The sequence below is a fragment of the Heterodontus francisci genome, chromosome X (genome assembly GCF_036365525.1).
Source record: "Heterodontus francisci isolate sHetFra1 chromosome X, sHetFra1.hap1, whole genome shotgun sequence".
NCBI classification, from domain to species: Eukaryota; Metazoa; Chordata; class Chondrichthyes; order Heterodontiformes; family Heterodontidae; genus Heterodontus; species Heterodontus francisci.
Window position 1 is genome coordinate 1407256 of NC_090421.1, and position 144179 is coordinate 1551434.

General features: G+C 44.5%; 1 protein-coding gene across 4 annotated transcripts; it reads left to right on the top strand.

The window, feature by feature from the left end:
* The first annotated feature begins 792 nt into the window (after positions 1-792).
* LOC137358592 (signal transducer and activator of transcription 5B-like) lies at positions 793-118009 on the top strand. Of its 4 annotated transcripts, none has more exons than XM_068024633.1 (22): positions 793-999; positions 1996-2132; positions 59692-59831; positions 62225-62366; positions 63698-63793; positions 66929-67136; positions 68183-68283; positions 74407-74555; positions 78995-79132; positions 85446-85625; positions 87133-87220; positions 92342-92464; positions 94632-94724; positions 95170-95376; positions 96705-96799; positions 99418-99554; positions 100736-100882; positions 103219-103276; positions 103829-103960; positions 109066-109155; positions 113332-113406; positions 115523-118009. In XM_068024633.1, exons 3-22 carry the CDS (start codon positions 59710-59712, stop codon positions 115617-115619), a joined length of 2478 nt encoding a protein of 825 aa, XP_067880734.1. In that variant the 5' UTR covers positions 793-999; positions 1996-2132; positions 59692-59709; the 3' UTR covers positions 115620-118009. The 4 variants fall into 4 exon arrangements, with proteins under 4 accessions (XP_067880734.1, XP_067880733.1, XP_067880732.1 ...); XM_068024632.1 differs by lacking the exon at positions 1996-2132 and adding an exon at positions 56763-56873; XM_068024631.1 differs by lacking the exon at positions 1996-2132.
* The last annotated feature ends 26170 nt before the right edge of the window (positions 118010-144179 follow it).

Consider the following 144179-nt stretch of genomic DNA (forward strand, 5'->3'; position numbering starts at 1 on the left):
CTCCATAGTCAATAACTCTGCCAACCTCTGCTGTTAAAGCTCACACATGAAGAATGACCACTTGTGTGACGAGTTAGTGGGTGCCAGAGAAACCCTCCCCCAGTACAAGTCATCATTTTCTATGAGAGAAAATGGCAATTAAAAGATGTGCAGCATATTTCAATATAGGCCACTCCTACAAATAAAAATGATCCAGGTTCAATTCCCTGCATGGCATCACCCCCTTCCTATTTCTGCAACCTCCCTCCTCCAGCCCTACAACCCTCTGAGATCTCTGCACTCCTCTAATTCTGGCCTCTTGAGCAACCCTGATTTTTTAATTGCTCCATCATTGGTGGCCGCACCTTCAGTTGCCTAAAGGGCCCAAGCTATGGAATTCCTTCTCTAAACCTCTCCGCCTGACTTTCCCCATTTAAGACACTCCTTAAAACCTACCGGTTTGATCAAGCTTTTTGTCACCTGACCTAAGATCTCCTTTTGTCGCTTGGTGTCAGACTTTCTTTTATAATGTTCTTGTGAAGCACCTTGTGACATTTTATCACGTTAAAGGAACTATATAAATATGTTGTTGTTAAAAATATTTGACTAAACTTAAGAATTCACAATAGTTTAGCAAAATTATTTGCCTTTTAACTTTGCCAACAGATTGTTGACAGCTCTAGGTTAAACTCTTTTGGCGCTGCCTTGCTGTTGACAACTGTGGTGTGTTGTTTTCTTGGGTACAGTGTGTGGTGTTGCTGCTGGATTCTCCACCAATCACCAGAAAAGCGAAAACAAACACTTTTCACGGGGAGGAACTCGTGCCACACAAGCGGAAACCTCTAGAAGTCGGAGCGGCAGCGCCGTCCGCAGTTTCATTTTGTCTTCAAATAACAAATATATAGTGTGGCGCGCAGGAAAATATTGTTGTTTAAACATCAAGAAGTCGCATCTTCGAGCGCAAAATATATAAATACAAGAATTAAATGGAAAAGAATTCACCTGTGTTTTTGGTGTGAGGTAAGTGGCCAAACTCGGCTGAGTTTGTCTTTCACTTTGACTTGTGATTACGTTCGTTTGAAGTCATTTTTAATTCGCCTCTTTTCCTGAATCTAACTAGTTCGATGAAAAAAAGAGAAAAGTTACAGAAGAAACAAACCATTTATATTTCTAGTTTTTACCTGACGGCCCTTGTTTGGTGCGGACTGTAGCTTTTTAAAAAAATTGGCTAATTCGCTGGCTGTCACTTTTACGCTGAAAACATTTCGTAATTACTTTGAAAGCGAACTTTAGCGCAATTCTTGAAAGTTTGCCGTGGAAAATAGATCATATTTCAGAAATAGTTGTATAACTTCGAAGTTGAAGATTTGTTTAAATCAATAGATTTATGTGATGTTTGTTTATATTTTCGATGTTATTCTTGATTCAACAATTTGGTTTTCTTCGGAGTTTTAAAAAAAACTTTCATTACTGTTGTGTATCGAGCCCGAGAAAAATGTTGATGGATCTGTGAGTGAGCCAATCCTAAAAGCAACGCCCGCGACAGACCAACTCATTGGGCCATTCTTCCGTTCCGATTGGGTGTACCAAATGCCAATCATGATAGCCACCTATCATGATTAGCCAAATGTGGAACTTAGTGAAAAAACAGAAAATGCTGGAAATACTCAGATCTGGAAGCATCTGCAGAAAGAGAAACAGTTAATGTCACGTCGCTGACCTTGTGTCAGAACACTTACTTTATTAGTGTTAAGTTACTGCCGTTGACAAGCCCTTCTCAAGCATGCTTGTAAGCCAAGCACTTCGTTCATGAAATGCATAATCAAGAGTGTCATGTTGCAAACTGGTTCATTATTGTCCTTGTAAGACAAAAGTCAGAATATAAACTGAATATTTTTCATGATTTTTTTTGTCCTACAAGCACAATAAACTGCTAATGCTGGTCATATGCCATTACATTTCTTTTTCTTGTGTCATGTAAGGATTTTCTTTCAAACGTTTCTCCTCTCTCTCTAGAGGGGTGCCTAATACTGGGATACACTGCCATGTGTGTTGGCCATCTGTCCTCCAAGTAACCATTCTTTGTGTGAACTCTCCAATAGAAATTGCTGACTAGCCACAGGTGTGCCTACAGCGATACCATTTTAGCCCAGGTACTAATTTTAGTAGAAAATTCCTTACATGTACTCTCATAATACAGGTAAATACACTTCACATACGGTATTGGCAATCCCTCGTGTTGAGGATGATTCTTCCTTGCGGATGGCTGGGTGAAAGTGAGATGCCAGTGTTGGCTGTGGGTTTGCAGATGTCTGATGAACCCTATCTTAGCCTTGCAGGCTCTTCCACAGTAAGGAGATCGGTTGTCGGCCAGTAGAGGTGGTGATGGATTGTTGGCTCAAGCAGCTGCCCTCTCTTTCAGTTTCTCTTGCCATTCTCTCTCAGTGGCTGTTGTTGTTGATTGGAAGCTGGGGGGGTAAAGTGAGCTGTGAGGAGGATGCAAAGAGGCTCCAATGTGATTTGGACAAGTTGTGTGAGTGGGCAAATGCATGGCAGATGCAGTGTAACGTGGATAAATGTGAAGTTATCCACTTTGGTAGCAAAAATAGAAAGGCAGATTATCTGAACGGTGATAGATTGGGAAAGGGGGAGGTGCAACGAGACCTGGGTGTCCCCGGTCGCTGAAAGCAAGCATTCAGGTGCAGCAAGCAGTCAGGAAGGTGAATGGTATGTTGGCCTTCATTGCAAGAGGATTTGAGTACAGGAGCAAGGATGTCTTACTGCAGTTATACAGGGCCTCGGTAAGACCACATCTGGAGTATTGTGTGCAGTTTTGGTCTCCTTATCTGAGGTAGGATGTTCTTGCCATGGAGGGAGTGCAAAGAAGATTTACTAGGCTGATTCCTGGGATGGCAGGATTGACGTATGAGGAGAGATTGGGTCGACTCGGCCTATATTCACTGAGTTTAGAAGAATGAGAGGGGATCTCATAGAAACCTATAAAATTCTAACAGGACTAGACAGGCTAGATGCAGGGAGGATGTTCCCGATGGCTGGGGAGTCCAGAACCAGAGGTCACAGTCTCAGGATACGGGATATGCCATTTAGAGCCGAGATGAGGAGAAATTTCTTCACTCGGAGGGTGGTGAACCTGTGGAATTCTCTCCCGCAGAAGGCAGTGGAGGCCAAATCATTAAATATATTCAAGAAGGAGATAGATATATTAATGCCAAAGGGATCAAGGGATATGGGGGAAAAAGTAGGAACAGGATACTGAATTAGACCATCAGCCATAATCTTTTTTGAATGGCAGCAGGCCCAAAGGGCCGAAGGGCCTACTGCTGCTGCTATTTTCTATGTTTCTATGATAAAATTTTTGATGATGAATTATGCCATTTTGGTCACGATTGAGCATCTGTTTCCCATGTGTTGATGTTAATAGAGCAAACTTTCATGGAGGCTTTGAGATTGTCGTTGAAATGTTTCCTTTGGTCCTCGTGTGGACAGGCTTCCTGGTGTAGCTCCGAGTAGAGCACCTGTTTAGGCAGTCTCGAGTTGGGCATTCTGTTGACGTGTCCAGTCCATCTGAGCCGACGAGATTATCATGGCCTCTATACTTGGCGTTTGTGTCCTATAGGATGCTCACGTTTGTTCTTTTGTCCTTCCACTTGATTCACAAGATCCTTCTAAGACAGCGTTGATGTTATTCTAGGACCTTGATATGGCGGCTATAAGTTATCCAAGCTTCAGCACTGTAGAGAAGCAGGAGGTGAACCCCTGCCTGCATAGACTTTGAGTTTAGTGTTGGGTCTGATATCACGATTCTCAAAAACTCAAGTATGTAATTTACCATCGGCTGAACTAACACATTGGATTCAGTGGTGTACCTCTTCAATGGCAGCTTTTTGGGATAGGTAGCTTCCAAGATAGGGAAGTCAGGGATATTTTCCAACACTGCACCATGAATCTCAATTGAAGACGTTGGACTTGGTGTAGGTTGATAGAGGATTTTGGTCTTCCTGGTGTTCAGGGTAAGTCCCATGCTCTTGTAGTCTTTGATAAATATGTCAGTTATCTGTTCTTCAGAGTGAGCACCAACTTGTGCATTGTCAGCATACTGTAGTTCTTTCACAGAAGTGGTTGTTGTCTTGGTTTTAAGAACATAAGTAATAGGAGTAGGCCATTCAGCCCCTCAAGCCTGCCCTGCCATTCAATAAGATCATGGCTGATCTGTCCCAGGCCTCAACTCCTCTTTCGGGCCTGCTCCGCATAACCCTCGACTCCCCGAGATTTCAAAATCTATCTACCTCCTCCTTAAATACGTTTATTGACCCAGCCTCCACAACTCTGAGGTAGAGAATTCCAGAGATTCACCACCCTCAGAAGAAATTCCTTCGCATCTCAGTTTTAAATGTGTGCCCCCTTGTTCTGTAACTATGTCCCCTAGTTTGAGATTTCCCCCACCAGTGGAAACATCTTCTCAACATCTACCCTGTCAAGCCCCCTTAGAATCTTGGATGTTTCAATAAGATCACCTCTCATTCTTCTAAATTCTAATGAATAAAGGCCTAACCTGTTTAGCCGTTCTTGATAAGCCAACCCCTTCATCCCAGGAATCAGCCGAGTGAACCTTTTCTGAACTGCCTCCAATGCTAGTATATCCTTCCTTAAATACGGGGACCAAAACTGTATGCAGTACTCCAGGTGTGGCCTCACCAACACCCTGTACAGTTGTAACAAGACTTCCCTATTTTTAAACTCTAACCCCTGGCAATAAAGGCCAAAATTCCATTTGCCTTCCTAATTATTTGCTGCACTTGCATGCTCACCTTTTGTGTTTTGGCCTTCAGCTGGTTGAGATTGAAGATTTTGCTATCAGTGTGGTGTTATTACCACACCTGGAAGGAGCCTAACAGTAGTAAGTTGCAGCATTGCTTTAAGAAAGATTGAGAATAGTGTTGGTGCAGTGACACACACCTGTTAGCCTGTTTTGACAGGGAAGGGGTCTATGGTAGAGCCGTTGCATAGTACTGTTGTTTGCATATTGTCATGTAAGTGACGGATGATATTTGTGAATTTAGCTGGGTGCATCGCTCTAGCACCTTCCAAAGGGCAGTTTGATTCACCTGAGTCGAAGGCTTTTGTGAGATCGAAGCAAGCCATGTACAAAAGGATGTTCTCTGCACTTTTTCTGAAGTTAGTGTGCTGTGAAGATCATGTTGGTTGTTCCTCTGGGGGTCGGAAGGCACTCTGGAAGGACCTCCTCTGCAATTGGCAAGAGGTAATTAAGTCATCTAGCTAGGGCTTTGCCAACAGTTGAGAGCAATGCTATGCCCCTGTTGTTGCTACAGTTCAACTTGTTTCCTTTCTTGAAGATTGTAATCATTATGGCCTCTCTAAGGTCACTTGGAATTTCTTCATTCTGCCAAAGCTTCACAAATGGGGCCTGTATCCGAGAGATCAGTATGTCTCCTTTGTGTTTCAATACTTCCACAGGGATATTGGATACAGGTTGAAACTGTCAAAAACAATCAAGATAGGATCTTGGAAAATCAGGTCGCTAATGGATAATTCAATGACCTGAGACGAACAGCGATAGTAACCCGAGAGTTCTGACACCTAAACATTGACATAGTAGCCCTTGGTGAGACCCATCGAGCAAATGAGGGACAAACCAAAGAACATGGTGGTGGTTATACTTCCTTCTCAAAAGAGAAATCATGAGAAGAAAGCAGAATTCATGGAGTTGGCTTGCCATCAAAAACCAACTTGTGAAGAGACTCCATAAACCTCTTGTTGGGATCAATGACTGTCTCAGTCTTCAGCTCAAAGGCAATCAATCTGTTATCCTCATCAGTGTTTATGCACCTGCCTTGGACTCCGAGGGCGAAGTGAAAGAAACCTTATATCTCAATCTAGATGCAGCTCTGGCAGCTGTACCAACAAGGTCAAAGATCATACTTCTTGGTGATTTCAATGTCTGTGAGGGACAACCCCTTGGCTGAACACCATTGGGAAAGCAGGGAGTTGGAAAGTCCAATCCCAACAGTGTACGTCTCCTTGCCCTGTACGCTGAATATGATCTTGTGGTCACTAACGCCCTTTTCCACCAAAAAAAAAATGGCAACATGCAAGATTGAAGCACTGGTACTTAATAGACAATGTGATAGGAAAATGCATGTATGTAAATAGTGGGTAAGGGCAGGAGAGAGCTCACGCATGATGCCTGTGTAGTTGACCAACCAACAAACAAGTCACTGTCTAGGTCAGTATTGTTACTGAATAAATGATTAGAATTGTCATGTAAGTGACGGATGACGTTTCTGCCTCGACCAAAAGTTTTATTTTCATCTGGTTGATAGCGGTTACCAATTTATTGAGCATTGGATCATTGCCTCGCTCACTTCTGATTTTGTGTTATGGAAGATTCTGCAACAGGTGCGTGTCCACTGTAGTGTTCTCTAACTGCTCTTTCCAGTGGGTGTTGATGCAGTATTTTGCTTTTGTTTTAGTACAATGTACAGTTTTGGTCTCTTTACCTAAGGAAGGATGTACTTGCTTTGGGGGTGCAACGAAGGTTCTCTAGACTGATTGATTCATGGGATGAGAGGGCTGTCCTATGAGGAGAGATTGAGTAGAATGAGATAGTTGAGGCAAATGTAGAGGTTAAAGCAAGCAAGTCCAGTAGGCAGGCTAGGCAGGGGCAGGACAGGGAGCGTGGAAGGTCTGATAGGCTAAACTGCATTTACTTTAATGCACGAAGCCTTAAAGGTAAGGCAGATGAACTCAGAGCATGGATCGGTACATGGGATTGTGATATTATAGCTATTACAGAAATGTGGTTGAGGGATGGGCAGGACTGGTAGCTCAATGTTCTGGGGTACCGATCCTTCTGGCGTGACAGAGGTGGAGGTAAGAGAGGAGGGGGAGTTGCACTATTGATTAGAGAGGACATCACGGCAGTACTTAGAGAGGATATCCTGGGGGGAATGTCCAGCGAGGCCATATGGGTAGAACTTAGAAATAAGAAAGGGGTGATCACTTTGATGGGATTATACTATAGGCCCCCCAATAGTCAGAGGGAATTGGAAGAGCATATATATAGGGAAATCACAGATGGGTGTAGGAATTATAGGGTTGTAAGAGTAGGTGATTGTAACTTCCCTAATATTGACTGGGACTGCCTTAGTACTAAGGGATCAGATGGGGAAGAATTTAAGTGTGTCCAGGATAGTTTTCTGAAGCAGTATGTGGATGGCCCGACTAGAGAAGGGGCTACACTCGACTTCCTCTTAGGAAATGAGGCTGGGCAGGTGGTTGATGTGTCAGCGGGGGAGCACTTTGGGACCAGTGACCATAACTCTATTAGCTTCAAGATAGTTATGGAAAAGGAGAGGACTGGTCTGCAGGTTGAAGTCTTAAATTGGGGGAAGGCTAATTTCGATGGCATCAGACAGGAACTCTCAAAAACTGAATGGGAGAGGCTGTTTACAGGTAAAGGGACGTCTGGCAAGTGGGAGGCTTTTAAAAGTGAGATAGGAAGAGTTCAGGGCTGGCATGTTCCTGTTGGATGGAAGGGCAAGGATGGCAAGTTTAGGGAACCTTGGTTGATGAGGGATATTGAGAGTCTGCTCAGGACAAAGAAGGAGGCATATGTCAGGTATAGACAGCTGGGATCAAGCGAGTCCCTCGGAGTATAGGGGATGTAGGACTACACTTAAGAAGGAAATTAGGAGGGTGATAAAGGGCCTTGAGATTTCCCTGGCAGATAAGATAAAGGAGAAACCTAAAAGATTCTACAAGTATATTAAGAGTAAAAGGGTAGCTAGGGAGAGAGTAGGTCCCCTTGAGGATCAGTGAGGTAATCTATGTGTGGAGCCACAGGAAATGGGTGAGGTCTTAAATGAATATTTCTCGTCCGTATTTACTGTGGAGAAGGTGATGGAAGCTAGTGAGTTCAAGGGAGGGAACAGTGATATCCTGGAGCATATCAACATTATAAAGGAGGTGGTGTTGGAGGTTTTGAAGCGCATTAAGGTGGATAAATCACCAGGGCCTGACCAGGTGTATCCTAGGATGCTACGGGAAGCAAGAGAGGAGATTGCTGGGGCCCTGGCAGAGATTTTTGTATGATCGTTGGCCACGGGTGAGGTACCGGAAGACTGGAGGATAGCTAATGTGCCTTTATTTAAGGGCAGCAGGGATAAGCCAGGGAACGACAAGCTGGTGAGCCTTACATTAGTGGTGGGAAAGTTATTGGAAGGGATTCTGAGAGACAGGATTTATATGCATTTGGAAAGGCATGGTCTGATTAGGAATAGTCAGCATGGCTTTGTGCGTGGGAAATCATGTCTCAAGAATTTGATTGAGTTTTTCGAGGAGGTGACCAAGAGGATTGACGAGGGCAGGGCGATGGACGTTGTCTACATGGACTTTAGCAAGGCCTTTGACAAGGTCCCGCATGGTACGCTGGTCCAGAAGGTTAGAACCCTTAGGAGTATTGACAGGCAGAGAGATCTGGGCGTACAGGTCCACAGGTCACTGAAAGTGGCAACGCAGGTGGATAAGGTAGTCAAGAAGGCATACGGCATACTTGCCTTCATCGGTCGGGGCATAGAGTATAAAAATTGGCAAGTCATGCTGCAGCTGTACGGAACTTTAGTTAGGCCACACTTAGAATATTGCGTGCAATTCTGGTCGCTACACTACCAGAAGGACGTGGAGGCTTTGGAGAGGTTACAGAAGAGGTTTACCAGGATGTTGCCTGGTCTGGAGGGCATTAGCTATGAGGAGAGGTTGGATAAACTCGGATTGTTTTCACTGGAACGACGGAGGTGGAGGGGTGACATGATAGAGGTTTACAAAGTTATGAGCGGCATGGACAGAGTGGATAGTCAGAAGCTTTTTCCCAGGGTGGAGGAGTCAGTTACTAGGGGACATAGGTTTAAGGTGCGAGGGGCAAAGTTTAGAGGGGATGTGCGAGGCAAGTTCTTTAGACAGAGGGTGGTGAGTGCCTGGAACTTGCTGCCGGGGGAGGTGGTGGAAGCAGGTACGATAGCGACGTTTAAGAGGCATCTTGACAAATGCATGAATAGAGGGATACGGTCCCCGGAAGTGCAGAAGGTTTTAGTTTAGGCAGGCATCAAGATCGGTGCAGGCTTGGAGGGCCGAATGGCCTGTTCTTGTGCTGTACTGTTCTTTGTTCTAACACATAGGATCCAGGGTGAACTGGCAAATTGGATACAAAATTGGCTTGATGATAAGAGGCAGAGGGTGGTAGTGGAGGGTTGTTTGTCAGATTGGAGGCCGGTGGCCAGTGGTGTGCCTCAGGGATCGGTGCTGGGCCCTCTGTTGTTTGTCATATATATTAATGACTTGGATGTGAATGTAGGGAGCATGATTAGTAAGTTTGCAGATGACACCAAAATTGATGTCATAGTGGACAGTGAAGAAGGTTGTCTCAGGTTACAACAGGATATAGATCAACTGGGAAAGTGGGCAAGGGATTGGCAAATGACAAATGTAAAGTGATGCATTTTGGGAAGTTAAACCAGGGCAGGACATATACAGTGAATGGCAGGGCCCTGGGGAGTGTTGTTGAGCAGAGAGACCTTGGGGTGCAAGTACATAGTTCCCTGAAAGTGGCAACACAGGTAGACAGGGTGGTGAAGAAGGCGTATGGCATGCTTGCCTTCATCGGCCGAGGCATTGAGTACAAGAGTTGGGCCGACATGTTACAGTTGTACATAATGTTGGTTAGGCCGCATTTGGAGTACTGTGTGCAGTTCTGGTCGCCGCACTACAGGAAAGATGTGATTAAGCTAGAGAGGATGCAGAAAAGATTCACAAGGATGTTGCCTGGTTTGGAGGGCTTGAGTTATATAGAGAGATTGGATAGGCTGGGTCTGTTTTCCCAGGAGCGAAGGAGGCTGAGATGGGACATGATAGAGGTATATCAAGTTATGAGGCATAGATAGGGTAGATAGCCAGAGTCCGTTTCCCATGGTAGGGGTGACTAAAACTAGAGGGCATAGATTTAAGGTGAGAGGGAGGGAGATCAAAGGGGTAAATTTTTCACACAAAGAATAGTGGGTATCTGGAATGAGCTGCCAGAGGAGGTGGTGGAGGCAGGAACAGTAGCAACATTTAAGAGGCATCTGGACAGGTACTTGAATGAGCAAGGCATAGAGGGATATGGAATTAATGCAGGCAGGTGGGATTAGAATAGATAGGCATTATGGTCAGCATGGATGTGATGGGCCGAAGGGCCTGTTTCTATGCTGTACAACTCTATGACTCTGAGAATGGGCTTGTATTCTCTGGAGCTTAGAAGAATGAGAGATGATCTCAATGCAACGTATAAAATTCTTGGATTTGACAGGGTAGATGCTGAGAAGCTGTTTTCCCTGTCTGGAGATTATAGAACTACAGGTCATAATCTCAGGATAAGGGGTCAGCCATTTAGGATGGAGATGAGGAGAAATTTCTTCACTCCAAGGGTTGTGAATCTTTGGAATTCTCTACCCCAGAGGGCTGTGGATGCTCAGTTATTGAGTATATTCAAGACTGAGATCGATAGATTTTGGGCACTAAGGGAATCAAAGGATGTGGGAATAGGGTGGGAAAGTGGAGTTAAGCTAGAAGATCAGCCATGATTGAATGGTGGAACAGGCTCGAGGGGCTTTGACCTACTCTTCCTATTTATTTTTTTTCTTCATCTTTTCCTTGTCTTTTTCCCAACTTTTCCACCGTGGTGGTGAAATACAGTCCTGCAGCCCATTTTTAAAATTTATAAAGTTGGCTTGACACTGTTCCACTCCAGTTGGTGCAAAATCAAAGCAGTGCAAATACACCTCCAAGATTGGCGAATTGATGCCAGTTCAGCTGTAGTTACACAATTTTCCTCACTTCTCCTGCAATGTGGAAACCATTTTGTAGTGACACACAATATGTAGCATCTTACTGGTTGGTGAAATAATTCCTGTTGTTACATTATAATGTTTCACTTTCTTGTCTACATAGAATTACATTGAGTCTGCAGCACAGAAACAGACCATTTGGCACAATGGGTCCATGCCAGTGTTTTTGCTCCACACTAGCCACCCCCACCCCTACTTCATCCAACCCTATCACCATATCTTTCTATTCCTTTCTCCCTCATGTGCTTATCTAACTTCCCCTTAAATACATTTATGCTATTTGCCTCAACTGCTCCCTGTGTTAGCAAGTTTCACATTCTGACCACTCACTAGGTAAAGTGTTTCTCCTGAATTCTCCATTGGATTTAATGGATTATTTATTGGAAATAATGCTGGAACAGTATAAAACGTTGGTTAGGCCACAGCTAAAGTATTGCGTACAGTTCTGGTCACCACGTTACAGGAAGGACGTAATTGCTCTGGAGAGAGTACAGAGGAGATTTACAAGAATGTTGCCAGGGCTTGAAGGTTGTAGCTATGAGGAAAGATTGGATCGGCTAGGGTTGTTTTTCTTTGGAACAGAGGAGGCTGAGGGGTAAAGGCCTGCTACCTGACGGGACTTGACGACGTGTCGGTCTGGGTCAGACACACACGGTATTAATTGGACTTGAAAGGTTGTTTAAAAAGCTGAAGATTGGAGCCATAAAGTCAGTGATTGTTTGGTCACTAGTTAAACAGAAACCCATGGAGATGTGCCCAGACAGGTTGTGCCACACTGTTCCAGTATCTATATTGCTTAAAATAAACACAGCAATTGCCCGAAGGCTCAGAAACTATCATTATACATTACCTAGACTCCTGCTTTACAGGTTGAAATACTTGCTGCAAGTTTATCCAGTGAGCAGCTGAGATACAGAGACCAGGAAGGTCCTGAGCGATTAATTATTATAAAATATACAGTATATAAAAAATATTAAATTATCACTGTCCGGACTCTAGTCTACATACATACAGTATCTTTTACAGCCTTGATACTATGGCATAGACAAGAAATGGAGCATGATATGGCAGTCAGACTTCTTAAATCCATTTTCCATTAGTCTTTATGACTTGGGATTCATAATATATTCTTCATTACCAATCTGTACCATTGTGTTTTTTTCCCCTGGTTAATCTGTGCATTTCTGCTTCCAAATCTGAAGTGAACGCAATGAAAAGCAAACATTAGATCTCCATTGTTTCTGTCTCTTTAATACAAACACAAATAGGGGGCCTAAGTTCTGTTTCAGGACCCTATTGTGAAATGGAGCTGCCCTGAACACAGCTGATGCCTGGCTGGCTGCGTTCAGGATAACCATCTACACTGGCCTAGTCAGTGGTTCTTAAAGGGCCCATTACGTATCCTCAGCTCACCACTCTAATTTTAAATCAAGTCCCAGGCCCACAATTGTGTGGGTCTTGAGCCTATCCATTCCAGTGCAGGTGGTGTACGTTGCACCCAGTTCATGTTGGCAGGCTGGTGCAAACAAATTTCTAGGCCCGTGTACCGAGCTCAGCAACAACTAAACAGCTGAGCAGTGCGCTGGTGACTCAGGTGGAGCAAAGCAAGTTGTTTAAAAACTGCCAGTTATGATAATCGGCACAGGCTCTGAGTCATGATGTTCTGCTCAGCATGCTGCTGTGATGCTACTTGTTTTCGGAACATAGGCCATTCAGTCCCCTGAGGCTGTTCTGTCATTGTTAGATCATGGCTGATCTGCAGCTTAACTCTTCACTTGCCTTTTGTTCCATAATCCTTAATACCCTTAGCTAACCAAAATCTATTGATAACATTTCAATTGTCCCCCCAGCATCCACTGCCTTTTGGGGGAGAGAATTCTAGATTTTGACTCCCCTTTTATGTGAAGAAGTGCTTCCTGACTTCACTCCTGAATGGCTGGCTCTAATTTTAAGATTAAGCCCATCTGTTCTGAATTTTCCCACCAGAGGAAATAGTTTCTCTGTATCTACCTTATTGAATCCCTTTTTTATCATTTTAAACACTTTCATGAGATAGGAAAGTAGAATGCTAATCTAGAGGGAATCCGAGCCAAGTTTATGCAACCTGTCCTCATAATTTAACCCTTTAAGCATTCTGGTGCATCAGCACTGCACCCCCTCCAAACTCAATATATCCTTCCTAAGGTGCCCAGAATGAAATGCAGTTACTGCTGATTGGTTGGGCAGGGTATCTGATGGGACAATACAACTGAAACATCACCTCCTCTCTCTATTCCTGCCCCTTGAGATAAGGCCTTTTAAGTTATTTTTGATCCTGTGGACTCACTTAGTGATTTCTGTACATGGGTATCCAAATGCTGTTGCTCATCCACACTTCCTAGCTTCTCATTTAGAAAATACTCTGATCTATCCTGGGTCCAAAGTGGACAATCTCACACTTGCCCACACTGAACTCCATCTGGCATAGTATTGCCCACTGACCTTAATCTATCAATGTCGCATTGCAACTCCCTGCTCCCATCGACACTATTTACTGTGCCTCCCACCTTTGTATCACCTGCAAATCCATTCCAACAGCAAAGAGACAGCTGTGATTTTGAAGCTCCGGTCTAATTTGAATTTGGCAAGTGAGGTGTGGGCATCCTGTTGCAGCTCGCCGTTCTCCAGCTTCCAGCAGAGGCCCCTGGATAGGTGTCCTGAGGATGGGAGAGAATGTGATGCAGAGGCAGGGCGAAGCCAAGCTGACAGCTGCCTGCAGTATTTTGGTGGAGCCAGGACAATGATTGGAATGCTAGTACATATGAGTAAAGTGTTCACATTGTGAGCTCTGCCCCAAATTGCAATTGGGGTCCTGGATGTGTCATTAGGACCCTGATTTCCATGGGAAAGAGGCTGATTGCTTGTTTCAGGTAGGTGCTTCAGCTGCCCAGCAGTAGGCCCCTGTGAAAATTACAGTGGCCCGATCATGTGCATTAACAGGACAGTAAGGCTACTGACCCCATTTTTAGTTCCTTACCGCTGAGCTAACATCAAATATTCCAAGTGATAATTGGCCCCTCTGTTTCCTACCTCCAGTCCAATTACTGACCCATGTCACAAGGTTACCCCAATTTTCTCTTGTGCAGAACTTTATCCAGTGCCGCCTTAAAGTCCATAGAAGCAACATGAATAGACGCTTCCCTAACACCGTGCTAGTGATCTGCTCAAAATGTTCAACTAGATTAGTCAGATTTGACCTACCCTTCTCAAATCCACGTTAACTCTCTTTGATAGCTCGTACTTCTCCAAATGCTCAATCACTCTGTATCTGGTGATCTTCTTTGGCCTCCTTATCTCGAGAGACAATGGATAAGCGCCTGGAGGTGGTCAGTGGTGTGTGGAGCAGCGCCTGGAGTGGCTATAAGGGCCAATTCTAGAGTGACCGGCTCTTCCACAGGTGCTGCAGAAAAATTTGTTTGTCGGGGCTGTTACACAGTTGGCTCTCCCCTTGCGCCTCTGTCCTTTTTCCTGCCCAACTGCTAAGTCTCTTCGACTCGCCACACTTTAGCCCCGCCTTTATGGCTGCCCGCCAGCTCTGGCGAACGCTGGCAACTGACTCCCACGACTTGTGATCAATGTCACAGGATTTCATGTCGCGTTTGCAGACGTCTTTAAAGCGGAGACATGGACAGCCAGTGGGTCTGATACCAGTGGCGAGTTCGCTGTACAATGTGTCTTTGGGGATCCTGCCATCTTACATGTGGCTCACATGGCCAAGCCATCTCAAGCGCCGCTGACTCAGTAGGGTGTATATGCTGGGGAAGTTGGCCGCCTCGAGGACTTCTGTGATAGATTCCAGTAATTTCCCCACAACTGATAAACTGACAGGTCTGCAGTTTCTTGGTTTCTCTCCTCTTAAATAATGGAGTGACATAGGACTTGCTAGATGAAAAAAGACCAAGGTCCATCTAGTTGGCCTTCTACCATCCTGTTAGTTGCATGATACAACGATAATGGAATTATTAACCGATAGCAATCAATCTATTAGTCTATAACAGCTCCAAAAATTACACATAACCCCAGTGGTGAAGAGCTTTAGGAAAGTCACCTTTTTCCGCCCAAGCCTGCTATACTCACCACATGTCATGTCCTGTCATGTCACTTCTCAAATTTCTCATATACTGTATCCACATGCAGTTTTCCAATCCAAAGGCATAATTCCCAAATCTAGAGAGCTGTGAAAAATTATGACTGACGCACCTGCAATTTCTTCACCTGTTTCTTTTTAATAACCTGAGGTGGAAATCAAGTCCTGGATATTTGTCTTACATCTTTGTTGGACATTAATCTACAAGCTATTTTATTGTACATGTCAATTTGTTTGTTCTAAATGGGATAACTCCTCTGTTAATAGTTTACAGAGGCGTGCCATCAGAATGTGTTATGTATTTATTGTTGGCAGTGCATATTAGTAAAATGCCCTAGTTATTTTCTTCTTAGTGGTAGAAATTCTAGTTTAGCAGCTAATAATAAGGATGTTGAGTACAATAATGTTGTGTCTTGTCTTGGCTAAAGTCATGAATTATGTATTTTGCATGAAGAGTATTGCACACCCCTTGCAGAGTTTTATACTGAAATGTACTGTGTTTCTGCATAATTTTTGGATGATATCATTTCTCTGGCATTCAAGGCATATAAAAGAACTTGAGACAGAGAAAGGAGAAAAAAAACTTTGATCTGATAAGACACGTTGTTGACCTCTGCAGGGAAGTGACTGGTTGTGATAGGAGCTCAGTTCCCTGCTTCTCTCAGCTTTACTCATAATACCCACAAAAGTCAAAGCTTACAACAACTTGCAATTATTTAGCACCATTTGACTTCACAAGATGCTAATATCAAAAAAAAAAATGGTGCAGTCAAAAAGCTACTAGGAAGGTGAGTTCAATTTCTGATGTTTGATACGTTTTAAGGAGGGTCTTAGGGGAGGGAGGTGGAGTGAGCTATGTAGCAGTTGACGTATTGTGGATGTGGGACTTCTGATTAACTTGTACGCTTACATATTTTGGTAATCACTTTGTGTACGTACATAAATTGAGTGAGCGATGGAGACTCTGTTACGTGCATGTGGGAGAGAGAGACGTTTAATCTGTGTGTTTCACAGATTTGTAATCTGTTGGGTATGTGGGCTGCTTTACCTCTATTTTAAAATGTTTACATACTCTGGTAGTGGAGGGATGCCTGAGAATTATTCCTAAATGCGGTAAGCAGCATTCAGCAAACTAATCTCTTAAATAACATGTAACTTTTCATTGGGTTGGTTTGTTGTTGGAAGTGTTGACTGCTTGTCTATTATCCAAGTGAAATTTGCACGAAAATTACACCAGTGGTTCAGCATGTTTATCCAGTGAGTACCTAGGATCATTGGAAATAGGAACAGGAGTAGGCTGTTTGGCCCGTTGAGCCTGCTCCACCATTGAAACAGATCATGGCCGATCATCTACCTTTATGCCATTTTCCCTCAATATCCTCATATCCTTTGTCACCTGAGTCATATAGACAACGATTTGCATCTATATAGCACCTTTTTAATGTAGAAAAACATCCCAAAGTGCTTCACAGAGGTGTAATAAACAGTGGAGTAGAAAATTCCTCTTTCTCTCCTGTGTGAATTGATCCCAGACGACCAGTGGTAGGGGTGCTCCAAATGGCTTTAGTGTTCCTGCTGGGGATGAGAAAATCATCCAATGTTCTTGCTCCCAGTCACTATTCATTGATCCCTGCTGGGCAGTGGACCTTGTTGAGGGAGGATATGATGAGGGTCAGCTGCAGTGACCTTGTAGTTAAATGGCCCACAAGGGATTCTTTGTGGACAATTTTTTTTTTTCTCCAAAATATACTTTATTCGTAAAAATCTGTAAAAAATACATTACCAAACAGTTTCAAACAGCACCAAGTCAAAAATTACAAACAGTGCAAGGGTGATCAGTTTCCTTCAATACAATCATGAGTTGCCTCACAACCCTTCCATTTCATTTGCCATGCCATATACATTTTTTACATTTTACAGCACACAAAATTTTCCTGATACAGTTCAAGGGGTTTCCCATGGATCCAGCCCCTCAGTTCAGCTTGGTGGGGGGACCTTACACAGTGGTCTTTCCCCACTGAGCCTTTGCTGCGGCTGCCCCAAGCTTTAGTGCGTTCCTCAGCACGTAGTCCTGGACCTTGGAATGTGCCAGTCTGCAACATTTGGTCGTGGGCAACTCTTTGCGTTGGAAGACCAGTAAGTTTCGGGCAGACCAAAGGGCATCTTTCACCGAATTGATCGTCCTCCAGCCCCAGTTGATGTTTGTCTCGGTGTGCGTCCCTGGGAACAGTTGTTAAGGACAATGTGTAAATAATGGCCACTTGGGTGAGGTAGGGAAGGACAACTGGCAAGGATCTAACACCTTTAGAACAAAGTGAGTAAAGCCTGGCTACCCGACCCGAACCCGACTAGACCTGACCACATAGGTCGGGTCGAAATTCCGAGTCCAGCATTCGGGGTCGGATCGGGCTGGACAGTGCTGCTTCCAGAAAGTCACTGGATCAGGCTTACCCATGATTCCCCATAACTCCAGCTGCAGGAATAGCCTGCTGCCGGAACAGATGAAGGAGATTTAAAGGCCTGCCCGGGTCTGGGGGAAAAAAAACCCGACCTGAACCCGACAGAACCACATCGGACCTGGCCTGAGTTGTTCCATTTTTTTCCTGAGCCCGACCATAGTGCACTCACTGTACTTACCACTTTTGGATGGAATGGAAGGAAGCTGCAGCATGAGTGCGATGATGTCATAGAGACGCTCACTGTGCAGACTCAGATTCTGTGGAGTCCGGATGCGTGTCTCCCTCCTTGATGTCCTGGACTCCCAGCTCAGCTAGGCTTTTCAAATTTTGACGCTTACTTACTCAACTTCCCTTTTTCCCTCCCAGCAGAGCAAAAGGTAGTACTGTGCCCGGCCCGACCCAACCTGAGCCCGAAGGCCGGACCCGGAGAGCAACCCGACCCGCCCTGAACCCAACACATGTCGTCAGATCCCATCTGGTTCGGGTCAGGTAGCAGGCCTTTAAGGAGATTCGTGTTGGGTCGGGCGCAAAAAAAAAAACTGAAATGGCTCTGGTCTGGTCGGGTTTTAAATTTATATCCGAGCCAAGCTTTAAAAGTGGGGGGAGAAAGCTACTGAAAGGGAACATTTCCGGAGTATTGAGGTGGCCTGTGTACCTCTCTATGTAGAACAGTGAGAGCTAACAGGTATTGTTATTAACTTGTTTCTTGTCTATCTCTGCACTGTTGTGTTAATGGTAGGGAGACTATCCATAAAGTGCCTTTCACCAAGTACATGCTTGCCCCATTTCGACATAGCTACTGCCTTTGTTTCTCTGTCAGCTAACCAGGATAAAATGTGATTTCAGCCCAACTGACATTTTGACTAGTTTTGTACTGAAAATAATTTTCGTGACAAACCTCAAAAATCAACAATTACCTATGGAATTTCCTGACTTGTTATGTGATCTATCATTATCAGACCAGAAAAACTCCGACTAATGCTGACCAAAAGCAAAAATCTGACTCTTGACTTGCTTCCAGGATTTATTAATAATTTGTAAAACACACAGCCATTTAAATGGCCAATTTGCCAATAAGTTTCCTAACTTTGATAACATCACATCATGTAAACAGTGCCAGAGATTTAATTTATTTGATAAGCTGAGGATAAGGGGATAGTTCCTTCTCCCCTCCTGGAAAAAATGCCACCTTTTTCTGTGGTACAGTTCTGCAGGCACTTGGTGTCCTCCAGCACCTCCACCCAGGTGACAGTTATGCATGAACTTTGACTATCAGTGGACTATTCAATTGGTGTTGACGGTGATTCTGTTGTCCCCCAACATCTATTTGTCTGATGGTTCAGTAATTTAAAATTGCAATGCTCCACCATTGTCAAACAATTTAAAAACAAACTGTGGTACAAAGCTTTGCACTAAACAAGTTCCCCTTTCAAAACGAGTTCTTCCGAGTGTCAACCATGCTGGTTAGGTTCATGAAGGGATGATTTGTGTACCCCACAGTCTGACCGCCTCTTAGGTTCTGGGCGATTGAATGAGATCAATATGTAAACCACACCTAGGGATCTAGGGCATATGTTTTTGAAAGGTCACCTTAGCTCCTACGTTGATAGAAATATTTTGCGGCAACTACTATGCTTTCAGAAAGAATTATTTTATTTAGAAACCTAGTTAAAGGGTGAAGGACTGCAGTGCAGGACCCCACCAAGTTTGAAAACAGCAGGAAGGAAAGATAAACTAAATTTAAACTTAAATTTTAAATTTAAACTCCCTCATCCCTGGGACCATCTGGTAAATCTCCTCTGCACCCTCTCAAGGACCTTCACATCCTTCCAGATGCAACACTCAAGTTGTGCTCTAACCAGAGGTTTATAAAGGTTCAGCATAACTTCACTGCTTTTGTACTCAATGCCTCTATTTATGAAGCCCAAGATCCCATATGCTTTACTAACCACTCTCAGTATGTCTTGCCACCTTCAAAGATCTATGCACACGAACCCCCAGGTCCCTCTGTCCCTGAACACACTTTAGAACTGTGCCATTAAGTATATATTGCCTCTCCCTATCCCTTCTACCAAAATGCATCACCTCACTCTTGTATTAAATTCCATCTGCCACTTGTCTGCCCATTCTGCTAGCCTATCTGTCCTGTTGCAGTCGATTGTACCATTTTATCTGCCACATCTCCAAGTATGGTATCATTGGCAAATTTTTGAAACTTTACTCTGTATTCCAATATCCAAGTCATTCATATATATCAAAAAAGTGTCCCAGCACTGACCCTTGGGGAACACCATTGTCTGCCATCCTCCAGTCTGAAAAACAACCATTTACTACAACTCTGTGTTTTCTGTCCTTAAGCTTTTGTTTTGCCCAAGTTGACTGTGACCCTCCTATTTATTCCATGAGACTCGATTGTGTCAACCAGCCTTTTATGTGGTACTTTGTCAAATGCTTTATTAAAATCCAAATAACAACATCCATTGCTTTCCCTTCATCAAACCTTCTCTGTTAATCAAAAAAAATTTGATTAAAAGGCAGAACGTGCTTGACTACAAATTTGTGCCTGCTCTCGCTAATTAACTCAAACCTCTCCAAGTGCCTGCTGTTTTTCTTTTTCCTGATTTATAGTTTCTAAAACCTTGCCCATCACTGATAAACTGACTGGCTTGTAGTTATTAGGAATGACCTTGCACCCTTTCTTGAACAAGGGTGTCACATTGTCACTTTCCAATCCTTTGGCACTACCCCCTGAATCTAGGGAAGATTGGAAAATTATTATGACAAGCCATCTGCTATCTCCACTCCCACTTCCCTTAGCAACCTGGGAGGCAAGCCATTAGGATTACTCTAAGCATAGCCAGCCTTTCCAGTATATCTTGCCTATCAATTTTCATCCCATCCATTACCTCTACCATCTCTGCTCCTACCAATTTAATTTTGTCTGCATCCTCTTCCTTAATAAACACCGATACAAAGTACTCATTAAGTATTCTAGCCTTGCCCTGTATTCCTAAGCACACATCATCACCTTTGTCCCTAATAGGCCCCACCCCACCTCTCACTACCCACTTACTATTTACATGCTGGTAGAAGACTTTTGGCATTGGCCAAATGGCATTTGGCAACTGAGGGTAGCTTTTGAAATCAGGATCTCAATGCAAGTGATGTATTTGTGGGCTGCATTGCTCGTTGATGCACAGCTTTCAACAAAACTTTTTAGTGAATAACCCTGGTCTATAATAAGAACATTGTTTTCAGTCAGATCTCCTTTCTCTTCTGTTTCTGCTGTCAGGTGTGTTATGAAAGTGATTTTTTTCAAATTTTGTTTTTTGAGGATTCGTATTTTAGAGTTGTGGACATTGGTTTATTTGAGAAAACTGAAAAGGCTGTATGGATGTCTTTTTTACAAGGGTCACCGAGCAGTCTTGTTTGAAATCTACCTTTTACTGGAAATCACAGGCTTTAAGCTTAATGAATAACAGAAACCTTGGTGACTTGGGGGAAATGTTTACGGAGAAGTGACATGTCAAGATTTATAGTGGTCAGGAGGTTCTGACTTGCTGTTTGGGGTTTCACTTCTGAGATATTATTTTGGTTCAGTTGGGGTGTGGACTCTGTTTGAAGGCAATTGGAGGTCAGCCTGCTGAGACATAAGACACCAGCTTATATTTCTCTACCTTTTTGAAAAACCTGCAAATCCAGAGTGGGATAACTGAAACCCCTGATGCCACATTTTTCTTGGAAAGCTTTCCAAACTACTTCTCGACATCTCCAGAAAGGATCCCAGTGATCCGTCTCTGTATACCCGGATGCCAGACCAAAAGGGACAACTGACGTCTTTCCATATCTTTTTCCTCCAAGAATTAGCAAGTATTTGGCCAATGTGTGTGTGTGTGAGTAGGGCTAAGGTGAAAAGGGAACTTTTCTATTTCAATCTATGTGTTAATGCTTTGCTTCATTACTGGATAAGTCTTGTTTTATAATCTGATAATTTTGTTTATTAAAGAAACCTGGTTGGTGTATTTTATGCGGGGATGAAGAGTAGAGTATACGATTCACCGTATCGGTAACTGGGTAAACATTTAAATATATGTTGTGACCTGTGGAGAAGTGGAACTAGAAAAGAAGTTCCTTCCACCTCTGTCATAACCAGTGTCCCCATGACATAAATCATATTCTTCATATTCTAGCTCCACATCCGTGCTATCTAATCTAACCCCATTCCCCTTTTCTTTGCCTGCCCCCTCTAATATTTTTCTTCAAGTGTTTATTTTGATTGTTTTAAATTCAGTGATCTTGCTTTTTTGGTTATCTGTAAGGAAACCCTTTGGCACATTAGGAATTTCTGAACTAAGCTACTGAGGAACCCACCTGTCCAGTTCTTGATTTCTGAAGTGTGCACACTACTCCTGTGGTGGGGGGAAGAGACTCTACTTGCCCAAATCTCGAGTTCAGGCACAGGTTGGCAGAGCAAGGTTTAGCCCACCCCACCCCACCCCATGTGTGTTCAAGGATACTGCTGGCATTTATTCAGCTAAAACTGCACAACATATCAGTACACAGCAATGGTAAGCTTTTCCTCCAGCTAGGTCCATACTAGCTGGTAGGGCATAGGCTTGCAGGGTTGTAAGGAGCCAAGTAGAAAGAATCTCAAAACCTCAGGAGAGGTGTACTGTGTCATGTTCCATTTAGTGACCGGCTGTCTGGTTAATCATTAACAATAGTAACTGTTGCCAAGTAAAATGTCTTCTGCCCTGATTTGATCTGTTAACTGAAAAAAAGACATTACCATGGTGTACCTATGTAGCTTGGTTTGGGGTACTGTCAGTGCATTCTTCTCTGTTGGTTGATTAGCTTGCGGCTTTGGTGATGTCTGTGGGTGTTGTTCTTTACATTCACCAAACCCAAAGAACCTGCCCCAAACTGAAAGTGACTACTGCAGTGGCAAGAAGTAAAGAGAAGAGGGTGGAGAAAGGGAAGAAGAATTTTTGAAATTGGTTTGCTGGTGATTTTATAATCAAAATAGTGTAGATGCTGTACATCTGAAACAAAACTTTAAAAAATGCTGGAAACACCCAGCAAGTCAGGCAGTGTATCTGAGAGAAACAGAGTTAACATTTCAGGTACATTACCCTTTATCCAAACCAGCAATGTTCTCCATTATTTTATTCTTTCTTGGGCTATTTCTTTTCATGTGTGTAATCTTAATGCTGTATGTAGGGCAGAGGCTGCATTAAACTAATGTCCTTTATGGAAGGAAATCTGCTGTCCTTACTCTGTCTGGTTTATATGTCACTCCAGGCTCGCAGCAATGTGGTTGACTCTAACTACCCTCTGAAATGGCCTAGCAACCCACTCATTTGTCAAGAAGGTGAATCACCAACTCCTCCTCTAGGGCAATTAGGGATGGGCAATAAATGCTAGCATTGCCAATGACACCTGCATTTTGTGAATGAATGGGAGAAAAAGAAGCACAGAAGAATGTGAAATGAAATTGCAGGAAATCAAGAAACTGCTTGTCATGACTGCTAGAAAGCTGTCAGCACCAATCCTTATCTCTGCAGGCAATTAGTGCTGCCTGCATGTGGAGGATAGCACTGGGGAATCACATGACCTCCCAGAAGTTTAAAAAGAACAGTCATAGTTACCAGAAAGCAAGTCATAATTTGATTGTTAGACTACTGGATTTAATTTGCTAGTTGCAACACCATAGAGGTGGCTTTACTTAAGTGAGTCTCTATACCATAGCTGCATGAGCATGCACGTGCTGTGTGGCCGTGGAATAGATTATTAACCATTTGAGTGCTGGTTGTATCATTCTTCTATTTTCTCTCCTTTTTAGTCCTAGCACCTTTTTCTGGTTGAGAGGCTGCTCTCCGGCTTTACCAATATATTCTAGCTGTCTCTGTTGGGGTGCACAAAAGTGACCTGGCGTGACTGCACCTCTGGTCCTTGCTTCCCTTTGGGGATTATGTGGTCTCTGCTTGTGGCTCATTTGAGATCTGGAACTATCTGTGAACCAGTGTCCTGCCACTCCATGCTACAGTACATCTCTGACACTGTGCCACTCTAGTGGGACACTGCGCCATGACTGTTGAATGTTATTTTCTTTCTTTTGTACTCTCTGCTTTGATCACCTGCAGAAAAGCAGATCATTCTAGAATGAATAGATTTAATTCAGAAAGCAGTATCAACATTTTACCTTGCACATTAGATCATTTTTGATATTTGAACAAAAATTTGTCAAATGCCATTGGTTTGGAGCAGTCTAGATATGTGGAATTGGAAATGGATGTTAGGAACCTGCTTTTTGAAGGAAATGAGAACATAGAAAATAATAAAACCTCAGGAGCAAAGGGCTTAAAAGCCAAAATTTTTCCATTAGTTTCTGTTGAACTTCTGTTCTTTATTCAATGAGAAATAATGAGGACTATTTCGTAGAATCATTGAATTGTACAGCACAAGAGGAGGCCATTTGGCCCATTGTGCCTGTGCTGGCAGTGTTTTTGTTTAATGTTTGTAGTCTGCAACCACCTGAGAAAATCTGCATGGATATGTGAAGGGTATGTCATGTATGACTAATCTAGTTTATTTTTTTTGAGGAGGTCACTAGCATGATGGATAGGGAAGTGTCTATGGATGTTGTCTATATGAACATCAAGAAGGCATTTGATCTAAACCCAGCTCCTAGTAGCTAGAGTCCACACAATAAAACTGCCCACATATTGGCTATTAAAAAGAAAAAAAGACTTGCATTTCTATACTGCATTTCACAACCAAAATGCTTTACAGCCACTATACTTTTTGAAGTATAGTCACTGTTGTAGGAAACATGGCAGCCAATTCTGCATAGTAAGGTTGTACAAACAGCAATGTGATAATGACCAGATTAATCTGTTTTAGTGATGTTGGTTGAGGGATCAATATTTGGCCCCAGGACACTGTGGAGAACTCCCCTACTCTTCAATTAGTGCTTTGGGATTTTTAACATCTCATCTAAAAGCAGCCACTTATGGTAATGCAACATTCCCTCTGTACTGCACTGGGAATGTTGGCCTAGATTGTGTGCTCAAGTCTCTGGAATGGGACTTGAATGCAGCACAGTCTGACTCAGACTCGAGTGCTACCTACTGAGCCATGATAGGCGATAGCATCCTTAGAAAAATTAAACTAAAAACAACTAACACTGATCCAACAACTTGTGACAGTGTTCATCATTTATCTGTATTGTAGTCTGGCCAGCATAAAGGCTGCACTCTAGTCCATTTGAGGGGAGGATTACTTGGGGGGAGGAGGATGGGAGCACCTTATATTGAAAATGCTCCTCATTTCAGTATGGGAACAAATATCAGCTTCTCTGATGGCTCAGTGGGCAAATACACTACATGATGCCTTTCTGAACTATACAGATCAAGAAGGTCTGTGGTCTGAATTAACTGATCTGTGTCAAGGCAGTAGTAAGGGAGCTACGGTTGGTTTCAGTACCCTTGGATCCATACCTTTTCATGTTCGTAATACTGTGTAATACTTTTGGTCTTCTAATTGAATAATTACATTTTAGGTTTGCTTTGTAACATCGATTTATGTTCATATTCAAATTCCTGTCATCTTTAGCTTTAACTACACATTTACTATTTTGTTTTTATTGTTTTGAACAATTGAATTCTGATTTTTGAAGGGATATTGAGACTAATTCATCGAGGCTGCACTCTCAACACATGTCAAAGATGGGGCTAATATAACCCTGATCCTGTAACCAGCACTCTAGGGCTCTGTTCTGATGAGGATCACTGACCTGAAACGTTAACTCTGTTTCTCTCCACGGATTTTAGATTTTTAGATTTAGAGATACAGCACTGAAACAGGCCCTTCGGCCCACCGAGTCTGTGCCGACCATCAACCACCCATTTATACTAATCCTACACTAATCCCATATTCCTACCACATCCCCACCTGTCCCTATATTTCCCTACCACCTACCTATACTAGGGGCAATTTATAATGGCCAATTTACCTACCAACCTGCAAGTCTTTTGGCTTGTGGGAGGAAACCGGAGCACCCGGAGAAAACCCACGCAGACACAGGGAGAACTTGCAAACTCCACACAGGCAGTACCCAGAATTGAACCCGGGTCGCTGGAGCTGTGAGGCTGCGGTGCTAACCACTGCGCCACTGTGCCGCCCATAAATGTTGCCAGACCTGCTGCATATTTCCAGCATTTTCTGTTTTCACTCCGCCTGTAACTTTGCTGAATTTGTTCAGCTATTCTAACTTTCCCATGCATCTGATCTCACTGGTTCTTGCACTTTTTGCAGGTTAGGCTTACTAACAGGTGACCTACTTCCAGACTTCTGCCAGTTCTAGATCAGCTAATTTAGCACAAATTAGAATTGAACCTGGGCCATACCATGCCAGGTGGTGCTTTTACATATTGAGCCATTAAGGAATTTTGTCATTGTCTGACTTGGTTGGACAAGGGAAGAAGAGTATTTATTTAATTGTCTGACTTGGCAAATGGGCTATTTCTGAGGTATAATCCACCCTACTCAACCAAATTGTCTGACTGCATGTAGCCAAGTGTCATACTGCTATCCAAAGTCAGAAGAAATATAGAACCCCCACTATAAAACTTGATGACGAGCTGCATACACAGTTCTCCTTTCAAGCCCTTTTTATTGAAGGTAATTTGCAGTGATGGCGCTGATTCAGTGAGATTCAGAGTCCATACATACACAGCATTACTTCAACAGATTCATCTTTATGGGGTTTAACATGTAAACTAGATCTCAAAAATCAGACATGAGGACCCGGTGTTGGAGGAATAGATATGCACATGTTTTGCTTTTGTTTGGTGCTTGTATGCTTACTCACCCCCCCCTCGGCCCCGCCCGCAAAGCTTTTGTAAATACATTTTACTTTTTATCTACATTCGCAGTCGTCTTCCACATAACATTCATGAGCCAAGATGAACTATGGGTCTTTTGCCAAGGTTCCTGTCTTTGCAATGTGGTGTAGCTGTCAGCCAGGAGATGCCCATGTAGGGATTCGTCTTACCCACACTCCATGTTTTTCCTTCAGTGATATGACTGAAATCAGAAACGTGGGAAATGAGGGGCCTGTAATGCACACTGTTAAGAGTTCCACTGTGCCACAAAACATTAATCTCAGATCAAGCAAAATAAAAAGCAGATACTAAAATTTTCTGTTGACCAGAAAAAAATGCAAAGTGGGTTTGGTGGCATAATGTCAGCCAGGAACAAATATTGCATCATCTACAGTAACAAAGTACTTGGCTGATTCAGAAACTAGTCATTTAGTTCTTCATTTTGATAACTTTTTTCTTTCTTTGAGTAAAGCTGTAGCCATGTTACCCATGTGACAGCAAAGTGCCTCTGAGGCTTGGTGATGCTCGTGCTTTTAAAAAGTGAGCTCATAGTCTGTAGGTGGGGAAAGTCTGCAACACCCTTTTTATTTTGTCCAGTTCCTTGAAAACTGGTAGGGGAAGGGGTGACCATTTTATTGAGGGTATAAAATATATATGTATCTTCTCTGACATTGCATGACAATGGAATGCTATGCAGGTTTAAGTGCAGATAGCAACAGATTTCTTGTGAAGCCCAAAGCCATTATTGGTGATGCAGAGACGCTGAGGAAAGTACAGGAAGCAGTGTACAATATTGTCAATCTCTTCACACAGCCACTCCTGTTTTTTTGTAGAGTTTTGGTTTATTTTCAATGATACTGGCATCAAATTAGGAGTTTAAAAATAAATGATTTTCATTGTTAGCCCACCCCTGATTTTATCCCTTTTATTAAGTACAGTAAAATCAAAGGTTTATAAGACAGAATGATGCCATTCAGCATGATCTCTACTTCAACCACTCCCTATGACAAGGCATTCCATGTACAACAACTCTACACAAATAAAGTTCTCCTCACTCTTGGTAAGGATTTCAAATTGAAAATCCTTTGTCACGGTCCCGAACCATGGGAATTAGTCTTGCCCTGTTTACCCGATCAAAACCTTTCATCATTTTTAAAAACCTCTATTAAATGGCCTCTTACTATTTCCAGTGGAGTAGAGATGATTCCCAGTATCTCAAACCTATCCTTATAACTATAGTTTCCCATCCCTGGCATCATCCTGGTGAATCTACGCTGTACGCTTTCTATGGCTTCAAGGTTATTTATATAACGGGGCGGCGAAGCCTAACCATTGACCTCATAGCAAAGGTGCCCCCAGGTAGCATGATCACAACATGATTGAAGTTTGAGGGTCAGAAGAGTGGATCTAAGACCAGTGTTTTAAACTTAATTTTGTTTTTTTATTCGTTCATGGGATGTGGACGTCGCTGGTTAGGCCTGCATTTATTGCTCATCGCTGATTACTCGAGAAGGTGGTGGTGAGCTGCCTTCTTGAACTGCTGTAGTCGTTGGGTGTAGGTACACCCACAGTGCTGTTAGAAAGGGAGTTCCAGGATTTTGACCCAGCAAGAGAGAAGGAACGACGATATAGTTCCAAGTCATTATGGTGTGTGGTTTGGAGGGGAACTTGCAGGTGGTGGTGATCCCATGCATCTGCTGCCCTTGTCCTTCTAGGTGGTAGGGGTCATGGGTTTGGAAGGTGCTGTCGAAGGAGCCTTGGTGAGTTGTTGCAGTGCATCTTGTAGATGGTACACACTGCTGCCACTGTGCATCAGTGGTGGGAGGAGTGAATGTTTGTAGATGGGGTGCCAATTAAGCTGGCTGCTTTGTCCTGGATGGTGTCAAGCTTCTTGAGTGTTGTTGAAACTGCACCCATCCAGGCAAGTAGAGAGTATTCCATCACACTCCTGACCTGTGCCTTGTAGATGGTGGACAAGCATTGTGGAATTAGGAGGTGAGTTACTCACTGCAGAATTCCCAGCCTCTGATCTGCTCTTGTAGCCACGGTATTTATATGTCTGGTCCAGTTCAGTTTCTGGTCAATGGTAACCCCCCAGGATGTTGATAGTGGGGGATTCAGCAACGGTAATGCCATTGAATGTCATGGGGAGATGGTTAGATTCTCTCTTGTTTGAGATGGTCATTCGCGCCACACAAGTGCCAGGCAATGTTACTTGCCACTTATCAGCCCAAGCCTGGATATTGTCCAGATCTTGCTGCATTTCTACACTGACTGCTTCAGTATCTGAGGAGTCACGAATGGTGCTGAACATTGTGCAATCATCAGCAAACATCCCCACCTCTGACCTTTATGATGGAGGGAAGGTCATTGATGAAGCAGCTGAAGATGGATGGACCTAGGACACTACCCTGAGGAACTGCTGCAGTGATGTCTTGGGACTGAGATGATTGACCTCCAACAACCACAACCATCTTTCTTTGTGCTAGGTATGACTCCAACCAGCGGAGACTTTTCCCCCGATTCCCGTTGACTCTAGTTTTGCTGGGGCTCCTTGATGCAATACTCAGTCAAATGCTGCCTTGATGTCAAGGGTAGTCACACTCCCCTCGTCTCTGGAGTTCATCTCTTTTGTCCATGTTTGGACCAAGGCTGTAATGAGGTCTGGAGCTGAGTGGCCCTGGCGGAACCCAAACTGAGCATCACTGAGCAGGTTATTGCTAAGCAAGTGCCGCTTGATGGCACTGTTGATGACACCTTCCATCACTTTGCTGCAGATGATTGAGAGTAGACTGGGGTGGTAATTGGCCAGGTTTGACTTGTCCTGCTTTTTGTGGACAGGACATACCTGGGCAATTTTCCACATTGCCAGGTAGATGCCAGTGTTGTAGCTATACTGGAACAGCTTGGCTATGGGTGTGGCTAGTTCCAGAGAACAAGTCTTCAGTACTATTGCTGGAATATTGTCAGGGTTCATAGCCTTTGCAGTATCCAGTGCCTTCAGCCGTTTCTTAATATCACGTGAAGTGAATCGAATTGGCTGAAGTTTGGCATCTGTGATGCTGGGGACTTCAGGAGGAGGCCGAGATGGATCATCAACTTGGCACTTCTGGCTGACGATGGATGCAAATGCTTCAGCCTTGTCTTTTGCACTAATGTGCTGGGCTCCCTTATAATTGAGGATGGGGATATTTGTGGAGCCGCCTCCTCCTGTTAGTTGTTTAATTGTCCACCACCATTCACGGTTGGATGTGGCAGGACTACAAAGCTTAGATCTGATCCGTTGGTTATGGGATCGCTTAGCTCTGTCTGTCACATGCTGTTTTCGCAGTTTATCACGCAAGTAGTCCTGTGTTGCAGCTTCACCAGGTTGACCTCATTTTGAGTATGCCTGGTGCTGCTCCTGGCATGCCCTCCTGCACTCTTCATTGAACCAGGGTTGGTCTCCTGGCTTGATGGTAGAGTAGGGGATATGTCGGGCTATGAGGTTACAGATTGTGATTGAGTACAATTCTGCTGCTGCTGGCCCACGGTGCCTCATGGATCCCCAGTTTTGCAATGCTTGATCTGTTCGACATCTATCCCATTTAGCACAGTGGTCGTGCCACACAACACGATGGAGGGTATCCTCAATGTGAAGGCAGGACTTCGTCTCCACAAGGACTGTGCAGTGGTCACTCCTACAAATACTGTCGTGGACAGATGCATCTGTGGCAGGCAGATTGGTGAGGACCAGGTTAGGTATGTTTTTCCCTGTTGATTCTCTCACCACCTGCCACATACCCAGTCTAGCAGATATGTCCAGCTCGGTCAGTAGTGGTGCCACACGTTCAAGTCCCACCCAGAGTACATTCTGTGCCCTTGCCACCCTCAGTGCATCCTCCAAGTGGTGTTCAATATGGAGGAGTACTGATTCATCAGCTGAGGGAGGGCGGTAGGTGGCAGTCAGCAGGAGGTTTCCTTGCCCATATTTGACCTGATGCCATTAGACTTCATGGGGTCCGGAGTCGATGTTGAAGACTCCCAGGGCAACACCCTCCCGACTGTATACCACTGTGCCGTCACCTCTGCTAGGTCTGTCCTGCCGGTGGGACAGGACATACCCGGGGATGGTGATGGCAGTGTCTGGGACATTGTCTGTAAGGTATGATTCCGTGAGTATAACTGTTAGGTTGTTGCTTGTTTAGTCTGAGATAGCTGTCCCAACTTTGGCACGTCCCCAAATGTTAGTAAAGAGGACTTTGCAGGGTTGACAGGGCTGGGTTTGCTGTTGTCGTTGCCAGTGCCTAGGTCGATGCCGGGTGGTCCGTCCGCTTTCATTCTTTTGTATTGACTTGGTAGCGGTTAGATACAACTGAGTGGCTGGCTAGGCCATTTCAGAAGGCAGTTAAGAGTCAACTACATTGTTGTGGTCACATGTAGGCTAGACCAGGTAAGGACAGCAGATTTCCTTCCCGAAAGGACATTAGTGAACCAGATGAGTTTTGCCATCATGAGACTAATTGAATTCAAATTCCACCTTCTGCTGTGGTGGGATTCGAACCCATGTCCCCAGAGCAATACCCTGGGTCTCTGGGTTACCAGTACACTACACCACCGCCTCCTCTACAGGTATTTAAAAAGGAAAAGAGTCAACTGAGTGTTGGTCCTCCAGAGAGAAAGTCTGGGGAGTTAATAATGGAAAATAAGGAAATGGCGGAGGAATTGAAAAGATTTTTTGCATCTGTCTTCACTGTAGAGGATAATATCCCAGAAATAATTGTGAATCAAGAGTTGAAAGGGAGGGAGGAACTTAAAACAATTACCATCACCAGGGAAAGGATACTGTGAAAATTATTAGAACTAAAAGCTGACCAATCCCCAGGTCCTGATGGACTTCATCCTCGGGTCTTAAAAGAAGTGGCTGCTGAGATAGTGGATGCATTGGTTTTAATTTTCCAAAATTCCCTAGATTCTGGAAAGGTCCCATCAGATTGGAAAATAGCAAATGTAACTCCGCTATTCAAGAAAGGAGGAAGACAGAAAGCAGGAAACTACAGGCCAGTTAGCTTAACATCTGTCATAGGGAAAATGCTGGAATCTATTATTAAGGAGGTTATAGCAGGTCATTTAGAAAATCTCAATACAATCAGGCAGAGTCAACATGGTTTTGTGAAAGGGAAATAGTGTTCCTCTAATTTATTCGAGTTCTTTTGAGGAAGTAACAAGCAACGTGGATAAAGGGGAACCTGTAGATGTGGTGTACTTGGATTTCCAGAAGGCATTTGACAAGGTGCCACATCAAAGGTAACTAAACAAAATAAGAACCCATGATACAGGGGGTAACATATTAACATAGATAGAAGATTGGTTAGCTAACAGGAAACAAAGGGTAGGCATAAATGGGTCATTTTCAGATTGGCAAGCTGTAACTAGTGGAGTGCCACAGGGATCAGTGCTGGGGCCTCAACTATTTACAATCTATATCAATGACTTGGATGAAGGGACAGAATGTATGGTTGTGAAATTTGCTGATGACACAAAGATAGGTAGCAGAGTAAGTTGTGAAGAGGACATGAGTCTGCAAAGGGATATAGATAGGTTAAGTGAGTGGGCAAAGAATTGGCAGATAGCGTAAAATGTGGGAAAGTGTGAACTTGTTCACTTTGGCTGGAAAAATAGAAAAGCAACATATTATTTAAATGGAGAGAGATTGCAGAATTCAGAGATGCAGAGGGATCTGGATGTCCTAGTACACGAAACACAAAAAGTTGGTATGCAGGTACAGCAAGTGATTAAGAAGGCAATTGCAATGTTGTTTATTGCAAGGGAATGGAATATAAAAGTAGAGATGTTTTGCTACAGTTGTATAGGGCATTGGTGAGACCACATCTAGAGTGTGTATACAGTCTTGGTCTCCCTACTTAAAGGATATAACTGCATTGGAAGCAGTTCAGAGAAGGTTCACTCGACTTTCCTGGGATGAGAAGGTTATCTTATGAGGAAAGATTGGACAGGTTGGGTCTGTATTCATTGGAGTTTAGAAGAATGAGAGGTGATCTTGTTAAAACACACAAGATCCTGAGGGGACTTGACAGGGTGGATGCTGAAAGGATGTTTCCCCTTGTGGGAGAGATTAAAAGTAAGGGGCACAGTTTAAAAATAAGGGGTTTTTTCTCTGAGGGTTGTGTGTCTATGGAACTCTCTTTCCCCAGAGAGCGGTGAAGGCAGGGTCATTGAATGTTTTTAAGGCAGAGGTAGACATATTCTTGATAAACAAGGGTGTCAAAAGGTAGTAGGCAGGAAAGTGGAGTTGAGTCCACAAACAGATAAGCCATGATTTTATAGAATGGCAGAGCAGGCCGACTAGCCTACTCCTGCTCCTAGATTATATGTGTTTCTTTGTGCAAACGTATTAGCTGTTTGCACTTGTTCTCTTTTTTTTTAAATATATAAAAAAAACTACTTTTGACTATTTTTAATGGCATCATTTACTTGCACTTTCTTAAGCAATTGTGTATATGGAGCCCTTAAGCCTCTGTTCCTTCTCACCCTTCAGCATCTTTCCATTAAGTTTATACTCCCATTCCTTTCCTTTTCTTTTCTCCCAAAATGCTTTATCTCACACTTTTGCACATTTAAGTTGCATCTGTCACCTGTCTGCCCATTCCACTAACCTGCTGATATCCTACTACAGACTTTACAGCCCTTGTTTATCAAACCCCCAACTTTGTCATCAGCAAATTTTGAAATTGTCTGGATCCCCTCAGTGTGAGTCTTCTGCCTGAACCTAGTGAGAAGCCGTGACTGACTGTCCGGCAGACAGGAATGGGATGTTGGGTGGCAGGAGGGCACCGTGGAGACTTGAAGGAACAGTCCTCGGTGCTTCGTTAAGTGGTTGGGAGAGAGTCTGGAGGACCATGCAGTCGGAAGAAGGAAGCACAGGGCAGGGGAGGCCCCAGGTTTCCTGTTGGGGCCTGGAAGAGCACTGCTGCTCCTCTCAGCCCACAAAGAATGTAAGAAAATTAATAAAATCCACTTAACCTGGCTGGGCCTCTTTCTGGCCCCTGCTCCTCTTGTTTAATGGTTAAAGAGAAATATTTGGCAAAATAGACAGGGAAACCTCTCAAAAAGTAGTTTTAGTGCCTTGTGTACGTTAAACTGTAAGGAGTATTAGCAAGAAGAAAAGGCCTTTTAACCTATTCGATTTTTCAAAAACTTAATGGGGGTAATACACTTGATGGAAGTGTTTGGAGAAATTGTAATTTTTTTTAAAGGGAAAATTTCTTGTGTAGAAACAATTTCCAGGACTTCAGTGCAAAATCACATTTGAGTGCTGCAGCACGATGGGTTTTATAAGGGTAAACATTTGAGTTGTGTTTTGTTCAGTTATGATTTTTATTTATATTCTTACAGTACTTGTTATTTCCTCCACTGTTCACTTTCATATTGTGCAGCTTTGCCCCACTGGAAAAGGCCTGTGGCTTGCTGCTGTTGGAAGACTTTCTAATAGGCACAGGTTAACTCAATCTCTTGTTATTTTTGCCCTTCCTCTGTCCCTTTGGCTGAGATGCCTAATATGCCAGCTCATATCAGGAAATTTTTTTTTTTACTTCAAGATGGCTCCTGGGCAGGAAGCTCCCTTGCTGTTCAACTCTATCCATGGCCATCTGCTCCCATCCCTAACGTTTTCTCCCCCAATCTGCCCTCTTAAACTGTTTAAATTCCCCTGGCTCTTTAAATCAGTTCATTTTAGCCCTATCTAAAAGCTAACAGTTAGTTTAGTGTATGTTTCCTGGGCCCACTGCCCTCCCCCAGCCACACCTGCTCTTTGTTTTCTCAATGAAATTGATCCAGATGAAACTGTCGATACTTTAATCTCCGTTCCTGCTGTCTTCACCGCCCAGAGTGTCTGCAGCCACGGCGTGCGGTAAGTCCATTGAGGTGAAGAAGGAGCTGCGGGACCCGAGAGAAGTCCTGAGAAAAGGTTCCACGAACGGCCCCCCCGGCCGCAACTTCAAAGTGCCCGCGGGAGATGGCTCGGAGAGCATCTGCAGCGCGCTGTCGGCAATGCTGCATGCCTTTATTTAAACCACTGCAAAAAAAAAAAACCCTTAGCAAATGTAATCACCTCTAAGTCTGCCAAATGATGCTTCACCTCCCGAAGGACGTGGATGAGCTTTCCGGACGTCGATGGTGGGCACTGAGGAAATGGCTTATTACCTGCACCAGCTTCCCCCCCTTTACCCCACTTCCCAGCCCGCCCCCCCCCCTCGCACCATCTTCACCCCGCACCCCCCCCCCCTTCCCTCTACCCCTCCCCCTTGCATCCCCTCCTCCCACCGGCACCATCCTACACCTGTGTAGGGGCCCCAACAACCCCACTGCCTTGTGGGCGTCTCGGGAGAGACCAAGGCTAAGGGAGTAAACCCTAACAGATAATCCGGAGCGGAACCCCGTAGGCGGTCATGTGTCACCTTTGGCATGTTTCCGGCAGTTCCTGCAGCCATACTGGTGCCAAACATCGTGTCCTGCACTCCTTTGGACCCCACCAGAAAGGCCGAGAGGGGGGTTTTGACGACTGGGCAACTCTCAACCTCCATACATTCGCCCAGGCATGCGCCATGGAGAGGTCACTCCATAGTTGCCTCACAGCGACTGAAACAACACGGAAGGCAGCAGTTACGGGTTATAAGTCCAGATAAATTGGCGTAGAAACTGGGCGCTACGGGTTGCCTTTGTCGGTGGGAGAGGTCATTGCACCTCACTGGACAGCTACCGCCCGCCTCAAACCGGGCAGCCCCCGGTCAATAAGGTTCTGTCCCGCCACAGTCTGCCTGCTTCAATGGGTGCTTGGAGCTCAGGGTCATTGCCCGAAAGGTGGACTGATACACCGCACCAAACAACATGAAAAAAGGAAAGAAGGTACCAGCCCTTCGCTTTGCAAGCTGGAACGTCAGAACTATGTGTCCTGGCCTGTCGGAAGACCTTACACAAATCAACGATTCTCGGAAGACCGCCATCATTAACAACGAGCTCAGTAGATTCAATGTGGCCATTGCAGCACTTCAGGAGACTTGCCTCCCCGCGAGTGGCTCTCTAGCAGAGCAAGACTACACCTTCTTCTGGCAGGGCAGGGATCCTGAAGAACCAAGACAGCATGGAGTGGGCTTCGCCATCAGAAACTCCTTGCTCAGCATGATAGAGCCTCCCTCAAATGGCTCGGAACGCATACTGTCCATCCGACTGCTCACCACCTCTGGTCCAGTACACCTACTCAGCACCTATGCTCCAACACTCTGCTCCCCACCTGAAGCTAAAGACCAGTTCTATGAACAACTCCATAACATCATTAGCAGCATCCCCAACACCGAACACCTATTCCTGCTGGGGGACTTTAATGCCAGGGTTGGGGCCGACCATGACTCATGGCCCTCCTGCCTTGGGCGCTATGGCGTTGGAAGGATGAATGAGAACGGGCAGAGACTGCTTGAGTTGTGTACCTATCATAACCTCTGCATCACCAACTCGTTCTTTCACACTAAACCCTGTCACCAGGTTTCATGGAGGCACCCAAGATCGCGTCGTTGGCACCAGCTAGACCTCATTGTCACAAGGCGAGCCGCCTTAAACAGTGTTCAAATCACACGCAGCTTCCACAGTGCGGACTGCGACACCGACCACTCCCTGGTGTGCAGCAAGGTTAGACTCAGACCAAAGAAGTTGCATCATTCCAAGCAGAAGGGCCACCCGCGCATCAACACGAGCAGAATTTCTCACCCACAGCTGTTACAAAAATTTCTAAATTCACTTGTAACAGCCCTTCAAAACACTCCCACAGGGGATGCTGAGACCAAGTGGGCCCACATCAGAGACGCCATCTATGAGTCAGCTTTGACCACCTACGGCAAAAGTGCGAAGAGAAATGCAGACTGGTTTCAATCTCATAATGAAGAGCTGGAACCTGTCATAGCTGCTAAGTGCATTGCACTGTTGAACTACAAGAAAGCCCCCAGCGATTTAACATCCGCAGCACTTAAAGCAGCCAGAAGCACTGCACAAAGAACAGCTAGGCGTTGCGCAAACGACTACTGGCAACACCTATGCAGTCATATTCAGCTGGCCTCAGACACCGGAAACATCAGAGGAATGTATGATGGCATGAAGAGAGCTCTTGGGCCAACCATCAAGAAGATCGCCCCCCTCAAATCTAAATCGGGGGACATAATCACTGACCAACGCAAACAGATGGACCGCTGGGTTGAGCACTACCTAGAACTGTACTCCAGGGAGAATGCTGTCACTGAGACTGCCCTCAATGCAGCCCAGCCTCTACCAGTCATGGATGAGCTGGACATACAGCCAACCAAATCGGAACTCAGTGATGCCATTGATTCCCTAGCCAGCGGAAAGGCCCCTGGGAAGGACAGCATTACCCCTGAAATAATCAAGAGTGCCAAGCCTGCTATACTCTCAGCACTACATGAACTGCTATGCCTGTGCTGGGACGAGGGAGCAGTACCTCAGGACATGCGCGATGCCAATATCATCACCCTCTATAAAAACAAAGGTGACCGCGGTGACTGCAACAACTACCGTGGAATCTCCCTGCTCAGCATAGTGGGGAAAGTCTTTGCTCGAGTCGCTCTGAACAGGCTCCAGAAGCTGGCCGAGCGCATCTACCCTGAGGCACAGTGTGGCTTTCGTGCAGAGAGATCGACCATTGACATGCTGTTCTCCCTTCGTCAGATACAGGAGAAATGCCGTGAACAACAGATGCCCCTCTACATTGCTTTCATTGATCTCACCAAAGCCTTTGACCTCGTCAGCAGACATGGTCTCTTCAGACTACTAGAAAAGATCGGATGTCCACCAAAGCTACTAAGTATCATCACCTCATTCCATGACAATATGAAAGGCACAATTCAACATGGTGGCTCCTCATCAGAGCCCTTTCCTATCCTGAGTGGTGTGAAACAGGGCTGTGTTCTCGCACCCACACTTTTTGGGATTTTCTTCTCCCTGCTGCTTTCACATGCGTTCAAATCCTCTGAAGAAGGAATTTTCCTCCACACAAGAGCAGGGGGCAGGTTGTTCAACCTTGCCCGTCTAAGAGCGAAGACCAAAGTACGGAAAGTCCTCATCAGGGAACTCCTCTTTGCTGACGATGCTGCTTTAACATCTCACACTGAAGAGTGCCTGCAGAGTCTCATCGACAGGTTTGCGGCTGCCTGCAATGAATTTGGCCTAACCATCAGCCTCAAGAAAACTAACATCATGGGGCAGGACGTCAGAAATGCTCCATCCATCAATATTGGTGACCACGCTCTGGAAGTGGTTCAAGAGTTCACCTACCTAGGCTCAACTATCACCAGTAACCTGTCTCTAGATGCAGAAATCAACAAGCGCATGGGTAAGGCTTCCACTGCTATGTCCAGACTGGCCAAGAGAGTGTGGGAAAATAGCGCACTGACACACTCGGACTTTTGTGTTCCGTATCAGGCCTGTGTCCTCAGTACCTTGCTCTACGGCAGCGAGGCCTGGACAACGTATGCCAGCCAAGAGCGATGTCTCAATTCATTCTATCTTCGGAGAATACTTGGCATCAGGTGGCAGGACTATATCTCCAACACAGAAGTCCTTGAAGCGGCCAACACCCCCAGCTTATACACCTTACTGAGTCAGCGGCGCTTGAGATGGCTTGGCCATGTGAGCCGCATGGAAGATGGCAGGATCCCCAAAGACACATTGTACAGCGAGCTCGCCACTGGTATCAGACCCACCGGCCGTCCATGTCTCCGCTATAAAGACGTCTGCAAACGCGACATGAAGTCCTGTGACATTGATCACAAGTCGTGGGAGTCAGTTGCCAGCATTTGCCAGAGCTGGCGGGCAGCCATAAAGACAGGGCTAAATTGTGGCGAGTCGAAGAGACTTAGTAGTTGGCAGGAAAAAAGACAGGCGCAAGGGGAGAGTCAACTGTGCAACAGCCCCGACAAACAAATTTCTCTGCAGCACCTGTGGAAGAGCCTGTCATTCCAGAATTGGCCTTTATAGCCACTCCAGGAGCTGCTTCACAAACCACTGACCACCTCCAGGCGCGTATCCATTGTCTCTCGAGATAAGGAGGCCCAAAAAGAAAGAATCAGGAAGTCTACAGTGCAGGAAAGCACAGGTGTGAACCTGCATTCTACAATGCAAAATGGAGTATGTCGGTGCATCAGTGCTCTGCACCCATGAAGCAGTGACCCATTGTGTAACACAACTACTAACAAATCGAGGCATGTTATTAGGATTAGAGATAGTGCAGAGGTTACTTTACTCTGCATCTAACCAGTGATTTACCTAACTTGAAAGTGCTTCAGGGTAGTGCAGAGGGAGCTTTACCTTATAAATTACGTACAACCCAACCATTAGCGTTTCACATTGACGGTGTTTTGGGTACCTGGCCCACGTGTCAGTGATTGCCGACAGAAGTTAATATCGATGAGCCCTTCTCCCCTCCCCCTCTTCCTGCTAATGGAAGTGATCCTCACAAAACAGGAGCATCAGTGCCTGAGATCACTTAACAGCACTGTGATGCAGAGCAGGAGACCACTGTGTAAGGTCCCCCCACCAAGCTGAACGGAGGGGTTGGATCCATGGAAAACCCCTCTAACTGTATCCGGAAAATTTTCGTTTGCTGTAAAATGTAAAAATGTATATGTCATGACAAATGAAATGGAAGGGTTGTGAGGCAACTCATGATTATATTGAAGGAAACTGATCACCCTTGCACTGCTTGTATTTTTTGACTTGGTGCTGTTTGAAACTGTTTGGTAATGTATTTTTTTACAGATTTTTATGAATAAAGTATATTTTGGAAAAAAAAAAGCAGGCGATAATAAGGGGAAAAACAATTGGCAATGAAGGCAAGAGGAAGAGGGGCAAAAGCTGGGTGTGGAGCTTTTTTGTGTGTGTTTGTGTGTGTGTGTGGGGGGGGAATTGGGGAGATGTTCAGAGTTGCCTTAAGGCTGAGGGAGAAGCGGGTATTAGGTGGGGAGGAGATTGCAGGTGTTGGGGGTGAATAGTGTCCGCTTTACTGAAAAATGGAAGAACCTTACCAGCTTGAACTGGATTGGAGGGGTGAAGTATGGTTGTTTGAACTGGAGGGGGTAGGTGGAGAAGAGCGCCAGGTTGAACTGGGAAGGTTGGAACCAGAATGTCACATTTTAAATGTTAAAATGCAAAATTTTCCAGTGGAGCCTTTCCCTGAACACCCTTTCTCACCCCCCTGGCCACCCCACACCCCCCACTCATGCCTCCAAACAAATGCAGCACCCATTTTCTCACTGAACATTTGGATTTCCCTTTCAGGGTTTCTTGCATGTATTTTTCTTCCCACCCCAGTACTCATTAAGAAATGTTGTGTACACTTATAGCTTCAGGTAAAAAAAACTCATAACTACTTGTTTTTATGTCATAGGCTTACAATCAGGATCATTCTTGAATTATAAGCTTTATAGGGTCTGGGTTAGCTTTTTGAAGCTGTTTATCAATTTTCTAGCCATCTTTCTTTGTTGACTTGTATGCATAAAACCCATACTACACCTGATGCAGAAGTGTTTGATTGGACAGTGTAGACTCAGCTTTATGTTAGCATTCCACTTCTCTGCTCTGTTCACAACCCTCCACACTACAGCAAGCCATCTTGGGAAGCCTGATGCTCCAAGGTACAAGGAAGTTCAATTATTAACTTTTAACTGCCCAAGATGTCCCACATACAACTCTTCAAGATGTCCAACACTTTACTCTGTATCTAACCCCTGTTTTTTTTTTAAGGTGGGCTTTATACCCCAGGCCCCTTTTTATATATTTTATGTCCAGGGGGCCTTTATATACATATTTTTAAAATAACTTTACTAAAACAGATAGATAAACCAAAAACTCAAATTAAAATGCCATTCTCAGCATCGATGATGCACTCCAGTCCCTGCGATGCCCCACCGGTCGCGAAAGGCCTCAAGTGTACCGGCGGACACCGCATGCTCCTTCTCCAGGGACACCCGGGCGCGAACGTAACCGTGGAAGAGGGGCAGGCAATCAGGGAGGATGGACCCCCCCCGCCCCACCACCACCTGGACCTGTGAATTGCCACCTTGGCCAGGCCCAGGAGCAGACCGACTAGGAGATCCTCCTCCCAGCCCACGCCCCTCCTCACCGGGTGCCCAAAGATCAGGAGCGTGGGACTGAAGTGCAGCCAAAACATGAGGAGCAGCCCCTTCAAATACTCAGGGACTGCAACCTCACACAGTCCATATATACATGGAACGCGGACTCGTCCGGGCCGCAGAAAGCACAGGCAGCCTGGGAGTCCGTGAACCTGCTTAAAAGTCTATTGCACGGGACTGCCCTGTGCAACACCCTCCACCCCAGGTCCCCGATGTAAAGGGGGAGGACTCCCACGTAGAGAGACTTCCATCGGGGTTTCCCCTCACCGTCAGATGGCAACGCGGACCGCCAGGGTGTGTCGGGTTGGCTGACGAGGGCGAGGAAGTGGAGTGTGTGCAGGAGGAGCCCGAACAGGAAACCCCTCCACGCCAATTGGAATGGCACAGAGGGCATATCCGAGAGGCAGCCTGGGTTGTACGGGACCGGCTCCCGAGGTGAGTTTCGGGGCCTGAGTCTGATGAGCAGTTCTGGCCGAGCGGGGGGTCAGCTCAGTGGTGACTTTCGCCTCCAACTCCTGCCAGTTTGTTGGCCAGGCTTCCTCAGTGGGGCTAAGGTGGATTCCCAGATAGAGGAGGTGCGTGGTGCTCCACGCAAAAGGTGTCAACTCCTCCGGCAGGGAGTCCACCCACCAAGAGACCGGAACATTTCTCCCAATTGATCCTCGCGGAGGACGCGGCAGAAAAGGTCTGCTGGCAGTCGCGCATCCTCCGCAAGTCAACGGGATCTGTGACCGTGAGGAGCACGTCATCGGCGTAAGCCAAGATGACGACCCACATGGCCGGCTCGCGCAGAGCCAATCCCGTCAACCTCCTGCGAAGCAGGCACAGGAAGGGCTCCACGCAGATGGTGTACAATTGGCCGGACATGGGGCATCCCTGACGCGCTCCTCTCCCAAAGCGAAGGGGCGCCGTCAAGGACCCGTTAACTTTGATCAGACACTGTGCGGCAGTGCATGCAGAGTCCCAAAAAGGTATTTGTGATCCACCCTGTCGAACGCCTTCTCCTGATCGAGGGAGAGAAAGGCGACCGATTGACCAGTCCTCTGGGAAAGATGGACCAGGTGGACGTTGTCCTGGATGGATGGGGTGGATCACGTGGGCCAGCACAGAGCCCAGGTGGGTGGACATAGCCCAGGCAAAGAACTTATAATCCGTGCTGAGGGGGGAGACCGGACGCCAGTTTTTAAGCAGGCGGAGATCGCCCCTCTTCGGCAGCAGGACGATGATCTCCCCGCTCGCCAGGCTTTCCCCCAGGACCCGCACGTAATCGTCCCCCAGGACGTCCCAGAATGCCCTGAGGAACTCCACGGTCAGCCTGTCCAGCCCCGGGGATTTGCCCCTCGAGAGCTTGTGGAGGGCGCCGGTCAGCTCCGCCAATGTGAGCGGAGCCTCCAATCCTTTGATGCCCTTCGGCAGTTCCTGCCACAAAACTCTGCGCGCATCCTCGTTGGACAGATCTAGAGAGAACAACGCACTGTAATAAGTATGGACCAGGAGGCCAATTCCCTCCGGATCTGTGATGGAGGATCTGTCGTCGGCCAGCAGCTCAACGTGCTGCTTACGGACCCCCCCCGCCATTTTTCCAGCGAGTAAAAGAAGGGTGAGGCGCGGTCCAAATCTTCCTGGATCTGGATCCGCGACCTCACGTATGCGCCTCAGGACCCTATAAGCTGCAGGTCCCTCAGCGCGCCCTTCTCTTTGTACGCCTGCCACAGGGCCAGGTCCGCGACGGCATGACTGAGGCGGGACTCCAAGTCGAGCGCCTCCCTCTCTAGGCGCCCGATCTCGGCTTCCTGTCTCTTGGTCGATCCCTTTGCATACTCCTGACAGAGGCCACGGATGTGAGTCTTGCCCACATCTCACCATAGCCTCAAGGAGCGGAAGCCCCCCTGCTTCCTTCTCCAGTCAGCCCAGAAACGACGGAACGAGTCCCGGAATCACTGGTCCTTCAGCAACCGGTTGTTAAAGTACCAGTACGCGGACCCCACCCGCATGCGGTGCAGAATGAACTCCGCCCACACCAGGTGGTGGTCCAAGCACGGCACCAGCTGTGTGGAGGCCGCCAAGACGTACTCCTGCGAAAAGTAAAGGCAGTCAATTCGGGACCCCCCTCCTCCAGACCTCCACGTGAAGGCGCTGGAGTCAGGATGGAGATTCCGCCAGACGTCCACCAAGTTGAGGGAGCTGATCAGTCCCCTCAACTTCTCCACTGACGCTTGGCCATGCTGGGGACCGGAGCGATCCCCCACCTCGAGGGTGCAGTTAAAATCCCTCCTGAGTATGATGCACTCGCCGCTATCGATGGAGCTCGAGAGCGGACACTTCTTCAAAGAAGCGCGCTTGCAACGCGCCGGGCCTGGGCGTGTACACGGTCACAAAGTGGAGCGGCATGCTCCCCAGGCGAACGGCGAGGTGGAGCAAGCGACCCGGCACTAGCTCCTTGACCCCCAAGATCTCTGGCTGAAAAGTTGGGGTCAACAAGATAGCCACCCCACTAGAAATAGGGGTGAGGTAACTCATGTAGACCCCACCCTGCCACTCCAGGAGCCAGGTGGCTTCATCTCCCGGAACGGTGTGGGTTTCCTGCAGAAAGCTCATCACATATCTCCCTTCCCTGAGGACTGAGAGATTGTGAAATCTGCGGTGGGACCCCCTGCTGCCATTGATGAGGCTGGCTATGGTTATTTTCATGTCAAAGGTAATTAAAACCGTCACCAACACCTCACTGTGAGGAGGGAGCGGAAATGCACCTGGCCCTCCACTCCCCCAGCAACCCATTGAGAGCCAGGACACCTGACCCATCGGCCAAAGGAATGATTTCTCCCGTGGGGACCACAGATTCCCCTACCAAGGGCGGGCCCCCACCTTGGGAGTTGACAAGATCACAGGGGGATCTCCCCCACCTCCATTCTGAGGGGTGGAGGGTTCCCGCTCAGGGCTCGAGGCCCTGATCATGCTGTTGGCAGGGGGAGCCTGAGGACCCATGCCAGAAGATGGACCCCATGGTTCAGGGCCCTCTTCAGAGGAGCGACGTCTCCTCCTTTTATTTCGGGAGGGGCGCGGAGGCTCAGAGACCTCCATGTCATCAGGGGCCTTTGCCTCTGCACCCACCTTTTGCCTCGTCACCCTGGGCCTGAGCCCAGCCCTGGGGCAGGTGAATTCCCCGAGATCGGGCTTTGGGCTGAGCTCAGGCTTGGGTTGTGTCACGGTGTCCAGGGGACGTGCCTCTCAATGTTTTTCCTCTGCGTCTTCCTTTCACTTGGACGGGCACTCCCATCCCCACTGGAGGCCGTGAAAACCACAGCCTCCGGCACCGACTGAACGGTATCAGGTGGAGGTGTAGTGGGGTGGGGGAGGTGCAGCGGTGCCACCCTGGGCTGCCGAGGTGGAGTTGGCAGCCGGGAGGTTGGGGCAGTTCTTATGAACATGCCCCACCCCCTTGCAGACATGGCACCGTGCCCCGTCCAAGGTCCAGAAGACGTGGTAGGCTGTCCCCTGGAACTCTACATTGAAATGGCCCTCCGTGACCACCACCTGCACCAGCTGCATGAATAGCTGGCGGCAGAAGGAGTACACATGCCGGAGGCTGTTCTCCCGAAGACCGAGCGGGACTGGGATGAGCACTGTCTTTACTTCCCCCAGATGGTGCAGGTGGGGGAAGGAGGAGCTCACCAGGAATGAAGGGAGGGACATTTGACAATGATTTGTTGTGCAGTGGCCTCCAGGGGGTCCACTGGCAGAAAGGTCCCGCCCATGGTGAGCCCCTTGCTCAGAGCCAGGGACACCACCCACTCGGTCTTCAGGAAAAACACTGCCTTCCCATACATTTTAGAGGCTGCAACAATGGCCGAAGGGCCGACAACTTTGGCCGTTGCCTTAACACATACCTCTATTGTCATGTTCGGATGGACGTAGCTCTTGACCCCATGCTTTGATATTAGTGCAAACGGTGACGGGGCAACAGCTGCAGTAGCCGCAGCAGCATACGTGCGAGAAGGCCCCGCCACCAGTGAAGAGGGACTTGGCATGGGGTCGCAGAGCCACGCCCACCCTTAAGAAATAAACTAACAGTTTTTAAACTAAAGCCATATGATTGGAGGGGTGCGGGTAGAGGGGAAATAGAGGAGCAGAGGAAAAGGACAAGGAGGGGAGAGGATAGACAGCCGAGTGTTGGAAGGGAGAGATGACCTGCGTGGAAGTTGCTGTGGTTCGGTGGTTGGAGCACCTTACTTCAGAGTTCACAGTCCTGTCTTCCAGTTAGGGGAGGATTCTTCCCCCAGGTTGGTTAGAGCCACCTGGTTCTCTCCTTTTCCGCTGTTCTGTAAAGACTGTGAAAACTTTCTTCAGCCGGGCAGCTCCAGCCATCCCGAGCCACACAGTTGGGGGTGGGGAGTGAACCCCCTTTGTGCAGAATGGAAGGTAAACACAAGAGCAAGTACAGGGGCTCCCTATAGAATTTGGCAGCCCCACCCCTGGATCTTCCAGCACCACCTCCCTCCCCTAACAGTCCAAACAACAAACAGTTCTCTGGTGCTTCAACACCCACCTCTCCAAAATGAATTGCAGGTCTCCTTTGTCCTTGTAAAAATACAACAGTTGCACAGTTGAAGCAGTAATACAGGTCTCTCCACTCTGCTGTCTCCTCTCCAGTTGCAGCTCCCACAGCCTGCTCAGGTGCAGCTGGTTCGACTAATCACACACAGGAAATGATCCAAATTGCCCAGCCGATCCAGTGCTGTACCTGTCTTGGGAGTGTTTGATGGACAGTGCAGAGGGAGCTTTACTCTGTATCTAACCCCGTTTTTTTTTAATGTTAAAAATGCCACCGTGTTTTATTTCTGGATGGTATGACAATCATAGGAAACTCAGTTATCAGAGACATGTTAGCCTGAGTTAAGGTCCTTTTAAGAGCAGCCATGGGATAGCAGCTCCTGCAGAGCAAATCTAACCCCATTTTTTTTTTTTCTCTTTTTTTGTTGTACCTGACCTGGGATTGCCTGATTGGCACAGAATTCTGGAAGTTTAAAAATGTACTAATCCCAGCACCAACATCATCTTCTTTGGCCTCCTTGTCTCGGGAGACAATGGGTAAGCGCCTGGAGGTGGTCAGTGGTTTGTGGAGCAGCGCCTGGAGTGGCTATAAAGGCCAATACAGAGTGATAGACTCTTCCACAGGTGCTGCAGAAGAAATTGTTTGTCGGGGCTGTTGCACAGTTGGCTCTCCCTTTGCGCTCCTGTCTTTTTTTCCAGCCAACTGCTAAGTCTCTTCGACTCGCCACACTTTAGCCCCGCCTTTATGGCTGCCCGCCAGCTCTGGCGATCGCTGGCAACTGACTCCCACGACTTGTGATCAATGTCACAGGACTTCATGTCGCGTTTGCAAATGTCTTTAAAGCGGCGACGTGGACGGCCGGTGGGTCTGATACCAGTGGCGAGCTCGCTGTACAATGTGTCTTTGGGGATCCTGCCATCTTCCATGCGGCTCACATGGCCAAGCCATCTCAAGCGCCGCTGACTCAGTAGTGTGTATAAGCTGGGGATGTTGGCCGCCTCGAGGACTTCTGTGTTGGAGATACGGTCCTGCCACCTGATGCCAAGGATTCTCCGGAGGCAGCGAAGATGGAATGAATTGAGACGTCGCTCTTGGCTGACATACGTTGTCCAGGCCTCGCTGCCATAGTTTAGTTTAGAAATACAGCACTGAAACAGGCCCTTCGGCCCACCGAGTCTGTGCCGACCATCAACCACCCATTTATACTAATCCTACACTAATTCCATATTCCTACCACATCCCCACCTGTCCCTATATTTCCCTACCACCTACCTATACTAGTGGCAACTTATAATGGCCAATTTACCTACCAACCTGCAAGTCTTTTGGCTTGTGGGAGGAAACCGGAGCACCCGGAGAAAACCCACGCAGACACAGGGAGAACTTGCAAACTCCACACAGGCAGTACCCGGAATTGAACCCGGGTCGCTGGAGCTGTGAGGCTGCAGTGCTAACCACTGTGCCACTGTGCCGCCATGGAGCAAGGTACTGAGGACACAGGCTTGATACACTTGGACTTTTGTGTTCCGTGACAGTGCGCCATTTTCCCACACTCTCTTGGCCAGTCTGGACATAGCAGCGGACGCCTGTCCCATGCGCTTGTTGATTTCAGCATCGAGAGACAGGTTACTGGTGATAGTTGAGCCTAGGTAGGTGAACTCTTGAACCACTTCCAGAGCGTGGTCGCTGATATTGATGGATGGAGCATTACTGACATCCTGTCCCATGATCGTTTTCTTGAGTCTGATGGTTAGGCCAAATTCGTTGCAGGCAGCCGCAAACCTGTCGATGAGACTCTGCAGGCACTCTTCAGTGTGAGATGTTAAAGCAGCATCGTCAGCAAAGAGGAGTTCCCTGATGAGGACTTTCCGTACTTTGGTCTTCGCTCTTAGACGGGCAAGCACCAACATAATTTTCTTTTAATAAGCAGAAAAATTTGCTAAAAAGAAGAGTGCTGTTGATGACAGAGCTGTGCTTTTTCTTTTCTGAAATTTCTTGTGTACAGCTTTACTAGAAGTGCGCTTGCTGAAGCTGACTGACTGATTTAAGGAGTGGGAAATGGGTGTGGTTGGCTTAGAGAGTTTCTGTTTCAATTACTGTCACTTCAGAGAGGGTTTCTAAGAAACATTTCTTGAAGTGAAAATGCCCCAGCCACTTTTTTTAATACAAAAGGCAGTGTCTGCATGAACTGCTTTCCTGTTGAAAGGTTTATTGGAAGAAGTAACATACACAACAGCAGAAATGGCACACAAACAACAATGCAGCGTACCAACACACTACAGTTGAAATAGCAAAAAATGTATTGGAGAGAATAGAACCGAGCTGAAGATAGCATTGCCAAACCACAAACCCTAAGTCCGTCTGAAAGCTGATTCCCTGTATGTTTTAAAAAAAAAAGTACAATTCTGCTTTCTGTCCAGGAAATTGGTTACATCTATTCACAAACAAATCTGGTGTGATTTCCTCATTCTTGCAATTTCCTCATTTGTTGCAATTTCTATCATGGGATGAAAAAATTCCATCTGTTGGTCATGTCTTTCAGTATTGAAAATTATTGACAGAGGCGTGGAAATTTCCCTCTTTCTCTTCCTCCTCTTTCTCCCCCACCCCAAAGCCTGTCAGCTGATTACTTTCTTTCTTTGCCTCTATGGGCAAAAGCAGGGAAGTTATACTAAAACTTTACAAAGCTTTGGTTCGGCCGCAACTAAAGTATTGCATCCAGTTTAGGGTGGATGTGAGTCCTTGAGAGGTTGCAGAGGAGACTTACCAGAATAATTCCAAGGATGAGACAAGGTTGAGTTGGAGAAGCTGGGGTGGTTCTCCTTGGAGCAAAGGAAATTGAAGGGAGGTTTGATAGAGGTGTACAAGATTATGACGGGTTCAGATAAAGTAGAAGAAGAAAAGCTGTTCCTATTAGCTGATGTTACAAGGACTGGGGGACACAGATTCCAGGTTTTGGGCATGAATAATGAGTTCAAAAGGAAATTAGATGGACACTTGTGGGATATAAACTTGCAGGGCTACAGTGATAGAGTAGGGGAATGGGACTGATTGCTCTACAGAGAGACAGAGTGGACTCAGTGGGCCGAATGGCCTCCTTCTGTGCCATTATGACTCTATGGGTCAAACAGTACCTGAGGCTGAGAGGGCTGCTTCCAGATGTCCACCCACACTGCTGAGTCGACCACCAGAAGATATGTGAGCAGCTTGGGTGTGATTTTTACCTTCCTGAGGAGGCAGGTGGGAGGGAAGTTGAAGCAACTCACTGTACCTCCAGAGAGGTGTTGCTCACCTGTGCTCCAACTGCACCAGTCATTTATGTTCAATGGCTGAAATAATATTTGCAAACAAATCCTGTGTTTCTTTTGTCAAAGCAACAACCTTGATTAAGGCTGTCTGCCCTGAACACACAATGTTGATACAGTGAAGTATGATTATAAAATTGCTGAATACAAAGGTGCAATTTTCTTGCCAGACATGACACAAAGCTCCAAAATTGTCTGTCCTTCTTCACTCAGGCTTCTCCTGATCTCCCACCATAACTTCAGTGGAAGATCCATAGAAACCTTGCGAGATGGTGTGAACTGCTATAATTAACTATCCATGCCACTTCTCCCGAAGTTATCGTGGGAGATCAGGAGAATCTGTAGATGTTGGCCCCAGTGTGTCTTAATTGATATGGAGGCCATTTGTTGTAATCCTGTTTGCACATCTCATGCATAATTTTCATTAGTTTCATGAGTGTACAAAGACTGCTTCGAGCAGGAGATTTGATAGATGTGTTTAGATAGAGTAAATCAAGAGAAACTGTTCCCAGTGGCTGAAGGGTCGAGAACCAGAGAGTAAAGATTGAAAGTGATTGGCAAGGAAGCAGAGATGACATGAGGAGAAACTTTTTTACGCAACATATGGTTAGGTTTTGGAATGCACTGCATGATAGGGTGGTGGATACAGGTACAATATTAGCCTTCAAAGGGGAATTGCATAAATACTTGAGAAAAAGTTTCAGGGATATGGGAGACAGTCAGGGAGTGGGACTAACTACATTGCTCTTCGAAACAGTCAACACATGCTGGGCTGATGGCCGCCTTCTGTGCTGTACTAGTCTATGAAATGGTGTTTCCTGACCTTCTCCCACCATGCCACTTCCAATTTTCTCCTGATAGTGCTTATTATTATTATATTGAGCTATATCTCCACAGGTGCCAGTTGCCCTCAAATGGCCATTCTACATGTGAGCCTAGATATTAAGTGTTGGCCGGCTATGAAGAGCACCACAACTGGGTGCTGATGCACTTTCCTGCAAAGGTCACTGAATGACTATCAGGAGTGAAATCCTAGCTGTTTTTCTTTCCTCCATCCCTCGCTAACACAGGCAGATGAGTTCAATGGCACCACTGGTGCTTCAACTGGGATCCCACTGAACAACACTTCGTAAATGCATTTACCAATTGAGCATCAGAGGTGTTCCAGTGTTTTATTTCAATGATTAATGAATATATTTTCTGTTTTCAGAGTGCTATCTACCCTATTGAGGGTAATCAGTGCTAAAACTGAGCAAATTGTTGGAGTTGTGGGCTGACAAGTCCCCAGGTCCTGATGAATTTCATCCTAGGGCCTTAAAAGAAGTGGTTTCGTGAGAGTTGATGCGTTGGTTTTAATTTTCCAAAATTCCCTAGATTCAGGGAAGGTTCCATTAGATTGGAAAATGGCCAGTGTAACTCCTTTTATTCAAAAAGGGAGGGAGACAGAAAGCAGGAAACTACAGGCCACTTAGCTTAACATCTGTCATAGGGAAATTGTTAGAAGCTATTATTAAAGACGTTATAGCAGGGCATTTAGAAAAAATCAAGGTCATCAGGCAGAGTCAACATGGTTTTGTGAAAGGGAAATCATGTTTAACCAATTTATTGGAGTTCTTTGAAGAAGTAACATGTGCTATGGATAAAGGGGAACTGGTGGATGTACTGTACTTAGATTTCCAGAAGGCATTTGATAAGATGCCACATCAAAGGTTATTGCGGAAAATAAAAGCTCGTGGTGCAGAGGGTAACGTTTTGGCATGGATAGAAGATTGGCTAGCTAACAGGAAACAAAGAGTAGGCATAAATGGGTCATTTTCTGGTTGACAAGATGTAATGAGTGGTGTGCCACAGGGATCAGTGCTGGGGCCTCAACTTTTTACAATTTATAGAAATGACTTCGATGAAGGGACTGAAGGTATGGTTGCTAAATTTGCTCATGACACAAAGATAGGTAGGAAAGTAAATTGTGAAAAGGTCATAAGGATGCTTCAAAGGGATGTAGATAGGTTAAGTGAGTGGGCAAAGATCTGGCAAATGGAGTATAATGTGGGAAAATGTGAAGTTGTCCATTTTGGCAGGAAGAATAAAAAAGAAGCATATTATCTAAATGGTGAGAGATTGCAGAACTCTGAGATGCAGAGAGATTTGGGTGTCCTAGTGCATGAATAGCAAATAGTTAGTATGCAGGTACAGCAAATAATTAGGAAAGCTAATAGAACGTGATCATTTTATTGCGAGGGGAATTAAACACAATAGCAGGGAGGTTATGCTTCAGCTATACAGGGCATTGGTGAGACCACATCTGGAGTACTGTGTACAGCATTGGTCTCCTTATTTAAGGAAGGATGTAAATGCATTGGAAACAGTTCAGAGAAGGTTAACTGGATCAATATCTGGAATGGGCGGGTCATTTTATGAGGAAAGGTTGGACAAGCTAAGCTTGTATCCACTGGAGTTTAGAAGAGTATGAGGCGACTTGATTGAAACATAAGATCCTGAGGGGTCATTGACAGGGTGGATGTGGAAAGGATGTTTCCCCTTGTGGGAGAATCTAGAACTAGGGGTCACTGTTTAAAAATACGGGGTTGCCCATTTACGAGATGAGGAGAAATCTTTTCTCTGAGGGTTGTGAGTCTTTTTGGAATTCCCTTCTTCAAAAGGCGGTGGAAGCAGAGTCTTTGAATATTTTTAAGGCAGAGGTAGATAGATTCTCGATGAGCAAGGGGGTGGAAGGGTAGTGGGGGTAGGTGGGAATGTGGAGTTGAGGTTACAATCAGATCATGATCTTATTGAATGGCAGAGCAGGCACGAGGGGCTGAGTGGCCTACTCCTGATTTGTATGAAATATTTCATTGGTGAAGTATCCTGTTTTCTGCCAAAAGATTTACCCCATTGTAAAAAGTTAACAGTGGAAAGTTGCCCAAACCTGATTGATTTTATGTTCATGCTGGTTTCATAAATCTCAAATGGTTTAACTAGGAAAGATGATCGCAAAGGACATTGGATTAGCTACTGAGTACAGGAAATTGAATGTTAGCATGATAGCTGGCAAAAATGAATGTAAAACCAACTGAATGGTATTTGGATGCCATCTGGGATTCCAGTATTTAAAAGCTGAATGAACTTTATGGGTTGAGAGGTTCTGCCTCATTTGTGCACAATTTTTGGGGGATGTAGCGATAATATCGTTGGCCTTGCCCCTGCCCCCCCCCCCGCCCCCCCACATCCAGCCTCCAATCCAACCAATTTCCAAAAAGTAAAATTTAAGGGACAATATGATATGTCCATGGGTTAATGTGTGGATAAACTGCTCACGATAGAAAACATGGCAGATGTGGATTTGAGTTATTGGAATGTGCTTTTCCAACACTGGCCAAAAATGCCCTGACATTGTGACAATCCACTTTATTTTTTGTGTGCTTCAAGGGGTTATTGCTGGGTAGTGGCACACTTTTATTTTTGCCAGTTTTGCCAATGTCAGCATTGGGTGCTCCCACGTCAAGTCGGACCTGTATGGAAACAAACAGAACCAGGAGCGGATAAATCCGGCTCGGGGCCTTCACTTGCCTTCAGGAGTGGAGAGCAGTCGGGCCTCTTCAAGCGGGCCGGAGTTTTGAAAAAAAAAGCCAACAGTGACGTCACGGGAAAGCCGCAAGGTGATTGGTTGGTGAGTCACTGCGGTTAGGGAATAGCTTTAAATAGCTGGGTAAGTATCTAAGGTAAGAAAGGTTTACAGTTTATTTTCATATATAGTAAGTGTTTTTTTAGGGAGTTCTGTAGTAACGAGGACCAGGGAAGAAGGGCCCTAGAGTAATTGATATTATTTGATAGTAAAATCTTCCGAAAGGTTTAATTCAAAGGGTTAAGTCGTGGCAGGAGAGCTCAAAGCTGTTGTGTGCTGCTCGTGCTTTATGTGGGAAGCCGGGAACAATTCCAGTGCCTAGGACCAGCATGTGTGCAGGAAGTGTCTCCAGCTGCAGTTCCTGGAAGCCCGGGTTTTGGAGCTGGAGCAGCAGCTGGGGACACTGTGGAGCTTCCACGAGGCGGAGAGTATCGTGGATAGCACGTATAGAGAGGTGGTCACACCGCAGGCTCAGACTCCACAGGCAGGAGGGGAATGGGCGACCACTGGGCAGAGCAAGAGGACTAGGCAGGCAGTTCAGGAATCTCCTGGGGCTGTTCCACTGTAAAACAGATATACTGCTTTGGATCCTGTTGGGGGGAGTGGCCTCTCAGGGGCAAGCAGCAACAGCCCAATTCGTTGCACCGCAGTTGGATCTGCTGTACAGGGGAGGAGTAAAAAGTGTGGGAATGCAATAGTTATAGGGGTTCCAATTGTAAGGGGAATAGATAGGCGTTTCTGTGGCTGCAAAAGACACTCCAGGATGGTATGTTGCCTCCCTGGTGCTAGGGTCAAGGATGTCTCAGAGCGGTTACAGGACATTCTGAAGGGGGGGGGGTGAACAGCCAGTAGTTGTGGTACACATTGGTACAAATGACATAAGTTTAAAAAAATAAATGAGGTCCTAAAAGCAGAATATAGGAAGTTAGGAAGTAAGTTGAAAAGTAGGACCTCAAAGGTAGTGATCTCAGGATTACTACCAGTGCCACGTGCTAGTCAGAGTAGAAATAGCAGGATATATTTGATGAATACGTGGCTGAAGAGATGATGTGAGGGGGAGGGTTTTAGATTCCTGGGACATTGGGACCGGTTCTGGGAGAGGTGGGACCAGTACAAACTGGACAGGTTACACCTGGGCATGACCGGGACTGATGTCCTGGGGGAGTATTTGCTAGAGTGGTTGGGGAAGGTTTAAACTAAAATGGTAGGGGGATGGGAACCTTTGCAAGGAGTCAGAGGAGGGGGGATCAAAGACAAGAACAAAAGACAGTAAGGGGAATAAGAAAAGTGATAGGCAGAGAAATCAAGGGCCAGAATCAAACAGGGCCACGGTGAAAAATAGTGGGAAGGAGCCAAGTAATGTTAAAAAGACAAGCCTTAAGGCTTTGTGCCTTAACACACGGAGCATTCACAATAAAGTGGATGAATTAATCGCGCAAATAGATATAAACGGGTATGATATAGTCAGGATTACGGAGACATGGCTGCAAGGTGACCAGGGATGGGAAATTAACATCCAGGGGTATTCCGTATTTAGGAAGGACAGACAAAAAGCAAAAGGCGGTGGAGTTGCATTGCTGGTTAAAAAGGAAATTAACACAATAGTGAGGAAAGATATTAGCTCTGACGATGTGGAATCTGTATGGGTAGAGCTGAGAAACACTAAGGGACAAAAAAACGTTAGTGCGGGTTGTATATAGACCCCACAAACTGTAGTGGTGATGTTGGGAATGGCATTAAACAGGAAATTAGAGACGCATGCAATAAAGGAACATCTGTAACTATGGGTGACTTTAATCTGCATATAGATTGGGCAAATCAAATTGTTCACAATACCGTAGAGGAGGAATTCTTGGAGTTGTATACGGGATGGTTTCTGGGCCAATACGTTGAGGAACCAACTGGAGAACAGGCCATCCTAGACTGGGTATTGTGTAATGAGAGAGGAATAATTGACAATCGTTGTGCGAGACCCCTTGGGGATGAGCGACCTTAATATGATGGAATTCTTCATCAAGATGGAGAGTGACCTAGTTGATTCTAAGACTAGGGTCCTGAATCTTAGTAAAGGAAACTACAAAGATATGAGGCGCGAGTTGGCTATGACGGATTGGGAAACATTACTTAAAGGGATGACAGAGGATAGGCAATGGCAAGCATTCAAAGAGCACATGGATGAACTGCAACAATTGTTTATTCATGTCTGGCGCAAAAGTAAAACGGGCAAGGTAGCCAAACCATGGATTACAAGGGAAATTAGAGATAGCATTAGATCCAAGGAAGAGGCATATAAATTCACCAGAAAAAAAACAACAGACCTGAGGATTGGGAGCAGTTTAGAATTCAGCAAAGGAGGACCAAGGGATTGATTAAGAAGGGGAAAATAGAGAGTATGAGAGCAAGCTTGCGGGGAACATAAAAACTGACTCTAAAAGTTTCTATAGGTATATGAAGAGAAAAAGATTAGTGAAAACAAATGTAGGTCCCTCACAGTCAGAAACAGGGGAATTTATTATGGGGAACAAAGAAATGGCTGACCAACTAAATGCATACTTTGGTTCTGTCTTCACAAAGGAGGACACAAATATCATACCAGAAATGTTGGGGAACATGGTTTAGTGAGAGAGAAGAACTGAAGGAAATCAGTATTCGTAGAGAAATGGTGTTGGGGAAATTGATGGGATTGAAGGCCGATAAATCCCCAGGGCCTGATGGTATGTATCCCAGAGTACTTAAGGAAGTGGCCCTAGAAATAGTGGATGCATTGGTGGTCATCTTCCAAGATTGTATAGACTCTGGAACAGTTCCTATAGATTGGAGGGTAGCTAATGTAACCCCACTATTTAAAAAGGGAGGTAGAGAGAAAACAGGGAATTATAGACCAGTCAGCCTGACGTCAGTAGTGGGGAAAATTCCAGAGTCCATTATCAAAGATTTTATAGCAGAGCACTTAGAGAACAGTGGTAGAATCGGGCAGAGTCAGCATGGATTTACGAAAGGGAAATCATGCTTGACAAATCTACTAGAATTCTTCGAGGATGTAACTAGTAGAGTTGATGAGGGGGAGCCAGTGGATGTGGTTTATTTGGACTTTCAGAAGGCTTTCGACAAAGTCCCACATAAGAGATTAGCATGTAAAATTAAAGCACATGGGATTGGGGGTAGTGTATTGTGATGGATAGAAAATTGGTTGGCAGACAGGAAACAAAGAGCAGCGATAAATGGGTCTTTTTCCAAATGGCAGGCAGTGACTAGTGGGGTACCGCAGGGATCGGTGCTAGGACCCCAGCTATTCACAATATGTATTAATGATTTAGATGAGGGAACTAAATGTAATGTCGCCAAATTTGCAGATGACACAAAACTGGGTGGGAGGGTGAGTTGTGAGGAGGATGCAGAGAAGTTTCAGGGTGATTTGGACAAGTTGAGTGAGTGGGCTAATGCATGGCAGATGCAGTATAATGTGGATAAATGTGAGGTTATCCACTTTGGTAGCAAAAACAGGAAGGCAGATTATTATCTGAACGGCTATAAACTGAGAGAGGGGAATATGCAATGAGACCTGGGTGTTCTCGTACACTAGTCGCTGAAGGTAAGCATGCAGGTGCAACAGGCGGTAAAAAAGGCAAATGATATGTTGGCCTTCATAGCGAGAGGATTTGAGTACAGGAGCAGGGATGTCTTGCTGCAATTATACAGGGCTTTGGTGAGGCCACACCTGGAATATTGTGTGCAGTTTTGGTCTCCTTATCTGAGGAAGGATGTTTTTGCTATAGAGGGAGTGCAGCGAAGGTTTACCAGACTGATTCCTGGGATGGCGGGACTGACATATGAGGAGAGATTGAGTCGGTTAGAATTATTCGCTGGAGTTCCTAAGAGTGAGGGGGGATCTCATAGAAACCTATAAAATTCTAACAGGACTTGACAGGGTTGATGCAGGAAGGATGTTCTCAGTGGTGGGGGAGTCCAGAACCAGGGGTCATAGTCTAAGGATATGGGGTAAACCATTCAGGACTGAGATGAGAAATTTCTTCACCCAGAGAGTGGTGAACCTGTGAAATTCACTACCACAGAAAGCAGTTGAGGCCAAAACATTGTATGTTTTCAAGAAGGAGTTAGATATAGCTCTTGGTTTAAAGGGATCAAAGGACATGGGGGGAAAGCGGGAACAGGCTACTGAGTTGGATGATCAGCCATGATCATAATGAATGGCAGAGCAGGCTCGAAGGGCCAAATAGCCTACTCCTATTTTCTGTGTATAGTGAGATCCAGCTGCAGAGGAAAGCTCCTGTTAAACTGCTCCTGACAACATGGAGGTGCAAAGCCCAACACCTCCCCCTGACCCCAAAGCAAGTATCATTATATTTCATGTGACATATTTTCCAGTTGAAGCAAGTAATATACAGGTTGTGCATTGAGATGAGAAAACAAGCGATATGGTGTCCTTTCCTGAAGGCCAGCCTCCAAGCCCCCGCAACTGGACGAATCATCGGACTGACTGTTGAACAGACAAGGCCCCAGAGCCCTGCTCAGCCCCTACAGAGACATATTGATGCATCAACTTAATGCAACACCTTGCCTCTCTTCCCCCATTTGTCTCCACTCATTGATTTTTGAAATGTCCTGACTGCTGTCATCAGGCAGTCCATCATAATGAATGGACCTGTAAAACTATGTGTGGCAATTATTGTGTGTGCCTGAGAGTATTGTGAAATCTGTATTACAGAATGTACTCTCTATCAAACCATATCCTGTGAACTTTGTGAAAAAAGAAGAGCATCACTGCCCCAACAACATTCGTTGGTTCCAAGGGCACCTCTACTGTATTAGTAAGATGGTAATGTTAAATTATGCTGAGTTTTTTTGCTCAAGGCCTATATTCACTAAGAGTTGGGTTGAAACTTCAAAACTCATGACAAATCTCAGTCCCACAATTTAAAAAGCCAGTGTCATAACTCAGTGTGCCACCTGCTCCTTGTCACCTGCCCCCCCCCCCCCAACTTTAATTGTGAAATATCTATTTCAAAACTGGTGTATATCGCCACTGAATTCATTAAAACATTAAAGAGCTTTTGTGATTTGATGTTTGAGCATTAAAAGATAGGTGTGCATGCACAGGGCGGGTTTAATTCCCTGCACTGTTCAGTTACTAATTTCAGGTTTACTACTTTGGAGGACAGATGCTTTGCCATGGGGGAGGGTGGAGGAATCTAGTGGGAGAGTCATACAGTACTCGACATTGGTTATGGCCTTGGTAATAGACCATCTGTGCTCTAAGTTGTATAAGGGGTTAAAAATTAGAGGAATTTCATACCCTCATGTTTTTTTTTAAAAAAAGTTTCTTTAATGTCGTTTTAAAAAAAAAATCTGTGTTGCCAGTGCCACTGCTTTGAGATTTGGACTCCAGGCAGACAGACTGTCCCATTGTGCAGTTACTATAACGACCTGTTTTTGTTAAAACACAGTTACAGTGTAGCTATGGAAAATAGGTCCTGCCAAAGTTAAACTTTCAAGTGACAACTTTAGCTTAAAACATTTTAATTTTGTCAAGGTTAAAGCAAGCATGGAGACCTGAAATGACTCAGCAGTAACTGTTGGGGTAGAATTCAAGAATGCTCCACCTCTGTATAGGATGATAAAGGCATTAATGAATCGTGTTCTGTACAACGTATGAAATATCAACCTCCTACTTTCAAACAGAGTTGCACCTAAGAAGATTTAAACCACCAAAATTATGTCTGAACATAATGTAAAATGATTAAAATCTAGGTATGTAGAGCACAGTGTGGAGCTGGTTTCGCCAGTATTCACTTCCATGATTTCCCTGAAGAACTGGCCTGAGGGGTGTATCCAACATTACCTATGTTATCTACCAGGCCTGCAAAGGTGACAGCCCACTATCTAGTTGCACCTTTGCCAATACCCAATATTCTGAGCAAAGAAAGGGTTTAACATTTTTGTTTAGTATTTGTAACTCATAAATGTAACATAATTATGTTAAAATGTTCTCACCTCTTCTGAAGGCGCTAATATATATGTTAGGATACAGTTCTACATATGACAGAAGCCCTCCAATACCTGACACCAAATAGTCGTCTTTGCCTAGATGTATGTCATCATAAGCCACTGCTTTCATCCACTGCCAATCTCCCATTGAGTGCTTGTCTCCATTCTGATTTTGTCTGATGTATTTAATATAAAAGCAAAACTGCATTTTTTCTTTAATTTTTAACTTTCCTCTGTCTCTGCAATATTTCTTCACCTAGTTGTTTTATACCACCCACACTATACAGAATAAAGAGTTAGCTGTGCATGTGTTTTCTCCGCCTGCTGATTCATTAAAGCCACACTGGTATAAATTAGGACAGTTTCTCAAATTGCCACGAACAGAGATGTAAAATGTAATCTGACACCAAAGATGACTGTGTTTCTATTGTGCAGAAATGAGGTTAACTGGAGGTAAGTGTTGTCCAGTGTAGTTACAGCTGTTTTCACCTGAGGCCTGGAATAGATCCAAGACAGATAAATAGGATAATTTCTGATAAAGGGTCACTGACCTGAAACATTAACTCTGTTTCTCTCTCCACAGATGCTGCCAGACCTGCTGTTTCCAGCACTTCCTGTTTTTATTTCAGATTTCCAGCATTTGCAGTATTTTGCTTTTATAAACAGGATAATTGTTTATCTGTATTTACAAATAGTTGGTTATGTTGGGTGGGAGAAGGTGATGCAGTTACCTCAGTAAGCTTATCTAAATAGGAATCCTGTGGCAAGATCACAATGAACTCATTACAGTAGCTTAGAGGCCTGCTCAGGTCAGGGAAAAAGAACCCCGCCCAAACCCGACCGAACTACTGTGGACCCGAGCCCGACCCAACCATCCCTTTACTTCCCTTCCTGATGCCGAACCTGCAAGAAGCTGCAGCGCTTGTGTGATGTCATAGTGCTGTCACTCGCTCACTGTGCAGACTCAGTTTCCTCTCTCTCTCTCATTATTTAAATATTCATACTGATGATGTTTCCTAGTAATTAACTGTACATGGTTTCCAAAAAAGCATGCACCTATTGTGACACAGTAGTTGATCCTTCAGTGTGGATGTCATTGCCTCCTTGGAGCAGCTTTGCTGTATGATGGTCTTCACCAGTAAAAATGGAATAAAACTGTCTCACCAACTCCACAATATGTATTGAGTTGATTATATCTGAGTGACAGCAAGGGAATAATCTGATGACAAGTCGCAGACCTGAAACGTTAACTCTGTTTCTCTCCACAGATGCTGCCAGGCCTGCTGAGTATTTCCAGCATTTTCTGTTATCTTGTACCTTTGTGCTTTATATTATGTTATAAACTCAAACTTTAAGTGTCACTCACACCTTGATGAGATTATTGTCCTGGAACGCTTCTGAAGTATCCATTATATATGGTTTATTACTCTGTTTATTTTTGCATTTTTAAAATATTTTGCATATTATTTTGTAACCATCTTGCCTATAGGGCTAAGTTCTGAATTTATACTCTGACTGCAAAGTTCAACAATTGGGTAATGTAAGTGTGTGTGTTATCATTGATCATCTTTTTTTTAAGTGTGTGGTCTTTGGTTTATTAACTTGTTTGAAGAACATATTCTTAAAAGAATATATATTTATTGTTTCAGGTACTTAAAAGATAAAGGATGGCTTTCTGGAGTGAGATAATGAAACTACAACAGTTCTTTCCTCGATTCCAGGCCTTGTATACACAATTCCCCATTGAAGTCAGGCACTATCTCGCTGAATGGATAGAGCAGCAGCCATGGTCAGTCAATGAAATAAGAGCAGCCCAGGCTCTCTCTCTCTTGTTGTGTTTTTCTATTTTTATTCCAAATTATATAATGTAGATCTCCTGTGAGGTTGCTCACAGTGAACCAAAGGGTACGCTAAATCGCTGCTTTGAGCCACTAGCTACATGCAACTTTGGGAATCGTGATGTGTTTAATTGTATTTCTGATTAGTTAATTTAAAAATGAGTCCTAGACACCATTGATGGGTGTGTGATCTCAGTACTCTTATTCACAAGGCATGTGCATGTGAACTTTAACCTTTTTGTTTGCTTTTCATCTTCTTTATCAGTAAAGAGAGTGCACAAGTGTTTATGATAGTGTTTTGATTCCTTGGTTACTGCATGTTGGTAGATGTTAAGTAAATACACACGTAATGTTCCAATATAAGAGAAATTGTTCAGTATGTCTTTTTTTGAAACCGAATTCTCCCTCCCTGATGATTAGTCATAGTACTGTCAGAAGCTGCTTCCAACATTTTGCTGATGATTGAGAGTAAGCTGTTAGGACAGTAATTGGCTGGATTGGGTTTGTCCTACTTTTTGTGAACAGGACGTACCTTGGCAATTTTCCACATTGTCAGGCGGATGCCACTGTTGTAGCTGTACTGAAACAGCTTGGCTAGAGGCGCAGCTACTAATGGAGCACAGGTCTTCGGCACTGCAGCCAGAATATTGTTGGAACCCGTAGCAGAGATTTGACTTGATCTGTTGGTTGTGGGATTGCTTAGCTTTGCCTATATATAGCATGCTGCTTCTGCTGTTTGGTAAGATATTGGGCAATTGATTACTGAAGAGTAAGCAGTCCGTATATATCATATTTGTCCATTTCCTGTGCGGCAGTGTAGGTGGGATTTGTTTTTGTAAGTCTTTGGATACATTATTTAATGACTTGGATGTGAACGTAGGGGGCATGATCAGTAAGTTTGCGGATGACACCAAAATTGGTGGTATAGTGGACAGTGAAGAAGGTTGTCTAAGGTTACAACAGGATATAGATCAACTGGGAAAGTGGGCAAGGGATTGGCAAATGGAATTTAATGCAGACAAGTGCGAAGTGATGCATTTTGGGAAGTTAAACCAGGGCAGGACATATACAGTGAATGGCAGGGTCCTGGGGAGTGTTGATGAGCAGAGAGACCTTGGGGTGCAAGTACATAGTTCCCTGAAAGTGACAACACAGGTAGACAGGGTGGTGAAGAAGGCGTATGGCATGCTTGCCTTCATTGGCCGAGGCATTGAGTACAGTGCTAGAGAGGGTGCAGAAAAGATTCACAAGGATGTTGCCTGGTTTGGAGGGCTTGAGTTATAAAGAGAGATTGGATAGGCTGGGTCTGTTTTCCCTGGAGCGAAGGAGGCTGAGAGGGGACATGATAGAGGTATATAAAATTATGAGAGGCATAGATAGGGTAGATAGCCAGAGTCTGCATCCCATGGTAGGGGTGACTAAAACTAGAGGGCATAGATTTAAGGTGAGAGGGAGGAGGTTTAAAGGGGATCAAAGGGGTAAATTTTTCACACAAAGAATAGTGGGTATCTGGAATGAGCTGCCTGAGGAGGTGGTGGAGGCAGGAACAGTAGCGACATTTAAGAGGCGTCTGGACAGGTACTTGAATGAGCAAGGCATAGAGGGATATGGAATTAATGCAGACAGGTGGGATTGGTATAGATAGGCATTATGGTCGGCATGGACGCGGTGGGCCGAAGGGCCTGTTTCTATGCTGTACGACTGTTTGTCAAATCAAACAAAACTTCAATAGGTGTATTTTTTTCAAATAAAAATTTTGTAAAGTTCAAATAGATGCATTATTATAGTCCCCACTGCTTATAGCAGGTGCGTTGGTGTTAACACAACTAGCCCACTATAAGTGTAGAACGGTGTATCTTTTAGAAACTCCAAAAAAGAACAGGAAATGTCCATGGTCAGGTTGGAAACAACAGTTAAATACAGCAGCGCCTGTAATGACAAAGAACGTCTTTGCTAACAGAGGACTGACAGCAGTAAACATACTCGCAGCCAGGCACCACTCCATGCCCATTATAGTCACCAATATTCACCAATAAGGAGAACAAATTTCATAAAATTTGTTTTGCCACTGGAGGTGCTTTCCTTCACAAGAGGTGAGATTCTCTCGGGAATGGGGGCACACTGCTCTGTGTTTCACTATGCTCATCTCGAACTGATCACTGCTTTTCTCCAACAAATCAGTTTTCGCTGGTCGACTTGTGCAACTAACTCTGCGTGCGTGTGTCTTCAACACCAGGATTACTCCATGAAGTTTTACAGTAACATTGATGCGCTGATCATTTGTGTCAGCTTTTCTTTTGTCTTCCAAATAGATGTTTCCATTTATGTCTCTTTTCTTTTTAAGGAGCTCCATTCACATAACCCCTTCCAATGAAAATCTTGCTCGAAATCTCTTGGACACAATGGTATCTGAGTTACACAAAATGTCAAGTCGTACGTCCTATCCACTGAAGTGCAAGCTCAATGAATGTGCTACTGCCCTCAAGGTATGGCTCAGTAAACAAGAGGGCACTTAAAATCAGATTAACATGTTTTGCATTGTTAATGGGTTAATGCCAATAGCATATCTGCCTGCTTGACACTTATTCAATGAGCCATTTAAAGGGGTATTTTCTCCATTTTCTGGGGTTTCCACTAGCATTACACCATTCTCATCCAGGAGGGTGGGCAGACAATCTGCTTGCAGTGCTGCCTGACACTTGGTGCTTAGGTTGGCTGCTCAATGAACATGAATATTTGTCCTACCACTTTATAGCAAGACCCAATCATTGATTGGCTTTGAACTGTTGACATAGATGCTAACTATGATTAACCACCACTGGTTAAGTGCTGGTAGATTAAAATATTCAAATATATTCAGCTGATCTTTGGCCAGAAACATGGTCATCCTCTCCAACAAAGAGAAGGGCGCAGTTCACTGAGCAACTAACTGGGATCGAGTTGCAACAAAAGACTTGCTACCCTGAAAATTATTTGAACACATGGTGTCCTGACAAGCTGAGAACACAATTCCATTGGTGTCATTTCTAACATCCATTGTACAAGAAAATTTCCGAGTGGGCCACTGATTCCACTTCAAAATACATTGAAAGTCCCTTTGTCAGGCTCTGTGTATGGCAAAATCTATTTTAAAAGTGTCAACATTTATCTGCGATGCCTGTAGGTGGCCCTACGATAGGCATCGCAATAATATATTGCTTTTACGCTAATGTTAATTCCAAATCCAATACTGCTTAAGTAAATTTTAAATTGTCAGATAGCTTGCCGTTTCTCCAAGAAGCTATGGGACAACAGTTTCCCCTTAGCGTGCAGACGATTAATGACGACCTGATTTTTTTTTTTTTACTCTTCCCACACCAACTGTTCAAATTCCCCTTTGATTAAGATTGATACTAACTTGGCAAAATTTCTACTCCGCTCCCCCCACCCAACCAACACATCCATTGATTTTGTTTCTCTTCTTCCTTTCCACCCTCTTTCTCCCCCACCTCACCTGGGTATCCCTACCCTTTAACACTGCTTGACCTGAATACTTTACTTAGTCTTGACTCCCCATGTGTAATGCCAGGGAAAATAAGCTGGTACCTTGAAAATAAATGTTTATTTTTGTATGAAAGCTAGTGTGCTAGCAGTATGAAGTACATTGAGAGTATACAACTGCAGTTACCTAATTCTGATGAACCGGAAATGTTGACATGTCTTTTTTCTTGAAGATGTTCATCATACTTTGTATTATCTGTATTTTCTATGACAGACTGTGCTAACTTGCTAGAAATATCACAAATAATACTTCATTTAATATTTTACTGTGTTGCAGAAAATGTTTGCTCTGCAGCCATTAGAACTAGTGAATATTATGAACTGCCTCTTGATGCAGGAAAGTCAACTATTTCAGGAGCTTCAGCAAACCCGCGTAAGTTTTCAATTCTTTCTGAAGCTCTATCCTTTGTAGAGGAAAATGTAAGTGATAGCCACACAGTTCTCAGAGATGAGGACCTCATGATAAGGGTGGGAACTGTCCACATATTCAAATGAGTACCTCATGCCAATGGTGTAAATCTCAGGTTTGAAAGTTTATTGTTAAATGTTCTATTCAGGTGTGGTATGAAAATATTTTTTCTACTTTTCTTTCTTCTCCTGAAAGTACAGATTCATGCTAGAGAACAGTTCCACAGGTGCAGAGTGGCTTGCCCAAGTGGCCAGTCTGTATGTTTGACCTCAGTGCATGTCTATTTGACTGAGGGACCTTGCAACTGAGCCTGATGCTGTCCTCACCTAATGTTCGCACACGTCACTGAATAGTAGGGGTCACTAGTTAACAAACAGAAGACTGAATTCTTCCTAGTCTAGGACCATTGAGACCAGATAGGAACTGAATCTTTTTATTTTATTAACCTATCAGTTTTGTTTTACTATGGACTCTTGTATGCATCAAGTAGTTAATGTGAAGCAGTTTGCACCTAACCCTGAAAAAATGTTTGTTGTCTTGAACGTCACATTAGTAAACAAAATTAGAAGTTGTTAGGTTGAATTCCAGCAACTGTATCTTTTAGTAAATTGTCATGGAATCAATTGAAGTTTTTTGGTTCTGACATTTTGTTGCCTTTGTAAAATTACAAAATTAGCAACCATTATCAAAAATCTTCTGCATAGCACAAATCAAATATGTATGATATATTTGGAATTTTTTTTTACAAGATAAATGCTTTCACACATTTCTGATTTTACATTCAAGCTGATTTAATATCGCAGCAGGTAGTAAAAGGTAACACCACCGATCAGGAATTAGGATTCTGCACAATACCATCCAGTTCAATCTTTTCATTTTTTTTTCAAGCTAAATATCTGGAGCCAGCAAGTACCACTAAACAAGCCAAATGTCTGAAACAATTTTTCCAAACTATTTGTGCTGACCATTTCCTTCCTTACTCAGATCAATACATAGAGCTCCCAAATAACATTTATATTATAAACACAACATAAACACAAAAAAACTCACTTTTTTTTGGAAAAAATACATTGAATTTATCAATAAAATAGTCATTTAATGTTCGAAATGCCTGCAGGAAGCTCCCCCTGAACATGGATACCTCTTCCTCATCTGTTCCAGAAGCTGGAAATTTGAATTGGGCCTTGGGAGGTGAGAAGTTCCAATTCCTGTTAAATTCTGTATGTATGAGAGAGAGGCATCATAGAAATTGTTTCCAACCCTGCTCCTGTGGAACTACAATATTCGGAGTATAGCCCAGTAATTAGGCTAAAAAATTTTAAATAGCAACTGAGGGGCCAGAAGAAACAAAAATGTAAAAAAAAAAAAACTTGTTTTATGCAACTTGAGCCATTTTTTGATGAACTGTGGGTTAGGGATTTTCTCAGCTGCTGCTGCTTCGCTGCTGTAACTTTGCTGCAAGTGCAGTGGAGATCCTATATACATAATGAAACAGGGTTTCCGTTGCATTTCCAACGCAAGCATGGCAGCAGAGTGGGAGCAGCTCCAAGGAAATTCTTGACGTCTTTCAAGTTTGAAAGAAAATGTGAATTTAATTCTGTATATGGGTATATTAGGTAGCATAACGTTACGCTGATGGTCCATGTACGGATGCAGTTACAAGAGGAAGGGAAGATGTGTTTTTTGGTCAGCTGGGTATATTTGATACTGCCCATCACATTTGAATATCCAAGCCAAGAGGAAATCCACACGGGTAGATTTTCTGCTTGCTCAGTACGGAGTGCACGCTCTTCCCCCTGTAGGGACACATCCACTTACCCATGTCCAGTAAGTTTAAGCATGAGCTGAGGATTAGGATAAGTGTGCACAGGGGCACTGCTGATTTTTTTAATCCAACTAATATTAAGGCTGCTTACCAGAACATAGCACTAGTAAATTTCCTGCTACTTGTCCATCCAAAACCACCGTACCTGTCAGCACAATAACTTGTAGGTTCACTTGAAGAAGAGTGGGAGAACCCCTGCCCCCAGAAACAGGGCTACCCCTCATTAATGCACTAGGCAGTAATAGTGTGCAATAGTACTGCACACCTGCCTGGCTCAACTATTAGATTATTGAGATGGTGCAATGAGTCTTGATTTTCACAGCTTGACGGTGCAAGGAAGAACTTGTAAGACTGTGCATTAGGAGCTTAGCAGAATGAGAGGAAAGTTAGAGGAGCACTGAGCATAGCAGAGAGAATAGAAAGACAAGAAAGGTTGTGATGGGGGAAACAGGGACAGACAGAGATTTAGAGGCTACGGGTGAGAGTGGCATTGTTTAATTTTTTTTAGCATCCCCTTACATTTTTAAAGTCCTATCCCACAAAATTAAATGAATAAATTTCAAACGACCCTTTCCCATCCCCAATAACAATTATAATAATTATTTGCCCTCTTTCTCCCCCTCCCCCACCCCCCCCACCCAAAACACTTACCGTTTACATTTGACCTTCCTTCCCCCACCCCTGAAAACTGGTCCCATCGCCCAGCAGCGGAGGGGCCACCACAGAGCCTAGCTGCCGCCGAGAGGATTGGGCCAGGCCTCCCAGCGTTGAGGTCCATGGCGGGGCTCATCTGGAGCCATCTTCAGGTACCCACCCCACCACAGAACCCGACGCCTGGGGGAGAACAAAATCCAGCCCTTAGAGGCAGTTTTAGAACTGGAAATGTGGGAAGATCCCCAGTTGTTAGTAACAAGGGGACACTCTCTCATTATGGTTCCTTCAAGGACTGTTGACTTTCAGATCTGTGTAACAAGTCAGACTGGTGAAAGTTTGAACTGGCAGGCTGTGACTGTGCATTGAAAGGTTATTTCCAGAGCACAAGCCAAGCTACTTCTGGGAGTTGCTGGGGTATGAAAGTTGACCCAGTTATTCAAATAAGAGACCTTTGTAAAATAGAATATATAATCATTCTTGTACTCTCATGGAAGGAAATAACAAATGAAAGGCGCGCATTCACCCAGTAAATGTTTCATTTTTGACAATGTCATAAATACTGAACCAGTTTTAGATCAAAGCAGGTGATGCAAGATATTTTCCTATGTTTTGCTTTGTAGGCCAGTGTTGTACCACCTGTCACCTTACCAGCCCAACCTATTCCGACCCCCAACAGTGAAAGGATAAAGCAGGAAGATGCAAATGTATTACAACAGCTCACTCTGCTGAATAACTTAATCAAGACCATTCAGATGTACCGCAGTGCTATTCAGCAAATGTGTGAAGCTCCTGACCATGAGCAAGAGCAGCTGCCACCGTGTTACCAGTGTGAGTATGAAGCAGATTTTGCAAAGTTCGAAATACCAACAAATCTAATCTGAAATCTCTGGAAACTACGTGATTTTACTACATTGATAACCTTTGCCAAATTAGTGAGTCAAACCCAATTTTGCAACATCAAAAGGACTGATTCTTTACACCCCATAATAGGATATTTCACATCTGGAAAAATCCTAAAAATCTTTTCACATTATATAAATTCATCAGAATTTATTTATTAGATGGTCAGTTTACAAAGAACTTCAAATATAGACAGAAAGTGGTAGAAAAACACAGCAGATCTTCAGACATCTGGGAAGAGAAGACAGGTTACCGTTTCTGGTGGAGCATTCTGGATCACATCGAAGATGAGGAAGGACATTCAGTGCATTGTAATTAATCCATCCAGAAAGTTCCTGCAGTTCCCCATTGAAGCTTCCATGCGTTGCTGAAGTGATTCAATTTTTGCCTCCATTACTCTCTTCTTCAGTAGTCCCATCCATATGTTCATCTTTCTGTGAAGAACTTCCTAACATCTGACTTGCACTACACTGCTAAAACTGCAAAATACAATGTCCTACTTGCTTTATTTGCTCTACATTGCTCGTGACCCTCTGTTTCTTACATGCTCCCTTCAATCAAGTTTCTTTTGAATGCCTCTCTTGTGTTCAGACCCCTCTCTCTTCCATGCATGTGCCCATTTTTCCCTTTTGTGCCCCTGCTCTGTCACGTGTCCCTTTTTTTTTCTTGTGCATGCCACTTCTCTCTTGACCATGCCTTCTTGAGTATACACGGACCTCCCCATCTCCCTCTCGTGTGCGCATTCGTCCCTGATAGGAGTGATGTTAAGTGGGCAGCTTCTGAACTGCAGAGGTGAAAGAATCTGAGAGCAGAGTTATGCCTGATGATTACTGCTGGCTGGCTACAAAAGGGCAGAGCACATTCTATCTGCAGAGAAGTCCAATTAGGTGAATGAACAAAAGGGAAAAATTGTTTGTGTGCTTCGTGAATTCTTCCTAGATCTGAGGCTCATTGCACAATTGTTTTTATTTTAGCTCAGCACCACCCGCAGCAAGCAAAAAGCCCACTACCAGAATACACCAAGAGGGAGGAGCACATAAACCAGCAGAAGAGCACATGGAACGATCACAGAAGGGTGAGCTTACTTCTGTTAGGAGTAAAAAGCAGTTGGCCAAGCGAAGGAAATGTTTGTGAAATCTTGAAAGTATGAACAGATTTGAGGTCTCTCCTGGCAGTTGCTACCATTGTCGAGGTAGTTGAGCCCTTTCACGGTTGCTCCATACTCCTCCTCCTCCCCGCTAAACCATGTAGATTGCCTTTTGGTCAGCTGGGTGTCTTAACATGCATGGAAATTCATCACTGTGTTTTAAGAGTCTCCAACCCAAGCTGCTGAATAAGTAGTTTCCATTTGCCTGATATACACACTTGCTCTTCCTAGGGACACACACCACTTGCCCAAGTCCAGAGAGTTTAAATGTTGGGTGACGAGCCAAGGCTTATGGGTACTGGCATTAAACCAGTTAACTCCAGGCAGCTTATCAGCTTGGAGCACTTGCAAGTCTTCTGCTGTTTTTCTAGCTAGGACCATCTGTTAGGCTATTGGCTTACAGGTTTATCTGGAGCCATAATTGGAAGAAGCACACCCCTCAAGTCACCAGAGCTGCCCCTTCAGGTACCATTAATGATCCAGGTTAGCCAGTCAGTTATCACGGAGTATTATGTACCTGCTCAAGTGTCACGCAGGTTTGACTCGGTTCCAATCTTTCATCGCCTGATGTGTTATTTTGGAGCCAGCTTGATCCCAAATCTCTATCTTCTCTTTTTCCACCAACCCCCACCCCCCCAACAGTCACCACCCCACTCTTTGCAGGGTAGCCTGTATTATGCTACATACCTTCATGTTCTAGATGTGCAAGTCCAATGCTGCATGCTAGGCTTATTCATCACCAACTGCTTAACAATCTTGTGTTCTGAGATATTCTCCTAAACAGCCATATGCCAATCTTACAATTTACAAAATGTGTCCTTAAGAGATTATCTGGAATTGTCACCTTTCAGACTGATGTGTGTATGTGTGTGTAATACTCTTTGAGCTTTTAGGGAAATGCTCCTGTTACATCAACAGCATTACACTGGGAACGAAGTGGCATTAAATAACTTTGCTACTCCCATATCCACAGCATTATACTTACTTGAATCTCTGATTTTGACTGAAACTCAGCAGTCTGTATGTGTAGCCAAACTCATGGCAGTACCTAGGTTGACCAACATCTTTTTTCTGATTCATCTGATGTTGGCTCCAGTTGTTGGATTGAAGCTGATGCAGCATGAATATGCAATGCCTTGTGTTCCTGGTCATTTGGCAAAAATGTGACACTATAACTTGATTACATTGCTGAAGTCCAAAGGAGTTTTGGGCTTGCTTCCAAATGATTATAACTGTCTTTCATTGAAGAAAGATTGTTCAGAAACTGAATTTCAAAGGGGGGACCAATTTGAAACCTCATCCCTGCTCAGTGTGTGAACCTTAGCTCATTTGGTAGCACACTGTTCTGAGTCAGAAGGTTCTGAATTCAAATCCCATTCTAGGACTTGAGCTCAAGATCCAGTGCAGTACTGAGGGAACACTGCTCATTGTTTTTCAGGTGAGACTGTAAATCAAGGCTCTGTCTGTATGCTCAGGTGGGTGCACTATTTGGAAAAAGAGCAGGGCGTTCTCCTGGTGTCTTGGGTCAACATTCCTCCCACAAGCAGCACCGCCAAAAACAGATTAACTGGTCATTCATCTCATTGCTGTTTGAGGAATCTTGCTGTGCGCAAAATGGCTGCTGCATTTGCCTACATAACAGTCACTGCAGTTCAAAGCAAAACATTGTATGTGAAGCACCTTGAGACGTTTCTGAGAGACATGATAAGGCGCAATATAATTTCTTTTGCTGCATGCCAACTTCTATTTGTGCTTCTGTCAATGAGCACAACTGCTTCTGACCCTGAGCTGGTGAAAGCTCTTTGTCTTGAGAGGGAAGGAAAGTCACTAGGCTAATTGCTTTAGGCCAACCTAGTACACTTCCAGTTTTAGAGTAGCATTGGCAGTTGGTTGCTTTGTTTTGACTGGGAATAACGCATGGCATCAGAGGACAGTTGGAAGTATAAACAGTTCTCTCCCTCTATTTTATGCTCTTGCCAATAAATTGAGAAGTTTAATTAAGGTTTACATCTTCAACAGTTTAGGAAGAGAAGTTACATGTTGAATGGAAGAAATGATTTTGAGTGCTACCCGGTGAATTCTTGACTGCACGGCAAGCATATTTGCCGGGGAAGTTTACACTGGGAGCAATTCTATCAGGTGACTGCAGGGAAAAGTTTTTTTTAAGTGCAAGGTATGGTGGTGGGTGTCTTTTTTTCCTCCATACCAATTACCATTTGGCAGACTGCGCTGCATTTTACAAGAATATCTGGTGTCTAGTTCACTGTGGCTGTAAATTTATGCCAAGCGCAAATGAAAGGCTGCAGCATTAATGCATTATAAATTTTCATATAAGCAAAGTTTTACATCTGGGAAACTGGCTATAATCCTCTAGCTGCTGCTGATTTGGTTTGGGATAGTTTGATTTATGTGCGGAATGTCTTTGGATTAGCCCACCCCTTAGCAGCTGCATTATGTGTGCATAAAGACAGTCGCAGTGCACCGGTAACTGCACACCTGCCTGCTTAGTCTTTTTTATTTTGATCAGATACTTATATTTTTTTTTAAAAACACAATCCTTCATAATGTAGCAATTGTTCATGAAAGATGTGTGTTCTTTTATCTCATCGTCTTCCACCCCGCCCCCCCACCCAAAACAGGGAAAATCCTCTTTATAACACACAGTCCAAGAAATAAACTCATTTTAATCCTTTAATCCCACCAACCATGGTATTTTCTTTTGTAATATTTTTATTTTCTCCACATCTCGTGAAAGTACTGACTACTTCCTGAGAAACCATACCACTGACATACTCCGCCCTCCAGTACCTCACCCAAGCACCTGTTCATCAGGTTTGAGCCCAGACAAGCTATTTCACTGTGTGATTCATCATGGCTGAGCTGAATTCTAGCGTAACACCTGTGCTTTCCAATAGGGGTCACCACATTGTGATTAGGTCCAGGACCCTGGCTGATTTCCCCTTTTTTCCATTCCTGGGGCACTGACATCAATTCTTGCATATGTTATACAAAAAAAACAACCATTTTGCCCTCAATGAGGCAAGGGATAGTAGTGCTTAGAAGTGGAACTTGGTTATGTAGTTTTCATCCAGTATCAGCATAAAACGCACTCAGATTAGATGCAGAGTAAAGCTTCCTTTTAATCTTCCCTGAAAATGTGGATCAGCCCCTGTTAGACTGTATCAGTGAGATTTTTTTTCATTTCCCTCACCAGCTTCTGTGAGTGAGGTTGGCAATTTGTGCTAAATTCTTCTATGTTTTATGCTGTTAACTCGATGTCTACTTGGAATTGAGTTGTTTGTTCAGAATCATTTCACCTGGGTTCCCTGCAACGGCAGAGACTGACTTTTATCCCATTGTTCTAGATTTAATTTGGATATGTCCCTTATCACTGCTGCTTCCCCCATATACCCTCCCTAAATCACCAGCACCACCTGATTTTCTACCCAGTGCGTCCTCCATTCCAGACAAACAGTTCTCCCACTGTCATCGGCACTCCCAATATGAAGGAAACAATCTCTATAGTTTTGACTGAATTACAGACCCAGGTTTTCATGATTTTGCAAGTTGCTATTGCATTAGGCAACTTCTGTTCTCAATGTACAGAGTGCTTCCAAGCATTTACTCGTTTGTGTTATAATTTTGCATTGTGATGCAACTGTGAAGACGGACTGAAGTGGCAAAAATTCTTTAGATTCTTTATTTGCTTTAAATAAACTAATCTCACATCAGCTAACAAGTATAAGTTGAGCAACAATTTTAAACTGACACACTATGGTGTCTTTGAAAAAGTGAAAATAATATGCACAAGGAGAATTGGCTTACTGTTACTAATAGCAGTTTAAGGAATGCAAATAGGCTGATATACATCTATTTGTCAACTGGATAAAGTTCATTTAAATAATTCAAATGCTGTATAATCAAAGTGAGGATCCTTTTGATGTGATGTGATATTTTTAAAAACTAGGCATCCCAGTTAGCTATATGGCCAAAGCTTCATTAAGACTTTCAGTTGTCTCTGTAGTATAAACATGTTCTATGACTGCCCTGGCAGTAGGCAACCATCCAAAAGAGTTTGCTGATTGAAATGAACCTGCCATTAACTTTTTTTAAAAATGACTCCTAATAACTAACCAATGTCACTGCAGCACGGTAATAATGTACTGACTAGGCAATTGCAGCCAAAAACTTGTACTTATATGGCGCCTTATATAGTGAAACGTCCCAAGGCACTTCACAAAATTCGGGGTGGGGTGGTGGCTGGGCTGGGTACAGACAACAGATACGGAGTTGCACTGAGGTGAAGGTACTGAAGGCACAGTCAATAAGAGAGGTTTTGAGACTTTTGTAGATGGAGAGATGTAGTAAGGTGGAGCGGTTCAGGAAAAGAATTCCAGGATGTAGGACTGTAGTGGTTGAAGACTCTGCCATGAATGGTGGAATTGTGGGGGGAACACAGTACGATAGAGTTGGAAAAAGAGAGGGTGTGAACTGGAACATAATGTTGGTGGAAGTTGCATAGATAGGAAGGGCCGAGGCTCTGGAGGGATCTTTAAACAAGGATGAGGATTCTGAAATCTATGTATTGTATGCAAGTATATCATTGAGGCAAGTGTGATAGATGAGTGAGACTTAGCCCAGGGTAGGATGCAGTCCCAGATGTTTGGATGTGTTAATGTGTGTGTTGGGGGAGAAGAACCTTGGATACTGGTAAGGAGGGACGTGAGAAATTGAGCTTGGAGGTGAAGGCAAGAATGAATATTTCACCACCGACGCACAGTAGCAGCAGTGTGTACCATCTACAAGATGCACTGCAGCAACACACCACCCCCACCTGCAAGTTCCCCTCCAAACCACACACCATCCTGACTGGGTCAAAATCCTGGAACTCCCTTCCAAACAGCACTGTGGGTGAACCTACCCCACATGGACTGCAGCGGTTCAAGAAGGCAGCTCACCACCACCTTCTCAAGGGCAATTAGGGATGGGTAACAAATGCTGGCCTGGCCAACAACGCCCACATCCCCATAAACAAATTTTAAAAAAGTTACAGTGGGGTGGAAGTACGGATGTAGACGACACATGTTAGAGTTGCAAAATACTGGATTTGGTGAAGAATCAGCTGTGTGTCAGATGGGACACTTGGATCGCAAAATAATAGGGAAGTGGTTAGAAAGGGCACAACCAGGCAGATCATAATGGCTTTGGTCTTGCTGGTATTCAGCTGGAAAAAGTTAATGGAGTGGGAAAGAGGGGAGAAGATGGTACACCTTATTTTAAAAAAAGAAATTGAGTTAATATGGTTGCGGACCACTAATTAGTGCTTACTTTTGAGTTAGTGGTGCAGTGTTCCGGAACACACACATTCTGAAGTCAGAAATTGCAGTTCAACATTACTATGATACAGAAGTTCTTATAAAATTGGACAGAAACTTTACAGAAAAGTTTATAAACCGAATTGTCACAGGTGGCTGAGACAGTGAACTAAACTGGGTACAAATCTCTTATTCAGTTAGGCTTGCTGTAAAGAGGAAACCACACAAACTGAACGGGGTTGGGGGGTGGGTGGAGAGAGGAAGCCTCAAACTAATTTGTAGCACACTGAATGCATGCTTCCCGATTACTATATACCTCATAACTTCTATTTTATTATTTTAGCTTTGCTTTGTGATTCACCAGTAGTTTCAAGTAGTTTCATGTGGTCTACTGTGTAAACATTATATATACAAAAAAAACTCTACCCAGCCAAATGCCAACAAAGCTAGACATATTGAATGGTGGCTCCCTTTCACCTTCATGTTTTGCCTGGCACTAAACAGTAAATAGAGGCCATTGTGATCTGCAGCAATGCATGATGTCTGTGCATGAACAGATAAACTGGTCTCTGTCCTATGGTTTGGCTCCAACAGGCCTACAGGGAGAACAAGCACAAAAATACATTGGGCAGACAAAAGTTGTTTGAGTGTTGTTCCCTGGGACCCACTCAATAGAGTAAACGTGCCTCAAGGCTAACAATGAATCTTTTGGGTTTTTTGAATGGCTTTTTAACAGAAGAGAAATTACAGCATCTTGGAAGCGGTGAGATCTCTGGAACAGGTCCAGGGCCTTGTGCTGAATATGATTCAGGACTGGAAACGACGACTACAGCTGTCAGGAAATGGTGCCTACTTTGAGGACAACCTGGGGTCACTTCAGGAATGGTGAGGAACCAGATTCAGTCCATTTGGTGTGCAGTATTTTACAAATAAATCGGCACGTAGGCGCAAAACTTCAAATTAAGATGCACTGAATTACAGTCGACTGCTGGAAATTTCCACTTGTTCATAATTAATGGTAGAAATTTTGGCTGAACATGATGTCGGTATTGGAGGATTACAAATAACTTAGAAATTTGATGCCTATTTGCCCAATCAATTTCTGTTGAATGATGGGCCTGTAGTTAATCATTTTATATTTTATTTAAAAATAAGTTATCTATAGATGTTGTTTAAAATTTGCCTCTGACTGCAGGCTAAACAGAAGGACGAGCCACCGCCTCAACCCTGCTCTTATATACAGTGGAGTTTTATGTATTGATATCTTGCTGTATTAAAGTCTTTGTGTGGTCCTGATCATGAGCATTAAATTTTATTTCAATATACAAATGTAAATGTGACCCAGTCCCATTCTTCTGAGCTCTCTAGCACCAGTTGCCCATTTCTTTCAGGCTCCCCACATTTGCAGCAGGTCAAGTTTAGGACTTGTATTTCTAAGCCTGGTCCAACATCAATGTTGTAACCTCCAATTCTGACACTCCTGCAGTGATTTGCTGATCTTGGTCCTCTGACTCCTGGTCATCATAGAATTTGCCAGTCTCCTGCTTTCCCCTTTGCCCATCTGCAAACTGGGAATTGTAATCAGCTTGAAATCAGGAGTTAGAACAGTCAGTACTATTGCTGTACTATAGGGTGAACCAATGAGGTGGCAGCGCTGAGAATAGACATTATGGCACAGTGCTAACAGGTCCAATTCCTGGAGTCTCACTGACAGTTGCACATGCGAACTCAGAGTCAGAGAAGGAAGAGTGGGAAACCTGCACTAACATCACAACATTGATGTCCGGTCAGGTGTAGGACGAAAAGTACTGTACTTACACCAAATGCAGGCAACCTGATCAAGCGGAATACTGGTACTAGAGAGTCCAAGTGAGCGGGGATGAACCAGCAGCAGAAACCTCCATGCATCAGTGTCTTTATTTGCTGGGTCTCTGGTACTTTGATGTGTTGAGAGTTCACTTTAGTGCAATCTACCTGTATATAACCTTTATTACTGTGTTTGTGAATTTGCAAGCACTGTAATTCTTTATATGTACATTTCGGCAGGCTAAACCAGGAGCTGGTGGCACAGAATTGTTTCAGTGATCAGCTGCTTTAGTATTCAAATGCTATAGTACTGGTGTTTGCCACTGGAATTCCGTGCTGAGCTGTAGAAAGAGAGAGTGCTCCTCTCTGAGTGGGCAGCATTTCAATTTACTTCAGTTCCTACAGTTAACTGTAACAGATCCCAAACCAAAACAAATTGTTCTGGACTTTTATCATTTTCCATTTATGGAGGATCAGTGCATCCAACCATTTGGTTGCAGTTTTTTAAAAGATCATCAATGTGCCACTTTTATGTAGTGGAGCAGAATCTGAATGACACTGTATGAGCTTTCATACAAATACATTTTAAATAGATGACTTTTCTAGGCTTGCCTTGACTTTCACATAAATTCAATCAAAAAACAAACCTGAATACACCTTGATAAGTTTCCAGTTTTTGAAAACAAAAACCACATTGATTCTTAAAAATAATGTATTCGGTTTCAGCCATAGTGGCTCGCTCTTAACATGTTGTGATGAAGTTGCAAACAGAGCTGTTTATTTAAAAAGCCTATCTCTGAATCTTGTCAGTGTGTCATGAATCAGAGAATTGCTAGTGCAGAAGGAGGCCATTCAGCCCATCGTGTTCACATCAGCTCTCTGAAAGAGCAATTCCCTCAGTTCCATTCCCCTGCTTTCTCCCCATAACCCTGCGCATTCTTCCTTTTCATATAACAGACTAATTCCCTTTTGAATGCTTCAATTGAACCTGCCTCCACCACATCCTCAGGCAGTGCATTTCAGACCTTAACCACTCACTGCATGAAAAAGTTTTTCCTCATGTCACTTTTACTTCTCTTACCAAATACTTTAAATTTGTGCCCTCTCGTTCTTGATCTTTTCACGAGTGGGAACAGTTTCTCTCTATCTACTCTATCCAGACCCATCATGATTTTGAATATCTCTATAAAATCACCTCTCGGCCGCCTTCTCCAAGGAAAACAGTCCTAACTTCTCCAATCTATATTCCGAACTGAAGTTCCTCATCCCTGGAACCATTCTCATGAATTTCTTCTGCACTCTCTCCAATGTCTTCACATCTTTCTTAAAGTGTGGCACCCAGAATTGGACGCAGTACTCCAGCTGAGGGTGAAATAGTGTCTTATTCAAGTTCAACATAACTTCCTTGCTCTTGTACTCTATGCCCCTATCAGTAAAGCCCAGGATACTGTACGCTTTATTAACCACTCTCTCAACCTGTCCTGCCACCTTCAATGACTTCACATATGCACCCAGGTCCCTCTGCTCCTGCACCCACTTCAGAATTGTACCCTTTATTTTATATTGTCTCTCCATGTTTTTCTTACCAAAATGGATCACTTCACATTTCTCTGCATTGAACTTCATCTGCCACCTGTCTGCCCATTTCACCAACTTGTCTATTTCCTTTTGAAGTTCTGCACTATATTCCTCACAGTTCACAATGCTTCCAAGTTTCATATAATCTGCAAACTTTGAAATTGTGCCCTGTATACCAAGGTCTGGGTCATTAATATATATCAGGAAAAGCAAGGGTCCCAACACTGATCCCTGGGGAACTCCACTACAAACCTTCCTCCAGTCTGAATAACATCCATTAACCACTACTCTTTGTTTCCTGTCACTCAGCCAATTCCGTATCCATGTTGCTACTGTCCCTTTTATTCCATGAGCTACAAGTTTGCTCACAAGTCTGTTGTGTGGCACTGTATCAAACGCCTTTTGAAAGTCCACGTACACCACATCAATGGCATTGCCCTCATCAACCCTCTCTATTACATCCTCAAAAAACTCCAAGTTAGTTAAACATGGTGCTCTATCCACTTTAAGTACAGACAGCCTATCTAATACTTCCTCTTTATCAATTTTAACCCCCTCTAGTGTCTGAATTACCTCCTCTTTCAACATTGCTTGGGTTGCATCTTCTTCCTTGGTAAAGACAGATACAAAGTATTCATTTAAAACCTCAGCTATGCCCTCTGCCTCCATGTGTAAATCCCCTTTCTGGTCCCTAATTGGCCCCACTCCTCCTTTTACCACACTTTTACTATTTATATGCCGATAGAAAACTTTGGGATTTCCTTTAATACTAGCTGCCAGTCTCTTTTCATGCTCTCTGTTTGCTTCTCTTATTTGCCTTTTCACTTCCCCTCTGGACCTTCGAAATTCAGCCTGGTTCTCAATGGTATTTCCGACCTGGCATCTGTCATAAAAGACCATTTTGTAAAGTGCAATTTTATTGATTTGAAAACATATCTGATTTGGGTCATTTAAAATTAGGTTTAGGAGCTTATGTGAAAAAGACAACATATTCAGTGCTCATTTCTTCTTAAATAAAAAATTATAAGATGTACAATTAACATTTTTTTCAATTTCCATTCCCTCCACCTAATTTTAATGTCTCCTCTCCTGAATTGCTGGATAGTTCTGAAGGCATTGACAGCTATCCAGTGCCTTGTCCAAGTGGCCATTCTTCATCCATGAATGTAGTGGGTATCAAGTGATTATTTGCTCATAGGAGACATTCAAACCCAGCACAGTATCATCCTTGCTGATATTTATACACATGCACCTCCCAGCAGGGGTCGCCTGTTGACTATCAGGAGTGGGAATCCAAGCTGATTTTTTTTTTCCCTCTCTAGCCCAGGGACACTGAAGCCAACTTGTAGTGCCCTGATCATTGCTCGACTGAGATCAGTTACCTCAGCACAGAGTGGGATGAACTGTAGACATTACCTGTCTATATGTCTGTGTTTCTTTGTTTAAAGAGGGTTGAGTATCCCCCTACAAGCCAGATGCCCAATGATACAGTTGGTGCGAAGTATCAGACATTTGTGTTGGAGGAATTGCTGTAATATGATCTGATCGCTGGAGGACCCTGAATTAATTACAACATGCCTACTGAGGGTGATTCAGCTCCTTTGGCTGTTGGTGAAACATTCAAAGTATTTTATTCCAGTTTAAGGTAGTTAGCACTTCAATCATGCTAGCTATCCATCCGAGTGTCATTTTCTTTTAAGGTGCTTAATGAAGAGCTTGCAATGCAATCATGTGACAAGATATTAGTCACAGTTAACCCAGGTAGGACTAGAGAAGAGTATCCTCCAAGGAAAGCTGGAATTTTAGGCTCAATTTGGAATGCCAACCTTGGTCTTACTGTTACTAGTCTTAGTGTTCTAGTATTTTAGTTGCTAGAATTCTCTCTCTTCTTTTGATTTATTATTTAGGGTTGAATGTTTGACAGTCTGCTCTTATTCCAGGTGTGATAAGCTTGCAGAAATGAACTGTCAGATTCAGCAGGAATTCGGGCTGATTAGCACACAGGAAGACATTGCTATTGACCAGATATCAGGAGTGCCCGAGAAACTTTCCACCTTGCTCAATAACTTGGTCAGAAGGTAACTCCTTTATTACCACAGCAGATCTGGCAGCATCTGTGGAGAGAGAGAAACCGAGTTAACGTTTCAGGTCAATGATGTTTACGTTAACACATTTAAGGAGTATTTAGATGAGCACTTGAAATGCCATAGCATACAAGGCTACGGGCCAAGTGCTGGAAAATGGGATTGGAATAGATAGGTGCTTGATGGCTGACACAGACACGATGGGCTGAAGAGCCTGTTTCTGTGCTGTGTGACTCCATGACTCTATAACTCTGTTTCTGCCTCTCTCCACAGATGCTACCAGACCTGCTGAGTATTTCCAGCAATTTCTGTTTTTATTTCAAATTTCCAGCATCCAGAGTATTCTGCTTTTATTTCCTTTATTACTATCTTGCTTGTACCACCAAATGGCGGAGCAGGCTCGAGGGGCCATCTGGTCTACTCCTGCTCCTATTTCTTCTGTTTATCACAGAATCAGAATTATTACAGCACAGAAGGAGGCCATTCAGCCCATCGTATCTGCACCGGCTCTCCGGAACAGCAATTCACCTAGTGCCATTCCCCTGCCGCCTTCCCATAATCCTGCACATTCTTCCTTTTTTAGATAACAGTCTAATTCCCTTTTGAATGTTTCAATTGAACCTGCCTGAACCACACTCCCTCAGGCAGTGCATTCCAGACCTTAACCACTCGCTGCGTGCAAAGTTTTTCCTCATATCGCTTTTGCTTCTCTTACCAAATACTTTAAATCTGTGCCCTCTCGTTCTCGATTCTTTCACGGGTGGGAACAGCTTTTCTCTATCTGTGTCCAGACCCCTCAGGATTTTGAATACCTCTATCAAATCACCTCTCAGCCTTCTCCTCCAAGGAAAACAGTCCTAACTTCTCCAATCTATCTTCCTAACTGAAGTTCCTCATCCCTGGAACCATTCTCATGAATCTTTTCTGTATTCTCTCTAATGTCTTCACATCTTTCCTAAAGTGCGGCACCCAGAACTGGACACAATACTCCAGCTGAAGGTGAGCTAGTGTCTTATACATACAAGTTCAACATAACCTCTTTGCTCTTGTACTCTGTCCCCCTATTAATAAAGCCTAGGATACTCTATGCTTTATTAACCACTCTCTTAACCTGTCCTGCCACCTTCAATGATTTATGCCCATATACCTCCAGGTCCCTCTGCTCCTGCACTCTCTTTAGAATTGTACCCTTTATCTTATATTGTCTCTCCATGTTCTTCCTACCAAAATGAATCACTTCACATTTCTCCACGTTGAACTTCATCTGCCACTTGTGTGCCCATTCCACCAACTCGTCTATGTTCTTTTGAAGTTCTACACTATCCTCCTCACAGTTCACAATGGTTCCAAGTTTCGTATCATCCGCAAATTTTGAAATTGTGCCCTGTACACCCAGGTCTAGGTCATTAATATATTTATGGAACAGCAAGGGTCCCAACACTGACCCCTGAAGAAATCCACGACAAACCTTCCTCCAGCCCGAAAAACATCCATTAACCACTACTCTCTGTTTCTTGTCACTCAGCCAATTTCGTATCCATTTCCATGTTGCTACTGTCCCTTTTATTCCATGAGCGATAACTTTGCTCACAAGTCTGTTGTGCGGCACTGTATCAAATGCCTTCTGAAAGTCCACGTACAACTCATCAACCCTCTCTGTTACTTCTTCAAAAAAAACTCCAGCAAATTAGTTAAACATGATTTTCCCTTGACAAATCCGTGCTGGCTTTCCTTAATTAACCCACATTTGTCCATGTGCCTATTAATTTTTGTGTTGAATTGTTGTTTCTAGAAGTTTCCCCTCCACCAAAGTTAAACTGACTGGCCTGTAGTTGCTGGGCTCATCTTTACACCCTTTTTTGAACAAGGGTGTAACGTTTGCAATTCTCCAGTCCTCTGGCACAACCCCCGAGTCTAAGGAAGACTGAAAAATTATGGCCAGTGCCTCCGCAATTTCCACCCTCACTTCCCTCAGTATCCTTGGATGCATTTCATCCAGTCCTGGTGCTTTTGTCAACTTTAAGTATAGACAACCTATCTAATACCTCCTCCTTATCAATTGTAAATCCTTCTAGTGTATTAATTACCTCCTGTTTCACTGTTGCCTGGGTAGCATCATCTTCCTTAGTAAAGACAGATGCTAAGTATTCATTTAGCAACTCAGCTATTCCCCCTGCCTCCATGTGTAAATCCTCTTTTTGGTCCCTAATTGGCCCTATTCCTCTTTTGCCACCTTTTTACTATTTATATGCATCTCAAAGACTTTGGGGATTCCCTTTTATGTTAGCTGCCAGTCTCTCTTCATACTCCCTCTTATTTGCTTTTACACTTCCCCCTCTGAACCTTCTATATTCAGCCTGGTTCTCCATTGTATTATCCACCTGACATCTGTCCTCAGGACACTTTTTTTTCTTAATCTCTCTCTTCTGTCATCCAGGGAGCTCTGGATTTGCTTGCCCTACCTTTCCCCTTTCAGGGAATATACCTTGATTGTGCCTGAACTATCTCTTCTTTGAAGGTAGCCCATTGTTCAGCTACTGTTTTTCCTGCCAATCTTTGACTCCAACTTATTCAGCCCAGATCCATTCTAACCCCTGAAGTTGGCTTTCCCCCAGTTAATTATTCTTACTCTAGATTGTTTTTTGCCCTTTTCCATAGCCAACCTAAACCTTGTGATACAATGATCACTGTCCCCTAAATGTTCTCCTACTGATATTTGATCCACTTGGCCTACCTCATTCCCAAAAACCAGGTCCAGCAGTGCATCCCCTCTTGTTGGACTGAAAACGTACTGCTGTAGAAAATTTTCCTGAACACACTCGAGGAACTCTTGCCCCTTTCTGCCCTTTATACTACTATCCCAGTCTATATTCAGATAATTAAAGTCCTCCATTATAACTACTCGATAATTAGAGTCACAGAGTTATACAGCATAGCAACAGGCCCTTCAGTCCATCGTGTCCATGTTGGCCATCAAGCACCTATCTATTATAATCCCATTTTCCAGCACTTGGCCCATAGCCTTGTATGCTATGGTGTTTCAAGTGCTCATCTAAATACTTCTAAAATGTTGTGAGGGTTCCTGCCTCTACCACCTCTTCAGACAGTGTGTTTCAGATTCCAACCATCCTCTGGGTGAAACATTTTTCCTCAAATCCTCTCTTAAACCTCCTGCCCCTTACCTTAAATCTATGCCCCCTGGTTATTGACACCTCCGCTAGGGAAAAAATTTCTTCCTATCTATGCCCCTCATAATTTAGTATACCTCAATCAGGTCCCCCCTCAGCCTTCTCTGCTCTAAGGAAAACAACCCCAGCCTATCCAGTCTCTCTTCATAGCTGAAATGCTCCAGCCCAGGAAACATTCTGGTGAATCTCCTCTGCACCCTCTCCAGTGCAATCACATCCTTCCTATAGTGTGGTGCCCAGAACTGTACACAGTATTCCAGCTGTGGCCTAACTAGCGTTTTATACAGCTCCATCATAACCTCCCTGCTCTTATATTCTATACCTCGGCTAATAAAGGCAAGTATCCCATATGTCTTCCTAACCACCTTATCTACCTGTGCTGCTGCCTTCAATGATCTATGGACAAGTACACCAAGGTCCCTCTGACCCTCTATACTTCCTAGGTTCCTACCATCCATTGTATATTCCCTTGCCTTGTTAGTCCTCCCAAAATGCATCACCTCACACTTCTCAGGATTAAATTCCATTTGCCACTGCTCTGCCCATCTATATCGTCCTGTAATCTAAGGATTTCCTCCTCACTAGTTACAACGCCACCAATTTTTGTGTCATCTGCGAACTTACTGATCATACCTCCTATATTCACGTCTAAATCATTAATGTACACTACAAACAGCAGTTCTTGCACCCCTCTGTAATTTCCTTGCAAATTTGTTGCTCTACATCCTTTCCACTAGTGGGTGGCCTATAGACTACACCGAGCAATGTAATTGCACCTTTTTTGTTTCTTAGCTGCAGCCAAATAAATTCTGTCATTGATCTCTCTGGGATATCCTCTCTTTCCAGCACTGTAAAAAAGGAGAGAGTACAGAAAAGATTCACGTGAATGGTTCCAGGGATGAGGAATTTCAGTTATGAAGATAGATTGGAGAAGTTAGGATTGTTTTCCTTGAAGAGAAGGCTGAGAGGTGATTTGATAGAGGTATTCAAAATCCTGGGAGGTCAGGACAGAGTAGGTAGAGAGAAACTATTGCCACTCGTGAAAGGATCAAGAACGAGAGGGCACAGATTTAAAGTATTTGGTGAGAGAAGCAAAAACGACATGAGGAAAAACTTTTTCACGCAGCGAGTGTTTAAGTTCTGGAATGCACTGCCTGAGAGTGTGGTGGAGGCAGGTTCAATTGAAGCATTCAAAAGGGAATTAGTCTGTTATATGAAAAGGAAGAATATGCAGGGTTATGGGGAGAAGGCGGGGGAATGGAACTGAGTGAATTGCTCTTTCAGAGAGCCAGTGCAGACACGATGGACCGAATGGCCGCCTTCTGCATTGTAACAATTCTGTAATGTTCTCCTTAATCAATACTGCCACTCCTCCCCCTTTTCTTCCTTTCCTATCTTTCCTGACCACTTTGAATCCAGGAATATTTAACACCCAGTCCTGCCCTTCTTTGAGCTAGGTCTCTCTTATAGCCACAATATCATGCCACATGTCAGTCTGCACCTGTAACTCGCCAATCTTATTAACCACACTCCATGCATTCACATATATGCACATTAACCCTGATTCAGACATTATTACTTTCTCCCTTACTCTGACCCCACGTAGTAACTTACTGTCCCATACTCTAGTGCTATCTATCTCTCCCAGGATTCTGTGCACCTTTGATATTCCTCTCTGATGTTTCTTTCTGGTTCCCACACCCCTGCCAGTTACTTTAAACCCTCCTAAATAGCACTAGCAAATCGCCCTGTAAGGAACTCAGTCCCGGCTCTATTTAAGTGCAATCCGCCCGGCCTGTACAGGTCCCATCTTCCCCCAGAGCCTGTCCCAAGAATCTAAAGCCCTCCTACCTACACTATCCTTTTAGCCACGCATTCATCTGCTTTATCCTCCTATTTTTATACTCGCGCGTGGTACTGGGAGTAATCTGGAGATTACTACTTTTCAGGTCCTGTTTGCTCATTTTCTACCTAGCTCTCTAAAGTCTGACTGCAGGACCACATCCCTTTTTCTGCCTATGTCATTCGTACCAATGTGTATTGCGACTGCTGGCTGTTCACCCTCCCGCCTCAGGGTGCTCTGCAGCCATTCAGTGACATCCTTGACCCCGGCACCAGGGAGGCAACACACCATTCTGGATTGACGTCAGCAACCCACTGAAACGCCCATCTATTCCCCTAACTATTGAATCCCCTATCACTATTGCTCTTCCAGTCTTCTTGAAACCCCCCCCGCCACCTCACCGCCCCCCCCCCCACCCCGCCGTACAGCTGAGCCACCCATGGTTCATATATTCAACATAGAGCTGCAAGTGCAAACGATATGATTTCCTGCATTTGACATGTGTCCAGATATAAAGCACACCCTTCACGTGCAATAGGATTCATGCTGGCCCTAATCGGAGGTAGTGCAACCTAAAGTGATAGGACAGTTAATTCAGCAGAAAAATCGAGCTAAATCGTTCCAGACACAATCTGAAACACCTTGTGCAAAACACGTTCATTTGGAACATAGCGGTTACCTCCACTGAGAACAGGATGAGTGAAAGGAGGAGTGCCACAAAATTGTATCAAGAGTTTGAATGTCAACTTCAAGACTCAACATGATGAGGATAGTGAGGGCTGTCAGTGCTAAACTGCTTCTGCCTCTCAGCCTGTGTGCGCATCAGTGTGTTTGAATGTTATTGATGCGCATGAGATATTCATTGGGGTAGAGCAATAAAATGCAAACAGATACAGTTTGACTTTGGATCATTTGAATGTTAGTAAAAGTTATTTTTTTTTACTTATCGGGTAGAACATTGGGACAACAGTATACAATGATGGTGGGATGGTGCAGCCCCACTCTGCTCAGTTCCTGGTCACTGCTTCATTACTGTGGAGAGGCACTAAGCAGAGGCTAATGGCTCTCCACAGGGAGAGAGAGGAGAGAAAGAGTTAACCCTGCTTCTAGGCTGCTGTCATATCTCCTAGAGCCACAAATGGTCCATGAGGCAGGGAGATTGGTAAAGGCAAAGAAGAAATGATAAATAGTGTTTTTCTTTAAAGTTTAAATAAGTGTTGAACCTGTCATAGCCAATAGTAAGTCGTTATTTTGAGCTGTTTCCATGTTTTTACAGTGCATTCCTTGTGGAAAAGCAGCCTCCACAGGTACTAAAGACTCAGAGTAAGTTTTCTTCAACTGTTCGCTTTCTGCTTGGGGTGAAGTTGAATGCCCCAACAAAGCCTCCTGTTGTGAAAGCCATAATCATTACAGAGCAGCAGGCCAGAGTTATGAGACAGCATGGTAACATACACAGGTAAGAAGAAATTCAACATAGAGCTGGAATTGTTTTACTCCACATAATAGATCTGTTTACTGTGTAATACATGTAAGGATCTGCTATTCCCTATGTTATACCTGAAGGATATGCTGTTTTCTGTGTAATATAATAACGTCTGATGCTTCTGTCCAACATGTAGGAAAATAAAACCTGATATAACCAGAGTATAAATCTTATTGTATAATAGCAAAGATGCCAACGTACTATATTTAATACAGGAACTTTAGCAAAATCTTTGAATTTGTTCACCATTTCTCAAGTTTTCAAAATGTAGTGCAATAAATCAGATTTAAGATTATGTATTTAATAAATGTGAAAAGTAAGTGGATGAAATTCACAATATTTTTTTTTCTTGCCTTGTCCCTCCTCTTCTGAAGATGACACTTCATACTGGGGTACAATCCCACAGGTGCCAGTGAGCCCTCCACTGCCCGACCCAAAGGAGTATTAATATTCAAGTATGCGGGCAGACATAACACAAGAACGTAACATAACATAAGAAATAGGAGCAGGAGTAGGCCATTCAGCCCTTCGGGCCCACTCTGTCATTCAATGAGATCATGGCTGATCTACTTCAACACCATTTTCCTGCACTATCCCCATATTGATGGTTTTAACATGTAGAAATCTATCGATTTTCAGTCGAACATACTCAGTGACTGAGCCTCCATGGCCCTCTGGGACAGAGAATTCCAAAGATTCACCACCCTCTGAGTGAAGAAATTCCTCCTCATCTCAGTCCTAAATGGCCTGCCCCTTATTCTGAGACTGTTCCCTGGTTCTAGACTCACCAGTCAGAGGAAATATCCTTCCTGCATCTACCCTGTTGAGTCCTGTAAGAATTTTGTATGTTGGAATGAGATCACCTCTCATTCTTTTAAACTCCAAAGAATAAAGGCCCAGTCTCTATTTAATCTTTCCTCATAGGACAATCCCTGCATCCCAGGAATTAGTTTGGTGAGCCTTCGTTGCACTCCCTCCATGGCAAATATATCTTTCCTTGGGTAAGGAGACCAAAACCGCACACAATAATCCAGATGTGGTCTCACCAAGGCTCTGCAAAATTGCAGTAAGACATCCTAGCTCCTGTACTCAAATCCTCTTGTAATAAAGGCCAACATACCATTTGCCGCCTTAATTGCTTGCTATACCTGCATGTTAGCTTTCAGAGACGGTGAATGCTGATAGACTATTTGACATTAGATGACAGCACAGCGCTTAATCCAATGGCCTATGACTGACCCAAGTAGGTTCTCAACACAGGCCAAAGAAGCATTGAAGTGGGTTTATTGATTTAGAAGTATTATTATTCCACAGTCCTTTTGTGCCCTAGGGTATATTAAAGTCTTGGTATGGTCATGGATTTTCTTCTTGTGTCCATTATGAAAAGTTGAATTTAATTGGTGCATGTTAGCTATTAAAACTATATATTTTTTTAATGATGTACTTCAAAAATGTGAAACTATCATATCCTTTGTTCCAGTGAAAACACAGGAGAGATCATGAACAATACCAGCTTATTGGAATTTAGCAATGCTACAAAAACCACCAGTGCCAGCTTCAGGAATATGGTAGGCGTTGAAGCAAAAGGCAAATATTACAGTCCCAGAGGAGTTTCATATGTTTGTTAATTTGGACATCCTTGCTGCTCACCGTGGCTCTCTTGAATTACTCTTCTGTGGCTACAATTATCTCTACTGTAATGGTTATGTTACTGGACTAGTTATTTAGGGGCCTAGACTAATAATCCAGAGAACGTGAGTTCTCATGGCAGTTCAGGAATTTGAATTCATAGAATATAGAATGCTAGAATGGTTGCAGCACCGAAGACGACATTTGGCCTGTTGTATCCGTGCTAGCTCTCTGCAAGAGCAATTCAGCTAGTCCCACTCCCCCATCCTTTTCCTGTAGCCCTGCAAATTTTCTGTCTCCAGGTGCTTATCCAATTCTCTTTTGAAAGCCATGATTGAACCTGCCTCCACCACACTCTCAGACAGTGCATTCCAGATCCTAAACACACACTGAACCTGCCTCCACCACACTCTCAGACAGTGCATTCCAGATCCTAAACACTCGCTGCATAAAAAAGTTTTTCCCCGTGTCACCATTAGTTGTTTTGCCAATCACTTTAAATCGTTGTCCTCGGTTTGCAATCCTTCCACCAATGGAAAGTTTCTCCCTATCTACTCCGTCTAGACTCCTCATGATTTTGAATACCTCTTATCAAATCTCTTTTCAACATTCTCTTCTCTAAGGAGAACAGCCCCAGCTTCTCCAGTTACTGAAGTCCCTCATTCCTGGAGCCATTCTCGTAAATCTTTTCTGCACCCTCTCTAAAGTTTTCACATGCTTTCTAGGTGAGGTGCCCAGAATTGAACACAATACTCCAGTTGAGGTGGACCCAATGTTTTATAAACGTTCATTGTTACATCCTTGCTTTTTACTCTATGTGCCTCTATAAATCCCAGGATCCCTTGTGCCTTTTTAATCACTTTCTCATCCTGTGCTGCCACCTTCATTTGTGCACATATATGCCCAAGTTTCTCTGTTCTTGCACCCCCTTTAGAATTGTACTCTATTTTATATTGCCTCTCTTTGTTTTTCCTACCAAAATATATCACTTCATACTTCTCTGCATTAAATTTCATCTTCCATGTGTCTACCCATTTCACCAGCCTATCTAAGTCCTCTTGAAGTCCATCACTATCCTTCTCTCAGTTCACAATCCTTCCAAGGTTTGTGTCATCTGCAAATTTTGAAATTGTGCCCTGCACACACAAGTCTGTCATTAATCTATATCAAGAAAGCAGTGGTCTGAGTACCGACTCCCGAGGAACCCCACTACGTACCTTCCTCCAGTCTGAAAAAGAACCATTCACCACTACTCTGTTTCCTGTCACTCAGCCAGCTTTGTATCCATGCTGCTGCTGTCCCTTTTATTCCATGGGCTTCAACTTTGCTAGCACCGCTGTTATGTGAGACTTCATCACTCGTCTTTTGGAAGTCCACATACACCACATCAACTGCATTACCCTCATCAAAAAACTCAATAAAGTTAGTTAAAACATGATTTACCTTTAACCAATCCGTGCTAGCTTTCCTTAATTAATCTGCACTTGTCCAAGTGGCGGTTAATTTTGTCCCAGATTATCGTTTCTAAAAGCTTTCCCATCTCTGAGGTTAAACTGACTGGCCCGGCCTGGGTTTATCCTTGCACCTTTTTTTTTGAACAAGGGTGTAACATTTGCATTTCTCCAGTCTTTGGCACCACCCCCGTGTCCAAGGAGGATTGGAAAAATTATGCTTAAGTAAAAAGCTAGTATTAGTAAAAGTGACCATGAAGCTGTCCAATTGTAGGAAAAGCCAACTGGTTCATTAATATCAGGAATTTTATGCTCTTCCCCCATAGCGGGGTTGAAGTTGGGGAGAGCAGATAATGGGGTGGGGGAGCCCTTCTCGCCTCCGCCGAAATTAAGTCTGAGGCGGGAAGACCTATGAACGGCAGCTCTCAGAGGGCGGGACTTTTGCTGCCAGGGTCCTTATTCCCATGGAAGGCCCTCTGCTATCCAGTTAAGTGCCTAATTGGCATTTGATTCAGCGGACCTCCCACAGAAGGGGCAATACGGGGTTCTCGGCAGTGCTTTTGCCAGAGGTCAAGGCCCCTGTCGCCCAGATAAAATCCCGGCCATCCTTCCTTCAGGGAAGGAAACCTGCCATCCTTACCTAGTCTGGCCTATATGTGACTTTAGTGCCACACCAACATGGTTGACTCTTAACTGCCCTCTGAAATGACGCAGCAAGCCACTCGGTTGGTTCAAGAAGAAGGCCACCACCTTTCTCAAGCTAACTAAGGATGGGCAATAAATACCAGCGATGTCCACAAAAATGAATTTTAAAAAATCTTTCACCCCTCTAAGTTCAACTCTTGTCTCTATAATTCTCCTAACCTTGATGACTCTCTAACTTGCAACTTTTTGGCAAGCAAAATTTAATTTATCAACTATAATTTTGTCTCTGCTGAAGTTGTCATTTGTGGCAGCTGGTGTTGAGATTCATTCTGTAAAGCACTTTAAGATGTTTGTACATAAGGTGCAAGTATTATTATAACCTCAAGTCCTCTCATTGCAAGCACAATGACTCAATCTCTACATATAGATCTCCTCCATACCCTTTAATAACAATGAAAATCTTGTTTCTTTCAATTCTTCATGTCTCCACCAAGCTTAATTAGCTACCATCTCTGATCTTTGACTGTCTTTGGTCTTTCATCTATAACTTCCTAGCTTTACTATGTCCTCTGACCTCAAATGGAGTTCCCACATTTCCTTCATCGCTAAGTCTATCCCTTTTTTTAAAAAAAAAAAACCCTCCAGTTTTCTCTTTTGTAACAGACATTTCTTTGTCTCATAACAATTCTTAACTCTTTTTAAAGCTGAAGTCCATCACAGACTTAAATATTGCTTCGACATCTAGGGAAGCTCTAAGACCTTTCTCACACCTGGCTAGGATACAAGAAAAAGTGATCTCTTGCCTATCTGTACCCTCTTTTTTTTATATAAAGAAAAGGCTTGCATTCATATAGCACCTTTCATGATCTCAGGACATCCCAAAGCCCTTCACAGCCAACTTTTTGTAATGTTGGAAATTAACTAAGCAAAACTCTCACTTTGTCTCCCTCTATTTTATCAATGTTACTATTGTCCAGTTGCTCTGAGCTTTCCTGTCTTTTATGTTTTCTAAGTTCCAAACGTACATCCTGTATACTCCTCTTTGCTCCTGCATCCTAAAACCAAATCATGTTGTCTCCTCCTCCAACTCATTCTTTTCCAGGACCTCAAAACTGTGGAGCTCAGTCTTCCCTTCCTCCAATAATCTAGAGGCTTTTAAAATCCAAGCTAGACTGCATTTCTTCCCTACTTCCTGACTTGCTTTGTCTTTTACTTTTTTCATTCTTAATCGTATCCTGTACTTTGATCCTTGGCCCATCATCTAGATATGTTACTAATAGGTGGCTGTGCTTAAAAATACCATTCGTCCATCAGCTTGTGATCATGCCAGCCAGAAAGCAATAAAGTAAAAGGCAACAACACCCATTTCATTATTTTTGTTCAAACATGCCTTGTTCAGTCGAAGAGCTCCAACACGGTTCTAATATCAAAACAAATGTTGTGTAACCTGTCAAAACTTGGATAGCCAGGGGATGAAGGATAGAACTGGAGCCCCTAGTCTTAATTCACTTCCAAGCTTTTATTTACAGGGATGCACATTGCATACCGAGCACTCCAACTAAAAAAAAAAAATCCTCTTTCAGCCTGCTCCTTTGTGTGAAACCCCAGTTAATATCCACCACCTGAATACAATTAACATCCAACTGGCATACAATTGACATTGCCTGTGTTTTTTTTTCTGGTGAATTTTCCTGCTTATTGAGGTGACATGTCAGTTTTGAGGAGTAGAACATTTTTCCTCCAATATCCAGATTGAGTCCTTGCAGATTAGGTATGTGTCCCAACCCCAAGATGTGCATAAAATGTCTTAATGTGACATTTCTATTTCCCATACCAACCATTCTTGTAGCCCTTCTGAGAATGCTGACTTGGTACCAGTAGAACTGAATTGTGCCCTCCCCATACTCTCTCATGGGGGTATATTGGATCTCTGCGATTTATGTTTGCGCAAACGTATTTTGCAGTTACAACACACATTGTAATTTTGCATAAAGACTTGCGTTTTTTTTTTTTACTGCTCTTCTCAACTTGTGCATCATTTGTTGGGCAAGTAGGCTGGCAATTGCCTCCTAGATCTCTCCCAATGCTGCTGTGAATCTAGCTGTTGGAAAGTTAATGAAAATGTTGAGTAATTTGTTCTCCAATTTCTTTTCTTTCCATCCTTGTAAGAAAATGCTTGTTGGCCTGTACTCAGCACCTCTCTCTGATACTGTGGCCAAAATCAGGAGTTCTCCACATAGGGAAGCCTGGATGAGGAAATCCCATACATTTAATACAGTACAATGTCATACACTGGCTGAAGATGTTGAATTTTGGCTATTTTTATGCAATAGCATATGAAAGAAAAAGATTTAGATCTTTTAAAGTGCCTATCACATATCTCAGAAACATCTTAAACCACTTGACTTACAATGGATAACTTTGTGAAGTACAATAACTGTTGCTATGTAGACAACTGATTATTCATTCTATCGTTGTTTGTAAGATATTGCTGTGTGTGAAATTGGAACACAGCAACCATCTTGTGCACAGCAATGAGATGAATGATCAATTAATCTTTTTGATGGTGTTGGTTGAGAGATAAATGTTGACCAGGAAACAAGGAGAATTCCCTGCTCTTAGTGCCATGGGATCTTTTGCATCTACCATCTCCTGGAATAGACAGGCTACATATCGTTGCAAAAATGTAACAAACGGGAGAAGGGAGGCAAAAAGTAAGAGTGTTATGTATAGAAAGAATAATAAATGGCAAGGATGCGATATCCTCAAACTAAATCGTGGGTAGCAATTACATAAATATCAAATAAAACATGAATGTATGTTACTATTATAAATTTTCTCAAGCAATTTTTTAGTTCTATAAAATTATTGTGCTAGTTTTGTTTCTCTTTCTAATTATTAGTGTACTTTGCGACAGTTTATTGTTCAAAAGCAGATCTTAACTTTTTTTTTTAAATATTCAAGTCCTTAAAGAAAATCAAACGCTCGGACCGCAGAGGGACCGAATCGGTGACTGAGGAAAAGTTTGCTGTTCTGTTTTCTTCTGAACTCGGCATCACAGGCATTGAAATGAAATACCATGTTCAGGTATCTGAGCATTTGTTACCAACAGTATTTCAAAAGTAGAAAGAGATTTTTCAAGACTATTTTGGACAGTCTTCAAGCTGCTTGTATATTTTTTGTCCTTTTTTAAGCACCTTCACATCATGCACCAATTCAATTAGAGGGCACACAAACAGACCTGCCATAGGTTGTATAAATGCCACTCTTTAACTGCTTGCTAGGTGCTTATGTGACAGTGGCAAAATTTGACTTGACAAATTGACTAGCTTTTTTTTCCCTCCCCTTATCCCAGCTGAAGTTTGAAGACTCACCATGGGGCAACATTTTATTGCATCATTGGGCTCTGCCATCATCCCTAATGTGCAAGGGGCAATTCATCTGTGCTGTACTGTAATCCAACATTTAGATTAAATCTCTCACAAGTAGAAACTGGGGCTGGGCAGGAGTTTTAAAAAGCAAAAGTTTCACTTTGTTTGAACATTAGGGGCAGGATTTGTGTTCCCGGATTCCGATCCCGCTGTCAGGATGAAATGCAGGTCGTGAACTCACAAATGCTTGCAGCAGGACCCAGAGGGCGATTTTAGAGGCAGTAGCCAACTAAGCGGGCGGGCTCCCGAGTCTGGAGGGCCAATAGGGAGCCATCCAGCAGTCATAGATTGGCAGCCCCACTGTCGGAGGTGGGCACAGGTGAAGTATGTAGGGAGGTACGAGAGCGCCACCATTTCCGGTCGCCAGGCACAAAAAGGGTAAATAAGAGGGCCAATAGAGTTAGGGACAATGGCCGTGAGGGGGAATGCCCCCCACAGTAACGGATACTGCCACAGTTGCGGGCAAGTTTTGGAGCAGCACCTTTCACGTTGAATGGAGCCTCTGGTTCTGATGTCTACCCAGCCTGCCACTGGGAGGCTGCCACCTCAAGGGGCTTAATTGGTTACCTGCTTTGGCCGGACAAGTAACCATTCCCGCTGTCACCCCAACTCCTGCATAATCCTTTGGAGGCAGGAACATGTCATGGATTCGGTCCAAGGGGTTTCCGCCCATTTTCAGGCACCCCCGCCTCCAGGCCCACCTCCCTGGGCCACTGAAAATTCAGCCCCAGAATTCTGACAATGTGTGAGGCACCAACCCTCTGCACATTGTCTCACAAATGCAGTCTTTATTATCTTAAAAATAAACTTTGGGAGGAAGGAAAGTACAGAACAATCTTAAGTGAACTATCAAAAACCCAAAAATGTGTTAAATTAAATTCTTGAAATATGTGAGAGGTCAAATATAAGATATGGGTTCTTGCTCATTCCTTCACGCCAGCTCTCCCACTGCAGCTTCCTTCTATGGTTACATCTATGTCAAAGCAGTAAAATGCTGTAAAAATGATGATGCTCAGCATTTGGAGCACTAAGTAAAAGCAAAGGTTGATTCCAAATGTTGACGCCGAGCCAAATAGAACTAGCTCACAAATTGATTACAAGTCTGTACTAACATACTGAGTCACAGTGATTAGAAGTTTTGAATCTGATTTCCTGCAACTCAGTTGCCTAACTCAGCTTAGTCAGCATGGAGGAACCACAAAGCATGCAAAGGACTCGAGCCTCCCAACAGGGAGAAAAGAGGATAAAATTGTCAAATTGATTGCCCTGAGGTGCTCTTGCACACCTCTTTAGGCAATTTTACATTTGGCACCTGTAGTTTGTACAGTGGATGAATGATATCCGTGTGCTGTTTTTTTTCCCATGTTTTTATTACTAAAACTTGCTTCCTTATTTGGATGACATTTATCATTGGAATTAAAAAAAGCAGATTTTCACAATGATAAATGTGGGGAGTTGGCATACGGATGTCATTCTCCACTCACCACAGCAAGGTAAGTGAGATGGGGATTAGCGCCCCCTCGGGTTCCCTCTCAGTTAACTTGCAGGGAACTGTTGCTTTTGGTCCTGGTGGCATCAGCCTCCTGTCCAATTTGCTGCTGACCCTTGCATCATTCCTGCCAGCTTTTGGGTGAGAGAGAGTCTGGAGAAACGTAAATGAGGCTTGGGAGTTTAAATTATGTCATGATTAGTTGGTTGCCCCCAGAGGTTTCCTACACGTCCTTAGTTTAAAATTTGGGCTCTAGATTTAGATGTGGGAGTGAATTGAGTCCTTCAAGTGACCAAATAAGTTCAGTAAGATGTTTATTTTTGTTCTGTTGCAGGCCATATCGCTGCCTATTGTGGTAATTGTTCACGGTAGTCAAGACAATAATGCTACTGCTACAATCTTGTGGGACAATGCATTTTCTGAGATTGTAAGTATGTTTAACTTGGAATGTTTTACTTCAATTTAGAGGTGCAGGGCAAGATGAGTGGTTGGAGTTTGGCTTTGGCAGTATTCTGCTTGCATTTTTAAAAACATTTCCTTTTTTAAAAAAAAAAAATAGCTATTAAGTGCACTTTATGGCATGTCACTGAGTCATGCTGCAAGGAGGTGTCCAGTTTGATGTGTAAGGCTGGTCACTTCCTGAGGTTCCTACTGCTACCCCAGCTGAAATTGTTTAACTGAAACCTGGAATCTTCCCATTCTCTATGGTTCAATGCCACAATGGGTCTTATCCACTAAACTATTGTATTTTACTATACAGTATCATGCTTTTGAGGGCCTGGTATCCTTGTGCCAGCATAGGCATGCTCTTGCTGTGCTTTGAATCCAGGTAAAGATCCAGAATCACATGTTCCTTTCCCTCTTTGTTGCAGGAAAGATTGCCATTCCATGTACCAGATAGAGTGTCGTGGTCTCAAATGTGTGAAACCCTCAATATGAAGTTTATGGCGGAGGTACAGTCAACACAGGGCTTATGCAAAGAGCATTTTGTCTTCCTGGCACAGAAAATATTTGATGAGCAGAGCTACAGTATGGAGGACTTCACAAACCGGATGGTCTCTTGGTCACAGTTTAACAAGGTAAATGCTAAATATATTCATTCCATCAACGTATTTAAAGTCTGAGTTGTTACACAGCAGTCCTGCGTTGATGTAGCATTATGATGTGCCAGGGTAGCATGACACTGTTACATGAAATTAATTTATTGTTCATTCTCTTTCTGTGTGTGTGTCTCTCTCTCTCTCTCTCTCTCTCCCTCCTGAATTCTAGGCTTTGTTGATATACTGCCACACCCACTTTGCTGTGATTAGTTGCCATTTTATTCACTTAATACTGAGTGAACATTCCATGCCACCAAAAGCTTATCATTTGATTTAAAATTATAGATTACATGGTGTTTCCTGCATTAAGATGTGGTACCAGACAGAAATGCTTATTTTGCCCAGTTCATTTAAGAGCCAATTTTAAACCCATTTTAAAATGACAGGTGGGTGTTTGCTCTGCATTTCCACCCCTGCACACCCCCCCCCCTATTTTTATTTAACCTGTCTTCAGCCACAGGAAGGCTGTTTGAACCACAGGAGTGGGGTCTACTTTAAATGGCAGGGTTGCATCCCAGTAACATCATTGGCATGACTATGCCATTTAAGCCGTGGACCCAACTACGGCCCCCACAGTTTCTGGCCCACCAGCAAAACCGGCAGCAGCAAGCATCCAGGCCCAGGTAAGTGTCTTTGTTTTTCTTAAAGGTTCCTTGTGTGCCAGGAGGCTCAAGAGTGCCGCACCTGCTTTGCCCCCCACATGCCCAATTCCTTCCTTGAGATAAAATTGGCCCTTTAGATACTCGGGGCTGGATTTTGCGTTGGCCAGACAGGAGCTGACCCGCTTCTGCCAAGCCCGGGATCCATCCCGCATTTTACAGGTCCCCGGGCTTTCATTGTTCTGAGGTGGGACTTCCCGCTTGAGGGAGGAAGTCCCGCCTCATTGAGTTGCCGGCCCATCATCGGGCCAGCAACTCTTAGTCCCAGCTGCGCCACCAGGACTGCAGCCCAGCCGAGGACATGGAGCCAGGACTGCAGGTAAGTTTGGGTTGCCTTGCCGGGAGTAATTGGTCATGGTCCAGCGAGGCAAGGGTGGTCGTTTTGGGGCGGAGGCGGGAGCGGGTCGGGGCCTCCCGGAGCCTCCTGCTCAATTTTACGCCCTTCATACCCAACAGGACAGGTAGGTGATCTGCTTCTAGGCAGCAGCATTTTGAAGCTTTACAAGTGGTCTGGACTGGGCCACCTGGATAAATTACAGGAAATATCCGGGATGTGAATTTATAATCAAAATATGCCCAGTGATTTAAATTGTTACATAATCTTTAGTGCAGACAGAACATTGCAGAATCTTTTTAATATTCCTACAGGAAAACCTACCTGGAAGAACCTTCACTTTTTGGCAATGGTTTGATGGTGTGATGGAACTCACCAAGAAGCACCTGAAGGATTACTGGAATAATGGGTAGGAATTTTAACCCCTCCCTAAACTAATCTGCATTAGCCGATTGAGGGGCCTATGTGTGCAGGTGGCCCTACAGCTGCTAATTTTGTAGTGTTTCTCTCAAATACCTCTTTGTCACAAATGCATACAAGTATCATCCTTTAGATATGTTGATTGGATTGGAGCATCAGTCTGTATTGGTATTCAAAGCCATATCCCATAGAGATGTGAAGAAATGCACTTGAACCTCATTCTGTCTCTACTGGTCAAATATGAAAGTCACTTTTTTTAAAAATTCATTCATGAGATGTGGGCATTGCTGGCCAGGCCAGCATTTATTGCCCATCCCTAATTGCCCTTGAGAAAGTGGTGGTGAACCACTTTCCTGAACTGCTGCACCCACAGTGCTGTTAGGAAGGGAGTTCCAGGATTTTGACCCAGCAACACTGAAGGAACGGCGATATAGTTCCAAGTCAGGATGATGTGTGAGGTTTGGAGGGGAACTTGCAGGTGGTGGTGTTCCCATGCATCTGCTGCCCTTGTCCTTCGAGGTGGTAGAGGTTGCATATTTGGAAGGTGCTGTTGAAGGAGCCTTGGCAAATTTCTGCAGAGCATCTTGTAGATGGTACACACTGCTGCCACTATGCACCAGTGGTGGAGGGAGTGAAAGTTTAAGGTGATGGATGGGGTGCCTATCAAGCAGGCTGCTTTGTCTTGGATGGTGTTGAGCTTCTTGGGTATTTGGAGCTGCACTTATCCAGGCAAGTGGAGAGTATTCCATCGCATTCCTGACTTGTGTCTTGAGGATGGTGGACAGGCTTTTGAGGGGTCAGGAGGTGAGTTACTCGCCACAGTGTTCCCAGCCTCTGGCCTGGTCTTGTAGCCACATTATTTACATGACTGGTCCAGTTCAGTTTCTGATCAATGGTAACCCCCAGGACATTAATCCTGGGGGATTCAGCAATGGTAATGCGATTGAATGTCAAGAGGAGATGGTTAGATTCTCTCTTGTTGGGGATGGTCATTGGCTAGCACTTGTGTGGCACGAATGTTACTTGCCACTTATCAACTTAAGCCTGAATGTTGTCCAGGTCTTGCTGCATGCAGGCACGGACTGCTTCAGTATCTGAGGAGTTGCGAATGGTGCTGAACATCCCCACTTCTGACCTTTTATGTTGGAGGAAGGTCATTGATGAACCAGCTGAAGATGGTTGGGCCGCGGACACTACCCTGAGGAACTCCTCCAGCAACATCTTGGGGCTGAAATAATTGACTTCCAACAACCACAACCATCTTGCTTTGTGCTTGGTGTGACTTCTGTCAGTGGAGAATTTTCTTCAATTTGCATTGATTTCAATTTTGCTAGGGCTCCTTGATACCACACTTTGTCAAATGCTGCCTTGATGTCAAGGGCAGTCACTCTCGCCTCACCTCGAGTTCAGCTCTTTTGTTCATGTTTGGACCAAGGCTGTAAATGAGGTCAGGAGCTGAGTGGCCCTGGGAGAACCCAAACTGAGCATCAGTGAGCATATTATCATTGAGCAAGTGATGCTTAATAGCACTGTCAATGACACCGTCCATCACTTTGCTGATGATTGAGAGTAAACTGATGGGGCGTAATTAGCCCGATTTAGATTTGTCCTGCTTTTTGTGGATAGGGCATACCCGAGCAATTTTCCACATTGCTGGGTAGATGCCAACCTTGTAGCTGTACTGGAACAGCTTGGCTAGGGGCGCGTCCAGTTCTGGAGCACAGGTCTTCAGTACTACAGCCGGGATGTTGTCAGGGCCCATGGCCTTTGCAGTATCCACTGCCATCAACTGTTTCTTGACATCGCGTGAAGTGAATCCGATTGTCTGACGACTGGCGTCTGTGATGCTGGGGACCTCCGGATGAGGCCAAGATGGATCATCCACTCAGCACTTCTGGCTGAAGATTGTTGCAAATGTTTTAGCCTTGTCTTTTGCACTGACGTGCTGGGCTCCCCCATCATTGAGGATGGGGATGTCTTTGCAGCCTCCCCCTCTGGTTAGTTGTTTAATTGTCCACTACCATTCATGACTGGATGTAGCAGGACTGCAGAGCTTTGATCTGATCTGTTGGTTGTAGGATCACTTAGCTCTGCCTATAACATGCTGCTTCCACTGTTTAGCATGTATGTAGTCCTGTGTTGTAGCTTCAACAGGTTGGCACCCCATTTTTAGGTATGCCTGGTGCTGCTCCTGGCACGAACTGCAATCTGGCCCAATCAGGGTCAGCCTGTCCTTTTTGTAGTTATAGAAATATAAACAGCATTTTCACACTGAATTGAATGTAACAAGTGCAACATTGTAGAGAGGTGGTGATAACCTATCTAATGAAATCCTGTCACATAAAGTTCCAGGTTAATTTTGACACCCGTTGGCTGTGGATGTTGAGAATGGTAATCGTGTCTGGTTCAGCTGCTGATATTCAGATGTGGAAGCATTGTGAGTGATGATATTGTGGAAGTAGAGATTTTCCATCTGCATACCACATTGTAAACTAGTATGGGCACAACATACTGAAGGATTGCCTGCCTTGGCTTTTTATCACCACTCTGATCCCTAGAAAGGATTTGCCGAGGAGCTCATTCACTCTCCCTCCTTTTTATTTGCAGGTTGATTCTTGGTTTTGTGAGTAAGCAGTATGCCAACAGACTGCTTAATCAACGTGTGAATGGGACCTTTCTGCTGCGCTTCAGTGACTCTGAGATTGGAGGGATTACAATAGCATGGATTGATGATTCTGAGAAAGGTAACACCCTTCTGCTTCTTGCATCGTTTACAGGGATTATTTTTAAAGATGCATCTATCGGAGAAATTTTGGATATATTTACCCCACAGATTATAATATTGGGTCCTCCATTCCATATACCTCAAGTAAAACAAAAGTAAGTGCAAAGTACATTGTGAACTCCCTATGATTTTGTTTATTCGGACATTCTGAAATCCACATTTCTTTTAAATTAAAAGTCACAGGAATACAGGAGAGAACATGGGCCTCAATAACAAATTGCTTCAAACATAAAATACAGAATCGTCATGAGAGGTGTATTGTCAAAATGGGGGGCAGTACTGAATGGAACCCTCTAATCTCCCCGTCCTCAATTTGCTCCCTGTGTCTCAGTGCATCAATTTCAAAAGCCTTGTCTTCAAATTCTCCATGGCCTCATCCTGCCAGTACCTCTTCAAACTCCTTCAGCCCTATATCTCTGCTGTTCCAATTCTGACTGCTGTGTATCCCAGTCCCTCCACTCTACTAATGGTGGCCGAGCTGTCAAGCCTTTTCCCCTTGCAATCGCCCTCCCTAAACCCCTTGCTACATCTCTCTCAACCTTCAGAGTCCTTTTAAAAGCTACGTTTTCAATAGTGCATTCAAGTCATTTCTCCTAAACTGTTATGCCTCCAACTGTAAAGCACCTTGGGACATTCTCCTATGTTAAAGGCATTATATAAATGAATGTTCCTATTGTTTCTAGTCTACACTAATGATCTAGGTATTTGATTGTTCAAGATACAGCTGTGTGCTGTAGTGGGAGAGTTAGGGTACTAGAGGCCAGCCTGTTTACCTTCAAATGGAATTCAGACACCTGCACCCATACAGTGCTAGGATATGAAAACCCATGCAAAAAATATTTTTGAACTAAAAGATTGCAAGAAAGTGATGAACTTTTCTTTTTTCTATTTAACTTCAGGTTCTTTTTCTGTTTTTGTTTTGATTTTATTTTATTGCTGATTTGTTTAGTTCCTAAAGAGAAAAAAATAAGCATAATAGTATTGCATGGTCTGGATCAAAACCTTTTGTCTTTTTTTTTGGCTATGTTTGTTGACCACGCATTTCGCCAAGTGTTGAACTGCATGGACAATGGCGTGAAGTGTTTTCCCCCTCCTATTTATGCATTGTTTCGGCCTGATTATTTCTGTTTTGTGCTGCAGGTGGCAGACAGGTATACAATGTTCAGCCTTTCACCACAAAGGATTTAACTATTCGATCGCTGGGAGATCGTGTCAGAGATATTGAACGCCTGCTTTACCTGTATCCCAGCAGACCAAAAGATGAAGCATTCAAGAACTACTACACAAGTAAGTACCAGGAAACTTATGTTAAGCTACACACAGATTGATTGCAAAGCGCTAACTAATTTATGGTGGTGTTATCGTGCACGGTAACGAGGTCTGTTTTGAATGATACAGAACAGGAGGTGCTGAGTTTACTGCAGGTTCTGCATTGTTCTCCCGTCACTAATATCAAAGTGCTGATTAGCAAAGATCTGGTGGATAGTTACCTCTTTGCTATTAAATTTTTGAGTGGGCAATTTTTGTCTGAGCACTCATTGGGTGGGCAGCAGAGTTACAATTGCCAATCTGCAAGAGGCCCAAGGTTTGACCTAATTAGTATGTAGCCGGCGAGCAGTGAGTGCCGAAGAGATGCTGTGAAGCAATTTGCTGGTCAGGGAGGGTGGAAAAACAGCCAGCTCCTGCGCTAACTCGGCTGACAGTCCAGTCCTTGGGGAGAAACTGGAAGGGGAGGCACAAAGAAGTTCTGGCACGATTTTGGAGAAGCCTGCAGTGGTTGCTTTAAGGTTAAGCTACTCCATGCCTGGGAGGAATAGGCAGGGCAGACATAGCACACACTCTATGTATTGGCATGGGGTCTTGCAACAGGCTTGGGACCTCTATTTTAAATATTGAAATAGGACTGCTTGAAAATTAAGTCTGGATGCCTTGGATGACCTTGGGGTGGCACTTGTTTCTTTTAAAATATGTTTGCTTACTGCCCCATTTTCCAGCATAAGCAAGGCAGTTAAGTGCATGAAAATTGCCCCTTAAATTTCCCAAGCAGCCAATCTCAACTTGCAATGCAGTGGGTTTAAATCTGAAACTGCTGTGAAACTACCTCCTCTAATTCACAAAAATAGTTCATATGCGATACATTATTTAAAAAAAACTCATACACTAGAAAATAAATGAAAATGTCTGCTATTGCTGGTCCTGTGTGTATGGTGACAAATAGTTGATTTCTCACCCTGTCCTTGTTCAGTAATTATCTCTATTGCTGACTAAAAATTCAGTATCTTCTGTGTGTACTGGTCACACACTAGTGTGGCTTATAATAGCAACCAGCAGGGATGGGAGGTGGCAGAGTCATGACTTTAATCAACATTGCCAACTGTTACGAAAGTTATATTTTGTAAGGTAAGAGTATTAAGGGATTTAGTGCTGCTTCTTCTTTGGCCTCCTTGTCTCGGGAGACAATGGATACGCGCCTGGAGGTGGTCAGTGGTTTGTGGAGCAGCGCCTGGAGTGGCTATAAAGGCCAATACTAGAGTGACAGGCTCTTCCACAGGTGCTGCAGAAAAAATTGGTTGTCGGGGCTGTTACACAGTTGGCTCTCCCTTTGCGCTCCTGTCTTTTTTTCCAGCCAACTGCTAAGTCTCTTCGACTCGCCACACTTTAGCCCCGCCTTTATGGCTGCCCGCCAGCTCTGGCGATCGCGGACAGCTGACTCCCACGACTTGTGATCAATGTCACAGGACTTCATGTCGCGTTTGCAGACGTCTTTAAAGTGGAGACATGGACGGCTGGTAGGTCTGATACCAGTGGCGAGCTCGCTGTACAATGTGTCCTTGGGGATCCTGCCATCTTCCATGCGGCTCACATGGCCAAGCCATCTCAAGCGCCGCTGACTCAGTAGTGTGTATAAGCTGGGGATGTTGGCCGCCTCGAGGACTTCTGTGTTGGAGATACAGTCCTGCCACCTGATACCAAGGATTGTCCGGAGGCAGCGACGATGGAATGAATTGAGACGTTGCTCTCGGCTGACATACGTTGTCCAGGCCTCGCTGCCGTAGAGCAAGGTACTGAGGACACAGGCTTGATACACTCGGACTTTTGTGTTCCATGTCAGTGTGCCATTTTCCCACACTCTCTTGGCCAGACTGGACATAGCAGTGGAAGCCTTTCCCATGTGCTTGTTGATTTCAGTATCGAGAGACAGGTTACTGGTGATAGTTGAGCCTAGGTAGGTGAACTCTTGAACCACTTCCAGAGCATGGTCACCGATATTGATGGATGGAGCATTTCTGACGTCCTGTCCCATGATGTTCGTTTTCTTGAGGCTGATGGTTAGGCCAAATCCATTGCAGGCAGCCGCAAACCTGTCGATGAGACTCTGCAGACACTCTTCAGTGTGAGGTGTTAAAGCAGCATCGTCAGCAAAGAGGAGTTCTCTGATGAGGACTTTGCGTACTTTGGTCTTCGCTCGTATGAATATCATCCCACCCCAACCAGGGTGTCTAGTACAACACTTCAGTGATCAATATATAAAGAAAAATCTTTGAAAGACACTTGGTTTTTGTTACTGAAAAATATTCAGGAGAACAGCCAGCAAAGAATCGTGTTTGTTTTTTTTTCCACAGAGGAAGTGAAGGGAAAGGATGGGTATCTCCATGCTGGTGTAAAGACTACAGTGAATGGGTAAGTGAGAACAGACACATGGGCCTACTTTTTTTTTGTGTGTGCGCTAACTTTCGTGAACAAAGTATACCTGGGTAGAAAGCACGAACGGATTATAAGGCCAATTATCTGTGCAGTTCTGGTAGGGAGCCTCATCTACTGGGAGGGTATGTTGGGAAATTGTGGGTACACTTCCCATGATTTTTCCATCTCTTAAATTTAACTGACATCCAGCAACCTCCGATTAAACTCTCTCACCAATATTTACAGCCAACCCCTCAACCTCACCATCTCCTATGGTCTCAATCACTGACAAGGCCATCTCTGACCACTTCCGTGTATCCCTCACCACCCCATCCCCCCACCCCATTCCATCTGCATTTACTGCTGTTTCTGCCCCTGGATAAACTCATCCTCCAAGACACTTACACCTGCTTAGCCTTTGGCCCTTCTTTTTGCCAGATGCTGACTGTATCACACTGCAACTCAGAATTTGCCTTCTGTTTCTTTTGGTCAGGTCAGCAGCCAGGCACAAGTGTACAAAATGCTCATTGTTCTTCCACTTATTTTCAGTGAACAAACGCAAGTGGTGGCACAACCCATGGCCCCCTCGCCAGTGTCTCAGTCTTGCGCTGTGTGTCCTTCGCCTGAAATGCCAGGATGGCCACAGGTCCCGTGCAACCCGAGTAACATCAGCTACGATAAGTAAGTGTAGAAGTTGTTTTTAATAATGGATGTTACACAATTTAGTTTTGAATTTCTGTTCCTGCCACGCATGTACTTTACTTCATTGGTAATTCTTCTCCCCATTTTGTACGAACCCTCATCACCTGCTTGTACTAGTTCTCTTCATGTCCCCCCAACTAATTCTCTCCCCGACTTGCACTGGTGTCTGCTACCTTGCTATCATTTTTAGGAGTCACAATCTGAGGGGAATTTTTTTTAAAATCCACAATCTTCTCCTGAAGGAGTTTATTCTTACTGGATTCAGGCTGATTCCACCTACAATACTTTATTATTTAGAGTCATACAGCACAGAAACAGGCCCTTCAGCCCATCGTGTCTGTGCCAGCCATCAAGCACCTAACTATTTCTAATTCCATTTTCCAGCACTTGGCTTTTATTAACAGTATTCAAAAGTGCATCTCAGTTTTGGGTTTGGCTCAAGCCATAATAACTTGGGAGGTGACTGAGGGCACAGTCACAGAGGTAGTCTTTCAGACTCTTTTGCAGGAAGGGAGAGAGTTAACACTGGAGAGGTTTAGGGAAAGAGTTCCAGATCATGGGCGAAGATGACTGAAGCCTCTGCTCTCAATAGTGAGAGAGAGGGATGCGCACGAGACAAAATTGCATGAGCGGAGGGTGCAAGTAGAAATGAAAGTCACAGAATTATAGAGATGCGGCTGAGGGTTTTGTAGTCGATTCATGCTGAAGGACAGGAGGTGACGGAGGTTAGCGTGGGTTGGGATAATAGATGAGTGAGCTTAGTAAGGGATAGGATGCAGGCAGTGGATTTCCTGATACATTGGAAGTTGTGTAGGGGCAAGAAAGGTGTTGGAAAGCTTGAGCCTGGAGTTGACAAAGGCATGGATAAGGGATTCACTGAGCTTGAGGTAATGTAGAGATAGAGATGTATTATATTTCAGAGGTAAAGAGTAGTTGGTCTTGGTTATGGATTGCATGGAGTTGAAGCTGTGCCCAGGGTTGAGCAGGACACCCATGTTGCACATTGTTGGGTTGAGCCTATGCAAGCAGCCAGGAGGTGGGATGGGATGAGGACCAACGTACAAAGTTTCAATACAGACATGTGTTTGATCCAACCTTTCTCCCCAACTCAGCTCCTTTGCTTAAGATAGGTTCAATATTAAATATCTAACTCTCATGATGGATTAATTGGTAAATGCACTCCCCAGTGAGGTACTGAGTCACTTACAGTAGAAGGGTCCCAGGTTCAATATCTCTGCAGAGTTATCCAATTCAGTAGTGGTGCTACCTGGGTGTCCTTGTACATGAATCACAAAAAGTCAGCATGCAAGTACAGCAAGTAACTAGAAAGGCAAATGAAATGCCTTTATTGCAAGAGGGATAGAAGTAGGGAAGTCTTGCTACAACTGTACAGGACATTGGTGAGACCGTACCTAGAGTACAGTGTATAATTTTGGTCACCTTATTTAAGGAGGGACATACTTGCATTGGAAGCAATTCAGAGAAGGTTCACTAGGCTGATTCCTGGGATGAAGGTTTGTCTTATGAGGAAAGGTCAATCAGGTTGGGACTATACTCATTGGAGTGTAGAAGATTGAGAGGTGATCTTATCGAAATATTTAAGATTCTATGGGGGCTTGATAGGGCAGATACTGAGAAGATGTTTCATCTTGTGGGGGAATCTAGAACTAGGGGACACAAATTCAAATGAAGGGGTCTCCCTTTTAAGATGGAGATGAGGAGGAATTTCTTCTGAGGGTTGTTAGTGTTTTGAATTCTGTTCCCCAGTGAGCAGTGGAGGCTGAGTCATTGAATATATTCAAGGCTGAGTTGGACCTGTTGGAGTTTTTTTGAGGACGTTACTTATAGCATAGATAAAGGAGAACCAGTGGATGTGGTGTATTTGGATTTTCAGAAGGCTTTTGACAAGGTTCCACACAGGAGGTTAGCAAACTAGATTAGAGCACATGGGATTGGGGGTAATATACTGCTATGGATTAAGAATTGGTTAACAGGCAGAAAGCAGAGATTAGGAATATATGGATCATTCTCAGGATGGCAGGCTGTTGTTAGTGGGGTACCGCAAGGATCAGTGCTTGGGCCACAGCTATTCACAATCTATTGTGACAGAAACCCCACATACCAAATGGAAATATTAATTTAATCGTATGGAACTTTACCTGAGACTTTTGCTGGACATTGTTACAAATAACATTTTAAACAGAAAAGCTAGCAGTCAAGATGACCATGGCAATTTGCACATGAATCAGCAACAGAGCAGACTGGAGACAAAGGATTGACTCAACCTAGCCAAAACAATGGGGTGCTCTTGGATTAAATTACCTAAAATGGTTTCGTCAACATGGTCGTCGAGCCATTGACACCCATTGACTTTGAAAAAGCCAAACCCCCACCAAGTATGTCTGAGCAGCTAGGGGGAGGGCCTTGAATTTCAAAGACCATTCCAGAAGATGCTGATTCAAACACAAAGAGGTGGTCACATCACATGACTACTTGGGCCACTCTGGAGATTTGAGAGTGGTGACTCAGAAGACGGACAGTAACTGAGATCCAGCCAGAGAACATCTCTATCTCTCGCTCTCACCCCCCATCCCCCTATCTCCGTCTCTCCAGTAAAGTCCCAGAGACGCCTGGACTGCAGCTACTATGCCTCAAGTCTACAGATCCTTACATACAGCAACTAAAGGGACATGGATAAAGCCCCTCTTCTGCCTTCTGGAACCAGAGAAGGAAGCCCGAATTATGAATGTGGCCCAGCGAGGTCTTCATGACTACAACTTCAACTAAAGACACTGAGACTCAGTATTTAAATTCCATTTATTAAGCACTCTACTCCAACTCCCAACTTTATTTTTCCCTCTGTAATCTATTTGTGTGTGTGTGTGTGTGTGTGTGTGTGGCTCTTGTGTGAATGTGGGCTAGAATGCGTAGCGTCTTTTATTAATTTTAACCGGTTTAGAGTGATCAGGTTAATAAACTTACATCTTTCTTGTTTATACTCAAGAAAACCTGTCTGGTTCATTTGCAATTATATTAAAGGAACATGAGCAAGTGCTCACTGAGGTGGTAAGTTAAATCACTGTGTTTAAAAAAAGATAAACCCTGTTGCAGTCAAACCAGAGAAGGGGTGAAAGAGGAGCCTGAGACCCCTTCCTCACCTGGTTGTAACACTATATAAATGATTTGGAATTGGGGACCAAATGTAATATTTCCAAATTTGCTGATGACACAAAACTAGGTGGGAATGTAAGTTGTGAGGAGGATGCAAGGAGGCTTCAAGGGAATTTGGACAGGCTGAGTGAATGGGCAAGAACATGGTAGAGGGAATATAATGTGAATAAGTGTGAAGTGATCCACTTTGATTTAAAAAAAAACAGAAAGGCAGAGTATTTCTTAAATGGTGAGAGGTTGGGAAGTGTTGATGTCCAAAGGGACCTGGGTGTCCTTGTTCATGAGTCACTAAAAGCTAGTATGCAGGTGCAGCAAGCAATTAGGAAGACAAATAGTATGTTGGCCTTCATCACAAGGGGTTTTGATTACAGGAGTAAAGATGTTGTGCCACAATTATATAGAGCCTTGGTGAGACCGCACCTGGAGTAACGTGTACAGTTTTGGTCTCCTTATCTAAGGAGGGATATACTTGCCATAGAGGGAGTGCAACGGAGGTTCACCAGACTAATCCCTGGGATGGTGGGATTGTCTTACGAGGAGAGGTTGCAGAAATTGGGCCTGTATTCTCTAGAGTTTTGAAGAATGGGAGGTGATTGCATTGTAACTTTAAAAATTCTTACAGGGTGTGACAGGGTAGATGTGAATAGGATGTTTCCTCTGGCTGGTGAGTCTAGAACCAGGGGACATAGAATAAGGGGCAGGCCATTTAAGGCTGAGATGAGGAGGAATTTCTTTACTCAGAGGGTGGCGAATCTATGGAATTCTCTAGCCCAGAGGGCTGTGGAAGCTCAATTATTGAGCATGTTGAAGACAGAAATCGATAGATTTCTGGATACTAATGACATCAAGGGATATGGGGATAGTGGGGAAAAATGGCGTAGAGATGGATGATCAGCCATGATCTGTTTGAATGGCGGAGCAGACTAGATGGGGCGAATGACCTATTCCTATTTCCTATGATCCTATGACAGATTTTTGATCTACAAGGGAGTCAAGGGTTATGGGGGGCCAGCAGGAAAGTGGAGTTAAGGCCACAATCAAATCAGCCATGATCTTATTGAATGGTGGAGCAGGTTCGAGGAGCCGAATGGCCTACTCCTGCTTCTTGTGTCCTTATGTTCTTGTGCTACAAATGACCTCTGCACCCCTGACCATGGAGTGGTAAAAATCATTTAGGGTTCCTGCTCCTAATTGCTATCCAGTGACCTGTGCTAGAAATTGACCCAGGGATAGGTCACTATTCAGTGACCCTAGCTGGAAAGAATATATGTATGGTCGTTGAGAGAAGCATGATTTGGATCAGCTTTGACGTCTCCTGTGGGGAATAACCTACTGACACTGACTATCTAGGCTTCCACATGGCCACTTGAGAAACTGGAGGGCAGTTAGTCTGTTGAACTTTATATGATTCAACACCTTCAGTAGAGGAAGGGAAAAGAGAAAGAAAATCCCTAATGGTGACAAACGCAAATGCCCAGTGCTGCATGTTAAAACCTCTTTTTTTTTTTTCCTGACTGTGAACGGGTGGTCTACCAATAAGGGCAGAGAGCAGGGAAGGTCCACAGCAAGAAACATAAAGTCATATATGCAGTTGCTTTAAAATTGTATTTGCACCTGGAAATATTGCATGTGTGCAGTTTTGCCAACATTGCTGCCAGTGCTCGAAATTCAGCATGAAATGTGAACAGATTGGAGTTTTGGTGGAAGTGCTATAAATGGTATATGAAAGTAATTGGTAAGTGTGCAGGTATCTCCTGTTACAATATGTAGTCTTGTGTGACGGTTCAGCAGAGGCTATTTTCTATTTAACAACAATCTTTGCTTACAAGCTGTCTACTGTCATCGGCGCCTTTTTAAGATTTAACGAAATCACTGCCAGGTTAATATATAATTCTCTTCTCATCTTTTAACAGGGGAGATGCTACAGTTACCTCTTCCATTTCATTGCCTCCTACTATGATAACCATGAACCAGGATGAAGACTTTCCAAATGCAATTCAGGGGTCAGTTCTGTTTCTAAAGTTTTAGCTTTGACCTGTGACCTGATTGGATTTAGTTTTTTTTTCACAGTTAAGAACCTTGAATCTCATTTATGGACTTTGTAACTTTTCTCTGATATTAATGTAACACACTGAGCTGGGCTTTCCTCTGTGATCCTGCCTGACATGGGCATTGAGGCTATGCCTCCCTACCTCCAGTACTGTTTCCCTCCATGCGCCTCTGCCACATTTCTGTACTTGTAGGAAGATGACTTGCAGGGCCTCTCTCCCTCCAAATTGGACCCCATACACCTACCTTTGTTGGCATACAAAACTAGTAGCTTACTATTTTCTTCTCCCTGCTGCTTTCACATGCGTTCAAATCCTCTGAAGAAGGAATTTTCCTCCACACAAGATCAGGGGGCAGGTTGTTCAACCTTGCCCGTCTAAGAGCGAAGTCCAAAGTACGGAAAGTCCTCATCAGAGAACTCCTCTTTGCTGACGATGCTGCTTTAACATCTCACACTGAAGAATGCCTGCAGAGTCTCATCGACAGGTTTGCGTCTGCCTGCAATGAATTTGGCCTAACCATCAGCCTCAAGAAAACGAACATCATGGGGCAGGATGTCAGAAATGCTCCATCCATCAATATTGGCGACCACGCTCTGGAAGTGGTTCAAGAGTTCACCTACCTAGGCTCAACTATCACCAGTAACCTGTCTCTAGATGCAGAAATCAACAAGCGCATGGGTAAGGCTTCCACTGCTATGTTCAGACTGGCCAAGAGAGTGTGGGAAAATGGCGCACTGACACGGAACACAAAAGTCCGAGTGTATCAGGCCTGTGTCCTCAGTACCTTGCTCTACGGCAGCGAGGCCTGGACAACGTATGCCAGCCAAGAGCGACGTCTCAATTCATTCCATCTTCGCTGCCTTCGGAGAATACTTGGTATCAGGTGGCAGGACTATATCTCCAACACAGAAGTCCTTGAAGCGGCCAACACCCCCAGCTTATACACACTACTGAGTCAGCGGCGCTTGAGATGGCTTGGCCATGTGAGCCGCATGGAAGATGGCAGGATCCCCAAAGACACATTGTACAGCGAGCTCGCCACTGGTATCAGACCCACCGGCCGTCCATGTCTCCGTTATAAAGACGTCTGCAAACGCGACATGAAATCGTGTGACATTGATCACAAGTCGTGGGAGTCAGTTGCCAGCATTCGCCAGAGCTGGCGGGCAGCCATAAAGACAGGGCTAAATTGTGGCGAGTCGAAGAGACTTAGTAGTTGGCAGGAAAAAAGACAGAGGCGCAAGGGGAGAGCCAACTGTGCAACAGCCCCAACAAACAAATTTCTCTGCAGCACCTGTGGAAGAGCCTGTCACTCCAGAATTGGCCTTTATAGCCACTCCAGGCGCTGCTTCACAAACCACTGACCACCTCCAGGCGCGTATCCATTGTCTCTCGAGATAAGGAGGCCCAAAAGAAAGACTACTTTGGGGCTTTTCTGCTCTTTTAATGTCACTCATTGCCTCCTTGGGTGCTCCAACAGCAGTGTCCAATTCTTATTGGTAGTGGGTTAGTAGCACCTTCTTTGGTACTAGAAATCCCGCCTTACATGTTACATGACCCTTGACCCAGGAAAATGGGTCGGGCCACAGCAGAGTTGGAGTGACAGCAGAAGTCCACTCTGCCCCAAAGAGAGAAATTTAGTCTCATGTTTTTGACTCTGAGCATGCTTATTTTCTCATGAAAGTGATTCTGTGATGTATCAAAGGCTGCTTGCTGGTCCTTTTGAATTTGCCCTGATATTGCAGGGCAGATTCAGTGTACTGTCAGCAATTTGGAAACATCATTTTTGCAAGATCATGCAAGTGCTGTTGCTAAAAGGTTGCATTTGTTTCTGGCCACAGACCTTCCCAAATGTCATCACTAGGTTGTACAAACCAGCACTGCTACCAGTACGAGCAGCCCAGCTCATCGGCAACTAAAACAAAATACTGGCATATAGTGTTTTCACACTGCCAGGGCTCATGTTTTTGTTTGCTGCCAGCAGAGTTTTGTTTGGCAGTGCTCATTGGAAACTTGCCTCATAATCTTCTTGCCTCCCAGAGGCAACTCTAAACATGGGTCTAGAAATTAGTTGATGCTGCACCTGTTTTTTTACAGGCCACATAGGTGCCCACAAATTCCGCAACGGCAGTGCACCACCCGCCATACTGGTAAAAGCTAAAGAATAGGCATCCATGGCCCATGCCTGAAACAGGCATTTAGTCCCTGTAAGACCAGTAATTCTCAGAAGAACCAGTAGAGGCCATCAACATACTAACATACGAATCAAGAGCAGGAGTAGGCCACTCGGCCCCTCGAGCCTGTTCCGCCGTTCAATAAGATCATGGCTGATCTGATTGTAACCTCAACTCCATATTCCTGCCTACCCCCAATAACCTTTAACCCCCTTGCTTATCAAGAATCTATCTACCACTACCTTAAAAATATTCAAAGACTCTGCTTCCACTACCTTTTGAGGAAGAGAATTCCAAAGACTCACGACCCTCTGAGAGAAAAAATTTCTCCTCATCTCTGTCTTAAATGGGCGACCCCTTATTTTTAAACAGTGACCCCTAGTTCTAGATTTTCCCACAAGGGGATTCATCCTTTCCACATCCACCCTGTCAAGACCCCTCAGGATCTTATATGTTTCACCAAGTTGCCTCTTACTCTTCTAAACTCCAGCAGATACAAGCCCAGCCTGACAAACCTTTCCTCATAGGACAACCCACCCAGTCCAGGTATCAGTCTCGTAAACCTTCTCTGAACTGCTTCCAATGCATTTAATAAAACGCATCAATAAAAATTTTATTTTTGAAGAAATACTCATTGTGGAGTCAGGAGGAGCAGGGATACTCCATCGCAATCTCAAAGACTGTTATCTGCTCCCTCTCGCTGTCCCCTCCCCTCCCCCCCCCCCCCCAGTCAGTTCCCACTCTCAACAGTGGCCTGAAATTTATATCAGCTTTGCCAAGTGAGCTAACTTAAATGAGGCACAAGGCCCAATAGATCTACCTGTTCTGCCGCAGGGATCATTTCCCTGCGCCAGTAGGCTGACTCTGTCCAATTTAACCCCTATGGTATTGAGTTATAAAGGTATCAGGCCCTATAATGGTCTTATGCTAAACTATTGATCTAGATTCTCTTTCCCCTACCCCTCCAGGTAATTTAACAACAAAAGCTAAGTTTTTAAAGTTTAAAATAGCTTTTTAACGCTCACCATGAGGTGACTGGTCTGTTAACTGGAGCTGCCATGTTTCACAGGTTAGCGACAGAAACGTGATCTGTTGTGCAGACTTCCTCCTTCCACTGCTCATTGAATCAAATTGTTGCAGTTATCATTACATTAATGCTTTCTTAGAGTAATATTTTTGTTTGAACAATGTTTGTGATCACTCAAGGTCACTTTCTGGGAGGCATTCAGGATGCTGTGGAAAAAACACAGTTGGAGTTCTGTGTCACTCTTGTTAACCTGCCTGTGTCATTCTTAAGTTTTCTCCAATCATTCTCCAATTTTCTCCACTCCTTTTCTTGTTGGGACACTGTTCTGTAGGTGCACAAGGTACCCTGATTAACTCACCCCAAGTGGCTATTCTTCATGCAAGATCTTGGACTGTGAGTGCCATCAAGCACTTGGACTGTAGAGGGTACCACGTTAGGCCCAGCCCTGTCGTCAGCCATGCAGATATGCACCCCTGCAGGGCTCACTGGATACTAACTTAACTCTCAAGCTTGTGATCAGCTAACAGTACAGACCAAGCATCAATGCTAAACCTTTCCTGGTTTGTATGGCTCAGTATCACACAAGGTAATATTACCTACTGAGCAACCCAATGCCTCTCTTTCACTGCTCATTAGGATACATGAGCAACTGGAGTAACCTCTCCCTCTTCGAAGTATCTAACTTCCACTGACATCTCCCCATAATTGTGTGCCCAAAATCATGAACTCTGTGTGGGTAATCATAGGCATGAGCCAATAGATGGATATATAGTGTCATAACATATTGCAGCATTTTGAAGATTAAATCGGGGGTTATAATCTCCTTCAAGCTTTGCTTTTGTACTCCAGGTTCTTAGTGTTCATATTCATATAATATGCTTGTCTTGTTACATGACCCGACTAATACTTTTTCTTTCTTCGGAGAAGCAGCCATCTCGTTCATCCATATCTAAGTGAGAATGACATGGAGGTGAACTTTGAAGATGATCAGTTTGTAAGAGGGTAAGCCAGATCAATGTGTTTAGACCCTTTATGTTGCAGGTAAGATTTCCCATCCACCACTTTAAACATTCACTCCCTCCACCACCAGCACATTGTGGCTGCAGTGTGTACCATCTGCAAGGTACACTACAGCAACTCGCCAAGACTTCTTCGACAGCACCTCCCAAACCCATGACCTCTACCATCCAGAAGGACAAGGGCAGCAGGCGTGTGGGAATACCACGACTTCCAAGTTCCCCTCCAAGTCGCACACCATCCTGACTTGGAAATATATCTCCATTCCTTCATCATTGCTGGGTCAAAATTCTGGAAATCCCTTCCTAACAGCACTGTAGGATGCCTTCACCACGCGGACTGCAGCGATTCAAGAAGGCAGCTCACCACCACCTTCTCGAGGGCAACTAGGGATGGGCAATAAATACTGGCCTTGCCAGTGATGCCCACATGCCATGAATGAATTTAAAAAAGGATGCAAAGTGTTGAAAGTTAGGACAAGGAAATGTTACCATGTGAGTTGTATTGACTCACTCTTGTACTCGAGTCAGAAGGTTCTGGGTTGAAGTCTTGCTCTAGGACTTGAGCAAATCATCTAGGCTGACTCTTCAATGCGATACTGAGGGAGTGCTTATAATAGATTTCATGGCACTTTGTTTTTTGAAGAGAAGGGATTTCTGCCAATGTCCTGGCCAACACTCTTCCGTCAACCAACCACGAAAAATAGATTAACTGACCATTCATCCTAATGCTGTTTGTGATATTTTGCTACATGCAAAATGGTTGCCATTTTACCCACATAACAGTGACTGCACAATATAATTTACTGTATATGAAGCACTTTGAGATGTTTCTGAAACATAAGTTACTGTATAAATACAAACTTTTTTTGTCTTGCTACAACTGTACTACATTGGTGAGACCGGACCTAGAGTACTGTGTACAGTTTTAGTCACCTTATTTAAGGATGGACATACTTGTATTGGAAGAAATTCAGAGAAGGTTCACTAGGCTGATTCCTGGGATGAGGGGTTTGTCTTATGAGGAAAGGTCAATCAGGTTGGGCCTATATTCATTGGAGTTCAGAAGATTGAGAGGTAATCTTATTGAAATGTATAAGATTCTGAAGGGGCTTGATGGGGTAGATGCTGAAAGGATGTTTCCCTTCATGGGGGAATCTAGAACTAGGGGGTTCCCATTTAAAATGAAGATGAGGAGGAATTTCTTCTCTCAGAGGGTCGTTAATCTTTGGAATTCTCTTCCCCAGAGAGCAGTGGAGGCCGAGTCATTGAATATATTCAAGGCTGAATTAAACAGATTTTTGATTGACAAGGGAGTCAAGGGCGATGGGGTGCAGGCAGGAAAGTGGAGTTAAGGCCACAAACAGATCAGCCATGATCTTATAGAATGGCAGAGCAGGCCCGAGGGGTCGAATGGCCTACTCCTGCTCCTATTTCTTATGTTATGTTAATCAACTTCCCAGACCCAGTTCCATGTCTACTTCGGCCAAAAGGTTAAGGGATTCATACAGTTGACAGGTTGGCCTAGTTCTCACTGCTAGGGTGAAAAGAGATCACTGCAGCACAACCTGTCTCTTCTACAACAGAGGTAGAGAAAGCACGTATGGAAGATAAATCATGGGTTCTACCCCAGCTGAAGAAGCACCAAGCAGTGGGGCGACCTCCATCCTGAGGGTCCACTCTACTCATCCCTCGGCCCCCAAGTGAAGGCAGTCAAGCAGGAACGAGTCAGCACAAATCCACTGTTAGCCCATTAACCACCTATGCATTGCTTGCAACCATGTTGTTGAAAGCCCCCGAGCATGCTGTGCACTCCCACTCAACTTCGACCTAAGATTTCAGCCAAGGAACAGCCCTAAGCCTGTTATTGTGTAGTGCCACTCAAATATACACAACTGTGTGAGAGCCTCATTGTGTCTTGGGGTTCTGTATGATGAATTGTGATTTAACAAACTTTACACAGCTCAGTAAAAGCAAAGTAAGATTATTTATTAATTTCAGTAGTAAATACAAGCTATAACTGGAATGTGATTTTTTTTTTCCTTTAAATCTTACTACACTTTAAGAAACAGTGTCACATCCTGACTTTTTTTTTCTCTTAGTGTGGAAAATCTTCCTGTACCCTCCGAGTTAGAGCTGAATGCACTCCTGAACATGAACACAATGGATATGTCTCTTGTAAATTCAACTGAATTTTGAAATATCTGAGCGTTTAGGAAAGAGCATTTTCAAGTGCCAAGTTATACAGGTGGCTTTTTTGTTGCAAAGAGAGCTCATTATGTCAATTGTTGAGCTATGAACTAAGATTTCTGTACACTCCATTATGCATTTTCATATACGAACTGCAAAGTTAAGAGAGATTCACTGTTAAACCCAATTTAACTGACTGTTAATAGACAATTTTCTTCCCTTTCCCTGTGAGGGAAATGTCTACCTCTGATTGGTGTCCAGGTGCCACAGAAAAGTTCAGGCCACATTCTCCATTTCAAAAGCATTGCTGTGGGAAGGTGCTAAGTGGAGGGCAAGCACTTTTGTTCAAATCTGTGGCTGATTCAAGGCAGGTGGCATGTTTGGGCACCTTGTGCATTTGAAATGGAAATTAAATTGAACATAAACTTTGTTAGAATGGGGAACTTAGTACAGTCAAATCTGCTGAAAGCCAATATTTTCATGAATCCTATTAAAGATTTGGGTGAATTTAGCCCAGAGTAAAGTGAATCTCTGTTCCCCACAAGTTTGTAAGAATGAGAGTGGACTCCGTGTGCTGAGAAGAAGCTGTGGTTTCCTTGCCTTGAGTTTAATGAAATGTATTAATTTTGTGTTCGGGTAGCCAAGACAAGCTGATGTGCTGTTTTATAGCATGTTTTATAGCATCTATCAGACCTACCATGAAAGTCTACTCCTGATGACTCAAAGTTGTTTCTGCAAAAAAAATTGAATTAAGTAGTGTAAATAACACAAAGTGGGAAGCACGGATACCAGGAGTGGGGTTTGAGCCCATGCAGACACATGTCTATTGGATCTTAAGTCCAACACCTTAACTATTCGGTTATCCTGGTATTTCCAGTGTTTCTTATTTTTATTTCAAATTTCCAGCATCCGCAGTATTTTGCTTTTATTTTACAATAAAGTGGGAATTTAGTACTTTAAAAAAATTCAAATTATCAAGACAATTCAAAGCGATTTTGAATTAAAAGAAGTAGACCATATCATAAATCAATATCTCTGAACCTCGAATAGTCACCCATCTATAGACAGCCACACTCTGGCACAAAGAAGATTTATTTTCGAATTAAATATTTAAAGAATATTCTAGTATGCTTGCAATTAAACAAAAACCACAGGTTTCAAACTTCCCTGATATTCTTTTTAAAATGTTACTAATCTACAAATCTGGCAATGATTGGTATTAAATCGACAGTCTCACTCAGAGACCACAGGACAGCTAGTGTGGGGAAACTGTGCAGTTGGTGGGGCAGGACATTTTTTTAATAGAAGATATACTGCTGTTCTATGGAGGCAATGACTGTAGTTCTTGAAATTGTAACCGTTGTAATTTTTAAACATCTGCAGGATGCAAGAACCAATGGTTTTTTAGGAGAGCTATTTAAGACATGAGGGAGGCATTTAAAATCACTGCATTAAAAGGACCTTTCGGCAGACTCGTTGTAAGGTTACGATGTAACTTACTTTTGCTTTGCAGTATTATTCATATGGTTAATGTTAAAATCTATATACCTGTATAGAGGATATTTTCAAATGCCATGTTGGAGCGAGCTGCAAGGATTGTTTCACTATTGCAAATTGTGAACTGATTGGAGATTAAAGTAAAGAATTAATTTGGTTAATTTAATTTGCATACAAATGAAGACCATAATGAAGCACCGAACAGAACATGAAATACCTAATAGATTGATCAATCCCACCCATTTAATCTCCTTCCACGCACTATGTACACACCATGGACTCTATCCACCCATTTAATCTCATGATGAAAGTTATGTATAAATACTTACTGATCCTTAAAGGTAATCCAATCCAGAATAGGTATCCATCTTCACATTTTAGCTATTCAACTATGGCTTGCTACACTCCACAGAGAACGTTCCCTTTCCCCTCTTCCCTCAGTTATCTCAGTCTATACCTATCCATATAAACTCCCAGGTTTGGTGTAAAAGCATAATGTACAAATGGTCTGTTTCTACTTGCACTGTTACATTAGCTTATAGGAGTTAGCATGCTTCAATATGGCTGCCTGGAATGCTGCCCTTCTTGGACTCCATGGAGGTAACTCTCTTGATTGGCTTCTGCTTACATGATACAGTATCACAATTTTTGTAATCCACTGTACATATGAAATCATGAAATTTTGTGGGTGCTTTACCCTATACAGTCATATAAACTAGGTGCTTTTCACTTTATCATTAATGCAGTTTGGCTGTAGCTTTTTCTATTGGTGATGTAGCTAATACTAATTTGTTGTTCCATTTGCACTCACTGTTTAAAGCACAAGAATTGTTCTTACAAAGTGAATGCTGCCAGCCTGTATAAAAGCTGAGAATAAAAGTCCTGGATTTTAGATAATGCAACATGTCTTATTTTATTCTTTCCCCAGATTTGATTTTAAAGAAAAATTCCCACCTCTCAATTTTCCTCCCCATTCTTCCTCTGAAGGTGCTGGCTCCTTTGCTGGAGTACAGATCCAATCGTTCAAATGTTCATTAGAAAGCAAGGAGGAAGAAGAAAGAACTTGCATGTATATAGTGCCTTTCATGACATCAGGATGTCGTAAAGTGCTTTAAACAATTAAGTACTTTGGAAGTATAGTTGTTTTTTTTGTTCTGAAAGAAAGGCGCAGCTAATTTGCCCACAGCAAGCTCTCTCAAACAGCGATGTGATAATGACTAGGTAATCTAACAGCCTGCTTACACTCAATGTACAGACATGAAGAATGTCCACTTGGGTGAATTATTGGAGTATCATGGCAAATGTAGAACCAGCAGAAGAGGAGAAAATCAGAGTGTGAAACTGGAGCAAAAAGGGCAAAGAAAATACTGATTCATATCTGTATGGATATATGATAACCTGTAATGTGTAGAACACACTTTAGCCTTGAGCCTATATTCTAGGCTGACACTCCCAGTGCAATACAGAGGGAGTTCTGCATTGTCAGGGGTGACTTCTTTCAGATGACTCACAAAACCAAGGCCCCATCTGCCCTCTCGGGGATGTAAAAGATTTCAAAGAGCAGGGGAGTTTTTCCAGTTTCCTAATCAACATTCCTCCCTCAACCACCAACAATAAAAAAATCAACCAGTCATTGAGCTCATTCTTGTTTGCAGGATGTTACTGGCCCAGAATAGGTGCCATGTTTGCCAGTCTTCACAAGGGTGGGGGTCCAGGCCAAGGAAATTGCTTGGACCCCTGAAGAAAGAGATTTTGTTCAAAATTTTTTTTTCAAAAGATCAGCCTCTTTTACACAGGAGGCTATGGAGGCAATAGTCAGGGCAGAGTGGGAGCAGGAAGATGGGATGGAGACGTACTCAAAGTGGTGCTTGTGTCTTCCTGTCCTATGCTAATGAGGTCCTTCCCACTGATCCTTCAATCTCCAGTAGGCTGAGCACTGGAGGGCACCAGTGGGCACCATCTCAGTGTAATGGCCATGATCACGACCCAAGGAATTATGAGGTTATCATATATCCATACAGATATGAATCAGTATTTTCTTTGCCCTTTTTGCTCCAGTTTCACACTCTGATTTTCTCCTCTTCTGCTGGTTCTACATTTGCCATGATACTCCAATAATTCACCCAAGTGGACATTCTTCATGTCTGTACATGTAAGCAGTGTAAGCAGGCTGTTAGACTGTAAGGGCCATCACAGCCTGACCTGATCTTTTTTACCTGACACTCTCCCATACTCCAGCATGGGTCAGAGGATTGCAATTGAGGCAGAGTATGATGAACCTTTTTTTAAATTCAACAAGTGTTCAATAAAAAGGTAAACTAATATTGGCTAACTTTACTGCTGATTGTCTTGTTGAAAGATTCCTAACTCTACCTGAAATAGAAAGTTTGGAGGAGGTGTCACCATAAGGATCCTTTTCAGCTTCTGCAAGGAAGCTGCTCCAATATTCCCCATTATGCTGACAATTAAAGGACTCCAAGGAGGCACAAGGTGGCTTGCCAACAGAAGACCAGCAGTCTGCAGAACCAGCCTGCTTGGCTCGCTGTATCTAGCTAAGTTGAGTAGCATGAAGCAGGGGTGTAATATTAAACACAATAGGATCAATTACATTTTTGTGCATTGAGCCTTCACGGCATTTTCTATCCTGTTGGCTTCAGTTGTAAGTAGGGGAGAGTGGAGAGTTGTTGTGATAACTTCTGATCCCTGTTAGACATGCTTTGTTGCATGCACGATTCATGTTGTTCTCACAAGGTGGCCCTATGGAGGATGCTGCATCTAAATCTACATTGCCCTCCAGGGTTTCCCTTCTGTGTCATGCCCCATTGATATTAGATTTACTGTACTGTGTCTATCTGCTCCTGTTCATTTGCTTCTTCTCCATCCCCGTCCACAGGAAACACAGCAGCAGCTCTTGGGATGTGGATGACTTATCTGTAGATGTGAATGTAACTTAAGAACAGATGACTGAACTTCCCACCATCTGTGAAGGTTTCTCTTATTTTAAAGGCTATTGTGTAAGAGATTGAACTGAGAATGGGAATAAGCACTTTATATGTCTTCAGATGTGCTAATACCACCCACATCACATTAAGTTAAGTGAATATCTTTTTATTTTAATTGTTTAGATGGTGACTGAGGAAAGAAGCTGAGAACACAGGAGCAGAAGAGACCATGGTAGTTTATCTGGCCAGTACCAAAATTTGAAAAATATCAAACTGGTAGCAGAGATCTGGCTAAAAATCATGCAGCTAGCTCTGCCCACTAATTGTAGTAGGCTGTCAGCATCTTGGAAACAGGCAGTGGAGAAAGGTCCAGCAACCAACAATACTGCAGGAAGGGCTGGTCTAGAGTCTAAGGAGATAATGCAAAAAAGAAAAGGTAACTCACCTCAATAACAATGTAGAGTGCAAAATGCAGCTAAATATCCATGTGTCCACAACAAACACAACTTTTCAATGGTCTTTGAATGGAAAGGTAGTTTTGTGAATGCAGCTACAGCAAGCTGGGCCACAGGCTTCCTAATATTCCCATTTTCACTATTTCATACTGTTCAAAGGCAATTAGTGGCAGCAGATTCAAGAAGGAACTGAATGGATATTTGATAAAGAAAATGATTGAGGAGATGAGGGATACAAGCCCCAACATTGAGAGGCTCCACTGGCAACACAGGACCTTGCTGTGGTTGAACGTGTCAGAATTTCAGGCAGGCGTCCCAAATCAATGCAGGAACAGAGTGGGCCAATGGGAGACTGCGCTGCCAATGAGTCTTGACTTTAACATGGTGAGGATAGAGAGAGGAGAAAGAATCATTGAATTTTACAGTGCAGAAGGAGGCTATTTAGCCCATTGCCCCATGTCAATGTTTGGAAAGCTGATTAGTTCCTCTCCCCTACCCTTTTAACTTTGTTTCTTTAAGTATTTACCCACTTCCCTTTTTAAAGCTATGACGGACTCTCTTTCTGTTAGGGCATTCATGTTCTAACAAACCCTCTGTTTATAAACAGAAATCTTCCAACACCTCCTTTCCTTTTGCTGGTGATTTTAAATAGACACCTCTAGTTACCAAATCACTGACCAGCAGAAATAGCTTTTCCAAATTTATCTTATCAAAAACCCTCATAATTTTGAGCATCTTGATTAGGTGTCTGAAACTTCTCTGTCTATTGAAAAGAGCCCTAGTTTCTTTGATCTTTCCTAATAACTAAAGCCTCTCATTCCTGGTATCATCTCAGTGAATCTCTTTTGTACCCTTTCTATGGATTTGACATTCTTCCCAAAGTAAGACACTATTTTAAATATGGCCTAAATAGTGATCTATACAGATTTAGCATTACCTCTTTGATTTTGTACTCTATGCCCCAGTTATAAAATCTAGGACCCACCCCCCAACCACATCCATGCTGGTGAGCATATATTTTATCCTATGATGTAGCCTCTAGAAGTTTATCCAACACTGGTGTTGGGATGAGTGGTGTCTAGAAAACTGTTTTATCCCTTTTTGAACAGAGGTATTGTTTTGGTAACTCGCCAGTCCTGTGGCACAACTTCTATACCCAAGAAAGGAAGAAAGACTGCGGTCAGAACCTCTGCTATTCCCCCTCGGACTTCCTTGAGCATTCTGGGATGAAGTCATCAGCGCCCAGTATCTTGCCCACTTTTAGTTCCAATTTTTCCATCACTGCCATAGTTATCCTATCTAATTGCTCCACTTGCTCCTATTTCATTCCCAGAACCACAACCTTCTGTGAAAACCAGAGCTAAGTCCTCATTTAGTATCTCCTCATCCTTTATCCTCCATAAGAAGGTTTCCTTTTTTTAAATCTCTAATCGACCCTATCCTTTCTTTAACTATTCTTTTACTTTTTACATCTTTATAAGATCCTTCACCATCTCCCTTTGTTCCCTGACTGTCTTTCTTCATGCCACGTCAGAGCCTTTTTAATCTTTTTTGCTTCCCTCCAATATATTCTTGGTATTAGTCCTAAATTTGTCATCTGCCTTTTTTAAAGTCTCATTTTCAGTTTTACTTTCTTCACTTATCTACAGAGCTCCAATTTTTGCTGAATGCAGAAACAGGAAAGGCTCATTCTGGCTAACCAACAGACATCATCAGCCACTAAGACCCAGTCTGACCATATTCCTCCCTCAACACATATTCCTTTACCCTTCATTGAATTAGAAGTCTGGATGATCTTTTCTCCCCCTATTAGTATCCCAGATATTGGAACACATTCCCATTTTAGGTACCCATTGTCCTATTAAACACTCCCAGAACAGGTACAGCACGGGGGTTAGATACAGAGTAAAGTTCCCTCTACACTGTCCCATCAAACACTCCCAAAAAAAAAAAGCAAAAAAAAAACGGGGGGTTAGATACAGAGTAAAGCTCCCTCTACACTGCCTCATTAAACACTTCTTGATGAGAGGTAGCAGAGTAATTTTCAGATGGGCAGTTTTTAGCTATGTTTTGCTCTGACTGGGAACTGAAATGAGAATAACTCAAACTCATTGTAGTAAAAATTTTCACTATGTTTAAAAAAAAAAAAAAAAAATTTTTTAAACGGGGGTTAGATACAGAGTAAAGCTCCGTCTACACTGTCCCCATCAAACACTCCCAGGCCAGGTACAGCATGGGGGTTAGATACAGAGTAAAGCTCCCCCTACACTGTCCCCCATCAAACACTCCCAGGGACAGGTACAGTACGGGGGTTAGATACAGAGTAAAGCTCCCTCTATACTGTCCCCCATCAAACACTCCCAGGACAGGTACAGCACGGGGGTTAGATACAGAGTAAAGCTCCCTCTATACTGTCCCCCATCAAACACTCCCCAGGATAGGTACAGCACGGGGGTTAGATACAGAGTAAAGCTCTCTCTACACTGTCCCCATCAAACACTCCCAGGCTTCTTTAATCTACTACATAAGGGGCCTGGGCTATAAAGGCCATCTTCAAAAAAAAAAAACGAGGTTAGATACCGAGTAAAGCTCCCGCTACAACATCCCCTTAAAAAAAAAGTGTTGGCTGCAAGCTGATTGGACCTGCTTGTGCATCAACGAGCAATATGGTTTTCATGGTCTCTGGTGGGAAGTGGGGGGGGGGCCATCCGAGTGGAAGGAAGACGTGGAAAAAGAAAAAGGGGCACGTCCCCTTGATACTATGGCACAACCCGAGCCTGAACTCGGCTCAAGTCCCGATCCTGGGGAACCCACCTGCCCCAGGACTGGGCTCAAGCCCAGGGTATCCAAACAAAAGGAGGGTGCGGATGACATGGAGGTCTCTGAGCCTCCGCGCCCGAGTGGGGTAAAAGAGGAGAAGGCACCCCTCCACTGAGCCTACACAGGGCCTTAAAGTGTAGGGCCCATCTGTTGAAGGGGAGCTGTTTCCTGGTTCAGGTCCCCATGTTCCCCCTGCCACCACTGCCATCAAGGCTGTAAAGCCTGGGCAGGAACTCCCTACCCCTCAGGATGGAGGGGAGGAGGAGGCCCCTGTACATGTGGTCTCTCCTGAAGGAGCAAGTGGAGCCCTGCTTGTGGTGGGGGAGCCTGGGGACACTCCTGGAGAAGACTCTCCATCTGCTACTGGGTCGGGTGCCCTGACTGGAGTGGAGGACAAGGCCCCAAAGGGGCGGCCCTCCCAGCTAAAATCCATTCCCGACCAGGATGTACCCGACCTGGTTATGGTGGAAACTGCTGCCCTGTCTGCTGGGCTTATGGACGCTGGCAGGGCTGGAGATGGCCTCCTCTCTCCGCCTCCGGCTGAATTTCTGTAGTCAGGAACTGCTGTCTCCCCTGGGCCGCACGCTGGCCTGGGGACGGAGTGGAGGGGATTCCTGTACCGCTCGTGCCCTTGGGCTCCAGTTCCATTCAAGAACCCAGAGAGAACTCCTCTGCCATTGATCCTGGGGGTGAAATTGTGACAGGGGCGGGACCAACTGGCACGGTCAGGACGTCTGCCTCACAGCGTGCGATAGGTATGTCGGCCGCTGGCAGTGATGACCCGGAAGAGGATGTGGGCTAGGTGTGGGGCACGGAGGACACCAGTGAGGCGGTGGACTCCCTCGTGCCTCCCACCGAGATTCCTTTCATCCGCACCATGGAACACCAGGACTTCCTTACGGTCTGCAGGGGTTGCCGTAATAAAGTTCAGCTGGCCCTCAGCCAACGGTCGAGTCTGGCGTTGATTATCCAGTCCGTCCGTGCAGCCCTCAAGAAGGGAGGGAAGGGCGTGGGCATGAAACTGGTTGAGAGGCGCCGGTTTAAAGTGTTCCTCAAAGGTTTGCTGGGGGAGTGGAAGGTGAGGTGCACTTCCACTCCCTCCTCACAGTAAGGTGACAGTGGCGCAGTGGTTAGCACCGCAGCCTCACAGCTCCAGCGACCCAGGTTCAATTCTGGGTACTGCCTGTGCAGAGTTTGCAAGTTCTCCCTGTGACTGCGTGGGTTTTCTCCGGGTGCTCCGGTTTCCTCCTACAGCCAAAGACTTGCAGGTTGATAGGTAAATTGGCCATTGTAAATCGCCTCTATTGTAGGTAGGTGGTAGGGGAGTACAGCGACAGGTGGGGATGTGGTAGGAATGTGGGATTAGTGTAGGATTAGTATAAATGGGTGGTTGATGGTCGGCACAGACTCGGTGGGCCGAAGGGCCTGTTTCAGTGCTGTATCACTAAAAAAAAAAAAGGTGTTGGTGCCGGGTTTTAAGTACTTTTGACATGAAGATAACCATAGCCAGCCTCAGCATCAACAGCAGCAGGGGGTCTCACTGCAGATTTCACAATCTCTCAGTCCTCAGGGAAGGGAGATACGCGGTGAGCTTTCTGCAGGAAGCCCACACCGCTCCGGGAGACAAAGCCACCTGGCTTCTGGAGTGGCAGGGTGGGGTCTACATGAGTCACCTCACCCCTATTTCTAGTGGGGTGGCTATCTTGTTGGCCCCAACTTTTCAGCCAGAGATCTTGGGAGTCAAGGAGCTTGTGCCGGGCCGCTTGCTCCATCTCGCAGTTCGCCTGAATGCCACTCCACTTTGTGAACGTGTATGCCCCCAGGCCCGGCGCGTTGCAAGCGCACTTCTTTAAAGAAGTGTCCGCTCTCTTGAGTCATTGTCCTGCTGCCAAAGAGGGGCAATCTCTACTTACTTAAGAAGTGGCGGCTGGTCTCCCGCCTCAGCACAGATTATAAGATGCCCAGGCTATGGCTACCTGCCTGGGCTCCATGCTGGCCCACATGATCCACCCTGACTATTCCTACACTGTCCCGGACCGGTCCATCCAGGACACCATCTACCTGGTCCGGGCCCTGATCCATCTTTCCCAGAGGACTGGTCTGTGTTTCTGTCTGTCTGTCTCTCCCTCGATCAGGAGAAGGCGTTTGACAGGGTAGATCATGAATATCTTTTCGGGACTCTGCGCACTTTTGGACTCGGGCCGCATTTTATGGCCTGGGTCCAACTTTTGTACGCCGCCACCGCAGAGTGTCAGGTCAAAGTTAACGGGTCCTTGACGGCGCCCCTTCACTTTGGCAGAGGAATATGTCAGGGATGCCCCATGTCCGGCCAATTGTACACCATCTGTGGAGCCGTTCCTGTGCTTGCTTTGCAGGAGGTTGACGGGATTGGCTCTGCGCGGGCCAGCCATGCCGGTCGTCCTCTCAGCTTACGCCATTGACGTGCTCCTCACGGTCACAGATCCCATTGACTTGCGGAGGATGCGCGACTGCCAGCAGACCTTTTCTGCCGTGTCCTCCATGAGGATCAATTGGGAGAAATGTTCCGGTCTCCTGGTGGGTCAGTGGCAGGTGGACTCCCTGCCAGAGGAGTTAACAGCTTTTGCGTGGAGCACCACGCACCTCCTCTATCTGGGAGTCCACCTTAGCCCCGCTGAGGAAGCCTGACTGGCAGACTGGCAAACTGGCAAGAGTTGGAGGCAAAAGTCACCACTCGGCTGGGGCGCTGGACAGGACTGCTCCGAGTGCTTTCCTACAGGGGCCGAGCGTTGGTCATAAACCAACTGGTGGCCTCGATGCTGTGGTACCGGTTGGTCACTTTCGTCCCACCCCCTGCATTTGCCACCAAGATCCAGAAGAAGCGGGTGGATTTATTCTGGGGCAAGAGGAAACAGAGTCTCTGACGCGGTCCTGAGTCTCCCAATTGAGGAAGGTGGCCAGTCGCTGGTGTGCGTCCGCACCCAGGCTGCGACTCTCCACCTTCGCACCCTGCAGAGATACCTGTGCATGGAGCGTCCTCCCAGATGGTGTGTTCTGGCAACGTATTTTTTTCCACCGGGGCACTGCCTTCAAGACAACATGCAGCTCCCGGTGGCGAATGTTAGCCACACCTCTCTGAGGGAGTTGCCTGTCTTTCACTGGGATCTGTTCAGTCTGGAATATGGTTGCTTCCAGTCAAGGCAGTCCCCTGCCAGCGGAGGAGAGCTCCTTGGCTGTCCGGGCAGCCAGCTCTGGGGACGGACCGAAGGGCGGAGGAGTAGCTGAAGCCCCCGGGACACCCCTCACTGTGGGTGACGAGGGGGCTCGGGGTGCGGAGCGCTCCCGGCCCAGCTGACCCCCTCTCGGCCAGAACTGCTCATCGGACCCAGGCCCTGAAACCCTCCTCGGGAGCCAGTCCCGCACAACCTGAGCCGCCTCTCAGAAATGCCCTCCATGCCATTCCGTACCGCGCGGAGGGTTTTCCTGTATGGGCTGCTCCTGTATGCTCTCCACTTCCTCACCTTCGTCTGCTGCCCGACACACCGTGGCCGTCCATGTTGCCATCTGGCTGCGAGGGGAAACCCCGGTGGAGTCCTCCCCAGGGAGCTGGGATGGGGAGTGCTGCACAGGGCAGTCCCGTGCAATAGACTTTTAAGTGCGGCGCAGTGGTTAGCACCGCAGCCTCACAGCTCCAGCGATTCGGGTTCGGTTCTGGGTACTGCCTGTGTCTGCGTGGGTTTCCGCCGGGTGCTCCGGTTTCCTCCCACAGCCAAAGACTTGCAGGTTGGTAGGTGAATTGGCCATTATAAATTGCCCCTAGTATAGGTAGGTGGTAGGGAAATATAGGGACAGGTGGGGATGTGGTAGGAAGGTAGGATTAGTATAAATGGGTGTTTGATGGTCGGCACAGACTCGGTGGGCCAAAGGGCCTGTTTCAGTGCTGTATCTCTAAATAAAAAATAAAGAAATAAATAAAGTCAGTTCATGGGCTCCCAGGCTGCCTGTACTTTCTGTAGCCAAGATGAGTCCATGTTCCATGTATATATGGAGTGTACGAGGTTGCAGCCTCTGTTTGGGGCTCTTTGAGTATTTAAGGGGGCTGCTCCTCAAGTTTTGGTTGCACTTCAGGCCCGTGCTCCTGATCTTTGGGCACCCGGTGCAGGGCGGGGTGGGGGGGGGTTAGGCCGGGAGGAGGATCTCCTCATCGGTCTGCCCCTGGGCCTGGCCAAGGTGGCATTCACAGGTCCAAGCAGCGGGCCATTGGGTGTTCCGTCCTCCCCGATTGCCTGCCCCTCTTCCGCGGTTACGTTCGCGCCCGGGTGTCCCTGGAAAAGGAGCATGCGGTGTCCGCCGGTACGCTTGAGGCCTTCCGCGACCGGTGGGCACCGCAGGGACTGGAGTGCATCGTCGACGCCGAGAATGGCATTTTAATTTGAGTTTTTTGTTTATTTATCTGTTTTAATAAAGTTATTTTAAAACTGTAAATATGTACATAAAGGGGGCCTGAGGGATAAAGGCCCCCTCGATGTGAAAAATATAAAAGGGGCCTGGGGTATAAAGGTCACCTTGTGGAAAAAAAAAGGGGCTGGAGTGCATCATAGATTCAGAGAATGCTATTTTAATTTGAGTTTTTGTTTTATTTATTTGATTTTAATTACGTTACTTTATAAAAATGTATATAAAAGGCCTGAGGAATAAAGGCTACCTCGGGAAAAAAATGGATTATATACAGAGTAAAGCTCCCTTTACACTGTCCCAGGTCAGGTACAAAAATTTTCAGAGGTGATTTTGCAAAGGCTGCTTGTCCTCTTGACAATGGGAATGATGGAAAAGTAGAGTATAGGAAGAAAATTGGAGCAGTGGCATCAAAACAGGTGGTAAGCAAGCTGTGCTCGTGGCAATTCAATAATATATTTGATTTTAAAATGTACCAAGTGATGCATTACTGCAAATTCTACCTTGCAGATGAAATTTGTATGTGCAAATGACTTGATATAATTAAAACTGTATGTTTGTTTATGCAAATAAGGGGTGTTTTACACATAAGCTGGGTTCTCCCAGGGCCTTGCAATGTTCCACTGTGGTCACACTCAGGAGGAAAGCATCATGACAAGCTTGAGACAGCCTCCGCATCTCTATTTTGGGGTTAAAGGCAAATTACAGATGGCCGTCTTGAATCTGACATTTAATAGTCGTTGCTTTCTCTCTCTCTCTTTCTCCCTTTTTCTCTCTCTCTCCCCTCCCTGCGTGTGTGTGTCTCTCTGTCCCCTCCTCCCCCACCCAACAGCAGTGTTAATGCCTGCAGCCTGTGACTCATCTCTGAAATGAGAGTCATAGTTCATAGTCTTAAAAGTTGATTTGAAATGAGAACTTCCTTTTCTAACAGCTGCTACAGACTTTTTTTTCCAAGAACAATCATCCATATCACATTTTGTATGGTTTCAAATCCCTTTTCTTGTCTTTTTTTTCTCCGTTTACAGATGTTTCCAGGCTGCATGTCTGCCACTGACTGTTGCCCCCTCTATTGCTGCTCTGAAGCTGGGTGTGAGCAGCTGTATAACAGTGGGCCTTCATTGGCTCTCCCTTTCAACCCTGCCAGGTGGAGTGGGAGGGTCCCTGGCAATGACCCCTGTCCAGTGGCCAGGATTAGGAATTCTGTGAGCAAACCCTGTTTATCTGAAATGAATCACATTGATTAGAATTGTTATCACAGTCAGATCTGACAGGACACCGTTCATGGTCACTGAATGGAAAAATCCAAATCTTGTTTTCATTATTACTATTCCCTGAAGCATTTTACCCAGAAATACCTAGACCTTGTTGGCACAGCGCCCTTATTACTGGAGTAAAGCAGGCATTTTTTATATGACATGTGGCACATACACGCCTGTGCCTGTCTACTAAAAGCATTTTCCTCTCTGGTTCCCCACCCCACTCCAATTTTTCTCTCCTCCAGTCTCCCTTGGTCATAGCTTCACCTGAAATGAAGGGTTGGGGCTCTAGTCTAAGATTTCTCCCTGCAACACTCTCCTTCCTGTGGAAAAGAGCCCTGTGTTTCCCTGTGCTTTGGTTCTTGTGCATTGGAAGGCAGCACGAGTGCTAATTATTTTGTCTGTGTGGGAGGTTTGTACTGTGCTTTAATTTGTCTCTTATGTCCTCTTTACTGTGCTACTACCAATGGGGTAGATTCCCCAGCATAGTGCAGGATCCCTTTGAATAGAAGTAGTTCCATAACATAAAGGGCCATTAGTCTTAATAATTAAAAACACGAGGTGCGATTGTGTCATCAGACCTTCTCTGTGCTAGCACAGATCAATTGTCCTGTTACCATAATTACAGTGCTCCATTAACAGTGACTTCGGACCAATTGGAAGGAACGAGAGTTTGTTTTAGATTATTAACATGGTGGAGGTAGGCTGGAGTGTATCACGCCATCCCAACAGAAGTAATGCTATATTACAGAGCCCACACTAAGACCTTGTATGTGGGATATCTGAGCGTGTTACAACATGTCACCTTTTAGACAGAAGAGCTGCACTCAAACAGTTTATTAACGTCAACTGAGGTGAGTTACTGGCGCAAACACACGTGTGTCTGTATAATGTACAGACCTATTTCCTCCACCCTGTTTGCTGTTTCTTTCTCATCTGTTAATTGTGGTCAAGCCACTGCTTGACCCATCACCTGATAATTGGATCAATGAAGGTCACGCTGGTCACCCACAGTGTGCTGTCTTTGAGTCCTACTCCTGCAGTAGTTCAGACACGTTGGCACCCATGGCTGTGATACAGATACAGGTGATGGCAGTCCTCTAGTTACTCAACCTCATGGTCATTTTTAGCATGTGAATGAATAATGTCAAGCTATTAATCTGTGGTGACAACTGAAGCCGATCATGTCTTCACCCAACTCACTCACTTCCCAGCAGAGGTATCTGACAAGTAGTTTGGAGCAGTGCTGCATTGTGCTGGACTCCCAGTGCTGTCAAAACTGTTTTATTGATGGCAGCACAGTAATTTTTCCCCCTCCCCAATCTAAACATGCAGAGGCCAATTGTAACACCCCAAATGCTACTCTGCCTGAGATCAGCTAACTTGGACCTGGGAAGTTCCTGCTCTGTGTGGCTTAGTACCATGCTTGGGGGCACATTTACCCACCGAGCCTTCAGGGGTGCTCTAGTCTTTGCATGTTTTAATATTTTATATTTGAAAATGAATTGATGCAAACTTGTGACCTCAACAGTGAGAATTATTTTAATGACTTGTCCTTGCTCAGACACAAGGAGACAACCAGAAATAAATTCTGAAATATACTTTATTTGTACATAAAATAAATGATATATATTAATGTACACACTATAAAACAGAATGGTTGCTAATCTTCTCGAAACATACAAAGACTATGACTTCACACAGCCTAAGAGACAGATACAGAGATCCTTTAGTGCAAGAGTTGTAGGTATGACAGTCCAGGTTAGAAGGTCACTGCATATTACCCTTTCTGTACCAAAACCAATTATACATTTGGATAGTAAGCTAAATTCTAACAAATACATTTTTTCTTTGGCTACAGTTAGATCTGTGACTCAGGCTGATGCTCCTTTGAATGATTCTTGATGCCCAGTTTGCTCAGGTGCCCCTTTAATCCAGGCTGATGTGCCAGTGCAGTACTGAGGGAGTACTGCACTGCTGGAGGTGCTGTCCTTCGGATGGGACACTAAACCAAGGCCCCGTCTGCGCTCTCAAGTGGACATAAAAGATCCCATGGCACTATTTTGTAGAAGAGTAGGGCAATTCTGTATGGTGTCCTGGTCAATATTTATCTCTGAATCATCTTCTTCTTCTTTGGCCTCCTTGTCTCGAGAGACAATGGGTAAGTGCCTGGAGGTGGTCAGTGGTTTGTGAAGCAGCGCCTGGAGTGGCTATAAAGGCCAATTCTAGAGTGACAGACTCTTCCACAGGTGCTACAGATAAAATTGGTTGTTGGGGCTGTTACACAGTTGGCTCTCCCCTTGCGCTTCTGTCTTTTTTCCAGCCAACAGCTAAGTCTCTTTGACTCACCATTCTCTAGCCCCGCCTTTATGGCTGTCCGCCAGCTCTGGCGTTCACTGGCAACTGACTCCCACGACTTGTGATCAATGTCACAGGATTTCATGTCGCGTTTGCAGACGTCTTTAAAACGGAGACATGGACGGCCGGTGGGTCTGATACCAGTGGCGAGCTCGCTGTACAATGTGTCCTTGGGGATCCTGCCATCTTCCGTGCGGCTCACATGGCCAAGCCATCTCAAGCGCCACTGGCTCAGTAGTGTGTATAAGCTGGGGGTGTTGGCCGCCTCGAGGACTTCTGTGTTGAGATACGGTCCTGCCACCTGATGCCAAGTATTCTCCGGAGGCAGCGAAGATGGAATGAATTGAGACGTCGCTCTTGGCTGACATACGTTGTCCAGGCCTCGCTGCCATAGAGCAAGGTACTGAGGACACAGGCTTGATACACTCGGACATTTGTGTTCCGTGTCAGTGCGCCATTTTCCCACACCCTCTTGGCCAGTCTGGACGTAGCAGTGGATGCCTTTCCCATGCGCTTGTTGATTTCTGCATCTAGAGACAGGTTACTGGTGATAGTTGAGCCTAGGTAGGTGAGCTTTTGAACCACTTCCAGAGCGTGGTCACCAATATTGATGGATGGAGCATTTCTGACGTCCTGTCCCATGATATTCGTTTTCTTGAGGCTGATGGTTAGGCCAAATTCGTTGCAGGCAGCCGCAATCCTGTCGATGAGTCTCTGCAGACACGTTTCAGTGTGAGATGTTAATGCAGCATCGTCAGCAAAGAGGAGTTCCCTGATGAGGACTTTCCGTACTTTGGTCTTCGCTCTTAGGTGGGCAAGGTTGAACAACCTGCCACCTGATCTTGTGTGGAGGAAAATTCCTTCTTCTGAAGATTTGAATGCATGTGCGAGCAGCAGGGAGAAGAAGATCCCAAACAGTGTAGATGCGAGAACACAGTCCTGTTTCACGCCACTCAGGATAGGAAAGGGGTCTGATGAGGCGCCGCTATGCTGAATTGTGCCTTTCATATTGTCATAGAATGAGGTGATGATAGTTAGTAGCTTTGGTGGGCATCCAATCTTTTCTAGTAGTCTAAAGAGACCACGTCTGCTGATGACGTCAAAGGCTTCAGTGAGATCACGGCATTTCTCCTGTAGCTGGCGAAGGGAGAACAGCATGTCAATGGTGGATCTCTCTGCTCGAAAGCCACACTGTGCCTCAGGGTAGACACGCTCAGCCAGCTTCTGGAGCCTGTTTAAAGTGACTCGAGCGAAGACTTTCCCCACTATGCTGAGCAGGGAGATTCCACGGTAGTTGTTGCAGTCACCGCGGTCACCCTTGTTCTTATAGAGGGTGATGATATTGGCATTGCCTGTGGTACTGCTCCCTCATCCCAGCACAGGCAAAGCAGTTCATGGAGTGCTGAAAGTATAGCAGGCTTGGCACTCTTGATTATTTCAGGGGTAATGCCGTCCTTCCTAGGGGCTTTTCCACTGGCTAGAGAATGAATGGCATCACTGAGTTCCAATTTTGTTAGCTGTTCGTCCAGCTCATCCATGACTGGCAGAGACTGGGCTGCATTGAGGGCAGTCTCAGTGACAACATTTTCCCTGGAGTACAGTTCTAGGTAGTGCTCCACCCAGCAGTCTATTTGCTTGCGTTGGTCAGTGATCGTGTCCCCTGATTTAGACTTGAGGGGGGCGATCTTCCTGATGGTTGGCCCAATATTTATCTCTGAATCAACATCACGAAAACAGATGATCTGGTCATTTATCACATTGCTATTTGTGAGAGCTTGCTGTGTGCAAATTGGTGCTGCCTTTCATATATTACAACAGTGACTATAGTTCATTAATACTTCAGTGGTTGTAAAGCGATTTGAAATGCCCTGAGGTTGTGAAATTGCTGTATAAATGCAAGTCTTTTTGTTCGATTAACTGCCTCAGTACTAATATTGATTGGGAGGGGTGATTAGCTCATCTTTTCTTCCTCATTTTAATGTCATGCTTTTTCAGTTTACCCCTTTCATCGCTCTACTCTCTATTTGGGAGGGTTATAGAGTCATAGAGTCGTACAGCATAAAAACAGGCCCTTTGGCCCACCGCGTCCATGCCGACCATAATGCCTATCTATACTAATCCCACTTGCCTGCATTAATTCCATATCCCTCTATGCCTTGCTCATTCAAGTACCTGTCCAGACGCCTCTTAAATGTTGCTCCTGTTCCTGCCTCCACCACCTCCTCTGGCAGCTCGTTCCAAATACCCACTATTCCTTGTGTGAAAAATTTACCCCTTTGATCCCCTTTAAACCTCCTCCCTCTCACCTTGAATCTATGCCCTCTAGTTTTAGTCACCCCTACCATGGGAAACAGACCCTGGCTATCCACCCTATCTATGCCTCTCATAATTTTATATACCTCTATCATGTCCCCTCTCAGCCTCCTTCGCTCCAGGGAAAACAGACCCAGCCTATCCAATCTCTCTTAATAACTCAAGCCCTCCAAACCAGGCAACATCCTTGTGAATCTTTTCTGCATCCTCTCGAGCTTAATCACATCTTTCCTGTAGTGCGGTGACCAGAACTGCACACAGTACTCCAAATGCAGCCTAACCAACGTTATGCACAACTGTAACATGACGTCCCAACTCTTGTACTCAATGCCTCAGCCGATGAAGGCAAGCATGCCATACGCCTTCTTCATCACCCTGTCTACCTGTGTTGCCACTTTCAGGGAACTATGTACTTGCACCCCAAGGTCTCTCTGCTCAACAACAAGGGCGGCGCAGTGGTTAGCACCGCAGCCTCACAGCTCCAGCGACCCGGGTTCAATTCTGGGTACTGCCTGTGTGGAGTTTGCAAGTTCTCCCTGTGTCTGCGTGGGTTTCCTCCAGGTGCTCCGGTTTCCTCCCACAGCCAAAAGTCTTGCAGGTTGATAGGTAAATTGGCCATTATAAATTGCCCCTCGTATAGGTAGGGGAATATAGGGACAGGTGGGGATGTGGCAGGAATATGGGATTAGTGTAGGATTAGCATAAATGGGTGGTTAATGGTCGGCACAGACTCGGTGGGCCGAAGGGCCTGTTTCAGTGCTGTATCTATAAATCATAAATCAAACACTCTCCAGGGCCCTGCCATTCACTGTATATGTCCTGCCCTGGTTTAACTTCCCAAAATGCATCACTTTGCACTTGTCTGCATTAAATTCCATTTGCCAATCCCTTGCCCACTTTCCCAGTTGATCTATATCCTTTTGTAACCTTAGACAACCTTCTTCACTGTCCACTATACCACCAATTTTGGTGTCATCTGCAAATCTACTAATCATGCTCCCTACATTCACATCCAAGTCATTAATATATATGACAAACAACAGAGGGCCCAGCGCCGATCCCTGCGGCACACCACTGGTCACCGGCCTCCAATCTGAAAAACAACCCTCCACTACCACCCTCTGTCTCCTATCACCAAACCAATTTTGTATCCAATTGGCTAGCTCACCCTGGATCCCATGTGTTTGAATCTTCCGGACCAGCCTACAAAGGCCTTGCTAAAGTCCATGTAAACAACGTCTACCGCATTGCCCTCGTCAATCCTCTTGGTCACCTCCTCGAAAAACTCAATCAAATTCATGACAGATGATTTCCCACGCACAAAGCCATGCTGACTATCCCCAATCAGACCTTGCCTTTCCAAATGCATGTAAATCCTGTCTCTCAGAATCCCTTCCAATAACTTTCCCACCACTAATGTAAGGCTCACCGGCCTGTAGTTCCCTGGCTTATCCCTGCTGCCCTTCTTCAATAAAGGCACAACATTATCTATCCTCCAGTCTTCCGGTACCTCACCCGTGGCTAACGATAATACAAAAATCTCTGCCAGAGCCCCAGCAATCTCCTCCCTTGCTTCCCATAGCATCCTAGGATACACCTGGTCAGGCCCTGGGGATTTATCCACCTTAATGCGCTTCAAAGCCTCCAACACCACCTCCTTTATAATGTTGATATGCTCCAGGATATCACTGTTCCCTCCCTTGAACTCACTAGCTTCCATCACCTTCTCCATGGTAAATACAGACGAGAATTATTAATTGAAGACCTCGCCCATTTCTCGTGGCTCCACACACAGATTACCACACTGATCCTTAAGGGGACCTACTCTCTCCCTAGCTACCCTTTTACTCTTAATATACTTATAGAATCTTTTAGGATTCTACTTTATCTTATCTGCCAGGGAAATCTCATGGCCCCTTTTCGCCCTCCTAATTTCCTTCTTAAGTGTACTCTTACATCCCCTATACTCCTCGAGGGACTCGCTTGATCCCAGCTGCCTATACCTGACATATGCCTCTTTCTTTGTCCTGACCAGTCTCTCAATATCCCTCATCAACCAAGGTTCCCTCAACTTGCCAGCCTTGCCCTTCAATCGAACAGGAATATGCCGGCTCTGAACTCTTCCTATCTCACTTTTAAAAGCCTCCCACTTGCCAGACGTCCCTTTACCTGTAAACAGCCTCTTCCATTCAACTTTTGAGAGTTCCTGTCTGATGCCATTGAAATTAGCCTTCCCCCAATTTAGGACTTCAACCTGAGGACCAGTCCTATCCTTTTCCATAACTATCTTGAAGGTAATAGAGTTATGGTCGCTGGTCCCAAAGTGCTCCCCCACTGACACATCAACCACCTGCCCAGCCTCATTTCCTAAGAGGAGGTCGAGTGTAGCCCCTTCTCTAGTAGGGCCATCCACATACTGCTTCAGAAAACTATCCTGGACACACTTAACAAATTCTTCCCCATCTGATCCCTTAGCACTAAGGCAGTCCCAGTCAATATTAGGGAAGTGAAAATCACCTACTATTACAACCCTATAATTCCTACACCTCTCTGTGATTTCCCTACATATATGCTCTTCCAATTCCCTCTGACTATTGGGGGGCCTATAGTATAATCCCATCAAAGTGATCACCCCTTTCTTATTTCTAAGTTCTACCCATATGGCCTCGCTGGACATTCCCCCCCGAGATATCCTCTCTTAAGTACTGCTGTGATGTCCTCCCTAATCAATAGTGCAACTCCCCCTCCTCTCTTATCTCCACCTCTGTCACGCCAGAAGCATCGGTACATTGAGCTGCCAGTCCTGCCCATCCCTCAACCACGTTTCCATAATAGCTATAATATCACAATCCCATGTACCGATCCATGCTCTGAGTTCATCTGCCTTACCTGTAAGGCTTCTTGCATTAAAGTAAATGCAGTTTAGCCTACCAGACCTTCCACGTTCCCTGTCCTGCCCCTGCCTGGCCTGCCTACTGGATTTGCTTGCTTTAACCTCTACATTTGCCTCAGCCATCTCATCGGAGAGACTACTACTTTGGGTCCCACTCCCCTGAAAGAATAGGTTAAACCCTCCCGAGTAGTACTAGCAAACCTCCCCACAAGGATATTGGTCCCCTTCCAGTACAGATGCAACCCGTCCCTCTTGTACAGGTCACCTCTGCACCAGAAGAGATCATAATGATCCAAGTAGCTGAAGCCCTCCCGCCTACACCAGCTCTTCAGCCACGCGTTCATTTGCCTAATCCTCCTATTCCTACCCTCACTAGCACATGGCACAGGGAGTAATCCTGAGATTACTCAGGTTAACTATCTGCTGTCTGGGGTCTGCCGCACTACAGTGTTCTCTGCTGATTCACTCCCCAGCCCAGCCTTGATGGCACTCTTACTGATTAGGGAATTGCAAGCATGAATCTTCATCCTTTCCCACTCTACTTGGACCGGAGTGGCAACAGTCGGCGGCGGACCTGGGAGGAGGCAGCTCCAGTGCGGGACCTGTGAAAATAAAGAGCGGGGCTCGAGGCCTGCACCTACCTTGGACTGGAGCAGTCAGCGGGCTCTCAAGCTGTGTCGGCGCGCGCTGAGTTTCAAAAGAGGAAAACAAAGACTTAGTGACATCACAGGAAATCTGTAAGCTGATTGGTTGGGTAAGTAACAGATGTTAGTGCCTGTAAATAGCTTAAAAAATCAGGGAAGAGAGTTTTTTTTTCAAAAACCTCAAAACCTACCTTATGAGTGAGCAGGTGATTGGTTGGTGAGTAACTGCTGTTAGGGAGTATCAGTAAATAGCTGGGTTAGTAACTGAAGTAAAGAGAAAGATAAGGTCTGCAGGTTTTTTATATAGTAAGTAGTGTTTTTTAGGGAATCAAGGTCCCTAATGTAAATAATCTCTAATTTTTGAGTAATTTAAGGGAGCAAGTTGAGGGTAAATCATGGCAGGGCAGCTCGGCAACGTGGAGTGCTCCTCCTGTGCAATGTGGGAAGTCAGGGACGCTTCCAGTGTCCATGCAAACACGTGTGCAGGAAGTGTCTCCAGCTGCAGCTACTCGAAATCCACGTTTCGGATCTGGAGCAGCGGCTGGGGACACTGAAGCAGCCGCGAGGCTGAGATCATTGTGGATAGCACATACAGGGAGGTGGTCACACCGCAGGTAAAGACTGCTCAGGCAGAAAGGGAATGGATGACCGCCAGGCAGAGTCGAAGAACTAGGCAGGTAGTGCAGGAGTCCCCTGGGTCCATCTACCTCTCTAACAGATATTCCACTTTAGATCCTGTTGGGGGAGATAGTTTCTCAGGGGAATGCAGCAAGAGCCAAGTCTGTGGCACCACAGGTGACTGAGCTGCACAGGAGGGGAAAAAAAGTGGGAGAGCTATAGTGATAGGAGATTCTATCGTAAGAGGTACAGATAGGGGTTTCTGTGGCCACAAACGTGACTCCAGGATGGTAGGTTGCCTCCCTGGTGCTAGGGTCAAGGATGTCACGGAGCGGCTGCAGGACATTCTGAAGCAGGAGGGTGAACAGTCAGAGGTCGTGGTTCACATTGGTACCAATGACATAGGTAGAAAGAGGGATGAGGTCCTGCAACAAGAATTTAGGGAGCTAGGTAGCAGATTAAAAAGCAGGACCTCAAAGGTTGTAATCTCTGGATTACTCCTGGTGCCACGTGCTAGTGAGTATAGGAATAGGAGGATACAGCAGATGAATGCGTGGCTGAAGAGATGGTGCAGGAGGGAGGACTTCAGTTTCTTGGAGTACTGGGTCTGTTTCTGGCGAAGGTGGGACCTGTACAAGTCGGACGGGTTGCACCTGAACCGGAACAGGACCAATGTCCTTGCAGGGAGGTTTGCTAGTGCTGTTGGGGGGGGGGGATTTAAACTAATTTGGCAGGGGGATGGGATACAGAGTAGCAGTACAGTAGAGGGTGATGCACAGCCAAATATAGAAGAGAAACTGAGTCAGTCTGGAAGGCAGAGCAAATATAGATCTGTTAAGGCACAAGCGAATAATGCATAGCTGGATTGCATCTATTTTAACGCAAGGAGTCTTACAAGTAAGGTAGATGAATTGAGGGTATTGATTAACACATAGAAAAAATAGGAGCAGGAGTAGGCCATTTGGCCCTTCGAGCCTGCTCCGCCATTCATTATGATCATGGCTGATCATCCAGCTCAGTAGCCTGTTCCGGCTTTTGCCCCATACCCTTTGATCCCTTTCGCCCCAAGAGCTATATCTAACTCCTTTTTGAAAACATTCAATGTTTTGGCCTCAACTGCTTTCTGTGGTCGCGAATTCCACAGGTTCACCACTCTCTGGGTGAAGAAATTTCTCCTATTCTGAGTCCTGAAAGGTTCACGTATGCTTCGACTATGACCCCTGGTTCTGGACTCCCACACCATCGGGAACATCCTTCCTGCATCTACCCTGTCAAGTCTTGTTAGAATTTTATAGGTTTCTATGAGATCCCCCCTCACTCTTCTGAACTCCAGCGAATATAATCCTAACCGACTCAATCTCTCCTCATATGTCAGTCCCGCCATTCCAGGAATCAGTCTGGTAAACCTTCGCTGCACTCCCTCTATAGCAAGAACATCCTTCCTCAGATAAGGAGACCAAAACTGCAGACAATATTCCAGCTGTGGCCTCACCAAAGCCCTGTATAATTGCAGCAAGACATCCTTGCTCCTGTACTCAAATCCTCTCGCTATGAAGGCCAACATACCATTTGCCTTTTTTTACCGCCTGTTACACCTGCATGCTTACCTTCAGCGACTGGTGTATGGGAACACCCAGGTCTTGCTGCATATTCCCCTTTCTCAGTTTATAGTCATTCAGATAATAATCTGCCTTCCTGTTTTTGCTACCAAAGTGGATAACCTCACATTTATCCACATTATACTGCATCTGCCATGCATTTGCCCACTCATTCAACTTGTCCAAATCACCCTGAAGCTTCTCTGCATCCTCCTCACAACTCACCCTCCCACCCAGTTTTGTGTCATCTGCAAATTTGGAGATATTACATTTAGTCCCCTCATCTAAATCATTAATGTATATTGTGAATAGCTGGGGTCCTAGCACCGATCCCTGTGGTACCCCACTAGTCACTGCCTGCCATTCGGAAAAAGACCCGTTTATTCCTACTCTTTGTTTCTTGTCCGCCAACCAATTTTCTATCCATCACAATACACTACCCCCAATCCAATGCGCTTTAATTTTACATGCTAATCTCTTATGTGGGACTTTGTCGAACGCCTTCTGAAAGTTCAAATAAACCACATCCACTGGCTCCCCTCCATCAACTCTACTAGTTACATCCTCGAAGAATTCTAATAGATTTGTCAAGCATGATTTCCCTTTCGTAAATCCATGCTGACTCTGTCCGATTCTACCACTGGGAATATGATGTTATTGCTATCACAGAGACAAGGTTGATGGAAGGGCAGGACTGGCAGCTCAATATTCCAGGGTAGAGAATCTTCAGGCGTGACAAGTGGGAGTGAGGGGAAGGGTGGTGTAAAAGAGGATGTGGCATTGCATTATTGATCAAGGAGTCAATTACTGCAGTAAGGAGGGATGATAGCTTAGAAGGTTCCTCAAATGAGGCCATTTAGGTCGAACTTAAAAACAAAAAGGGGGCAATCACTTTGCTGGGAGTGTACTACAGACCTCTAAATAGTCAGGGGGAGATAGAGGAGCAGATATGTAGGCAAATCTCAGAGAGGTGTAAAAATAATAGGGTAATAATAGGGGATTTCAACTTCCCCAATATTAACTGGGATACTCTTAGTGCAAAAGGCTTAAAGGGAACAGAATTCTTAAAGCGCATCCAGGGGAGCTTTTTGAGCCAGCACGTAGAAATTCCTACAAGAGAAGAGGCAGTACTGGACTTGATCTTAGGGAATGAAGCTGGACAAGTGGTAGAAGTGTCAGTGGGGGAGCATTTCAGGGATAGTGACCATAACTCTAAGATTTAAGGTAGTGATGGAAAAGGACAAAGATGGACCAGAAAGAAAGGTACTGAATTGGGGGAAGGCCGATTTCAATATGATAAAATGGGATCTGGCCAAAGTGGACTGGGAGCAGCTACTTGTGAGCGTCATTCAAAAAGGAAATAGTGAGCGTTCAGAGCCAACATGTTCCCGTAAAGGTGAAGGGTAGGACCAACAAGTCCAGGGAACCCTGGATGTCAAGGCATTTAGAGGATCGGATAAGGAAAAAAAAGGAGGCTTATGGTAGATTCAGAGCACTGAAAACTGCAGAGGCCCTAGAGGAGTATAGAAAGTGTAGGGGGTGGTACTTAAAAAAAGTAATTAGGAGAGCGAAGAGGGGGCATGAAAAACACTGGCGGGCAAGATAAAGGAAAACCCCAAGGCGTTTTATAAGTACATTAAGGGCAAGAGGATAACCAGGGTAAGAGTAGGGCCCATTAAGGACCAAAGTGGCAATGTGTGTGTGGAGCCGGAGGACATAGGTGAGGTTTTAAATGATTACTTTTCATCTGTGTTCACTATGGGGAAGGACGATGTAGGCGTAGAGATCAGGGAGGGGGATTGTGATATACTTGAACAAATTAGCATTGAAAGGGAGGAGGTAGTAGCGGTTTTAGCAGGCTTAAAAGTGGATAAATCCCCAGGCCCAGATGAGATGTATTCCAGGCTGCTATGTGAGGCAAGGGAGGAGATAGCAGGGGCTCTGACACAAATTTTCAAATCCTCTCTGGCCACAGGAGAGGTACCAGAGGACTGGAGGACAGTGAATGTGGTACCATTATACAAGAAGGGTAGTAGGGATAAACCAGGTAATTACAGGCCAGTGAGTCTAACATAAGTGGTAGGGAAACTATTGGAAAAAATTCTGGGAGACAAGATTAATCTCCACTTGGAGAGGCAGGGATTAATCAAGGATAGTCAGCATGGCTTTGTCAGGGGGAGATCATGTGTAACAAATTTGATTGAATTTTTTGAGGAGGTGGCTCGGTGTGTAGATGAGGGTAAAGCAGTTGATGTAGTCTACATGGACTTCAGTAAGGCTTTTGATAAGGTCCCGCATGGGAGATTGGTCAAAGAGATTCACTCGGCTGATTCCTGGGATGAAGGGGTTGATTTATCAAGAACGGCTAAACAGGTCAGGTCTTTATTCATTAGAGTTTAGAAGAATGAGGGGTGATCTTATTGAAACGTACATGATTCTGAGGGGGCTTGACAGGGTAAATGTTGAGAAGATGTTTCCACTAGTGGGGGAATCTCGAACTATGGGACATAGTTACAGAATGGGCCACACATTTAAAACTGAGATGCGAAGGAATTTCTTCTCTGAGGATAGTGAGTGTCTGGAATTCTCCACCCAGAGAGTTGTGGAGGCTAGATCACTGAAAGTATTGAAAGAGGAGGTAGATAGATTTTTGAAATATCGGGGTGTCGAGGGCTATGAGGAGCTGGCACGAAAGGGGAGTTGAGGTCTGGGGTAGATCAGCCATGATCTTATTGAATGGTGGGGCAGGCTTGAGGGGCCGAATGGCCTACTCCTGCTCCTATTTCTTATGTTCTTATATGTTTAGAAGGTGAGAGCCCATGGGATCCAGGGCAATTTGGCAAATTGGATCCAAAATTGTCTTAGTGGCGGGAGGCAGAGGGTAATGGTCGAGGGCTGTTTTTGCGATTGGAAGCCTGTGACCAGGGGTGTACTACAGGGATTGGTGCTGGGACCCTTGCTGTTTGTAGTGTACATTAATGATTTAGACGTGAATATAGGAGGTATGATCAGTAAGTTCGCAGATGACACAAAGATTGGTGGTGTCGTAAATAGTGAGGAGGAAAGCCGGAGATTAGAGGATGATACAGATGGGCTGGTAAGATGGGCGGAGCAGTGGCAAATGGAACTTAATCCTGAGAAGTGTGAGGTGATGCACTTTGGGAGGAGTAAAAAGGCAAGGGAATATACAATGGATGGAAAGAAAGTACAGAGGATCAGAGGGACCTTGGTGTACTTGTCCATAGATCACTGAAGGCTGCAGCACAGGTAGATAAGGTGGTTAGGAAGACATATGGGATACTTGCCTTTATTAGCCGAGGCATGGAATGTAAGAGCAGGGAGGTTATGATGGAGCTGTATAAAACGCTAGTTAGGCCACAGCTGGAGTACTGTGTACAGTTCTGGTCGCCACACTATAGGAAGGATGTGATTGCACTGGAGAGGGTGCAGAGGAGATTCACCAGGATGTTTCCTGGGCTGGAGCATTTCAGCTATGAAGAGAGACTGGATAGGCTAGGGTTGTTTTCATTAGAGCAGAGAAGGCTGAGGGGGGACCTGATTGAGGTGTACAAAATTATGAGGGGCATTGATAGGAAGACATTTTTTCCTTAGCGGAGGTGTCAATAACCAGGGGGCATAGATTTAAGGTAAGGGGCAGGAGGTTTAGAGGGAATTTGAGGAACAAAAATTTCACCCAGAGGGTGGTTGCAATCTGGAACACACTGTCTGAAGGGGTGGCAGAGGCAGGGACCCTCACAACATTTAAGAAGTATTTAGATGAGCACTTGAAATGCCATAGCATACAAGGTTACAGGCCAAGTGCTGGAAAATGGGATTAGAATAGATAGATGCTTGATGGCTGGCACAGACATGTTGGGCTGAAGGACCTGTTTCTGTGCTGTATAACTCTATGACACTACTATATGACACAACAGCAGAATAACCGGTTGTGCTACTGAGGGCAAACGTCTTTAGTTTTATCCTTGGTTTTCATGCTTGCTTTGGGTCATCCAGCTGATCTATGCTGGCTAGCCTTAGTCACAACTCACTATTACCCTAACTTTAACTACAAGCAAACAAGTTACATGGAAAAGGAAAATGAGACAAGGTTTTGAACAAAAACGATCATTCGTGAAAAGATATCGATGCCACTGAAGTAAATGTTCTTTTTTCTGGCGGACTTTGGCATAGCTGCTCTCCACCTTTGGAGCTTAAAATGAATGTTTACCTGTTAGGAAAAAATTAAATGTAGCATTGTGTCACAGAAAGAAATCAATTAATAGCTACAATGATACCATGCATTTTGAGACAATAAAGAGGTACATAATTAACCATGACTTAAACCAGTACTACAGACTGCAATAGATCTTTCTCCATATATGGCTAGTCCTCTCTTTCCCCATTCTACCATACGTCACTACTGCAGTGACTCAGGATGAGGAGGAATGTAGTGTTTCACTCCAGCCTGGAGTTTTCTGTGTTCAATGCTGTTAATTGCATTCATCAACTGGTGATTACAGTTTGTTTTTATATTGCGGCACACAATCTGCCAAGAGGAAGGAGATGGAATTTCAGTCCCCTCCATTTTGCCTTTGTGAAACCAAACACTGAATTAAATCCAATGATTCCTGTGTAGACTCCTGAGCCCTTGTTCTAAACCAGAAGCAATAATAATTTTAAAAAACTGAAGTAGCCTCAGTGTAATATCTGGCTTGGATCTTTGCAGGTGAGGATTAGGATC

Coding starts and splice junctions, on each gene's coding strand:
- LOC137358592 (XM_068024633.1), top strand. CDS start 59,710: ATGGCTTTCTGGAGTGAGATAATGAAACTACAACAGTTCTTTCCTCGA. Junction 67,137..68,182: donor GCTGCCACCGTGTTACCAGT/GTGAGTATGAAG, acceptor TTTTTATTTTAG/CTCAGCACCACCCGCAGCAA. Junction 92,465..94,631: donor AAATGAAATACCATGTTCAG/GTATCTGAGCAT, acceptor GTTCTGTTGCAG/GCCATATCGCTGCCTATTGT.